At 34.5% G+C, this 118,202-nt stretch overlaps 6 protein-coding genes and 1 long non-coding RNA gene across 8 annotated transcripts; 5 read left to right on the top strand and 2 right to left on the bottom strand.

The window, feature by feature from the left end:
* Positions 1 to 1,035: 1,035 nt before the first annotated feature.
* Mocs1 (Molybdenum cofactor synthesis 1) lies at positions 1,036 to 45,963 on the bottom strand. Its single transcript, XM_089637333.1, has 10 exons — positions 45,784 to 45,963; positions 45,605 to 45,698; positions 24,755 to 24,922; positions 22,965 to 23,128; positions 22,766 to 22,850; positions 14,487 to 14,550; positions 14,189 to 14,327; positions 13,809 to 13,919; positions 11,360 to 11,480; positions 1,036 to 4,380 (listed from the first exon to the last, which is right to left on the bottom strand). The coding sequence occupies exons 1-10, from the start codon at positions 45,931 to 45,933 to the stop codon at positions 3,710 to 3,712; spliced, it is 1,767 nt and encodes a 588-aa protein (XP_089493459.1). The 5' UTR covers positions 45,934 to 45,963; the 3' UTR covers positions 1,036 to 3,709.
* Positions 45,964 to 56,960: 10,997 nt separating this feature from the next.
* LOC149419835 (uncharacterized) lies at positions 56,961 to 57,919 on the top strand. The gene is made up of 3 exons (XR_016302767.1): positions 56,961 to 57,090; positions 57,336 to 57,482; positions 57,667 to 57,919. It is a non-coding gene; the product is annotated as an uncharacterized LOC149419835 (long non-coding RNA).
* A 15,336-nt stretch (positions 57,920 to 73,255) lies between these two features.
* BckdhA (Branched chain keto acid dehydrogenase E1 subunit alpha) lies at positions 73,256 to 80,580 on the top strand. Its single transcript, XM_089637052.1, has 7 exons — positions 73,256 to 73,414; positions 73,494 to 73,768; positions 77,349 to 77,605; positions 78,459 to 78,624; positions 78,724 to 78,927; positions 79,864 to 80,130; positions 80,376 to 80,580. Exons 1-7 carry the CDS (start codon positions 73,355 to 73,357, stop codon positions 80,452 to 80,454), a joined length of 1,308 nt encoding a protein of 435 aa, XP_089493178.1. The 5' UTR covers positions 73,256 to 73,354; the 3' UTR covers positions 80,455 to 80,580.
* Positions 80,581 to 82,249: 1,669 nt separating this feature from the next.
* On the top strand, positions 82,250 to 106,696 carry Pez (protein tyrosine phosphatase non-receptor pez). Its single transcript, XM_089637332.1, has 10 exons — positions 82,250 to 83,139; positions 83,621 to 83,787; positions 86,322 to 86,541; positions 90,940 to 91,226; positions 93,714 to 95,475; positions 95,560 to 95,784; positions 96,740 to 96,943; positions 97,520 to 97,703; positions 99,773 to 99,936; positions 101,353 to 106,696. Exons 1-10 carry the CDS (start codon positions 82,507 to 82,509, stop codon positions 101,479 to 101,481), a joined length of 3,975 nt encoding a protein of 1,324 aa, XP_089493458.1. The 5' UTR covers positions 82,250 to 82,506; the 3' UTR covers positions 101,482 to 106,696.
* Positions 106,697 to 109,550: 2,854 nt separating this feature from the next.
* CycK (cyclin K) lies at positions 109,551 to 112,257 on the bottom strand. The gene is made up of 4 exons (XM_089637051.1): positions 112,139 to 112,257; positions 111,482 to 112,044; positions 111,082 to 111,268; positions 109,551 to 110,088 (listed from the first exon to the last, which is right to left on the bottom strand). Exons 1-4 carry the CDS (start codon positions 112,139 to 112,141, stop codon positions 109,603 to 109,605), a joined length of 1,239 nt encoding a protein of 412 aa, XP_089493177.1. The 5' UTR covers positions 112,142 to 112,257; the 3' UTR covers positions 109,551 to 109,602.
* A 2,347-nt stretch (positions 112,258 to 114,604) lies between these two features.
* On the top strand, positions 114,605 to 117,301 carry RpS27A (ribosomal protein S27A). Its single transcript, XM_089637329.1, has 3 exons — positions 114,605 to 114,699; positions 116,263 to 116,608; positions 117,075 to 117,301. Exons 2-3 carry the CDS (start codon positions 116,288 to 116,290, stop codon positions 117,222 to 117,224), a joined length of 471 nt encoding a protein of 156 aa, XP_089493455.1. The 5' UTR covers positions 114,605 to 114,699; positions 116,263 to 116,287; the 3' UTR covers positions 117,225 to 117,301.
* Positions 114,631 to 116,061, top strand: Ip259 (NSA2 ribosome biogenesis factor-like IP259). 2 transcript variants are annotated; one of them, XM_089637327.1, is made up of 2 exons: positions 114,631 to 114,699; positions 115,201 to 116,061. In XM_089637327.1, the coding sequence occupies exon 2, from the start codon at positions 115,216 to 115,218 to the stop codon at positions 115,993 to 115,995; it is 780 nt and encodes a 259-aa protein (XP_089493453.1). In that variant the 5' UTR covers positions 114,631 to 114,699; positions 115,201 to 115,215; the 3' UTR covers positions 115,996 to 116,061. The 2 variants fall into 2 exon arrangements, with proteins under 2 accessions (XP_089493453.1, XP_089493454.1); XM_089637328.1 differs by lacking the exon at positions 114,631 to 114,699 and adding an exon at positions 114,831 to 114,974.
* Positions 117,302 to 118,202: the final 901 nt, after the last annotated feature.

The raw sequence follows: 118,202 nt of genomic DNA, 5'->3' as shown, positions 1-118,202 counted from the left end.
AGTTAGAAGGGTCGGAACGGTCCCCCTTTTTTGGGATTGGGTGGACGATTGCCTTTTTCCAAAGATCTGGCACCTTTCCACCTTTGAGAGAGAGCCTAAATAATTTCGCGAGCACTGGAGTCATTTCTGCAGAACATCTCTTGAGGACCAAGGCAGGTATTCCGTCCGGCCCACTGGCTTTGTCGACTTTCAGCTCGTTCAAGACTCGGAGAACCTCTCTGTTCCGGATCTTCGGTTCCTCCATTTGAAAACCGCAGTGCGGAATGGAAGGGGGAGTCTCTCCGTTATCTTGAAGAGTTGAGTATTCCGCGAAAATTTTGCCTAATAATTCAGCTTTCTCGCGGGCCGAGTTAGCCAGCCGACCATCAGGCTTGGTCAGAGGTGGGAAAGTGGTTCTGCAGAAATTTCTTCCGATCGAGCTAGCGAGTGACCAGGCCTGCGATTCTGGAGTTAAACGATCAATCGTTTTCGTATACCGTCTTCGAGTGAAAAACTACTAGTCGCCGCGACTAACTTTTTCGAATGTTTCAATTTTACGTATTCTTGAGCGTCGAACGGTCGAAGTTGGTAGAAGAGATGATTATATTGGCACCCCTGTGAATATTGTCTATGTTCCTGATGTTTTTGGGATTTCTATGGTGTGACTGTCAAACAGACAACAGTTATTCGTTATTCAAAACAGAAATGGCTGCGGGACATATTACAAATTTCCAAAAGCAACTCTTAATTAAGCTTGTAAGCTCCGATAAAGACTTAGTAAGTGGAAAATTTTCACCCACTTTTACATTTGCGGAATCCGCGCGGTAAAACAAAAATTGACAGCTAGACTAGATTTTGACAGCCAATTCCATAGAAACGCCAACAACCTACCACTCGCTGCCCTGTTTCTACTGGTTGTACCCAGTAGATGTTGTGTGGAATGACTTTTGACGTTTGGCGTCAAAGTATGTACCTTCGACCAATTTCGGGAATAGCAACGACGACCAACGTACGTACTTTCGACGGCGATTACGAGCGCCCTCGATTCAGGAATAGAGCCCCAGAGAGCACGGCTACCAGTGGGGCAGTCAGCCAGCTTTTTCGCAATTCTCTGGTCGTGATCGCTCTTAGCTCTATTTAGAACTCTCTTACAATCCCTTGCCCGTTTTCGGTATTCCGAAAGGTTATTCATGGAGCTAATCTTCCGGAGTGCATTAAAAGCCGTATTTTTGAGTCTGACAGCTTCAGCACAGCGATGGTCAAACCACGGTTTTGTGCCCGCTCCAATACTTTGTCCAATTAGCTTGTTAAAATGCTTTGTCCAATTAGCAGCAAGTCATTTTTGTGAATACTGCACAAGAGTCCTGATCATAGATAATAAAATAGGGGAGTTGGGCCATAAACCATTGTTAATATGAAACCGTACACACAATTACTAGTGCTGTCATTATTACTATTATCTATGGTCCTAACTGTCCGGAACACGGGGGCAAGAAAGGAGCCGAGGTGGTCATATGAGCATTCCTTCCGTGACTTGTCGCTAGCTTTATGGATGAAGATTGTGGTGTGCGAGGATTTTTAAATTGCCCCGCCCATCCGTACAGCTCTAGCGGAATTATACTCTCCCAACAACGTGGCAAATATTTAAAAGGTTAAATTGGCAATGGGAGGTTTTCAGAGTGGAATATACAATTATTTCAGTTAATGAAAGAAAAAAATTAATTTCAAAAATATAATTACTAAAATTCATCAATATATTATATAATATATATGTTTTTATAAATGCATATAAAAATAAAGAATTTAGTTTATAGTCTAATATGTATTAATAAAAAAATAAAAAGTTTTTTTTTTTTGAATAAGCAAATCTTGGCTAATTAAAAAATATATATACATCTGCACATTCCCCAAACTTTCACAACTCTATGTATAATAAAATGTCACAACATGCGTTTTATACGTAAGATAATTTGTGTTGAATCACTTGACATCAAATTTAATATATGAGTGATACAATTGAGGCGCTATTGCGTAGTAATATCTTATTTATTTATTACACTTTGTAATAAATAAATCTTGTTGAAACGTGTATGTGCCTAGACTGGATTCAATAGTTTTAGTAAGAGCTTTGGATATAATAGTTGCAGGTAAAAAAGTGGAACCTATTTTTTCGCATTATGTCTCATCTAAATATAATATATAAATAATAAAGGAATGCTATTTTTATTCGAAAACATAACAGTCATGGAGCAAATTAATTATTTCATAAAATCAACTTATCAGTCTTCACTTCAATCTTAAACTACTTTTGTATAATTAATATATATGTTAGAAAAATCTAATTAAGGATAATTATTGCACAAATTTTTCACGACGAGTAAAAAAACTATTCAATTTTGATAATATTTTTAAACTATACAACTTCATTACATCCTATTCAAGAAATTTCCTGTCATAATCCTAAATAACTTTTATAAGTTTATTTTTTTTTCTAGTTAAACAGATTTAAAATATCTATCAAAATTAATGTTTTATCTAGGAAATACTGTGAGGGATGTAAGATTTTTTTGTTTTACATTTTGAATAATCAAATATTATCATCAAATCGACGGGTCCCAAAGAACAGTATCAGGTGTGTAAATTTGTAGTTTTCAGTAGAGCTGTTTAATGTTTCGTTTCTGCATATTTACTGTTTTTGATAATATATTTGTCCAATTAGATAAATAGGATTAATGCAAAATATCAAACAACACTAATTTATTGATATCAACAGTGGTAAAAATGCAGAAACAAAACTACAAATTTGCTCATCTGACATTGTTATTTGGAACCACCCAAATGGTTTTCTGAAAGAATATTTTGCTAATTTACTTTTAGTTTAATCATTTCTGTTGATTTAAACATAACGAAGCCGGATTATGACACACAGACACAAATTAAAATTTCTGCATAAAAATTTCAAATTTCACCCTGTATGTATACATATATGTATATATGTAGAAAAGTGGCCATAAACAGTACTCTTTGACAGTCAATTTTTTTTTTAAATAGATACGCTGTGCTGGGAAGCATGGACTATTCGTTCATAATACTAAGCGTTTACGGCTAATGTAACAACATGAAACTTTTATAAACTCGAGTAATCCAATCATTTGTAACTAGAGAAGTAAAATCAGTTTGGAAAATATTTGCTAGCATTATTTCTATTTGTAGCTAACTTCCTTTTAAATTCTGAATCTTACTTAGGAATAGTATTTTAGTTGCTTTTTAAGCTTGGCAAGTGATGTTTACTTTTGTCAAATTGGGTAGGAATCCTGACAATCCAATCTGACTTATAACATTCCCGAATATACTGAAAACTGGCTGTTAGGGTTAGTCACCAAATCAATGAAAAATACCTTTTAAACTATTTCATTATAATATACAATGCCAACTATGTAGTTGAGCTTAGACCTTAACCTTATACTGAAATAATAACATGCTTTGTTTAAATTGCTTGTACAAAAAACACAGTAATTCAAATCTATATAAATAAAAGGCTATGTTCATACGACCTCTAGACTCAAAAACTACTCAACCGATTTTGCTGAAAATTTCAAAGTTTGTTCTTATTAGTGCCAGGAGTGTTTTGAGAGTGGTTTGAATGGTAGAAGAAGTGGGGGATGAGGAAGACATGGCACGATCAAGTGAATCAATAGCGAAGCATTGCCGGCTATTCATCATATAAAAGTTAAACATATGTGGGAACAAAAGCCTCAGTTGTTAGAATGGGTTCCGTGTTATACTTGACGTAATGAGACTTCCCTCCGTCCTTCTCCACGAGCATGATATGCTCAATGCAGATATTATGTGACACGGACTTGCACATGTCGTAAATTGTGAGTGATGCCACGCTAACCGCAGTCAGGGCTTCCATTTCTACTCCAGTAGTTCCGATGCAATGTGCCTCTCCGGAGATGAGAATGGACGTCTCATTCATGCCGATTCTGACCTTTACACTGGACAGTGGGATATTATGACAAAGTGGGATTATTTCTGAAGTGCGTTTAGCAGCCATGATCCCAGCAATTTGTGCTACGGTCAAAACATCTCCTTTCTTAAGGTTATTATCCGTGATCAGTTTGATGATTCTAGCTCCAACTCTAACGCAACCTTTAGCTCTCGCAACTCTCTTGCTTGGAACCTTGTCTCCCACGTCCACCATGGTTGCTTTTCCGCCATCATCTACGTGGCTGAGCTTCCCATCATTTTTCGTACAGTATGAACGGGTGTTTTTGTAATAGATAGATCCTGAAGAATTTAGCAAGTGGTTTGTTCCTTTTGGTGATGCAATGTGATATCTGTGGATTTTGTTTTGTTCCTGAGCTGATGACACGTTGGACATGATGTGATCATTGGATTCTGAAAAAGAAAGTACATAAATTCAATAAATGAAACAATATTTTAATATTATCATAAACAGGGCCTAATTAAAATTTTATGTTCGTTGTTGGCTTTACGCAGTGAAGGAATGGCGAATGACACCTAATGTATTTTTCCAATGAGTGCAGATCCACCATAGAATGAGAACAGCATAGTACCAGAGCGGTTCGCCCATGGGGACTAGCGGCATGTGGTTAGTTAACACCACAACTTTAATAATAAGTTTATCTGAGAAAATGATGCAAAATGTAAATTATTAACCGCACACAGCTATGCACAAATAATAATCTTTACCTTTAATGCTACGCGCATACTGCATTAACAGTGTTATTCAGATATTTGAAAAACAAATGCATTCACTCGGCGTGTGTGTACTTAGGCCACTGCGTTGATAGGCACAAGTGGGACACCATGATCACTTATCATTTTTAGTTATGAAAAGTGGTGAATGACATACTAGTACCAACGCCATCCATTGACAAAAATGTAAACTAAAGGACTAAAGTGAGCAAAAAATACATTTATGACGAAAGAGCGCTGGAATATCGGCCGTTAAAGTTTCCGTATCAACTGTTGATACAGCCGCGTGTGAGTATAGACTTTTTGCCGTAACAACAGTTGATACGGCCGCGTGCAAAGAGTTAAGAATGTCTCGATTAACTCCTCAGGCCTAAAAAGACAAAATAATATCATATCAATGTTTCACTATTATTACATATTATCGCTAGCTGCGATCCGAATTTCGGTTGTTCGCATATTCTAGTCGCTTGGGTCACTAATGTATTCTGCATGCAGATACCGATTCGTAAGGGTTGGTTTTTAATACACGGTATGTCCCACGCTACCCATCGGATCCATAATTTGTTGTTATTATTGAACAGTGACAGTAGTTGTTAGAAATAACATAACGAGGAAACTATTCATATTTTAAATGAAACAGAAAAAGAACAAAATTCTGTGAATTTTCACGGTCTGGGCTAGTATATAATAAAATATGACAAAAATGCTTTCTTTCAAATGGAAAATAAATTAATGATATAATTTTAACAAAAGGTACGGGTACTTCGTTATTTGTTAGTGGGTATTGGTTATATTCACTTAAATTAGAAACCTCCACACAAACTTAAATATATTCTGTGATTGTGCCAAAATGAAGTGACAGCCATGGTGATAATATTACATCGATCTGGCGATCGCAAAAGATAGGTAATATGGCGATAGTGGGTGATGAAATGATAGGTGTTGTGGCAGGATTATATCAATACAAGGATAATGGATTGACAATTACAACCAATCTGGTGTTGAACGGTGATAGCTTACACCATAACCCAAAGAATCTGAATTGCAATGATTAATTGTGTTGTGATAATGGTGGGTGAAGCAATGATAGTTGTAGGGATAGTATTACATTAATTCAGTGGTATTATTGGTAAGAATTGATAATGATAGAGTGCTAAGTGCATTATTGATGTTGTTTTGTCGAAAAAAAAAATTTCTTTTCTTTTGTAATTCGAATTTTTGTATGCAGATTTTCAGGAATTTTCAGTTTATCCTGAATATTCCTGAAAATCTTACAAAATCCTACAAAAAACCGAATTTTCGAAAAAAAAAAGAAGACGTTTTCGGCTACAACAACATCAATAATGCCATTTTTGTAATATTAGCACTCTAGTACACCCAAAAGTACCGAGCCTCCACTGGTTATAAGGTGATGATATGATAGGTGTGGTTTTAGAAGGTGGTGGAAATGGGAGTAACCAATCCGAATTATAGAAAATGTGAAGATGATAACGTGGGGATGCTGAGGATAAACCAGGGTACGTACATTAGATGGTGCTATCCACCAATTAGTATCATTGGTCTATTCTCCATTTGCGATAGATTCAGCATGCCTAAAAATATATACCTCAACATAAATTACAATAATCTCTATCGCTTACTGATATTCTTATTTATTTTAAAACACTACAAGTTGAATTAAGCTTTAATTAATTTGTACTTAAAGAAAATAATACAGTACTCTCTCATTATTCCGCTTACCAACAAAATATACTACAAATATTTCATAAAAACAAAAACACCACTATGTACCGATATTATGTAAAACTTAATTTTTTTTTTTATCTGATGTTTAATTTTTAATCTGACAAAATTTTTATGGATAGCACAAAGAATAACAAATTATTATAAGAAATAATTAATTTCAGGCTAATAATTAATTATTACTTGTAATAATTTGTTTTAAATTTTTTATAAAAAGCTTATAAATGCTCGATTATATAGTCTACTTGCAGTATTTAATTAAGGCATCTAAATTATTAAAGCGATAAAATTTACAAACCAAAAACAGATGATTTTGCATTACTACGAATTGCTTCGTCTTAAGGTGTCATGTTTACAATTGCGAAAAGACTCCATTTTGTAAACTTATTAAAACAAAAAATATGGTAGAACGAAACGAACAGGAACACATGCGACAGGTGCTAGATTACACGTAACTCTGGTGACTGGTAAAATATTCAATGAGAGCAAGGTAGATAGCAATCCGTCGGTGTACATATCATCCAAGTGGACTAATCGTACATAGGAACTATACAACTCATATATAGAAATACGTTGTGAATTACAGAGTTTGATTTTGTGTTTTCAACTAGTAAAAATAACGGAAGAATATAGTAATTGTCGATTGACTGAGCGGCAGATTTCTGAGAGAGTACCGTATTAATAAAAATATCTAAATTTCCAGAGAGAATTTTTTTTTCTAATATTAAATTTAAATAAAAAAATAATACGAATAAAGGCCTATCCGCACACAACAGTGCCGGCACAGTGCCGACACGTGCCGACACGTGACGTATCCATCAGTGTCAGTGAAAAATGATATTGTGGCATACATTTTGTACGGCACTATTCGTACTCGTCAGTGACAGTGACGTTCAGTGATGTCAGTGCTGCGCCGACGCTCGCCGTGACGGGACGTGAATTTCTAGCGGACAATATTTTCACTGACACGGTCGCAGTATTTCAAGATGGACGACGAACAGTTGATTGAATTGGTCCGTGTACATTCTTTAATTTATGACCTTTCACATAGAAAATACATGGACCTTAATTTTAAATCAAACATGTGGAACAATATTGAAATACTCGAAAAACTTTGATTCATCATCTATCAGATGTTTATATAGGGTGGCGAACTCTCCTTCTTCTTCTCTTTTCCTCCACGCATTATGAACCCAATGCCTTCTTCTCACATTAATTTCTTCGTCTTCATCTAATATTAAAGCAATCGCTGCTAATTATGATCTTGAAGCTGCGTAGAGTACCTACTAATAACTGCGCCAGTCACTGCGCGTCGCCGTGTCGTGCCGTGTCGGTACTGACATGTACGAATAGCACGTCACGGTACTGTACGGTACGGAACTGTCGGTCACGTGCCGGCACTGTTGTGTGCGGATAGGCCTTTAGAAAGCATTACAGTCATTTCAGGTAACATTGGACAAAACCTAAGTAGGTGTGTTTTATTTTTTCCTGCTGGCTAGGTAATATGCAACGTTATGATTATGTAGATAACACAACAAATATTTCTCTTTTCAATGACGAATATAACAAACCGTATTGAACTATTAAACTACTTTAAAAAAATCATAACAATGGCCTTGGCGGTGCTTTGGATTCGGAGGTTGTTTTCAATTCACCATTTCGTGTTATCACTGTACGCCAAAAAGGTAAGTTGTCTTCAAAGCTAGTATTTTATACCTCACTTTTAGCTTACAAGCTAAAATATCACCCTATTGTCTCAAATAATGCATTATCGTGATTAGGATATGATGAAATCTAATTCAGTGTAACTTTGGACACGTACTCTGCGTATCTTCTTGTGAGACAGTATTAAATAGTCACCGTAATTTTATGGAAATTAATTGATCATGATCAGAGATGTGCTTTATTTCAAATAAATCCATTTCAAATGGAAATGCAAAATGGGTATTTTCCATTTTGCATTTTAAATGCTTTTCTAAAAACCATTTTCCATTTTGCATTTTAAATGCTTTTCTCAATGCATTTTCCATTTTAAATGCTTTTTTGCAACATTCTTCCTACTATCTCCACTCATCTTTTTTTCATAAGCCCAAAATATCAGTCGGTCCTCAACCTCACTATGAGAGATAATTTACATTTGTCGAGTTGCTCCCTGGTAGGAGCCCTGGCAATTGAGTGATACCATTACAAAAAATACTGATTCAAATACTGAACATGGGGCCATGACGCTGTAATATTAAATGTTAGATAGCAGTTTCTATGTTTTTACGTTGGCAACATTAGTCCCGCGCAAATTTTTTGTGGTTTCATAATCTGTAGTCGTGGAGATTTTGGATTTACCATCATGTAATATGTTTGTTCTACATTGATGTCCACTATTAAATGACGAAATTGTTTAAAAATTCTATAATTATTTTAATTGTTTCACCTGAGAAACCATTTTGCATTTTCAATGCATTTTGAAAATAGGTATTTTGCATTTTGCATTTGAAATGCTTTTCTAAAAACCATTTTGCATTTTCAAATGGAAAAGTTTTGACCAATTTCCATTTTGCATTTCAAATGGTTTTGGGTACCCATTTTGCACATCTCTGATCATGATGACATAAACATGATTTTTATTTGCTGTCCTTGTTCTACTGGTATTTAAATGGAAGTGCTTCGAGAAACTAGCGTCATTGATCCCTTCATAGTTGACATAAAAATGGGTTGTTTCTACGACTCGTTCATGAGTTCAACAGCTCGGCAGTAGAATGATTTGACGGGTGGCGACACGTGTCTCACAATAAGATGGGTCTTGTCAAGACCCAGGTAAACACCTTTTTTTCCTATTGCTATTATGCCTTTTTTATAGCCTGTATAAGGATACAATATGCGCTAAACTCCGCTAAGCTCGACATTCTAACTAGGCTGAGCTTAAATGCAACTGATGTACCAAGCCTTATTGGAGACGGAGACAGTTGTACGAAGTTAGCCTGGGAATATAACAATATAAGTCATTCCTTTTATGATATTTTCAATCAGAATAGGCTTTTCTATAAAAAAAATTACATTCCAATGTTGCCATCAAAAAATATTTAGTTTATACATAATCAAGGATTTTAGTAATAAAAAATAAGAATGTCCAAAGTTACCCAAATGTTAATTTAACATTGGACCACCCATAAATTTAAGGGACTGTATTTTTAAATATTTTGCGACCAAAATAAATTAAAGGTGTAACGGAGAAAACTACAAACCCCGGACTGAGATCGATTCTTCAAGATATCGATCGATGAGAGACATCTTTATTGCTACCCGTGAGCTGCGCAGTAGATTGCGCAGAGAAGAGGAGAATCATTAATTTCTCCAGGAGTCAGATTTTGGGAGCGGAGCAGACTACTTGTGACTTGCGGAACCATCGGCGACCAGTACCACAACATGGCGGGTTGGAAGAAACTTTCACGTAAATCATCATTTAACTTTAGATAGTTTTACGGGTTATCTTTATCCTTTTAAATCTTTTTATTTCTAGAAGAAATAAATGGCGCCCTTTATATATATTTAACCTCTTAACTTTTATGATGACTTTCATTTATAAAATTCAACATGCAGATGCTCTTCGAGTCCTGCACACGGCCCTGAGAATCCTTTAGTTTAAAAAATAGAGTCTCCTTTGCTACTTCATTTATTTAATTAACCTTATATTGTACTAGCTTCCATTCTGAATAAACGATTATTTGTTAAACTCATCCTTCTTTTTTACAGTTGATTGAATATGTTTTTATTTCAGAATACACGCAATCCATATTTGATTTACATTTTTATTAGTGTTGCTTTGGGCATAACTAAATAACTAATCATGGATTTTTCCATATAAATTGTTACAATGGCGCCAACGTGGTTTGGATGGCCAATTGTTCTGTTACAATGGCGCCCCACGTTGGCGCCATTGTAACAATTTATATGGAAAAATCCATGATTAGTTATTTAGTTATGCCCAAAGCAACACTAATAAAAATGTAAATCAAATATGGATTGCGTGTATTCTGAAATAAAAACATATTCAATCAACTGTAAAAAAGAAGGATGAGTTTAACAAATAATCGTTTATTCAGAATGGAAGCTAGTACAATATAAGGTTAATTAAATAAATGAAGTAGCAAAGGAGACTCTATTTTTTAAACTAAAGGATTCTCAGGGCCGTGTGCAGGACTCGAAGAGCATCTGCATGTTGAATTTTATAAATGAAAGTCATCATAAAAGTTAAGAGGTTAAATATATATAAAGGGCGCCATTTATTTCTTCTAGAAATAAAAAGATTTAAAAGGATAAAGATAACCCGTAAAACTATCTAAAGTTAAATGATGATTTACGTGAAAGTTTCTTCCAACCCGCCATGTTGTGGTACTGGTCGCCGATGGTTCCGCAAGTCACAAGTAGTCTGCTCCGCTCCCAAAATCTGACTCCTGGAGAAATTAATGATTCTCCTCTTCTCTGCGCAATCTACTGCGCAGCTCACGGGTAGCAATAAAGATGTCTCTCATCGATCGATATCTTGAAGAATCGATCTCAGTCCGGGGTTTGTAGTTTTCTCCGTTACAAAGGATTTGGTAAGAAAACCTGAAAACTCAAATAGTTACAACTTACCTTTACGAAAATAAAAATATATTTAAAAAAAATACTAAAGTGGTCCAACGTTACCTGAAATGACTGAAAGCATTTAAAAATAATAAGAAGCCACAAACAGTAATATTTTGATAAAATAATGATAAAATAAATTATTAGTAATATTTCTTTTATAATAAGTAGAACTATTGGCATCCTCAATAATTAATTAGTGGTTAACAAAACAGAGCATAAAATTTATATTGTATTTAAAAAAGTAAAGGGAGAAATACATATAAAGTAGATCCCAAAATCAGAGGGTTCTTGCCTGCGTGTTGTTTCTTCTTCCTGTTGATGGCCGCACCAATGAGGCATGTCAGATCATCTTCGCTGATATTATTTCTGAGTGCATCCCGGAGGCTAACCTCTGCATTTCCAAACAAACAAACCTAAGGGGTAGAAAGCGTATTATGTAATTACAAGCTTAGTACAATATTCTACAAACATTATTAATCAATTGAAACTAATTTATTTCATTATCATGGTAACACTAATCTTGTTCTTCACAGTTCTGGACGTCTTCAATTTATCACTGAACAAATACAACAGATTGTTACTGAGGCAGTACAGTTATGTAAAATGAATACTGTATAATTAAATATGCACTTGTACTTTTTAAAACTGACATTCGTTTTTCCGAGTTATTTATTTATTTATTTATTTAAACGCCCATAGGGCTTTTACCTATAATAATGTACATCTTTATTTTTTAGTTATACAGATGACATATAAAAAATTTAAAAAAAATAAAAAAATCAGTGTTAGCAAAATACAGGTTACATAAAAAAATATCAGAGTTGACAAAATATGTTACATAAAATATAAGAATTTTAAAAATATAGGTATGGATAGAGTAAGTGAGACGAAAAATATAAAATCTTCCAAAATCCACAAAATCAACCATAATGATAATAAGAAAGTATAACAATAGTTTACAAATTAGGTAAAAATAGTTCGCACATACTCCGTTTAAAGTTGGCCAAGTTCAAATTATTGTCAAATACATTTATATTATTTAAGTATTTGTTACCAAGACTGTGTAAACGTTGTATTGGAGACTGAAAACTATAGTTGGAATGAGATGTATGTATGTAAAATGTTGATATTTGCCTAGTTGTTCGTGTAGGTATGTGTAGATTTATTAAATGCAGGAGTTCACAACAATCGAATTTAGAGTTCAATAATTTTAATAAAAAGGTTAGGTCGTTTATTTTTCTTCTGTTTTCTAATGTCGGAATATTTAAATGATACAATAATGACTGGTAATTTATGTGTTCTAAAGGGATGTTAAGTTTAAAATTGACGAAGCTTAGAAATTTTCTTTGAATTCTTTCAACATTATGAATATGTACATTGTAGAAGGGCGACCAAACTTAGTTATCTTAAAAACTGAGTTATCTTAATATCTCAAACTGAGTTATCTTGAAACCCTTTAATAAAACAATCGTAACGCCATGAATTTTTGTCTATTATTAAATGTCCAACTGTACCTATCAATAATTTTGTAACGTTTTTCGGGTAGGTACTTTCATTGATATTTGAAAGTGATAAAGTGACAACCAAAGCAGTGGTGTAGATTTTGACAGGAAAACAAGGAGGGGAAAAAGAGTTTTGAAATAATGAGAAAGATTTAATTTTGGTTTAATGTTTTGTGGAAATTATGAAATTATATATTACTAACTGAAGTTTGAGAATAATAAACAGGTTAGGAAAAATAGATATTTTGATTAAAATAACCATGTTTGGCAAATGACATACAGTGTAGTCTCTGTAATTCAAACCCACTGTTATCTGAACCTTCAGTAATCTGAACCACTGGTTGACAGGGGCGGGGTATGTGGGTGGAAAACACAAGACGTTAAACCATTGAAGTAAAAGTGTAATTTTCACCGAAAATGCATAAATTGCCTACTTTTATCAGTATGGACTTCAATAATTTATCGATGATATTAATTGATAAAGGAGGATGCTCAATCTAAATCAGTCTGGTAAGGTATAAGAGGGATTTTAAATGTTCCAATGTGGAAACTTTATCAAAAATAAACTCATAAATTAAACCCGTAGTTGACATTTTGAAACATCACAAAGAAAAAAGAAATATGTTCCACGACCAAACATATACTAATTTTTATATATATGTATATATTCGCTAAACCACGCTAAGCTCGACATTCCAACTAGGCCGAACTTAAAAGCAACTGATGTGCCAAGCCTTATTGGAGAAGGAGACAGTTGTACAAAGTTAGCCTGGGAATATAACATTGCCAAATACACAGTGTTCGATTTGAAAGATAAAAAGAATCTACTTTAAAAGGTTCCAGCTGTTTCTTAAAGATAAACCATAAAGGCTAGATTTTAATTGTTCGATTTATAGATATTATACTGTATTTTTATAATTATTATTTTTTGGTAAACTAATGTTTAAGACAAGATTTTTTATGCATAGCACAAAGGGTAACAATTATTTTAATAAGCAATAATTATTAGCCTGAAACACTCATTGTGAGTGTTTCAGGCTAATAATAATTGCTTATTAAAATAATTGTATTTTTATAGCTGTAAGCTAACGAAACGTAAAAGTTTACTTACTGAGTAAAAATAAATGGTGTAACTTATTTTCGAAAAAAAAAGAATTATAACAATTAAATTGTGGATTCATTAGTACTATTTTCTGATATAATGACAAAATGTAAATATATTATTGAAAAAGATCTCACCTTTAGGTTTCCATCGGCCGTTAGTCGAATGCGGTTGCAGGAGCCACAGAAGTGTTCCGACATGGATGTTATAAATCCTACTTGACCCTTAAAGCCAGGGACTTTCCAAGCCTAAAAAACAATTCAAAATAAATTTATTAATTTGAAACCAGTTGTGATGTGATATTGTTACATGTATTAGCAAAATCTAATATATATGGTGTTATAGCGTAGACATTCAAATTAAACCGTTGATAAAATTAAAGGAGAAAAAAGTTTCATATTTGTTTTATTATAATATATTATGAATAATGATGTTTTATTTGGTCTTGTGTTTAGCTCAGCAACATTGTTCATCAAAAAAAGAAAATAGTTACAACCTTTCAATTAATTTTACAAACCTTTGACGTGTCATTAGGTGCATTCTTTAGAGCTGCAAATGTCGGCCATTGGGTCTTAATTTGATTGACCATTTCTTTATAACTAACCATGGTGTTATCTTTCCAGTTATTACCGCTAAACGGCATGTATTCTATGAATCTGCAATACAAAATTAAAAGTAATTCTGTTTTAACTCGCATAATTGCAAAAGAATGTTAAACTAGTAATTCGTTGAATGAACATATTATATTACGATTGAGGGTTTAGGATATTTTATCAATCAAAAAAAATAATTCTGACTTCTCAATTTGTACTAACCTGATGTCAACATTCTTGTCTTTAGTGAATTCAACAAAATCATTGACTTCATTATCATTGAAACCTGCAAAACAAAATTAGTTGAAAAATGTCGTTAGACATGCAATACCTGAAATGTGACAATTTTTCCAATATTTTAATGCCATTTGATTAATTATCAATCATTACTACTTTAAGAACAGTAAAAGATTTTAAGTTACTCTATTATTTTAAGATTTCACTGCCTTAGTAAGAAGTAAATTAGAATACAATTCCACTATCTGGCCCCTATACTATAAAGCACATCAAATTAAAACTGAGATTGTTGAACTAACTTACCCATTACGCTTACATCAGCCTTGCATTCTTTGCGGATCTCCACATTTCTCACACGATCATACATGGTTTTACCACAAATACGCCTCAGGGATCTCATTTCTATAGCATTCAGTCTACTTTCATCCTTCCTCTGCCGGTTACATGCCTCACTGCCATACATCAGGGTAGGTACCAGTGCTCCATTGTGGACTGCTAACTTTGCTTCTTTGGACAATTTTTTTTAGCGCCAACTGCGTTCAGTCCTACATTAATGGAGTTACCTGCATTTACCCTTCTTTCAATACCTCTGTCAGCCTTCCCATCTCTCGTAAACATACTTCCTAAATACACAAACTCATCCACCTGCGCCAAGAATTCTTCATTCACAACTATATTGCACACTGTTTTCATACTCTCTCTTTCAAATACCATTACTTTAGACTTACTTACATTCACCATTAACTCATTCTTCATACGTACTTCGTTCATCCTAGACACGAGAGACTGTAGATCTTCCATATTGTTAGCAATCAGCACCGCATCATCAGCATACAATACCTGACTTAACTAAGCTAATAACGTTTTGAGTACCAAATCGTAGCGCAAGACTTCCAGAGTTGTTCTTTGTTCATTCAGCTAAAATCAACTATTTTATTGACTACCCAGTCCAAAGGCTACATAAGCTTGGAAATAAATTCAGCTCCACTGATATTTTCATTTATTCCATACTAAAATATAAATAAATTTTGAACAATCTGTAACTTTTTTTTTTTCAGACATCTGCCCTGATGATGGACACTGCAATGCTGTCCGAAACGTTGGCTAAAGAAGGAGTTAGCGCAACACGGCATAATACCCCAAAAACAAATAACAAAAATACTTTTGGCCGTGAAAATCTTAAATCATATTTAATCTGTAACTTACTTTTTTATGTAAATATTTAACTTATAATTTAGTTTTCTTTCATATTAATTTTTGTTATTTACTCCAGGCAGGTATTATGTAATACCTTTTTTCTCTACTTCTTCTCTCTTTTTTTGTAGTTGTTTTATTGATGTGTATTACGTTAATTCTTTTGTTCCTAACTTATTTTTTTATATTCTTTTGTTGCTATATATATTTGAATTGCAAATTCCATTCAAGCAGCTGGGAATAAAAATATGACTATTTATTTTATTATTACTGCGTTAATTTGACTGCACTATGTAATGTAATTAATTTATACTTGTTTCTTCATATGAAGCGGTTACTTTGTGATGTGACATTATTATTTAAAATTAAACAATAACTTTGTAAACATCACTTAATGTAAATACTTAATGCCGACCGGGTTTCGCTACAACCGTAGCTTCATCAGGGCAGTATAATACTATACTATACTGTATAATACTATATTGCCCTGATGAAGCTACGGTTGTAGCGAAACCCGGTCGGCATTAAGTATTTACCTATAAGTGATGTTTACAAAGTTATTGTTTAATTTTAAATTTATACTTGTTTTATGTAAAAGCCTGACGGGCCTAAATGAATAAATAAATAAATAGATAAATAAATAATAATGTAGTATTTGTGTTAAGATTTCAGGTACTGAAATATTAATATTGGTGCTTGTCACCCTAATGGTGTGGCAACATTTATTTTGTGTTAGCGATTGCCGGGGCAATTTCGTATTGCCACGGATTTAATCTTTCTTCTCTTGTTACCATCCGTCTTGGGCGGGTCGTTTTGGCAAAACGGCAGAGCTGCCAGGTTTTCACTTACATGTGGTTAATAAAACCGCGGAGAGAGATAGCAATATTGGGCTCACCTTACATGAGCTGCCCTACGGGTCTTTTTTATTGTTAAATAAAGACCAATATTCAAGAGCTGGAGTTATTATTGAAGAGTTACTCCAGTCACACTTCCCTTTGAAATCTGGTGGTACCACGCAAGATTGCTCTGTCAGGAGAGTGAAGTTAAGATCCTGAACATTGATCCATCGAGCCGGATTATTATTATTCGGATTGATCCATTTGAGACGGAAGATCATTATTTGGAGTGGTCCAGTCGGGCCTCATCATCATCGGGAGTGGTCCAGTCGGCGTCCTCATCACCATCATTGGATTGATCAAGCGAGCCTCATCACGACGCTCGCATGCACAGCAAATCAGGTTGTAGCCTTCCTTTCATTGTCCTTTCAAATTCCATTTAAAAAAGCTAAAAATCTGTGTAGATGCCACATTATTTCGTATTGATTATATCGAATTATATTCGGGTGTTCATAATCAGATGCTTTCAAAATAGCATAAAATTGTTGGTGATAATAATTTTTATTGTTGTATTCTGCCGAATAACTTTGCTTTGCCTACCTACATCTCTAGCCACGCGTTTGCAAGCTTTGTCTTTGCATGCCATAGTATTGTAATTGGTTTCTTTATAATCCATAGTATTATTTTGTTCACGTCAAACGTCAAGCTGCCGTTTCGAGTTGTGTAGTTTTAAATCAGGTTATTGTGTTATTCGTTTCTAAAAAATGGAACTCGACAAGTTGGTTAGACAGCGCGGGGTGTTGAAAGGTTCATTAACGAGATTTGAAACCTATTTAAGCAACGAAAATGATATTAGGCTCAGCGTATTGTCGTCGAGATTAGATGCCATCAAACCTTCTCTGATGGAATTCTCCAAAATTTAGCTGGAGATTGATTTATTGAATAAATCAGAAGATCATGACGCGAGGGATAATTTTGAAGGTACATATTTTAATGTAATTGCATTAGGACAGGAAATATTATCAAAATTTAAGAAGATTGAAAATGTCCCGATTACATCAGTGAATTTACCACCAATATCAATACCTATTTTTTCAGGAGACAATCATAAATGGTTGACTTTTAAAAACTCGTTCATTGCCCTAATTCATGATAACAGTAAATTAAATAATGTTAAGAAATTTCATTACCTTATTAGTTATGTGTCCGGAGACGCACTTGATTTGATTAGTTCTCTAGAAATAACCGGGGATAATTATAGTTCAGCCTGGACGATGCTTATTTCAAGATACGAAAATGTCAGACTTATTGCAAATAGACATTTGAATTTCTTATTTAATGTTACACCGTTAAAACGACAGAATCATCATGAATTGCGAAATTTTATTGATCAAGCAAACATTCATTTGAGAGCTTTACATAATTTAAAGCTTCCAACAGAACATTGGGACACATTAATTATACATAATCTAACCTCAAAGTTAGATAATCACACACGTAGCCTGTGGGAATCCATGGAGTGCGATAAAGTTTATCCTACGTTCGAGCAGTTTAGCAATTTTATTTCACAAAGGTCGCAGATCCTGGAAACTATCCAAGGTGATAATGGTGGAATGCAACAGAAAGCGGAACCAGTTGCAACAAAACCAAAGTTTTTTAATTTTAAGGAAAGGAATTCTACGAACAAGGTTACGTTAGCGTCAAGCAACGTTAATTGTATGCTGTGTAATGACAGCCATTTCATTTATTCTTGTAAAATATTTGTTAACAAAGCACCAGCGGCACGAAGAAAGTTCGTTTCAGAGAGCAATTTATGTTATAACTGCCTAAAACCGGGGCACCCTTCAAAGGTGTGCAGGTGGAAGGAAAAATGCAGTGTTTGTGATCGAAAACATCACACTCTGTTACATATCAATACTGATAATGTACAAGCGGGTACTTCAACTGGCAAGGGTCAGTCGGAGGCACCAGTGAATTTAGCGTGTCATAGCGACATGAACGGGCGAGAAATTTTACTATCTACCGTAATAGTAAAAATAGAAGACGCGTACGGTGGAACACACAAAATACGCGCACTTTTGGATTCAGGTTCAATGTCTAATTTTATTACAAAGGATACTTGTAAGAGATTAAATTTGCATTGTACAAAATTGAACATACCTGTTTCAGGTTTGCATAATAATTTAATTCATGTAAAGGAAACAGTTGACATTAAATTTAAATCATTATGTTCTCAATACGAGGATGAAATATCTTGTTTGGTATTAGATGAGATTTCTTGCAATCTTCCACAGACCGTGATTAACCCAAAAATGTTGAACATTCCAGACGGTGTCCGGTTAGCTGATCCGCAGTTTTACCAGCCAGCTTCTATTGATATGCTGATCGGAGCAGAGGTTTTCTGGCAGGTGCTTCGTACGGATCAGATACAGTTAGGAAAGGGTAAACCTACATTGCATCGAACGGAGCTAGGCTGGATAATATCAGGAGCTGTACAGAGTCGTCATAATACGAGGCCAGTTAAAGTTTGTCATATTTCATTAAATTCTTTGCAGAACCAAATAGAAAGGTTTTGGAAGGTTGAAGAAACCGAAAATAGTAAGCATCACTCTCTGGAAGATAGTGAATGTGAAAGGATTTTCGAAGGCACGCATAAACGCGATGCAAACGGTAGATTTGTAGTCAACTTACCGTTTAAATCTAACCTATCTCAATTAGGAGATTCATTTAGTATTGCTAAAGGTAGATTAGCGTCAATGGGAAGGAAATTCTTAAGACAACCTAGTTTAAAGGAACAATACTCGGAATTTATTGATGAGTATCTTGCGTTAGGTCACATGACTGAATGTGAACCTCCAAAACGTGATGAAATTACTTATTATTTACCACATCACGCTGTATTTAAAGAAGCAAGCACAACTACTAAAATTCGTGTTGTTTTTGACGGGTCGGCTAAACCCGCTCGAGGGATTTCTTTGAATCGCGCTCTAATGATTGGGCCCACCATTCAAAATGATATATTTTGTCACTTGGTATTTTTCAGAAAACATCAATATGCAGTCACCGCAGATATTGCAAAGATGTACCGCCAAATTCATATCAACCCGGAACACAGAAATTACCAACGTATATTATGGAAAAGGGATGCGGAGGATTGTTTGAAACATTATACGCTAAACACGGTGACATATGGTTTGGCTCCTTCGCCTTATTTAGCAATACGTTGTCTGCACCAGCTAGGTAATGACGTTTCATTTACTCATCCATTAGCTAGTAAATCCCTTAAGGAAAATTTTTATGTAGATGATTTTCTTTCTGGTAGTGATTCCATTGATACTTTTCACTTGCTTAAATCCCAAATCATTAATGCGCTTGCTACAGCAGGCATGGAGATTAGAAAATGGAGGTCTAATGCACCCTCAATTAATGATTCTAAAGATAATTTGGAATTATTGCCAAATGAATCCAATGAAGCTAAGATTCTAGGATTAATATGGGACACCAAACTTGATGAGTTTACTTATCAGGTAGAAAACATAGACTCAAAGTTAGAAGTAACAAAACGTCAAGTTTTATCATTAATTTCAAAAGTTTTTGACCCTTTAGGACTGGTAGGCCCAGTAATCATTGTCGGTAAGATAATTATGCAAAGATTGTGGAAGACAGAAACGGCGAGGATAGTTTTGGTTACTAGTAGTCCTGTCGATTGGGAAATATTTAATAATTATTCTTCATTAAGACGACTGAGGCGCGTAGTTGCTTATATGTTACGTTTCATACATAACTGTTCTAAATGAAAACCGATGCGGGTCGACGAGCTTTCTGTAATCGAACTGGAACATGCCATGCATGTAATGATTTTGAACGCTCAGCGATTCGCATTTCGTGATGAAATAGCTTCTTTGAGTAATGGAAGATTTGTATCTAGGCAGAGCAAGGTAAAGGCACTAAATCCTTTTATGAAGGATGGGTTATTGTGTGTTGGAGGTCGACTATCACAATCTGATATTACCTCGGTCTCTCAAAAACATCCAATTTTGTTACCACAAAATCATAAGTTGACTGACTTAATAATAACCCATCTGCATTATGAGAATTTGCATTTAGGATGTAATGCTCTGCTCGCATTACTGCGTTTACGGTTTTGGCCAATATTTGGTAAAAACGCAGTAAAGCGAGCACTGCATAAATGTATTGTATGTTTCCGAGTCCGTCCGCGCGAGTGTCGCCAGCTCATGGGTGACCTTCCTGCTGACCGATTCCGAATCCAAAGACCATTTTATGTAACCGGCATAGATTATGCAGGTCCAATTTTAATTAAGTCTGGTTTAACCAGAAATGCTAAGAGTGTAAAATCTTACATATGTTTATTTATTTGTTTTTCAACAAAGGCAATTCACCTAGAATTAGTGACTAATTTAACTTCAATGGCATTTATGAATGCATTGAAAAGATTTATAGCTAGGAGGGGTAAACCCTCACAACTATTTAGTGATAATGGAACTAACTTTACAGGTAGTTATAGGGAACTTAGTGAACTATTTGATTTTTTGAAGGCATCTGATAAGGAAATCCATAATTTTTTAGCCCAGCAGAATATTAGCTGGAGTTTCTTGCCTCCCCGCTCACCGCATCACGGTGGACTTTGGGAAAGTGCAGTTAAAATGACCAAGTTACATTTAAAAAAAGCCATGCGGTCAACTGTTTTGACATACGAAGGCATGAATACCATACTAATACAGATTGAGGCTTGTTTAAATTCCCGTCCTCTGACTCCATTAACATCAGATCCAAATGATTTAAACGCACTCACTCCTTCACACTTCCTTATTGGCGACAACCTGTTAGCATTGCCTGAGCTTGATATCCATCATCTGCCTACAAACAGGCTTAATATTTACTAAAAGATGTCTACCGTTGTTCAATCTTTTTGGCACAGATGGAACCGGGAATACCTAGCAGAATTGCAGAACCGAGTCAAATGGCAAGAAGGACGTCAACGCAGTTTACAGCCTGGTGACATGGTCATAATCAAAGACAACCAACTACCTCTGCAGTACTGGAGGATGGCGCGAGTGACGGAGATCCACCCTGGTCAAGACGGACGCGTCCGCGTCGTCTCCTTGAGGACGGCCAGAGGTGTCACCAAAAGAGCCGTGACACAGCTCTGTCTACTTCCCATGGAGGATCCTTCCTCCAAACTGGATTAAGAACCAATTACAACACTAAAAGTGATGTTATGTGTGAATCAAAATGCCGTCAGGCTCAACAGTGCCAAGTGATAAGCTATTTTCTCATAAGTGGGTGCAGCGCACCAGAAGTTTCTACGTTATTAGACTTTTATTTTTTAATGTCAAGTCTGACATAGGGTTATATACGTTGTTATAAGTTTATTGTTATTATTTTTGATATCCATGTATTGAATATTGTTTATTTTTGTATGTGAACTTGTTGGGTAAATTCTGAGTACCAATGTTGCAATCTCTTCCTACATTATTTTATGAAAAACGACTATTCATTAATACTCGTTTTGGGGCGGGAATATGTTAAGATTTCAGGTACTGAAATATTAATATTGGTGCTTGTCACCCTAATGGTGTGGCAACATTTATTTTGTGTTAGCGATTGCCGGGGCAATTTCGTATTGCCACGGATTTAATCTTTCTTCTCTTGTTACCATCCGTCTTGGGCGGGTCGTTTTGGCAAAACGGCAGAGCTGCCAGGTTTTCACTTACATGTGGTTTATAAAACCGCGGAGAGAGATAGCAATATTGGGCTCACCTTACATGAGCTGCCCTACGGGTCTTTTTTATTGTTAAATAAAGACCAATATTCGAGAGCTGGAGTTATTATTGAAGAGTTACTCCAGTCATACTTCCTTGGAATCTGGTGACTCACCACGCCGGATTGCTCTGTCAGGAGAGTGAAGTTGAGATCCTGAACAATTTGTGAGTTTGGAGGAGTGAGATAGGGATGCAAGAATGAGAAAGCGAGTGTGTTTTAATAACCGGCCATTGCTATTCTGAGATTACGAGTGACAGGTCAGGTGTGTGTCGTTCATTAAGTTAATACATTGTATAAAGTGTTCAGTGATAATTAATTGGAAATCAAAAATCTGAAGTGGACTTTTCAATTACTACCCCCTGATATATCAAGGACATAACAGATAAATACATATAAGTATTTCTGACATATGAAAGTGTTTGAATTTGCCAAATAAAATAAATCAAATACCTCTCATGACCACACAATTTACTTTGACAGGACTGTACCCCAGCTGCAGGGCCAAGTCTATTCCTGCCATAGCCCTTTCAAATCCCTGGAAAAGAATTAATAATTATTCACTTGGCTGGGCGTGCAATGGACGGGGACTGCTGAAGTAACACAGGCACTTCATCGAAGCGAAGGATTATATTATCAGCTTAAAACTCACCCGACTTCTGGCCATCTTCTCATACTTGTCAGGCTGGAGGGTGTCCAGAGATATGTTGATGATGTCCAGTCCCGCTTTCTGCAGAGCCACCAGCTGCCGGGTGAGGGTCAGCCCGTTTGTGGTCATTGCCACTGTCTCCAGGCCTGGCAGACATTTTAGAGATTCTACAAAATAAAAGAATAATGCATCTAAAATGAATAATTATACATCATAATTCCTTTGCAAGTTTGTAAATCTGTCCATATGTTCAAGCGTGAACTTTCAAAATTGGAACCTTGAATTCCAAAACAAATTTTAAAAAAAACCTTTTCAAATCCAGCCAAGCGATTAAGTGGGTACCTACCAAGGGGGTTAAATTGATATAGTAACTGCCTATAATATATTTTAAATGGCAAATTTTTGCAGGCCATTTTTAAACATGGAACTTAAGTCGGGTCTCCTGCGGTATAATGCATTCAAAACATCCGACGAATACAAAAACATTGGGTCGGGGACACAATTCTTTTTGTTTTCCATCAGCCACTGAAAATAAAAACATTGTGGCCCTACTGAATGGATTTGTTTTTGTTGGATGTTTTGAAAACATTATGCCGCAAGAGATATACCTTAATATATACCTGTGTGTGGAGAAAAACATTTTTTTCAAAATTCGTATCATTACAACCTGATATGATTTTTTAATTATTATTTAATGAGCAGGCAGCATTCTGCTGATGCCCTCATATCCAAGTTCACAGTAAATTTAACAGTAAATGAGTTGTTTTAAATTTAAAATAAGTTAATCCTTTGTCTCTCCATATAAGAATCTAATGAAGCTTTAAATTGGTTGGTATTAGAGCATCGATGACATACTGTGGAAGTTTGTTCCATGCATCCAAAACTCTGTTTGCAAGGAAGTTTTTATGGGAAACAACTAATAAATTATATTTATTTATTTACTTTTCGGAATAAATTTATTGAGTAAAACCTCAAATTGTAATATTTAAATATTGAAGACAATATTAGTGATTTCTAAACGAAAATCTGAAACAGAAAAATCAGAAAAGGAAACGGTCACATCTGGGACTCGAACCCAGGACCCTTGTCTTTCCGGGACAGTGCTCTACCAACTGAGCTAATGGGACCCTATTCCCCTCGGTCACTTTTTAACTGTATCATACTTTGAATAAGAACTACTAACATTGTCTTCATTTTTTCACCGCACATTTTTATTGGCAACTATCTTTATGTATGATCGCAAGAGGTCTGATTTTTCTGTTTCAGATTTTCGTTTAGAAATCACTAATATTTTCTTCAATATTTAAATATTACAATTTGAGGTTTTACTCAATAAATTTATTCCGAAAAATAAATATTCATTCTAGACTTGCAGAAAAGTCAACAGATGTCGCACATTAAAAATAAAAAAAAATAAGATAGGTTTATCTAAACAGACGCTGTCTGGATTGCATTTGGTTCGGGTTGAATCTTGCGATCATACATAAAGATAGTTGCCAATAAAAATGTGCGGTGAAAAAATGAAGACAATGTTAGTAGTTCTTATTCAAAGTATGATACAGTTAAAAAGTGACCGAGGGGAATAGGGTCCCATTAGCTCAGTTGGTAGAGCACTGTCCCGGAAAGACAAGGGTCCTGGGTTCGAGTCCCAGATGTGACCGTTTCCTTTTCTGATTTTTCTGTTTCAGATTTTCGTTTAGAAATCACTAATATTGTCTTCAATATTTAAATATTACAATTTGAGGTTTTACTCAATAAATTTATTCCGAAAAGTATATAATATATTTATTTACTTATTATTTGTACAATGTCTTTCCTGACAGTTGGTTCCCCGCCAGTCAGCCTGATCTTGGTGACCCCCTGCTTCACAAACACCTCGGCCAGCTGCAATACCTCCTCAGTGGACAGCAACTTGTCTCTCGGGGTGAGCTTCACACCTTCCGCTGGCATGCAGTAGGTACCTGGAAATACACTTATTTTTCAGTAAAGGAGAATGGGACCTGGCTACACCCCTCAATTCTACTGAGTCAATAGTAATGTAAATACAGTCGAACTTGGTTATAACGATCACGGCAATAGAGAGTTCATGGCTATAATGAGCAATTACAAAACGATATTTTAGTTCAGGATTATCTTCAAATAATTGTTGACTGACCGAGCAAATAATTTTGTCAACACAATTTCTGAATACACGAATGGATCGTTTATTATTGAAGTAAGTAGTAACAAACAAAGAGGCGGGAATTTCCTATCCCGTTAGGGACGGATACATATTTTTATAGCGCTACCTGTGTAAGATTATCAGCTATGTGAACCATTGCTATCCTTCGGGAACAATGTAAAATTATCATAAAATCTGCGAAAGTCGCGCGAAATTTGAGCTTCGCAAATTTGTTTCATTTACACATCTTCTTTTGTTTTAAAAACCCATAAATATGTTTATGAAGGTATCTAGTTACAAGTGTCTCCATCCCTGCACGGGATAAATTTATGATAGTAATACAAAACTTTTTCAGCAGAGCTTTGCCTATTTTTCAAAAAGCCTATGACCTACAAAGGGTTTCTTTAAATTTTCGTTGAGGGGGAGGGGTTCGATAGCTAAATTGAAGAGTTAAGGTTTCTGTTGAATTTTGTTATGCAAATCGGTTCTTCAAATATGGTTCCATTTAGGAAGTGCAGCGTAAATTAACCAAAACTCTATAAAAAAATAACTCTATAAAAATAAAAAGGGTTTTCAAGAATTACCCCAAACATTTAGATTTTTCTTTATAGCCAAGTGGGCCGTATGAAAATGAAATACGGGCCGCAAGAATGGAGCCGCGGGTTGTGTATCACTGGCTGTGATAAGTAAATTTTTACAGCCGAAAACCAAACAATCCGGCAAGCTAGTTATTTATGACAAGTGCGATTTTACAAGCGGTAGGTACAGTACGCACAAGCTAGAGATAAAAAGATAGACAATTTTAGTGATATTTTTCTTGGAAGCCTTAAACCAGATGATGATAGTTACAATGCGTTGATTGTTTTGAAGAGGAAATTGAGAAGCATGAAAGCGATACCTTTAAAAAAAATCATTGATAATAAATTTGAATAATATAAGTGTATTTTTCTAATAGGTAATAACTACTCGCATTTTGAAAATATACTGCGCAGTTCCGAATATATTGATAGTAGAGGTAAAAGTCTAAAATGAAGGTAATTAGGCCTACTAACTGGTAATAACCAAATAATTGGAAATCGAATTGTGAAACAAAGGTGGGAAAATTTATATAATTATAATAAAATCATTGTATACCATTCCTGTTAATCCCCACCCCTTCCCCCAGTGTTATGTATATAAACCATAGTTTAAGGAATAATTGTACTAGTCTGAAGAAGGCTATAATAAGCTGAAACCGTTCACGCTCAAAAAATAAAAAAGTTTTAAATTTGTTTCAATATGTCATGCAGTGTATGTAATATAGTGTTTTCAATGCATTTAATATATGTAAAGAATTTACCTAAGCCCGAATATCATACGTAAAACCCCCCAAAAAATTAATTTAATTAATTCACTTTTAAAGTTATATGAAAATTTAAATATCGATAAACGAGACACGATTGGCAGGCTAGATTGTGACATCACACCGCCCTGACGTCAAGTTGCATCTATAGTGTTTTTTTTCCCGTTTCTGTTTGATTTTTATAAACGTTTAATTACGCATTCTAAATCCATTTATTTTTATAAAACATATATCTAAATACATACCACCATGTCAGACAGTGGTTTTCTACAAGAACACCACGATAATTTACCTAAAATCGACGCGATCATGATGGTATCGATATGGTATCATGATCGCAATGTTTCATGATTTATCTTGGGTTTTCAAACAATACTTTTGTTAAAGTAATGTGTTTTATATCTAATGCGAAATAAATCCTTACAGTGGTTACTTTCCTACTAAAATTTGACAGTTGTAAAATCCAACCGCTAATATTTTTGAAACTGACTTTCAGTAAAGTATAATATTTTGGCATGTGAAAATAGTACAAAGATATCCTGTGCCTTATAATGATGAATGTAAATATAATGTGTAGATCCTGCAGAGAGAGTTGCGGAGACAGTGAAATTGGTTACGTCCAAGTGAAACGTATTGGTGCCATTTACACTGTGAAGGCCCGGGTAACTCCGGAGCACAGAGTCCGTATGCATAAGGCATATTCAGTAATTTTGATATGCAACGAAGCAGAAGAAGTAATCGATTCCTGCAAATGTAAAGATTGTCCGGCATCACAAGGTTAGTGAAAGAGAAGAGACTTCTATCGTTGTTTGTTCATGAATTTGTGTCCCATTTTTTCAACATTACATTATTAGTCCAGTCAGTGGGGGATAAAAAAGGGCTCCACCTTGCAAAAGGTTAGGTAGTAGCGATTTTCACATATGTTGTTAAGATTGGGACTCTAAAGAAAAAAAAAAGTTTTCGACCTTGGGGGGGTCGAGCTCGACCCGCCATCTTGGATTGAAGGTGCCAAAATTTGGTTTTTTCAAAATAATTATGAAGTTGTTGATTTTACAACCAAATTGTTGAAAGCAAACTTAAAGACAACTAAATTACATACATTTTTTGTAAAATGTTTTTTTTTGTAAGTCTAATAGGTAACGAGTTACAGCGGTTGAAAGAAGAAAATGTTGACAAAAAATTGTAAAACTCCAGTTTTCTTGATAAATTTTGTACGAACATATTACACAATATCATTTTAACGTATTTCTACGTTACAATATACTTATTTAGCATCATTCGTGTGCTCGATGACGTTGATTTGTTATAGTGGGATCCTAGTCTACAGCTGACTTGGCAACACTGATTGAGTCCTGGTTACAGGACGTTGCCTGGATGCTCATGTCTGCAGATGTTCTTTTCGATGAAACAATGCCAGTTCAAGTTTCACAAGAACGATTTTTAGCCAATGAAAATAACAAAGTCCGTCTGATTTCGATGCTTACAAAGCAATTTATACAGGTGATTTTACAGTTAAGCAGGCTGAAGAAGATGCTGATGAGTTGATTGTCAATACTGCGATTTCCTTGTGTTCATCATATGACGCTGTTTTCATTATTGGCGAAGACGTTGATCTCCTAGTTCTGCTGACAGCATTAGCACTACCCAAAAGTAGTATATATCTTCGCAAAACCGGGAGAGGCAAAACTTTTGAATGACTGTATTCCGCGAATAGTGTGAAATACAAAGAGGCGGCTGAGAATATTTTGTTTCTTCATGCCTTTAGCGGCTGCGATACAACATCGTCCTTCTTCAACCAAGGAAAAACAAAATTTTGTTCGCTTGTGCAAAACGACACAAGACTCAATGCCATGATAGGAATCTTCAAACAACATGATGCAACACCAGAAGACATAGCAGTTGAAGGAACACGCTTTCTTGTTGCTTTGTACGGGGGTGACATGGATAGGGAAACCTTGGAAGAAATCCGCTACAAATGTTTCGCAAAGTCGACAACAAAAAGCAAATTCAATCTTGCCTCTTTGCCACCAACGAACGACGCTGCACGGTACCATGCATTTAGAACGTACCATCAAATCCAAAAATGGTATGGAATCCAAAAAAATCCAGAAAACTGGGGCTGGAAACGTGACACCAAAGGGCTTGTTCCAGTAAGAATGACAAAGAAACCAGCACCCGAGACTTTATTAAAATTTATTTCATGCAATTGTAAAAAAGGATGCGGCGTTGCATGTAGCTGCAGGAAAGCTGGATTGAAGTGTTCTATTGTATGTGGGTGCTGTAATGGTCAAACATGCCGAAATTCGCCAGAGGTTCACATCGATGTCGAGGACGAAGAAGAAGAGATTTTCTCAATGGAAGGCCAGAATCTCAGTATCACAGGCAATGAGTTAGATGATGACATTGATGACGAAGACTGTTATTAAGTAACATAATTTATAGTAACATAATTCATAGTAATGTAACATAATTTCGAAATCTACCATCGCTGGTATATCTGTGGAGTAGACCTACTGGGGATACCACAATAAAAAAATGCGCCATGTTCTCTTCCTCATGGTGGTGTGGAAATGAGTTAATAAAATTATTATAATTATGTAATGAATAACCCGAAAAAATTACAAAGCAGGGAATTTCATCATTTTTTAGAAAAATATTCACATTTCCGCCACTGTAACTCGTTTCCTATTAGACTAGACAAAAAAAAACTTTCTACAAAAACGTAGGTAATTTAGTTGTCTTTAAGTTTGCCTTCAACAATTTGGTTGTAAAAACGACCACTTCATAATTATTTTGAAAAAAACAAATTTTGGCACCTTCAATCCAAGATGGCAGATCGAGCTCGACCCTCCCAAGGTCGAAAACTTTTTTTTTTCTTTAGAGTCCCAATCTTAACAACATATATCAAAATCGCTACTACCTAACCTTTTGCAAGGTAAAACTCCCCACTGACTGGACTATATTGGCTTTAATACTAATTATTCTTATTGTTTTAGGCGTTTGCAAACATGTGGTAACTTTATTATCATGGTTGCACCGAAGAAGCGAAGACCCTCCAAAAACATCCACTCAATGTTACTGGAAGCGGTCTAAGATGGCTGCTATTGAATATATATAAAATTAATATATTAAAGGTAATACTCAAAAAACATAAACTAACCGACACAGACCAAATATTTAAAAGCTGTGACGTACTTGATATACGCCAATTATATGTTAAAACACTACTAAACTACATTTTCGACCAAAAAAACAAACCCCAACAAACACAAAATATCACTAATAGACCGGTCAGACAAGCGTACAAAGAAAACATAAAAACTCCGACGGTAAACACTACCTTTGGACAAAGACACCATAAATACCACGCTATTAAAGCATTCAACAGTCTTCCACTTGAAACAAAAATTGAGGAAAATAAAAAAAAATTCAAACACAAAATAAAAAAATGGATTAAAGAACAAAAAAACAATATTACCAAAATACTATAACATAAAAGAATAAAACATATACACGCAACACAAAAAAAATATATAAAACACGCAACACGCACAAACACATATATCATTATAAATGCCGATTTACATTCTCTTTTGATATTTTTCTTTTAGTGTTATAATTATATTTTAATTTTTAATCTTTATTTTTTATTTTAAATTTATCTTTATTTTAATGTTGTTTTTCTTTTATTTTTTTTTAAATGTATAAATTCTTAAATTATAAAATGGGGGCCTCAGCACGGGTAAACAACCCAGTGAGGCCAACATTACTAAATTGAAATATGAAATATTGTAAAAAAAATGTATCAACAATAAAAAAAATAAAAAAATTGAAACCACAATGAAGTTTATAAAGGTTTAGGGAAAGCTGCTACTACTGATTTGTCACAAGGCGATGGATCTTTTTTAAAATCAGTTTTAGACAGCAGCAACGAGCTCGGTTCGAGACATTCAGCTGGTGAAATATTTTATCGACCCAACGGTGATAGAAAATCTTTCCTTACATAATATGGTTTGTAATTTTCTTTAAACATTGCCAACAGAATACGAGCACAGTTGCCTGTGAAAGGGCAGCTCAGATGATTTTTGGGCAATGACACTGTCCATTATGACATAAATAAAAACTAATTTTATAAACACCCTAATATAATAGAACTTCCTCCTTCTTCTGGCGCTTGTAAAATTAGATTGTTAATGTTAATTTTAGTTATAAGTTTCTACATATTTAAATATATATTTTATTAAGATAGTAGTTATAGGCCTTAGTCGTAAGTCTCTAGATATAAGTCTCAGACGCAAGTCAGTAGTTCTAGTTTTAACTATTTAAGAAATATATTTGTACAGCGCCCTTGAGGTGATTTCTCACGAAAACGGCGCTATATAAATTATTCAAATATTATTATTATTATTATTATTATAATAAAATAAACGAAAACGGCGCTATATAAATTATTATTATTATTATTATTATTATTATTAAGGTATGCTAGAATTACCGCATCTAAAGCTGGGTCCAGACATGTTCTTTTGTCCGTACCGTACCTCCGTTTCGTACCAGCGTCGCGATCCAAAAACTCTGGACGCATCATCTTTTGTCCGTACCGTACCTCCGTTTCGTATCCGCGTCGCGATCAAGAGCCCGTATCTCCGTAACGTCGCTGCGATCATCGCGTGTTCATTTCCTCCCACCATGTCGTCGACTGCGGAAGTGTTTGAGAATTTGACGATTGCTTGCGCGTCCTTCATTGTTATTCACAATAATATAACAAAAAAAAACAAAAAAGGCGACGTTGGTGGGAGTTAGAATTGTTCAAAAACAGAGAAAGATGTCGCACGCCGCGAACACGTCCAGACTGGCGCAGACCCGTACCGTATCGCCTTTGAACGGGTCGAAAAACCGACTCGCGATGGATCGGAGCGTACCTCTATCCGTATCGAGACGCCGTACCACCGTACCGTACCGAACGGGCGTCCAAACTAGCGTTTTTGATCGCGACGCTGATACGAAACGGAGGTACGGTACGGAGAAAAGAACATGTCTGGACCCAGCTTAAAGCCCATAAAGCTGCTCATTGTCAAACCATGGATGGCTTCCTCGTTGAGAGCATTCTAGGTGCTAAGCTAGTAGACACTAAGTTTCTCAGACGTGGCAGAATTCTAGAGGTTGAAGTATTGAAATAAGTAGAGCAAATACTTCAAATAAAGTTTGAGAAGTGTGGCCTTATTCTTTCCAATCAGCATCCTTTTTTTGGAGCGTCTCCAGATGCAATAGGAGACAATTGCGTAGTAGAAGTCAAATGTCCAATTAGTGATATGGCTTTAAGAAGATATTTCACGGTCGCCATGGACAAACCCAGTGATAGGTACATATCTCAGATGCAATTGCAAATGCATTTAGAAAAAAAATGCAAAGGTATGTATTGTGTAGCAAAACCTGACATTGAAATTTCAAAAGAGGTTATTGTGTGTTGCATGGAATATGATCAAAATTACTATTTAGCTCTAATGGACAAGTGCTTAACATTCTGGTCCCAAGCTATTTATAAGAAACTAAAATACTTGTCCAAGTATGGAGTGAATACGAATCTCACTCAGGCAATTGCGTCTCTGCATGAGGGAAGCGTTGCATGTGTTAGGGTGAACGGTGGTTTTATGGGGTGGTTTCATATCACAAAAGGCATTAAACAAGGCTGCGTAATTTCACTGTGGTTATTCAATCTATACATGGATAATTGTGTGCAAGAATTGAAAGAGGTGGGATTGGGTGCGAATTTGAGTAATCTGAAAGTATGTTGCCTGTTGTATGCTGATGATGCGGTGCTGATTGCTACGGTATGGAAGATCTACAGTCTCTCGTGTCTAGGATGAATGAAGTATGTATGAAGAATGAGTTAATGGTGAATGTAAGTAAGTCTAAAGTCATGGTGTTTGAAAGAGAGAGTACGAAAGCAGTGTACAATATAGTTGTGAATGAGGAATACTTGAAGCAAGTGGATGAGTTTGTGTATTTAGGAAGTATGTTTATGAGAGATGGGAAGGCTGACAGAGATATTGAAAGAAGAGTTAATGCAGGCAGCTCCATCAATGGAGGACTGAACATAGTTGGCGATAACAAAAAAATGTCCAAAGAAGGGAAGTTAGAAGTCCACAATGGAGTGCTGGTACCTACCCTGATGTATAATAAAGTGAGGCATGGAACTGGCAATGAAAGTAGACTGAATGCTATAGAAATGAGATCCCTGAGGCGTTTTTGTGGTAAAACCATGTATGATTGTGTGAGAAATGTGGAGATCCGCAAAGAGTGCAAGGCTGATGTAAGCGTAATGTGTAAAATTAAGAAAGGAACGCTTAGACGGTTTGGGCATGTAGAGCGAATGAGCGAAGAAAGGAGCGTAAGGAGAATATATGACGCAAATGCGAATGGTAGCAAAAGTCGGGGACGCCCGAGGAAGACATGGCACGATCAAGTGAATCAGATACTCGAGTTGGGCCATGTCAAGAGTCAGAATAATAGAAGAGTATGTATGAGAAGATGTATGAATGTAAATGAGGCAAGAAGTGTGTGCCAAGACTGAGTTGTTTGGCAGTCCGTCCTCTCTGCCTACCCCTGTGGAGAAACAGCGTTATGGTTAGTTAGCTAAAATTTACATAATTACTGGTGGTAAAAATTAATCTCTTTTTTAACCCATTTTGTATTTCCTGTAATGTGTTTCTGTAGTATAAAAATAAAAAATTTAAAAACATATATTTTCCACCAGTCTTTCCTTCAAGTCCTATGTAAATAATGTTACTCCATTCATTGATTTTTTCCTCAGTTAATATCGTAAGACTTATCGGGGTCACTTTCATTACCCACGGTAAGGAATACATTGCAGTATACATCATCAGTGCAGATATACTGCCTTCACATGGGAGGGTCTCACACAAGAACAATAATAGCATTTGGTTTAAATGTTACGTTTTAATGAGTAACGCTTGTGTGTTAATGAGACCACAAACTATAATAATAATGTGATCAATCGTGGGATCAGTATGTGATTGTGATCAGTACTCGCATGCATTCTGAGCATTCTGAATTCTCTTATTCTATTTATGACACGCTCTATGTGAATGTGCAATGTGGCAATTCTTTTGGACTGCTTCACTTCTTCACGGCTAGAATGAACGTTTGCAAAAACACTTAGATGGCGAATCAGTTCACAGTCCACCTGCAGCAAAATATGGGAAAATTTTTTAAAACCCCTTATCTTATAAGCAATAATTAGTCGCCGAAAATATCCATACAAATTGAAAATATCTCCCGAGTAAAAATAAATGCCGCCGACGGGAATTTAACCCGTGCCTTCTGATGTCCAGTCAGGTGCTCTGGACCACTGAGCTACGTTGGCTTATTTCCAACACGCAAAATATTTCAATATGTACTAGTACTTCAATTAACAATTACTCAATCCATTATTTTGTTACAGTTTTTAGTTAACACACTTTTACAAAGAGTTATAATTTACTTACAGCAATAACAAACATGTGCACTCTGAGTGAACGAGTTTGTTTTTAATGAAATATATATTTAGGGTTGTCACACAAAACCTGCTATCATAATAATAATAAAATCCTCTCCTTTAATTTTAATTAATTTATGTTAATTATTTCACAAATAATTTATAATTTAATTCATATAATACTTATTGCAGGAACATTATTATTTCCACCTAGTTGTAGTAGATACTCTTAATATCACCCTGGTTTCTCTAAATGGCTGTAGTTGTGTTTAGTGACCAGATCTGCTTAGCCAGGTACTTGTCACCACTACCTTCAGTCGCACAACATAGCCGGGAGTGGGGTTGCCATAGTGCGCAGCCTCTTAATTACATATATGGGAATAATTTAATTAAAATAACGTAGCAGGTACATTACTGCACATAGTTCTAGGTGGTAAACGGCACTCTAAAAACAAAGTTAACGCACTGTTAGAAAATTTATTATATTATCCAATCTATAACGGTAAATATCACCAAGTAGGCTGTTTTTATTTAGTGTGGCTGAGCAGGCAAACTGAGGTACGCATTCCAATTCGAATCGATGGGCGTTGTTCAATTTTGCAGGCTACCGACATCTGTAGTCTAGAAATTTGAAGTTACTACGTTTAACCAAAATGGTGTGAGTCCTTGCTTAGAAAATAGTGTCAATTTGGTCGGTATAGCAGGTTTCATTTTTACTGCTAGACATCACGATGACAAGTGTTTTATTTACATGTAGTGGGTTTTGAAGTCTTTAAAAAGGCTCGCATTATGTGTTTTTTCGTTCTTTTCTCAACAATAACTCGATAATAAACAAGCTCATAAGTCAGAGCGATCGTAGCAGTGTTATTCGCACAGTTCTTTATAAATATTGTACCTGTTTCAATAGTTTGAAATAAATGTAAAGTGGTGTCAAGAAAACCAGTTTTTATTCAAAAAGGATCATCCCCAATTTTTAACATTTGATCCTTCAACCGGATTACGATCAGGAGATTGTATGTAAAAAAAAAACAAAGAACCAGCAGCCAAAAGGATACAAAATTGATTGAAACTGGAAATCATTAAGGAAAGTGGACCACATCGCAAATCTGAGATAAGTATTCAGTGCTTTCCTTCCTATCATCCATTTTATGTTTATTCAGGTCTCATGTAATTTAAACGAGATTAATCTTAAATAGAGTCAATATTATAAATAAAATCACTACCCACTTGAAAATAAGAATATAATATTATTGAATAGTGTTCTCAAATAGTATTGTCAAGATTGTCGTGGTATTCTTTCAAACGGGTGTTTGCTAAAATAAAATAATTGTCAACCGATATTAACAAAATATAATTAAAAATGGAAAATATGAAGTCATTAATAAACAAACGCGGCGTAATCAAAGGAAAACTAACCCGATTCGCGGATTCCTTAAATGCATTGTCGGTAAATGAAATTAAATTAAGATATGAGCGGGTGAAATCATTGTTAGATGAATTCGAAGCAGTTCAACAGAAAATTGAAATGTTACCGGATTCAGACGAAATTGAAAATTATAGTCAACGAGAAGCTTTCGAAAACCAATATTTCTCAGTTTTGGCAACGGCCAAAGGCGCGATCGAATCCGTCGATCAAAGTAAGGTGGAAATTAAACTACCCAACCTCCAATTACGGGAATTTCATGGCGATCAGAAAAATTGGGTTAATTTCGTCGAAACCTTCAAGACTTTAGTCCATAGCAATAGTAATTTAAGCAACGTACAAAAATTCTTTTATTTGCAATCAACTTTAAAGGGAAACGCATTAAAGATAATTGCTAATCTAGAAATTTCTGAATTAAATTACATTTCCGCTTGGGAATTATTAAATGAACGTTATGCAAATTTAAGAACTACCGTTCATAAACACATCCAAGCTCTATTTTCATTAAAAGACATGAAACAAGAAGAGCCTGTAGCATTGAGGTATCTAATTGATGAAACAAACGTTAGTTTAAAGGCATTACAAAATATCGGGGTCAAGGTAGATCAATGGGATCCATTGGTTATTTATATAATATCAAATAAATTAGACACAGCTACCCGAAAAAATTGGGAACAATATATATTACAAGACGAATTACCGACGTTAAAGGAATTCTTAAAATGTTTATCTGCTAGAGCCCAAGTATTGGAACTGATGAACGCTTCTGAGAAAAAATTTTCTAGCTTACATAAAACACAACTAGGCAACAATAATTGCAAAAAAGATTCATCAGTATTTTTAGCGGTAAAGGCTAACAGCTGCATTTATTGTAACGAGAAAGGTCACCATATTTATTATTGTAAAAAATTTCTGAAATTAAAATTACATGAGAGGATTGATGCTACGAAATCAATCCAAGCTTGTTTTAAATGTTTAAAGGTGGGTCACCAGGCACAGAGTTGCAAGGCAACCTTTTCTTGCAGGCGTTGTGGCAAAGATAATCACAACACCTTACTACACAATGAGGTACCTCTGCGGGAGGCCTCCAATATGGATGCTGATAACGAGGTTTCAGTATCGAATTTTTCTGCATCGGATAAAGCAAAAAAAATAATATTATTGTCAACTGCCAACATAGGAGTTGTGGGTAGTAACAATAAAATTTTTAAAGCCCGCATTCTGATTGATTCAGGGGCCCAGTCAAATTTTATGAGAGCAGAATTTGCTAATAAATTAAATTTACCATGTGAATTGATAAACAAACCCGTTTCTGGGATCCATAATAACATCACTCACATAAAAAAGAGAATTTCAGTGGAGATGAATTCGCTTCATACTGATTATAAAAGTGAAATATCATGTCTGATTTTACAGGAGATTACAACAAATTTACCACAAGTGACAATGGCGAAAAAAGACTTCAAGTTACCACGAGGATTGGAGCTAGCTGACCCGAACTTCAATATAGCTGCACCCATCGACATCCTGTTGGGCGCGGAGAGCTTTTGGGAAATCCTAACCAACGATAGATTGAAACTCGAATCGGGACCAACACTTCAACGTACGCAACTGGGATGGATCATATCAGGACCAATCCACATGTACCCAAAGCAAAGGCCTGTATCAGATTGTTGTAATTTATCTATAAATAAAATAAGTCACCAAATAGAAAAATTTTGGAAATTGGAGGAGATTAATCCCACTAAGATTCTAAATCATGAAGAAAAGGCTTGTGAAGCCAGTTTTGCTAGTACTCATACTAGACAAGACGACGGTAGATACGTAGTAAGTTTACCGCGTCGAGCATGCATTGATCAGCTGGGAAGTTCATTGCTCACTGCTGAAAAAAGATTTAAAAATATAGAAAGAAAATTTGTGTCAAATCCCGAATTGAAGACACAATATATACAATTCATGCGTGAATATGAGGAATTAGGTCATATGGAGGTGTGTGACCAGTCAAAGGGGGATCGTGAATCCTATTTTTTACCTCATCACGCTGTAATAAAAGAATCAAGCACTACTACTAAAGTGAGGGTCGTTTTTGACGGCTCCGCCAAAACTTCAAATGGAATTTCTCTCAATGACGCCTTGATGACAGGACCTGTTATACAAAAGGACTTATACACCCAACTATTGCATTTCAGGAAACATCAAGTAGTACTGACGGCTGACATCGAGAAGATGTACCGCCAGATTAATGTGTGTGAAGCGGACCGTGACCTGCAGAAGATAGTGTGACGCGAGTCGCCGCAGGAGGTGCTCAAGCATTACCGTCTGAAGACAGTCACATATGGTCTGGGGCCTTCCTCTTTCTTAGCCACTAGAAGTCTACGGCAAATTGGTATGGATAACAATATAAATTTTCCTAGAGCTAGTCAGGTCATAGAAAATGACTTCTATATGGATGACTTGTTAACCGGAGGAGATGACATGGAATCCTGTAGAGAGTTAAAAGAGCAATTAATCAACATCTTTTTGTCTGCGGGGATGACCTTGAGGAAATGGAGGTCCAATGTCTTGGAGTTGTCAGCCGAGTCGGGCCAAGCTAAGATTGCCGAATCAGGCAATTCTGAAAAAATTATTACTGACAATCCAAAGACTGAGAAAATATTAGGATTAATATGGAATAATGAATCTGATTATTTTTCTTATGTAATAATGAAACCATCAAGTCGAACCGAGAGTAAAAGACAGATATTATCTTGCATCGCATCAACCTTCGATCCATTAGGTCTTCTAGGACCGATTATAGTTGTAGCCAAATTGATAATGCAGAAGTTATGGCAGTCTAAAGCAGCGTGGGATGATCCATTGCCTAATGAAATATTAGCACCCTGGAGGTCCTACCTTCAAGAATTAATTCAACTAAATGTGTTGAAAATACCAAGAAAAATTATTTGCAGGCAATCTACATATCTACAACTACACGGTTTTTGCGACTCATCTGAGAAAGCTTACGGAGCCTGCGTTTACATGGTGTCGGTGGACCATGTCGGTAAGCGGCATTCACATTTAATAACGTCCAAATCAAGAGTGGCGCCATTGAAGTGTATTTCCCTGCCCAAGTTGGAGCTTTGTAGTGCTGTGCTACTGGCTAAATTAATTAAAAACGTAAAACAAGCGTTAAATATAGTGGAGATCGACACACATTATTGGTGTGACTCCATGATAACGTTGTGCTGGCTGAAAGGTCAACCTACGAGATGGGCTACTTTCGTTGCAAACCGAGTAGCCGAAATACAAGAACTTAGTGATCCAGATCTATGGAGACATGTATCATCAGCCGACAATGCAGCAGATATACTTTCAAGAGGAACCACTACAGATAAATTGATAAATTCTGCAATATGGTGGAATGGACCAAGTTGGTTGACCGAGGGAGTCAACGCTTGGCCTATATCAAATATTTCGTGTTCAAACCCTCCTGAACTCAAAGGCAAAAATATTCTATTATCCACAGATATTCAAGAATGGGAGATATTTGAAAAATTCTCATCATTTATTAAATTGAAAAGAGTTACTGCGTATGTATTGCGATTTGTCAATAACTGCAGAAGTGTTAAGGGTAAAATTTCAGACAATTTAAGTGTGGCTGAATTGGAATCAGGCTTGAAATGTCTATTAAGATCAGCTCAAATACACGCCTTTCAAAAGGAATTGAAAGAATTAAAAAACCATGGCATCGTCAACAAGAAAAGTAATTTAAAATCTCTTAATCCCTTCTTACATGATGGTCTAATATATGTAGGCGGTAGGTTGAATTTGGCTACACATTTATCTTACCAACAAAAACACCCAGTTATCTTGCCGGCTAAACATAAGCTAACTGAATTGATAATACGTCACTACCATTATGTAAACCTACACGCAGGACCTCAAGCTTTGTTAGCTGAAATACGATTAAAATTTTGGCCCATCTTTGGTAAAAATACTATTAAAAAGATATTACATAAATGTGTTGTATGTTTTAGATGTCGTCCCCGAACCGGTCATCAAATCATGGGAAATTTGCCACCCGAAAGAATTACGCCGAGTCGTCCTTTCGCTATCACCGGAATAGATTACGCCGGACCAATTCTAATTAAAAGTGGGACGCTGAGGAAGGCTTCCCTCGCAAAATCGTATTTATGTATCTTTATTTGCTTCTCAACCAAGGCTGTTCACTTGGAATTAGTTTCGGATTTATCTAGCAATGCTTTTTTGAACAGTTTAAAAAGGTTTATATCCCGTAGGGGACAACCTGAAAAGATCTTTTCCGACAATGCTAGTAATTTTAAAGGAGCTAGCAGCAGACTCAAAGAGCTGTACACCAGCTTGAGGGAAAACAACGACAATATTCAAAATTATTTAGTGAACAGAGGTATTGAGTGGAAGTTCATAACCCCTCGAGCCCCTAATCAGGGAGTTTTGTGGGAAGCAGCAGTAAAATCAGCAAAATTCCATTTATATAGAATCACTAACAATTCTTCATTAACATTTGAACTCTTATATACCTTAATTTGTCAGATTGAGGCCTGTTTGAACTCCCGTCCATTAACTTCCTTATCCGACGACATCCATGATTACCAACCTCTTACCCCAAACCATTTCCTTATAGGCACTGAATCCTGTATCATTCCTGAGAGAGACGTCCGGGCGATACCGGACAACAGACTAACTCAATATCAGAGGATCAGTTCGCTAATTCAATCTTTTTGGTCTAGATGGAAGCAAGATTACCTGATGGAACTACAAAAGAGAACTAAATGGCAGACCAGCACTCAACGGGCACTGCAAAAAGACGATCTGGTGATTTTAAAGGAAGATCATTTACCTCCACCTTTATGGAAAATGGCCCGAATTCTGCATACACACCCTGGAGCGGATGGAGTAGTACGAGTTGTTACACTAAAAACACCTCAAGGAGTCTTTGTGAGGCCCATCACAAAGATATGTCTGATGCCCCTGGATTCAGACACTAAACCTGTAATTGACGTCCCGGACCTTACCAAGGATTGATTATGTACATTACACTATGATGCTTATCTTCTCGACTCCACCTTGGATGGATCAAGCAGAAGACCTGAGAAGAAAGAAAAAAAAAAGGAACAATAATTGTGTTGTGTTCAGTGTAAACTATATTATTTGTGTTATTGAACTATTTAAATATGTAAAAATTAGTATGCAGACGTGTGTAATTTAGTCATTTTTGAATTTTTTTTTGGTTATTTAATAGGATTAATAATTTTCTAGTTATTTTTAGTTAATTAATAGAGTAATTCAACAGCATTTATACAGTTAAATTTATAAGTTTACCAGTAGGGCATAAAAAAAAGGGGGTTTTATTTTGTTAATTTCTGCTATTTTGAATTATTTTGTTAGTATTTTTGTGGTATATTTAGATTAAGAATTTTTAGTTTATTCTGTTTGGTTTATAGTTTATTTTTAAATAGATTATCATTCAAAAATTTAGTGCAATTTTTGAATCCCGCCCCCTGGCAATATGTTCAATTTTGCAGGCTACCGACATCTGTAGTCTAGAAATTTGAAGTTACTACGTTTAACCAAAATGGTGTGAGTCCTTGCTTAGAAAATAGTGTCAATTTGGTCGGTATAGCAGGTTTCATTTTTACTGCTAGACATCACGATGACAAGTGTTTTATTTACATGTAGTGGGTTTTGAAGTCTTTAAAAAGGCTCGCATTATGTGTTTTTTCGTTCTTTTCTCAACAATAACTCGATAATAAACAAGCTCATAAGTCAGAGCGATCGTAGCAGTGTTATTCGCACAGTTCTTTATAAATATTGTACCTGTTTCAATAGTTTGAAATAAATGTAAAGTGGTGTCAAGAAAACCAGTTTTTATTCAAAAAGGATCATCCCCAATTTTTAACAGGCGTAAAACACCTAAATGCTTAGCCATAATTTCATATAATAGATTGTTATTTTTTAGGCTTTTGAAAAAAGTTCTATATCTACTTATACAATAATACTTGTGCAATAATTTTACCGTGAATGAATATATAAGTATTGAAATTAAGAAAAATAAAATATATAATACCACGGAGGAATACACAACATTATGAAAGCAAAAGAAAAAATTATTTGTGTGCTTTATTAAGGTGCACAAGGCACATCCCTGATTATCAAGGAATATCTTAGTATTTTTCTATTGCTATGCAACCCAATCAGACCATTCAGACCCTGCGCAGAAAAGTTCCACAATACTGCGCCACAAACGGTTAACTTACTTTAGCAAACTTTACTTTTCTGCACAAGGTCTGGTTATTTCAATGTTCGCTCGACGGCGGTCAAAGTACGAATGATGTCGTAGTTTAGTCAAGACATGCTGGAACTCTCCTGGTGCCAAAATGATTGTCATGTGGTTTGCCTCCAACTCGTCAAAATGATACTCAGATGTTGTGTTATGACTTGTCTACTGTTTCTTATATGTATGACTCTCACGAAACTTGAATATTAAAACTGTTAAAATTATGTGAAACCACCGTTCTAAGTAGGTAATATTTACGATTTTATCATTGTTCAGAAACATTAATTATATCTTGCATGATGCCGCTTACAATATTGATTCAAACAATATAGTGTGTCATGCTATAATCTTAAGATAAGCGTCAATTGTCCTTCAATTGAGAAAAACTTGCTTATGAATATTTTTCCCTAGTACTTGAACATGTACATTCAAGAGTTGTAAGTATAATAAATTACATAATTATATGTTTGAGCATGAGGTAAAGTAGTGATCTTCATTGGGAATTGCATGATAAATAAAATAAAAATTTATCATAGAAATATGACAAATTCAATGCATTCTTCGAAACCTACAGAGTTTACAAAGTTTTCGGCACTACATACTTAATGTCAACCGTGCAAAATTTCAGCAACCTCAGAATAAAAATGTAGATTTGTATTACAATCCAATCCACGCCGTCCGCCAAATATATAAATAGATAGATAGATAACACACCACTAAATTTTAATAAAATACAAATACTAATCATTTTCAAAGCTTTGTAGAATTTCTATGTCAGAGGATGGTGCATGTTATTAACCTCTTAAGGACAACGCCCGAGTATACTCGGGCGGCCAGAATTCGGAATTCGTACTAAAGAAATTTTTTAATTTTTTTTTCATACTATGCACCACAACATCAATATTCAGTCCCATTTTGGGCCCGAAATGGCTTTTATATGAGGATATATATTTTGAGTAAATAAAATTCATTGATAAAAAAAAGGTGTTTTTTTTTTCCATTTTTAATTTTTAAATGGTTACTGAAGGGGTTAAAAGTCAATTAGAATAATTTAACAAAAATTAAACCAGTGGAATGCTGATGAGTCTCTAGAGAACATGCAAGCATTCTAATATGATCCTTATTAGAATAATTTTCAATCCGATTTTGACCTTAATGCTTCGAAAAATGTATGAAAAACTAAATCAGCATTGTTAGGGCTAATAAAACGTTAGGTTCCACTAATATTTTTCTGTTTTATGCTCCGGCCTTCATCAGGTTAAGGCAATTTAAAGACTCAATGGTGTAAACCATCGCAGAAAAGCAACACTAATAAAGTTGTAAGCGTTACTAGGCACTGATAGACATAATTTGTAGGCTTTATTCCATTGTATTATTTTATCTACAAGGGTTTCTTGGTTCCAATAAGATTCTATTGCCGCTTATATATTTACTATATAGATGAAACTAATTTTATTTCGACTATTGGTTCAGTGCTCTCTCAGTAATCTGCAATTATTTTTACTAATTTTAATTATTCACTAGTTGAAAGCACAAAATCAAACTCTATAATTTGCCGGTATTCATATGAGAAATTAAGTAGTTTAAGAGAGCGAGAGCTAGACTCAAGCGCTCTACGTGATTCTTGCAAGAGCGTCAGCGGCATATACTGATTACTGCTGATGTTTTACCCCAAAAGGCACTGTTATTTTATTATCGTTCGCCCTGCCTCATATATTCTTCTTCAGGGCATAATCAGGAAACCGGCGAAAGGGCGTGGTAGCGATTTTCGTGTACGGTCAGACCGATCGCCATGCACTTTCTCATTGGGACTGCCAGTTGACGAGTGTAATACTCTCCAGTATTACTTTTGTGTCGGCTACATGTATTCTAATATCTTTCTCCATGTTGATGCTTGCAATCAATGCATGCATATATGTTATATATATTTATTCTTTTTTTCTCTCAACAGAAGGCCACAGCTTACAGCAGCACCTCTGTCTACTTTTTATTTATTTTTTTGTTTCTCTAACTAACCATTACGCCTTTTCACCGCGGGGGAAGGCAGAGAGGACAGACCGCCAAACAACTTGGTCTTGGCACACACTCCTTGCTTCATTCACATTCATACATCGTCTCATACATACTCTTCTATTATTCTGACTTTTGACATGGCCCGACTCAAGTATTTGATTCACTCAATCGTGCCATGTCTTCCTCGGACATCCCTGACTTCCGCTACCATTCACATTTGCATCATATATTCATTTCTGTATATATTGTAAGTATTCTGCATAATGCTTTCTAACACTGAATGTGTGAACTGAAACATCCCTGACTTCCGCTATCATTCACATTTGCATCATATATTCATTTCTGTATATATTGTAAGTATTCTGCATAATGCTTTCTAACACTGAATGTGTGAACTGAAACATCCCTGACTTCCGCTACCATTCACATTTGCATCATATATTCATTTCTGTATATATTGTAAGTATTCTGCATAATGCTTTCTAACACTGAATGTGTGAACTGAAACATCCCTGACTTCCGCTACCATTCACATTTGCATCATATATTCATTTCTGTATATATTGTAAGTATTCTGCATAATGCTTTCTAACACTGAATGCAAAACATTGGAGATCTAGTTTTAAAAAAAATGTAGCTAAGTTTATTAAAAAAAAGGGGTCCTTGCGAGAGCCCTGAAGGAGTAACCATCTGTTACTTATACTAGGGCGGGTAAGAGGTGGATATCCTCCAGTGTTCTTTTATGATAAAACATAATAAAGCGATATTTAAGTTTTACAGTAGGACACGCTTAATATGAATACGTCAAACAAAACAAAACATGATCGAACTGCCAAAACACATGAAATTTTTACAAAAAAATCACTCCCTGTGTAAATAGTTGTCTTTTATGATAATTAAGTTCAATCAAAATGTTATTTCAAAAAAACATTCGTAATAAGCGTGTCCAGCTTACTCTAAAAGACTACCAAAGTTATTAATAAGTATGGTACTGTATATTATCTCCATATAAGTTAGTGATAACATAGATCATTGTAGAAATGTATTATATATTTGTACAGCGCCCTTGAGCTGATTTTGCACAAAAACGGCGCTATACAAATGATCCAAATATTATTATTATTATTATTAAGTTGGTCAACAATAAAATATAAAAAGGCTTGAAATAATAAAATAAAATTTGGCTGCCACAATTTTCCCTCAACCAAATAATGAAACATTAAAATAAATCTTTTAGAAAATAAACTAACTAACTAACTAACTAACCATCACGCCGTTTCCCCGCAGGGGTGGGCAGAGAGGACGGACCGCCAAACAACTCGGTCTTGGCACACTCTCCTTGCCTAATTCACATTCATACATCGTCTCATACATACTCTTCTATTGTTCTGACTCTTGACATGGCCTGACTCAAGTATCTGATTCACTTGGTCGTGCCATGTCTTCCTCGGGCGTCCCCGACTTCTGCTACCATTCACATTTGCAAAAAAATAAGAAAATAAAATATTGTATATTATGTTTATGTATTATAATCATATGTATAATTATATACACTCATTTGATGTATTTGTTTATAAGTTTGTCCATTTCATAGTTTTGTTTAAAATAAAAAATATAACTAGTTTTCAGAAAAAAATGGAAATTGTATGGTGTGAAAGCCAAAATATAAAATAATTTAAAAAAAATTATAATATAAAAAGTACCTACATATTATTCGTTAAAAATGTATTATATATGACTTGTTCATAATATAAAAAGTACCTACATATTATTCGTTAAAAATGTATTATATATGACTTGTTCATAAATAACATCATTTTGCAAAAATCGTGAAACCGATAATATTTACATAACTTTCCGCACATAATGCGTAATGTTTACTATTATTATTTAAATTGCATGTCTACTTACATCGTAAATTACATTTTTCCGTCAAAGATATGCGAAGATATGTATGCCGGCGTCCGAAAGTATCGACAAGGGGGTCAAGGGCTTCCTTCTTTATCTAAAAATACAAGACATGCGAATCGAAACACAATCTTAAAAAATATAATGTAACAAAAAATTATAAATTAAAACTTTCTTATTACGTTCAATGAAGGTGAAGAACTCGAACTAAGAAATTTCACAGAATACTGAGTATAAGAGGAGAAATAGTTTTTTTGGCATGTTTTAAATAATCGCTTGGAAAACATATCAAAATATTTTGTACAAAAATTCAAATATTCACTGAATCGCATCGACTTGTCAGAATTGCGAACTTTAATCAAATTCCACAGATAAAAGAAGAAAAAAACTTTTTGACAACCGACGACCATCCGACAAGCAGTGTTGCCAACTCGATTTGAATTTGACTATGGCCACCATAAATATACCACTCTATGGCCACGGCTCAAGCATAAACCACTCACAAACTCACTGAGCTCAAGTTCGTAGGTAATGGGACATGGACACGGTCAAGCGGCTTGATCGCAAGCACGTAGTTTATTGTCTATGGCACTTTGTGTCAAGCATTTTGACCGTGTACCGAAGCTGGCTTGCAAGCATTGCGCAATTCTACGTGCTTGCGGCGAGGCTTGATGCGAATTTATATTTTTGTGGGAATAGACAAACGACAATAGACAAATAAATATCACGTATCATAAACAATGATATAAATTGAATAAAATTGTTATAAAATAGGTACTTAGTTATTGTTTTTGTGTTCAATTTGTAGAAATCCATCTAATTTAAAATTTTTGGAAGTATTTTAGTATTTTTTAATAATTATGACAGCGGTTTTCAAGGTCATTAATAATCAAACTGTAGACTAAATAATTTTCTGAATTTTCAATGGAGAAAACATATTTTTTGTATGAATACCGCACAAGATATTCATACAAAAAATAGCTGTAGCCTGTAATACACTTTGCAAATGCTCATGGGTAAAGCGGTACCTTAACTTGTACCATTCTTGACACCAAATTCGTTTCTTTTTATTATTTTATTCAAACATAAAGCTAACGTAAGAGCCAAGAACGCGTCTTTGACAGATTCCATTTTGCCGCGAGTCACGAAATGACAGGAAGGCATAGAAGTACATATACATAGACCACCACGAAATCACAGGAAGGCGTGGCCATGCTTGACGGAGAGGCTTGATGCGGGCTGTCAAGCCGCTAAGCATAGACAATAATAGACAACAATAGACAAAAAAACTACGTGCTTGCGATCAAGCCGCTTGACCGTGTCCACGTCCCTTAATGGGACGTGGACACGGTCAAGCGGCTTGATCGCAAGCACGTAGTTTATTGTCTATGGCACTTTGTGTCAAGCATTTTGACCGTGTACCGAAGCTGGCTTGCAAGCATTGCGCAATTCTACGTGCTTGCGGCGAGGCTTGATGCGAATTTATATTTTTGTGGGAATAGACAAACGACAATAGACAAATAAATATCACGTATCATAAACAATGATATAAATTGAATAAAATTGTTATAAAATAGGTACTTAGTTATTGTTTTTGTGTTCAATTTGTAGAAATCCATCTAATTTAAAATTTTTGGAAGTATTTTAGTATTTTTTAATAATTATGACAGCGGTTTTCAAGGTCATTAATAATCAAACTGTAGAATAAATAATTTTCTGAATTTTCAATGGAGAAAACATATTTTTTGTATGAATACCGCACAAGATATTCATACAAAAAATAGCTGTAGCCTGTAATACACTTTGCAAATGCTCATGGGTAAAGCGGTACCTTAACTTGTACCATTCTTGACACCAAATTCGTTTCTTTTTATTATTTTATTCAAACATAAAGCTAACGTAAGAGCCAAGAACGCTTTGTCTTTGACAGATTCCATTTTGCCGCGAGTCACGAAATGACAGGAAGGCATAGAAGTACATATACATAGACCACCACGAAATCACAGGAAGGCGTGGCCATGCTTGACGGAGAGGCTTGATGCGGGCTGTCAAGCCGCTAAGCATAGACAATAATAGACAACAATAGACAACAATAGACAAAAAAACTACGTGCTTGCGATCAAGCCGCTTGACCGTGTCCAAGTCCCATACATTGACCTAAAAAGCCCTGCATTAGTGCGTGAGTGGTTTATTCATGATTAGTGCGATTTTGAGTGAATGGCATTGAAGTCAAATCTAGGGTGAGGGGAAGTTGCCTGGCAGCCATCTTGTATGACTACTTTTCAACTGATTTGTATGCAAAGTGATTCAAAATGAACTATTTTTATTTTCTTTTGTATTGTTAATGCAGTTTTATAGGCTTATGATTTTTTTTGATTATTTGATGACACGAGGAATGGGATACGTCATTAAAAAATTAAGTATATTTTGGCATTTCCATACATCTCCCCCCTCACCAGCGGCTTCAAATTGTTGTCGAATTACTCCGTCCGAATTACTATCCAGGGGATAGAGGGGTGATTGAGTAGAAAGTCGTGAAGAAGCTAGAAGCCCATTTTCTAATACTAGGATATTTGATTTTATTGCAATACAAATGGCGACAAATGACTCAGAATTAACGGTTTATTTATGCTCAGAATGCATTCGCAATGATTTATTTATAATGCGTTGGTATATTATTCTAATTAGGTATTATATTAAAATTAATGTTCTCTGGAAGTTTTAAGTGTTACTTTTACATCGATGATGTAGATTCGAGGTTATTTAGTAACGCCTTGTACATTTTTCACATAAAGTCATTCAAATTTTCAAATTGAAAGTCTCAGCAAACTATCATGACAAGGATACTGGCTGTTCAGACGGTTCGATTTTAGTTGAACAACTTTTATTGAACAAAAAATTGGAGAGGATTTCTTTCTTAACATTTCAGTTTAATTCTAACCGATATTGATAATCAAATTGGCTTCTGTAATTTCTGACATTTTGCGGAACAAACTTGAGAACAATTAATTGAATTAGGTGCACTTAATACCATTTTGAGAGAGATTATATTATAATTATAATTTTAGAAGGGTATTGAAATATAATATAATTATATCTCAAGGGTATTGAAATCATTTACGAAATTCGGATGAACAATTTGGTAAAGTTGCCGAATTGCGCTGCACGCATAAAGGTCAATTAATATCTACCGCCGCTACCGCCACAGATATGTAGTGTGAAAAAAAACAGCTGAAATCGCGTTCCAAAATCTAGTTTATCCTAAATATCTCGTTCCCAATTCAATTTCCGGAAGTTGAAAAAATTTAGTAGAATATATAATTTTCTACAACTTTTTATAAACAATTTTCTTTTATCTCTAATAAATTCCGAGATATAAAGTCGTTAAACTGCGTATATGTACAAACAATTAAGAAAATTGCGCGACTGGGATTGCTTTTTCTTGAATATCTCGTTTCTTATGGAATTTCGAGAAAAGTTACTAATAATACTTTAGTAAAACATAAAATTTCCCAAATAAAACACTCCAGTATGGTAGGGGTCCCCGCAGTTCAATGCAGCTGCCGCCAAAGATAAAAATGTGGCACTCAATTCTCAGAAAAAATCAGACTTTTCAGGCAGTTCGATCTAAACTGATTGATGCACTAAAAAATAAAAGAAAACGGACCTACTTCCCAGCTGTGGGTTCAGTACTTCCAGATAACTACCCTTATTCAGCTGTATATTGAAGCGGAACGTATTGGAAATTGGGAGCTTCATCTTGCAACGGTCCAAAAAATAACACATTTCTTTTAATACCTGTATTTTAAAATCACGTTGACATTGAAAGGTAAGTTGGATCCAATAGAGTTCGTTGGGCTGCTGGATTTATCTATCCGCCTAAAATTTGTGAGAGTATCGGGTCATTCTGTGGGTTGAATCAGGAACATCAGAGCAACATTTATTTATTTATTAATTTAAACGCCCTGGTGGGTTTTTACATAACAAGTTTTTTACATAACAAGCTTTTACATAACATAACATAACATACAGAAACATTTTTAAATGGAAAAAGATAGACTATAAAAATAAAAATAAAAGTAAACATAATATGAAAGTAGGTAGGTGAATAGATAAGTTAAGGTAGAGTTAATTCATTGCAATAAAAGATAAATAAACTAGTAGGTATGTTAACAATTACAAAATTACATGTGAATGGCTAAATGTGATACATGACAAAATTTATTTATTTATTTATTTGTTTGTTCTCGCCTTGACGGCTTTTACATGCAAGGTAAATCATACAGGAGCATTATAACAAGTATATAGCATCATAAGAAGTATAACATAGTAAATAAAATAATTAGCTGAGCATGAAAGACATAAGTAGGCACAACACAGGTAGGTATTAGTATACGATAAGTAAATTGTATATTGTATAAAGGAGTTCAACCAGCAAATACTTATTTGGGCTAAGGCTACAGTACATTCAGCAATTATAATTGTCACAATATTACACAAAACATAATTACAAACATACTCGAAGCATACCGGTTGGCAGTGGTGTAAAACATTTTCTAGCGATTTATAAAAGTAGGTAATATTCTTGTAATTTAAAATATATAATTTGTTTGTTTTTTTTTTGTTTTGCTATTATAAATGTACGTAAGTTTGTTATTATTATGACAAAAAATAAAAGGTACACAACAATTACATACAAAAAGAAGTAGGTATTATGAAAATAGTTACAGAGTATTAAGTTTGTTATTGTTAACAAACAGGATTTTTGCTTAATATCTGCACACATATACGCTTTTTAAAGGAAGCGATGTTTTTATTAAAAAATATATCAACAGAGCATGTTTCATTCCCCACACGATGCAATCTCTGAAGACAAGAGTTGAACATAAAATTAGTGCGAGAAGCAACTATATTAAATGGAGCATGAAGTCTAGTGTTCTACTTATTGGGAACTTGATAATTTATCATACTCACTAGTTCAGGGCTGTCCAAATAACCGTTGATAATTTTAAATAATAATAAAGCATCACAGATTTTTCTTCGCTGTGATAATTCAGGTAGTTTAAGCAAGTGCATTAAATAATAATAATTTAAATTTTCTAATGGAATATGTAATTTGTAATTTATATGCCTTAAAAATTTGTGTTGTATTCTTTCAATTTTGTGTGAGTGTACATTGTATAGAGGCGACCAGAGAGAGGAATTATACTCAAGAATGCTTCTGACAAGTGTAATGTACAATGTTTTGAGTGTATTAGTATACATTAGATCTTTGGACGTTCTTAATACAAATCCGAGACATTTAAGTGCTTTATTCGTGATTGCAACGATGTGGGGGACGAATGTCATCTTGTTATCAAAAACGACACCCAGATCTTTTCTTAATGTTACTGTAGAAAGATTCACATTGTTAATATGATATTGAAAGAGTATTGGATTTTTATTTCGAGAAAAACTTATAGAATGACATTTGTTAATGTTTAAAAATAAATCATTTATGTTACACCAGTTATATAATCGATCCAAGTTTTTTTGCAATACAAGACAGTCCATTAAATTTCTTATAATAGTGTAAATGTTCAGGTCATCAGCAAACAATAGGACATGGATACCTTCAAATATTGTAACAATGTCATTGATAAATAGCAAAAAAAGAATCGGACCTAGATGAGAACCCTGAGGCACCCCACTTGAAGCTTCAATTTCGTGTGAAATATGGTTAGATAGTTTAACGTACAGTTTTCTAGATGTCAAATAGGTCTCAAGCCATTTTAGTAGATTTCCTTTTATCCCTTTATGATTTTTATAGAAACTTTATCGAACGCTCTGCTGAAATCTGTGTAAACTGCATCCGTTTGCAATTTTGAATTTAGATTATCTGATATATATTTTTCGTATATAATTAAATTTGTAAGTGTAGATCTACCGGATATAAATCCATGTTGGTGAGGGGAAATGATTTTACGAGCCTGCAACATAAATTTGGATAGAAATACGGATTCAAACAATTTAGGTATTGCTGATTGTATGCAAATAGGTCTGTTATTAGAAGCATCCGTTTTATCGCCTTTTTATAGATGGGACTAGGGAAACTGGTCTTCCATTTTTGTGTGAAAAGGCCAGATGGTAATGATAAATTAAATATATCGGTTAGGTGACCTTTTAAGTTAGATACACAGTTTTTTAAATAAATTGCAGGTATGGTGTCCGAGCTAGCGGATTTCTGAGTATCTAATAATGTAATTTTACGCTGAACATCGATTTCATCAATAACAAGGTCGTTAAAATCAATAGAAATATTGGAGTTGAATTGAGGTATTTGGTTATTGGATGAGTTTGCTTTATATACTTCGCCAAAGCATTCAGCAAATAAGTCAGTTATTCCTTGAGGTGTATCAGCAATTTTACCATTGTAGTATATGATAGACGGAATACCAGATTCATTCATCTTCCTGATGTATGGAAGGCAAAGAATACTAATATTCTGCGTATGCAGGTAAACAATTGGCTTCTGGTCTTGGGGAGAGCTGAATGCGAGAATATGCTAAAAAACAGTAATTGAATTGTAAATTTTGTTTTTCTTTACATTCTTCTTTACATTTTAATTTATATTGGTATTATATTAGCATTACAGGAATTGTATTTTACATAAAGAAAGTTCGAAAATTGGTCAATTCTTCGTGATATTTTTCTTTAAGGAAAAGTTCCTTCTTTACTTTCATTTTTTATTTTTTTTTATTTTTCATTTCCTTGTTTTATCTATTAATATTTCTTTAGTTTATTATATCAGCTAAACAAAAGTAAAAAAAAAAAAAATGTCGTGGTATAACTGAAAGTATTATGATTATGAAAGTATTATGATTATATAACTGAAAGTATTATGATTATAAGTATTATGATTATGAATATACATTTGTATTAATTTACCAACAGAATTTCTTCAATTCAGTTTCATTTTCAAATTCATTTTCTTGTTTTTATCTATTAATATTTCTTTAGTTTATTATGTCAGCTAAACAATAGTAAAATATGTCGTGGTATAACTGAAAGTATTCTAGAATATGAATATACATATATGTATTATTTTAACAACAGAATAGTCAACACTATAATTTACTATAATTTACATGTAAAAACATTATCATAATGGAATGTCCTAAAACGGGCAATCGCCTAGTTGGACATTTTAAGTTCATTAATTGTATTATGTAATATTTACAAACAAACAATAAATAAATAAATAAATAACTATTAAGATTATTTGCGAATTTGAATAAATTTTGAGGTTTATTTTGTTACGATTGCTCAATATTTTCCAGGTATTCTTTGTAGCAGGAGATCGACATGTTTTTTACCCTGTTGCGTAATTTAGAAAAAAGTAGATATTTATATAAAAGTAGTCATTTGGAGCTCGAGATATTTTGAATGTTTTATGTGCAAGTTTTTTTGCCTGGATAGTACAAATTAGCTCTTTGTTAAACCATTTGGGGTAATTAGATGTCCTATATTTTGTAATAGGGACGTAAAGTTCAATTGATTGTTAAATTATGCAGTAAAAAGATTCTATTATATCATTAATATTATTACATTTACTAATGAAGTTCCAGTCTGATTTGGCGAGAAACTCGTTTATCTTGGGATAATCAATCAGCTTTATAAAAATTTAATTTCTCTTTATAAGACTCTAAATTTAAAATTTGGGTAGGTGGTGGGTGGTATTTATCAATTGTTGAAACATTATCACTTGCATGTTGTACACTTATATTGTTGGAATTGCTAAAAATTAAGTCTAATAGATTATTATTACAGTTATATATAAAGTTCACTTGTCTAAGATTTAGGAAACACGACATTTCTATAAGTTCACGAGAACCATTATTGGACGTGGAATTTGTGCAAGTATTATTGTTGTCTTATGATGAATGTATTATTGTTGTATTATGATGAATGTAAGTAAGTCTAAAGTAATGGTGTTTGAAAGAGAAAGTGCGAAAACAGTGTGCAATATAGTTGTGAATGAGGAATACTTGGAGCAGGTGGATGAATTTGTGTATTTAGGAAGCATGTTTACGAGAGATGGGAAGGCTGACAGAGATATTGAAAGAAGAGTAAATGCAGGTAACTCCATTAATGGAGGACTGAACGCAGTTGGCGCTAACAAAAAATTGTCCAAAGAAGCGAAGTTAGCAGCCCACAATGGAGTGCTGGTACCTACCCTGATGTATGGAAGTGAGGCATGGAACTGGCAAAGAAAGGATGAAAGTAGATTGAATGCTGTTGAAATGAGATCCCTGAGGCGTATGTGTGGTAAAACCATGTATGATCGTGTGAGGAATGTGGATATCCGCAAAGAGTGCAAGGCTGATGTAAGCGTAATGAGTAAGATCAAGAAAGGGACGCTTAGATGGTTTGGGCATGTAGAGCGAATGAGCGAAGAAAGGAGTGTAAGGAGAATATACGATGAAAATGTGAATGGTAGCAGAAGTCGGGGACGCCCGAGGAAGACATGGCACGACCAAGTGAATCAGATACTTGAGTCGGGCCATGTCAAGAGTCAGAACAATAGAAGAGTATGTATGAGACGATGTATGAATGTGAATGAGGCAAGGAGTGTGTGCCAAGACCGAGTTGTTTGGCGGTCCGTCCTCTCTGCCTACCCCTGCGGTGAAACGGCGTGATGGTTAGTTAGTTAGTTAGTTAGTTATTGCTGTCAATATCCCATTGAACAGTGGGTTGATTAAAGTCACCTGTAAGAATAAATTTAGCGTCTGGGTATTTTCTTCGCAATATTTCTACTTCTTGACAGTAACTAGTATAAAGCTGGTCATCAGATGAGGGTGGAATGTACGCACAACCAACTATAATTTTTTCACTTTTGTTTGTCACTAAAACAAATAGTTGTTCCACGTTGATATTTGCACATTTGAGTTTTCTTGAGGTTAATTTAGTATTAATAGAAATTAGACAACCACCTCCCCTACTTTTGTTGCTAGTATTAGTATCGCGGTCCATTCGATAGGTGTTAGGGGAGTGAAATCCTAACTCGCCATTTTTAATATCTGGGGTCAACCATGTCTCAGTGAAGCAGTAAACATCATATTCTAGGATTGGTAGTTTAATTCTTATCATTTAGTTTAGTTTTCAGTCCTCTTACATTTTGGTAGTAAATATTTAGGCCATATCCAATGACGGATTTTGGTTTTTGAGACATTTTTAACAATTGCTGGCTTATTATTAATAAATTTTATAGTAAGTCCAACTTTGCCTTCCAGGGTGCGGTTTGCCAGGGTTTGTCTAAGATCTATTAGGTATTGCCTTTGTAGAGGAGTTTGATCGGAGTAAATTTTACACTCGGTGTGTGTCAGAGTTATATTTTTTTTACGCGATATGTTTAAAACCGTCGACGGATCATTAAGGATGACTTTCATTGGTCTTATTTTATTGGGTTTTACTACGCCAATGCGGAAGACGTTGACAGAATTTTCAGCAAGCGTGTTATCGATTCTGTTGAGAATTTTTAATACTTCCATTTTGTCCTGTTTAATTCGGTCCAATTGATTCGCCGTGACACTTTCGGGCACATTTGTGATTTTTTAATTTTTGGCTCTCACCTTTCTTTCTTCCAACTCGTCGGCTGCTTCGCACATCTGGGCTATTTGTGCCCCGTTTGGCAGGGATTGGGACGGAGGCTGGAGCGGCTGATTCTCTGAGATCCGTTGGTATATCTTCAGTTCACCTTCTAAAAAGCCCGTTTTAGGAGCAACAAGGCTTATATTTCCCAGAAGCTCCGAAAGTTTAAGTGATAATTTTAATTTATACATGTGGAGATGAGGCTTATACTAATTAAGAGAGATGATCAAGACATCCAAACTCTCATAGATTGGTTTGCTTCCCCACTGAAAAAAATGAGTTAGCTAAAGTGTTAAGCTAATTGAAGTTGTGTAACCATCGCCTAAAGTTCAGCTACTTTACCTAAAATACTTTATGTGCAGATACTGTCGTTGTTTAGTAAAATGTGCTTGAGCTATTACAAGTATTACAACTAAACTTTAATAATAGCACACTAAAAGCATACTTACCTAAACAAAATAATCGGTTTGGTTAATCAAGCTAAAGTAATTTACTAAACCTATTTCACTTTAGTAACTTAAGTTTATGTGTTACTTCCCAAAGTATTTAGCTAAATTTAACTAAACATCTAGTTTGGTTAAATGTTTTGTTCATATAGCAAAACTGAGGTTGGAATATCTAAATTTGGTATTTTTACATAACAATTAGTTGCTTTGCACAAACTTAGGCAAAGTGCAACAAAACTTTAGTTAAAATCTCTCGAACTTTGGTAGATCTTTTTATCGTCGCTAACGGTCGACGTGCAGGTGTTCATTTACGACGCAGTTTTCAGATCGCCACAGTTCGCACCATACGTGAATTGACGTTCGTTGCGCGCGTTGCGAATTTATTTTTGAATTGAATTGAATTTATGTTAACCGCTGTTCCTAGTTCCTAGTGATAATGGCAGACAAAACCGTGGAGGATTATTTAATTTCTTGGAATCTGGAGGCTTACATAGAAACATTTAAAGGTGAGTTTTCATTTTGTTATTGATTTAGAATTTAGATCATGGAACTATGATATTATATATTATGATAATTTCCATTCTATTTGATTTAGAAACTGGCACCTTCATTATTCCATGACTCAAGTACCTACGCAATAGATTTAGAAGATTTGTATTTATTATGTACCTAGTTTGAAGAGTGCGTGTTGACGCTACAACCAAGATTGTGTCAGGAGTCATGACACAAGTTACAGAGAGTGGTATATAAAAAAAAATAATAATTGGATCACTTGTATAGCGCCGTTTTTGTGCAAAATCACCTCAAGGGCGCCTTTATTTCTTTGTTTGTTTCCGCCAGTATTATTTTGTATTGAACGAATGTTGTTTGAAACTGTAGTATTTTCTAAGTTACAATTTTACCCTAGCCAGAAACTAAATCATAGCAGGTTATATTTAATTTTAATAAATGTGTATTGCAAATTATTAATTCGGACATAACATTTTGAACATTGAATTCTGTTGTTTTTTTTTTGGGGAGGGATATTTTTTTTAAATACAGGGTGACCACCCATTGTTAATATTTACATTTGAAATTTTCATATAAATGAAATAATTTCATTATTAAAACTATTTTATCTCCGCTTGATTCATGATACAGGGTGTTCGGTATCTGCTGTTGTATAAATATACATTTTTTTAATGAATAATTTTCATTCCTTTGAAAAATAAATTTTTATTTTCTTGTTTTGAAATTTTTTGTATTATCTCGTCATTTTTTTCTTTATTTCAGACTCAAACCATAGACTCGAAAACACTCCTGATAATATCTCAAGATGATATTAAAGAATTGATTCCGACTGTAGGGCACCGGGCACTGCCTACAGCACACATTAATGCGCTCAAGGATGTTATTAATCCACCTGTCATAAGTGTAAGTTTTTAAAAGCAGTAATGATGACATATTGTATACCTAGGCCTTTTTTGGCTAACCATTTGGAAATAGTTGTACCGGACGCGATTTTGATACAAAAATAATAGTATTTAAAATAATAATTCCTGTAATTAATGAATAAATCGACTGCCGGGGGGGTCAAGCAATTCCAAAGGGATAAAAACAAAGCTTGACCCCTTCACCCTTTCTTTCCCCTTTGTGTACATACCCGCTTTTTGTTTCAGATTGAAGATATACCTTCAACTTCCAAACAAACAACGCCCATATATTATCAACACGATGACTTCCTTGTAAATGACATTTCCTTGTTGGAAAATAAAAACAAATCACAAAGAATAACGCAAGAAGCTTTTGAAGAGCAAATTTCGAATGTAAGTTAAATAATTTTAGTAAGTTTCAGATACCTAAGTAACTTAGGTTAATTGTTTTATACATTCCGATATATGTATTTTAGTAGTGGCAGCGTAGAATAGCCATCCTGTGACTGATATTATGATGATTATAGAAGTGGTTATTAGTTATGTAATCAATATGCAATTTAATTTTGTTTTCCAGGACTTACGCAATCATCTCCTATCAATCAATGAAGGGCAAGCACTTTTAATGCAGTTTGAGTCAAAGGGTCTGTTGGACAATTCTGCCAGACTGTGCAGTACTATTATAAGTAAGGAATTGCAGGGTAATCCAGATAGATCCATTACAAGCAAGAGATTTTATGAATTTGCTTTTCAAATCACCAAAGTCTTTAATAAAGAAAGCGCAGCTGTATATTTCACCCCATATGTGTGTTTTGGGCCTACCCAAAAAATTGCTGCTAAAGGTAAATAATTACTAGACACATACAGGCAGCGCCGAAAAGAATTTGCCAAATCAGGACACAAACATCTTTTACTATATTTAAAAAAAAATTATAATAAAAAATGATAATATAAGTGTGTGTATGATCAAACGTGTTTTCTTTTTTGAGGCTTTGCTGGTAGCTGGAAACAATATTTTGAGAGACGATTCTTAACAAAATAACTTTTATATGAATGAGGTTTTTAATAAGTACTTTCTAGTCTTACAAAACATAATATTTATTTATTTAGGTTTCATCTCTCAAAAGGGTTGTAATAAACTACCTGCAACTCAAAGTATTTAACCCATGATTCTGAATTATGGGTATAATCCTTCGAGTTGATGGTGGTTACATTTACACCCTGTATTGTTTTCAGCTAAACTGCAAAGCTGCACTTCCTATTTAATTTAGATAATCTAACCAAAAAGCTAAGCTACAGTACCTAAAGCTAGCTAGCAGTAGAGAGCTAAAACACCTATATCGGTAGGGCTATTCCAACCGAAGTTTAGTTAATCAACCTAACCATTTTGTAATATTAACTAAATAATAAGGTTACTACATCTAAACAGTTAAGTTTTTCTAACCGAACACTACAAAATGGTTTAGGTATATAATTTTTAGTTTAGGTAACACAACTAAACACAAAGCTGTCTCAGCCGATTAGTTTAGCTAGAATACCTGAATCGTTAAGCTGTCATAAATACAGTTTAGGTAACACAACTAAACACAAAGCTGTCTCAACCGATTAGTTTAGCTAGAATATCTGAATCGTTAAGCTGTCATAAATACAGTTTAGGTAACACAACTAAACACAAAGCTGTCTCAACCGATTAGTTTAGCTAGAATATCTGAATCGTTAAGCTGTCATAAATACAGTTTAGGTAACACAACTAAACACAAAGCTGTCTCAACCGATTAGTTTAGCTAGAATATCTGAATCGTTAAGCTGTCATAAATACAGTTTAGGTATCACAACTAAACACAGAAAGCTGTCTCAACCGATTAGTTTAGCTAGAATATCTGAATCGTTAAGCTGTCATAAATAAACTGCTGTTTAGCAAACAGTAGCTAAAAGTTCGGCAGTCACCACAGCAACTAAACTGTTTAGTAGATAATTACTGAAAATTTGGTAAATCGTACCTAAACATTTCTTTCAGTGCCCTGAACCATTTCCTAAAACAAACGTGATTATCTCTATAAGCAGTGGCACGATCGGGGATGGCAAAGTTATATGGCTGAAAAGATGGGAAAATTTTAAATGTCTAAAGTCATCAACCAGAACTTTGGATACCTATCCTTAAAATGTTTAACTTGCGTCAGTGACCAGCAGTGTCGAAAATCAGGATGTGACTTTGACAATAGATCCAATAACGATATTCCATCGTATGTGTATCGCCAAAAAGTCTGAAAGTGAACTTAAGGAATATTTCCAATATGAACTCTCTCCTGCCCCATTGTCTTTTTTCTCAGATGAAGGCATGCGCAAAGAAACGAAGTCCATATTTTACTCATTTCTCTCAACCCTCTACCAAATAACAGAGAACTGGGAAGCAGTAGAATACACGTAGTTGATGGAGGTAGTTGATTAACTTCACAAAGTTATATGGGATCGTGCTCAATCTTTTTCAGACATTACTTCATTAATTTAAACAAGTACTTCATTAATTTGCAATAAATGTGCAATACCAATGTTTTCATACTGACAATGTTTTTTTTTATTAGTTGCTATTGCAAAGTTTGTAGTTAATGTAAGTATAAAATATAATATAAGTACATATAAATTCGATTTTTTTCACAGTCCTCAGTAGGGTTTCCTATTCTGATGCGGCTTGTAGTTTTTAATCTTTCGTATTTAGTTTCAAGTTGTCATTACTTCGTATTTGTAATGTTTGTAAGTTGAATATCACTTTGTTCTGGCGTGTTTATTGTTTACTTTCATCCCCATTTTCTTTGACCAGGAATTTAAATGCGTATACTTCCGTCGAGTCATTCTTAGATAGAAGAACTAATACAATGTTTCATCCCCACGGACATAGAAACCTAAACACTAAATAAAAATCAAATATAAAATTTATATCTAGAGCTGATTCGGTTTTTCACAATAATTACACACATACATACCTTAAAATACATGTCAAACCTAGTTCTTCGTGGTTTTTCACAAAAATGGCGCCATAAAAATTATCATTCTATTTTTATTAGAACCTTCTTAACTTATTATAAGTAAGAATGCCATTTTTACACGCACTAAATCTACGGGCGTCGTAAATCTCAACCTAAAAATGAATGAATTGTTCACGTACTCGTAGCTTCTTCGGTTGCCAGATAATATCATAATTAAACAGTTGATATCTCATACCTAACATTACCAACATAACGCAATTACCAAACAATAATTGCGTAATCCCAAATGCGTATTAAATTATATTTGGTAGTACGGAACACAATCCACCTGCGGGAAGAATATCTCGTTTGTCAAGCAATCCGAGTCCGAGATATTTTTGACGTATCTCGGATTTGGGGATCGATTTTATATCGATGAATTCTGACCAATGACGTGACGGCTGTGGTTTCGAATGATTTTTGACAGAATAGATTCCTTGTTCTATGACGTTTCAAAACGGTTGTATCGGACTGTGTGATGTTTTTTGACAGAACAAATTCCTTGTTCGACGACGTTTCAAAATGTTTGTCTCGGGCTGTGTGATGATTTATGATAGAATCGATTTGTCCATGACAATGAATCGAAATATTTCGACGGTCAAAAGATCGAGTAAATCATCGATGAATCATCGATTCTGCCAATCGCTACTGTTTGTGTTTTTGGTAAATATTTACTGATCCATGGTTCCGCCGCACTTCATAGGCAGACAGAGTATGGAAATTACACTTCGTTTCAACATAATTACAAGTAGGCCAGTGGAATTAGCGATCCGTGAACGTAACTATTCCGGTAGTCCCAATATGTTAGACTGGTCCCATGATGTAAAATCCAAGTTGTTGACCTTGGCGCACCTGCGCTAACGCCGCCATTTTGAAAAAAACTGTTGAAATTGCGCCAAAATCTAGTTTTTGCCGAATATCTCATTCTTATGAAAATTTCGAGTAAAGTAGCTTAATAAATTTAGTAGAACATAAAATTACCTACAACTTTTGTTATTTCAATTTTCTTCTAAAAAGTAACGAGATACGAAGTCGTAAAAATGTGTACAAGTTTACAAAAACAAGTAAATTGCACGATTACGTTTGGTTTTTTTGTTTATATCTCGTTTCCAGTGAAATTTTTGTGTTTTTCTATCTCTCTTATGTAGTCAGATTCTAATCCACAAAAATCAGGTCAAAATTGAAACAGAGGTGTAGTGTTTTCAACTTGGCAATCGTTGATTTTTCTTATAATATATATTTCCACAAACAAGTTCAATCACTGTGTTTCTTGAAAAGAATATTAAAACATTTGTATTTGCCGAACGGAGCACCAGTTGTATCTTAGGCATGAAAGAGTCTTTTATTTTTTTTTATAATCTTTTCAACTATTTCAATGTGTTTTAATCACTTTTTGGAGTCAGTGATGTATTATACTAGATTTGCCCTGTCTAGTTAATTTCATTTTAAAAATAACTTCGGCTAGGAGTAATTTCACAAACAACTCTTCATCGAAATCCGCCGCCTCGCTTAGAAAGTCTAGATAATATAAATACATGTTCCATATAATATAAAACAGAATACAAAGTTATTCCTCAAATCTCATTATGTAGTTTGCTCATTTGTCAGCCAATAAGTGAAGCCGCAACAGCATACGTCACAAATATGGAGATATACTAACAATCCAACTATGTTTAAAATTGTTGTACATGCGTTCAAATTCGAAAGCGAAACCACGGATATTTTGTGTCAGAGGTATTGTAATATGGACACAAAGCCCTAAAGAAACCAATACAGAACACTTGAATAAGGGCTTAATCGGGATAAGAATTAACAAATATTATAAATAGCATAAAAGTTCCCAAGTTTGTGCTATCTATTTATAACTTATTTATTTATAACAAAATTATTATAGGTAACAATAAACATTGTGTACCCATGACATTTACTCTACCCAAAAAAATTCATTTAATCCATATTTAAAACCGATTTATCGAATAATAACTGATCGAAGGTGATTCCTTTGATTACATTTAGTGTAGAAACTTTACAGTTGGTTCTAATTCATTAATTCTATGAGTGATTTCAAGTTATTTTCGATCAAATGACAGTTGCTGTGAAATCCAGTGTTTATCTGTTTATAAAATAAACACAATTTGGACCAGTCAAAACAAGTGAACCGATTATAACAACATTATGAAGCCGTGCACGCGTAATGCAGCCCGCAGTGGGTCTCCAATTGCAACTCCAGCGGCGTCCTCACAAACGGTACCGGCTGGTTCTCTGGCCGAAATAATGGAGAAGCTCAACAAAATCGATGTCGAGCTCACTCGCATCAAGCTGATGTGGGGGGAGATATCTGACATAAAGAAGAGCCTCGAGTTTGCTCTAGCAGCCATGTCCGATACGGAAAAGAGGGTGGAGGCGGTTGAGAAGAGACTGGAGACTGTCGACAAGTTACATAGTTTCGGAGGTGGCATCCATCAAGAAGAACATGGAAATCTTCATATACGAACTGGACGAGCGCGACCAGCTCTCCCGTGTGAAAAACCTCGAAATTAAGAACGTGCCAATGACGAAGGGAGAAAACTTACTCTGCATAGCCAAGAAAATAGGCGAGCAGATTTGTTTTGAACTACAACCAGAAGATGTGGACACAGTGACGCGAGTGGCTACCAAGTCCACCCTAAGCCGATAATCATCCGTTTTGCAAGCAAACGGAGAAAGGAGGAATTTCTTGCACTATCTAAGAAGGCCAGGAAGATCACCAGTACCGACCTGAAATATTCCGGACCAGATGCAATAATTTATGTTAACAGCCACTTAACAATTAACAATAAGATTCTGCTCCCGAATGTTAAAAGCAAGGCACGGGAAGCAGGCTTCAGATTTGTATGGGTAAAGGACTGTAAGATCTCAGTGAGAAAAAACGATAATTCACCAGCTTTTTTAGTCAGGAGGGAAGACGACCTCCAGAAAATTTCATAAGAAAATACTGCTCATTCTATTATTATTGTATACTCCTCCCTCTCCCTCCACACGCCCGCTACCCTCCCTCTCCCTCCATACGCCCACTATCCTCCCTCCCCCTCCACACGCCCGCTACCCTCCCTCTCCCTCCACACGCCCGCTACCCTCCCTCTCATGTTGCGACTGCATTACTATTATATTTATTATACTCTCACAACATTACCTTATTATATCACCCTGTTCACAACTTCTGTCAACTGCAAAATATTCTCACTTTCTGTACTCATCATATTATTATGTACCTACTTGTCATATTTCAAATGTCACTCGATAATTTTACTCAGGATTCTGTAATACTGATGGGCGAAGGGCTCATTAAGCGTTCATTTCCAAGTACACATTTATGTTACTTACAACGTATTATGCCTCTATGGCTTCCACTCCTTTTCGTAACGAACTTAGAGATATTACTATTACTATTATTTTATTTTATACTTTTTCAAGGCTACGCACCAGACAGAAAAAAATGGCAAAGAAGTGTCACGAAGACTTTATTAATAATGCTGAAGAGAATATCGCCAAAGATCCCAAGGCATTCTGGTCATATGTTAAATCAAAAAAACTATCAGCATCTATTCCTAGCGTATTAAATCTTAAGGATGTAACAGCCGAGGGTGGACAGGCAGTCTGTGATTTATTTGCTGATTATCTTCACCGGCTGACCCTCTGGGGATTTCCTGCGAATGTAGTTAAGCAGGTTTGTGCGATGGAATCAGTTTTTATCGATGCTGACCTCGTGTCTAAATATTTAAAACGGCTCGATTCTAGCAAGGATGCTGGGCCGGATGGTATCCCACCACTGTTCATTACCGAGTGCGCAAATCATTTGTCAAGACTGGTACATTTCCAGATATATGGAAAAGAGCCTACATCAAACCAATTCATAAATCGGGAACTAAGTGTGAAGCAGATAATTATAGACCCATTTCCAAGCTTTGCATTTTTTCAAAGGTGTTCGAAAACATAGTCTATGACCAGTTATTCCCTGTGGTAAAGAATTCAATCAACGAATTTCAGCATGGATTCTTTGCAGGTCGCTCTGTTGCTACTAATCTTATAACTTTTACAAACTTCTTGTCTGCCTCCATGGATAAACGTGTGCAAGTTGATACAATCTATACCGACTATAGCAAGGCTTTTGACAAGATCAACCACAACATTCTGCTTAGAAAACTTGCTAATCATGGTATTCATGGAGATCTCCTTCGTTGGTTATCCTCATACGTAACAAACAGGTCCCAGGCTGTGACAGTGGGTGGATTTTCCTCCGTCTGGAAAATCATTACTTCCGGTGTGCCTCAGGGGTCCATTTTGGGTCCTTTGCTTTTCTCTATCTATTTTTTTTTTTTTTTAATTTTTAAAAGAAATACAAACATTCCCAGGTTACGAATAACCCAACAATGTTTGAAAATCTCCTACTACCACCACAGAAAGCCGAAAATGTTGCTTGTGTTGTGATGGAGGACTTAGCCAGCCGAGGAATCTAACACGCGACGCTCGGGTGAGACCCAAGCGCTATGCCCACTCAACCACTGACCGGTTCTATATTAATGATATTACGAATCTATATTAATGATATTACGACATGTTTTCACAACGCTCAAATTTTACTATTTGCTGACGATATGAAGATATACCTTCCTATAAGCTCCCCGGACTGTTCTGCGCGTTTACAAGCAGATCTTGATCGACTGACGGATTACTGTCTCAGAAATAAGCTTTTTATCAATATTTCTAAATGTTGCAAAGTCACATTCACACGTAACCGTGTGAAAATACTGAATGATTACACCATTTCTGGATCGATTTTAACAAATAAAGACTATGTGCGTGATCTCGGGGTTTTCTTGGACTCTAAACTTACCTTTGATAAACACGTTGATAACATTGTCCCCAAAGCATCAAAAAGTCTAGGTTTTGTACTGAGAACATGCAAATTTTTCAAAAATACTAAGACATATCTGACTCTCTACAATTCACATGTTCGTCCTCACCTGGAGTACTGTTCACCGGTTTGGAACCCGCGCTATATTGTTTATGTTAACAGGTTAGAAAGAGTTCAGGAACGATTTCTCAAATTCCTCAATTTTAAATCATTTAACATATACAACTCTTACGACGAAACCGAGAAACATTTTCGAATCACAAAACTACTCAACAGGAGGATTGTCGCTGATCAGATGCTCTTGTATAAAATTATTAACTCTAAAGTTGACTGTCCGGAGTTGCTGAAGAAAATAAATTTCCATGCGCCAATTCGATACAGCAGACAAAATACCCTTTTCTACATTGATAGATGCAACACCAATTCCAACCAACATGAATTTATGCAAAGGACATGTAACTACTATAATAATAAATTTGCAAATATAGACACTCGTGCTGACATATTCACTGCTAGTTACTATCACTACAGAATTTCATTGTATCACATTCTAACTCATATTAACCACTGTTAAATTGATTTTATTGCTGTTTATGGTAGGCATATTATAGGTTTATCGTTTACAGGTTAGTTTTATGTTTCTGAATATATATCTGTGAAAATTAATAATTGGTCTGTTTTTTGTTATTCTCTTATGTATATTTTATTACTAAGACTGTTTATGTTCCTCAAATAAAAAAAAAATAAAAAAAAATAACTGAGTTATATTCCGTGACTGTGGTATAATTGTCACAATAATACACACTGGAGGACCTTGATCTAATGGTAGGTACATGAAATTGAATCAACATTAATATATCAGGGCTATCCAACTGATAATTTATAATTTTGTATAAAAATATAAGATCAAAAAATGTTCTTCTATCACTAACTTAAGGAATTCCAATGAATGTAATAAAAATCATAATCTATTGTTTTAAAAGTTATTACAAGCCTAAAATGAATACACCTCAAAAAATTTCGTTGGACTCTTTCAATGACATTAGTGTGATTATTAAAGACAGGTGACCAAATTGTAGAGTTGTATTCTTGAATACTTCTAACGAGAGATGTGAACAGAATTTTTAATGTGTTGATATTTTTAAAATCCTTGGAAATCCTTACTATAAAACCTAACATTTTCATAGCCCCGTTAGCGATAGAAGTTATGTGAGATACAAAACAGAGTTTCTGATCAAACATTATGCCTAGGTCAAGTATTTCGATTACAAAGATTAAGTCAACATTACACAATTAATATTTATACATTATTGGGTTTTTGATTTTTTGGAACCTCTTAACTTGGTATTTGTTAATATTTAGTTGCAGTATATTACTAGAACACCATTTGAAAAGGTTGTTAAGGTTCTCTTGCAAGATTATGCAGTCGTACGCATCAATGACCTTAAACCTATTTCATATCGTCGGCAAAAAGTAAAAGTTCGACATTGTAGTAAATGCTGGTAACGTCATTGATGACTAGGTTAAATAATAAAGGTCCCAGGTGTGAACCTTGTGGGACTCGCTGGTAGCAATAAATTCATAGGATAGACCAAGGCTGCCCAACCCCAGGCCCGCGGGCCAAATTGTGGCCCGTGAACGAATTATAAGCGGCCCGCGTGAACCATTTTCAAAATACCCGCCAATTTGAAAATTACTTGGATCGAAAAATATTTTCGAATCATTGCATCATCTACCAGGAGGCGTTGTATGCAAAGGACATAAAGTTGAATGATGTAATGGAGCCGGTAGTACGCTGCATAAATTACATGCGTTCAAAAGCTCTTCACAGACGTCAATTCAGAGTTTTATTTGAAGAAGAAATCAGCGAATTTGGTTAGAACGGTATTGCGCTATGCGATGGCTTTCGAGGGCCACATGTTAAAACATTTCTTCATCTTGAGAGAGCAGGTGTTGTAATTTTTAGAAGAAAAAGGGGCGTTACCTTTGGAAAGCGATTTACTCAAGAATAAGTACCTACTGGTTGAGTGATCTTGCATTTCTTGTTGACATCACCAATTATCTCAATATTTTAAATCTCAAATTACAAGGCAAAGATTGTTCACTTCCGACTATGTTTAGCCAATGAAAATATTGACCCTTTTCCCATACTCAAACATTTGAAAGAGAAGCTCAATATTGCCACCGAAACTGTACCTACTAAGTACGAAGCTAAAATTAGATGATTATTACAGTCGTTTGAAAGCAGATTCCAGGACTTTGAAACTAAAAAACAAAATTCACATTTTTTTTTAATTCTTTCACAATCAGTTTGACTGAAATAATTAGTTATCCTGCCAATATCCAGTTGGAACTCACTGAATTGCAAAATCATTCTGCACTGGAAAACATTTTTGTAGGAAAAATATTTTCAAAGATACAATCTTCTTCAGAAGAATTTGGAGATTTCTGGAAATTGTTGCCAAAAAAAAAAGTCGATTTCAAAGTAGTCAATCAATTTTTAAGTAGTTTTGAATCAAAGTGGTTGTGAAAAGTTTTTTTCTAATCTTAATACCGCACATCTCTAACTGAGCAACATATGTCTGATTTGTTGCTAGTATCAACAACTGAACTGACTCCTAACATAGGAGAATTATTAAAACAAAAACTATGTCAAAAATCATATTGATTGTACAAATTATTTGGATTTAGATTTTTGTTACATAAAATGTTGTTTCGTTATTTGGCAGTAGATGCTATTTATTTTATTATTTCAATAAACGACAATAAAAGTTCAATATGTTTATTTGTTTGTTGCATAAAACAAGACATTAAAAAGCTTAGGTAACAAAAATAGGAACCGTCAGTAGTCGCAGTGGCCCGCCAGTGACTTTTAAGACCCGGCATTTTCAATTTCTACCGATTTATAAGCAGTTTCTCGCTAACTCCTTAAGTCTTGAAGTTCCAAAAAAAATAAATGTTATTTTTGAAGATTATATCTATACATTTGTTTTGCCGAAACGTTAACTATATGAAATTCCCTCGATAGAAAAAAATCGCAAAGTAAGCTCCGAAACTTATTAAAAACACGTTTTGTTCTGTTATTTAATATGTTAAAGGAATGAAAAAAATTTAGAGTGTATGTTTAAATGCAAATAAAACTATAACGAGAGATTTTTTTCTATTTTAAATGTGTCGTGTTTTATTAAATATTTTCTCAGCAGTCGCTTACGTCTGTTCATTTCAATCGCGTTAAATATTAGCGCGCTCTCTCTAACATTAAGATTTACATAAGACCATTTCAAACATTCGTCAGTCCCCGCGCAGTCGGCAGACATAGTGGACGTGTGTCAGAATTTTTGGCATCTAAAATTACGTGATTTATTGTAAATAATGTTTAATTTAAAATATTTGAATACCTTATTTAACGTGAATATTGCATTTATCGATTAAATAATATTGTTTTTCAAAAATGAGAAATAATTAACAAACATATATGAAATCTCCAAAGGCCGCGGCTTGTGTACAAAAGTATACCGATTCGCCAAAAATTCGTTTGCTACAAGGCGATGGAAGCTGATTGTTCTAAAACTGTGAGATTATTTCTTGAATGAATTCCGCAGTCGTTTTTTGCCACTCTGGAAATATTAGAGTAAAACACGTCAGGTGTTTAACAAATACTGGTTATTCAGACTTTGCCGAACATTTAATTAATACTAACCATACTTTTGATAAAGATACAGGAGTCAAAATTATACATAAAAATAAAATAGGAATACGCCTTAATAATTTAGAAGCATTAGAAATAGTAGTAGGTTGAGATCAACCAAAACCGGTCGACGTATATAGCAAAATAAAGTGGTTTAAAACAAAAAAAAATTAACAACATATTTAATTCAAATGTATCTATCACGTATACTTTTATAAAATTTACAAATATCTTTATGAAATTCAATTTTTATTTAAAAAAGAAAAAAGTGAAGTAAAGCAAAAAATCGAGTATTAGAAATTATCCTCAAGGGACAACTCTGTATTACAACTTTTTCCAGTTGTTTTTATAATTTTATATTTTATATTATTTTTTAGAATGCGTCCATTTAAAGACATATTTAATGCATTGATAACTGGAAAAACCGAATAAGTTTGTTTTGTATTGGCCATTAAATGATGATGATGTTTTTGTTACGTAACTCCACACAGGATGCAGGTAATTCTGCGTGATTGTACAAGTAAAAAATAAAATGTTAATTTTTCAAAATTCCAACGCTTTAAGGTCGATTTCAGGTAAATAAGTTAATAAACTAAAGGATAAATAGATATTTTTCCATGGAATAATATTGTTCTATAGGAAAAAATTCAATGGATTGGTAACCCTATATGAACTCTATGATAAGTAAAAGTGGTGGGCGTCGCTCATCTACAATTCGAAATGCAGAATGCCGCGTCTTAAGAGGAAGCTACAAGCCAAAAATATGTATATTCTTTGTTTGCCTTATTTCGTGACGAATACACAGGTAATAGGCATTAAAATCACTTGCAAAAGTGGTTTTTATTTATTTTGTATAAAAATTTATAAGTACGCAAAAAATTAATCTACGGAAACTGTCACAGATAATCTTACCCATAATATGTTATTTTTTAAAAGTTGATTCATTTGTGCATTCATACATTTTTATTGAACAAATACATTTTATAGTAGCTCACATTTATATTTTATATGGAGTAAATATTTTTTTTATTTGAATTCTCCTCAAGGGAAAAGATAAGAAAAGCATCAATTTATATAAAGCATATTATTATTTGGTATTCATAATGTAAACAAATTCGTTACAAAGATTAATGGAAAATCACTATTTAGCATTAATTAAGCTTTGCCTTAAGTCCGAGTTCTGTTGATTTTATTTCCGAGTAGAGCCGATTTTCCGTCAGCACATATACGTCGTAATAGGGGTAAAGTACGGTAGATTGTAGTTCATAATGTTATAATGTAAACATATTAGATAACTCTTTAAAATTATTGTGCTGTTTAAATGAATAAATAAATAATTACAAAAAGTCTTCTGTTTTACAAGTCCTTAGGAGTAACCTAGAGTTCAAACCCTGTTGATATAAAAAAGCTTAAAACAATAAAAATTATTTTTAATATATGTAATTATTATAAGTATATATAATATACGTGTATGTGATGTAAACAAAAGTAGGTTTTATATATTTATGCATAAATCTTATAAGAAAAACCTTAATTATTTTTTTTTAAATTGTTTTTGACTTTATAGGAGAAATTTTTAAATATGTATTCATTTTTTTTAAAGTATGTATCTTTAGATGAGTTATTTTAATTTAATGTAAAAATATTTAATTAATTTAATGTAAAAATATTTAATTAATTAAATCCGTAATATCCGTAGTTTGAGAATGATGGGCATTTAAACTCCCGCGCGCGTCCGTTCACTAAAGTCGCTAGTATTGGTGTAAAAGTTTAATAATGGAGACATATTGGTTCTGATCTTAGATACATTTTTCAATGTTTTATTTTATCGTCAACAGATGTAACAAACTAATTAAATTCTGTTATAATTAGGACGATGGTGACTCTATACGAACTCTATGAAAACTAAAAGAGGTGGGCGTTGCCGATTTACAATTCAAAATGCAAAATACGGCCTCTTAAATCGTAAATTTTGCCCAACTGTCCCTTTAAATATCAGAAACCTAAATTCGTATGATGTTTGGGGACAAATTTGGTCTCCTAATAATTAAAAGGTTAAAAAGGTTGGGCAGCCTTGAGATAGGCAATCATTAATCCTAACAAAAAGTGATCTATCACCTTCCTCTCCTTTATTTGTCATATAGAATAAAATGCGACCCTGTCTATAGAAATATAAAAGTCATCAAAAAAGGATACAGAGTCAGAACGGGTTGTTTCACAGAATTTGAAGTATTAATCACATTTATTTTTTATGTTCCGTTAATATGTCATTACTGGACAGTTGATGAACCTAGCTGAAATGATAACAGAACTTGAATAGAACTTGAAACACAACTTTTAAATTTGACTGATAGTTCAAATTCTCTGAAACATCAGGCATATGTTTTGGTACCTAGGTGTTTATGCATTTATAGGTACCTACCTACTCAAGAAATGTCCGCTTTTCAGGTAGGTAGGTACCTAATTGCAATTGTATTTTAATAGTTTTGTCATTGTGAGTGGTTTATTTATGGGCATTACGTTATTAAAATTATCTGTACTGTTTATTATTTTCCTTACTTGTAAATTATCGAACGACATTTCTCCACCCATCAAATTGATTTATTTGGTACAACGTGCATAACGTCATGGAAAATTTTGAATGTAATATGTAGTAACAATTACGCATTAAGCGTTATATTGATTATAATAATGTAATGTACACATGCATAACGTTTGTGCATATTTGCCTTTGATACATTTATAATAGTATGTAAATAAATTGTTTATTTCGAAGAGATTGCCTTGAATTTGATAGTACAAGTAGGATGAGTTTGTTAATAGCGATAGTCCGATGGGCGGGAAAATCGGTTAGCAGCGAGTTCGAATCTCACAGCGAGAACGATTTTCTTCCTTTTAGAAACAAATTCTGTTTGGTGAAAAGGGACGTAAGACTGCAATCCGTAGCAACCATAAAAAATATTAAATAACGGATACCCACTAAATCTACATAGATAGTGACGTGTATCAAAAAGTAAATATTGTTTTAAAAATGAAACATTTGAAAGAACAATACAAATACTCTAACCCCGCAAATTCTCAGATACTGAGTACTTCAAACGGCGATTAAATCGATTAATCACTCGATTTTTTGATGTTTCGATCCTGTCCATCACTACTAATTAGCCAAATATGATTATTTTATTTGATCAGACGACAGACCTATCTACGAGTGTGTTACTTTCCATACAAATAAATCTAAATTGTTTCTAGCCAGCGGCCAGTACGGAAATTATTTGAAATACTTTTATCATTTCTTTATCATCCTTATCACTGTTTACCAAGTTAAACATTTGACAGGCGCTCGTCACACAAAAAATGTACAGAGACGAATCCGAAAAATAATATTATATTTCTTGGTAGGTACTTTTATCATTATTGATACTTTCCGGTTGATACTACAATTTCATTCCGCTAGAGTTCGCATAAGCGTGGATGCAGTACGAGCTGTAAAATCGGAATAATCAATATTATATATATGAATAACGTTTGAAAAAATAAATGTTATTGAGATAGTGACATATCCCTGTGGACAAAATGTAAAATTCCTTATTTGATTTTCACAAAATATCAATAGATTATAATTAGGTCGGTATGTATGTATCTACTTACAAATCTAGAAATAGAAATATGTTTTGTACGCGCGGTCTACTGATCAGACAACTACTAATATACATTTACCTGATCTTATTTTAGTGATTTGACAACAATAATTAATATTATTTAATACTTTACTGCAAGTCTATTGTTTGCTTCTTTTTTATGTTAACTATACACGGGCGCTAATTTCCCTTTTATTGTTCTTCAAAAGTACTATCCTCTCAGACTGCAATTAAGCAGTTTGTCAACAGGATGTTCAATTACAATGTAAATTATTAATATACAGAGTATTATTGTTGATACACATAACCTAAATGTATTAAATATTCACGCTACATTGAATAACAACTATTGATTGATTTCATCGTCTAGCAATGTTTTCAGCACATATTTGAATCTATTTGGTGATTAGCAATTTTTTTTATATTACCTGTTAACATGTTGAATATTTTGTATGTATTTATTATTATTGTCCATAATTATATAATCGGTAATAATAATAACAAAGTGGCAATCAATAAGGTCAACACCAGTCAGCACTCAAAAATGTCGTTAACCACCCCTTTGTTAATTTGTAATACAAGCAATATGTAATACTACAATGACTAGGTACTAATAAAGACATCTGTAAATTCTGTGATTGTACAAAAGGGAAAATGCCTGGTTTCCAATGAATCAAATTCTTAAACTACAATGCCTTAAATTCTATGAAATACTTACGTCTCTACTTTTTTCAGATCAGTTGATTATATTTATATATTGTTTGAAATTTATGATTTCACGTTTCCCACTAAAACGTAGGTAGGTATTTTTTTTAAATTTTTGTAGGTAATATTTCTAGTTTGAAAATAAAACCTGTGCCGACCCTAATCACAGTATTATGAATATGTAATGTTTTTCAGGCCACGGGAGGTCACACACTACATTACTGTTTTCTGTATTGTTCTTATCTTTGCCGTCGTGGTGCCATATCGGAATTTGAGTTAGTTTGAATAAGCCATCGAAGGAACCGTCCATAAAAATGGCGTTGTTTCGAATCAGTCGATTGGTTCCTCGGTGTTCATTTAATAATAGTGTAGTGGTAAGGACTGTTAAATAATATAAATACATAATATATAATACACAAATATATTGGTTTCAATAAGTATGTTTATTTTCAGTCGTTGTCGACAACTTCGCAACCTAGACTAGAACAGCCTTATGCGAATGCTGAGCCTAAATATGTATTCCCAGGTTGTAAAGCTCCCTTTACGACCGAATTGACATTCACGGAATCAAAACATTATGCCCCCATCCCAATATACAGCATCCTTTCCAATACTGGGGAAATGGACAGCAAAGAGGACCCGGGTTTATCCCAAGAGGTGGTGACCAAAATGTATAAAGACATGACTCTGTTGAATACGATGGACAAAATCTTGTACGAATCTCAAAGGTAAACAATTTAATCTATTTCCACAATACTTACACATCTTCAGCAAATTTAATTCTTTACGTAATTTAACAGTAGGCTCTTGTATATTTTCAGAACACGTCAAAAGCTGTTTTATTAAAATATAATGTTACCTTCTTTATTATTATTTTAATACATTATTGTACTTATTATCTTTTCTACTTAAATAATTCTTCACGCTTTTCTATATGCAAATAGAATATTTATTTATTTTGCAAAAACAGTAGGTATAAAAAACAATGTATTTGTGAAAGCGATAAAGAAAAAAGGAAAAATAAATGGTCGGCATTATACATGTATTACAAGGGCTACACATGAAAGGTTGAATAATAGTTCGTACTTAAATTCGTTGTAGAACATAATACGTCCATATTTTGTAAAATATCCACATTTAGGGAGTTAAGACGATACAATACCCTAAAAAATATTAACGACGTAAAAATAATTAAATCGTTGTTTAAGGCGAAGCTTAATGCCAAATCATTTGCCAATCTATTTTGATTAATCTTTATAACGAATTGGTGTACATTATGAATACCAAAAAAATGCTTTACATAAATTGAAGGTTTTCCTATCGTTTTGTTTGAGTAGAATACAAATAAAATAAAAAAATACTCGATAAAAAATATAAAAGTAAACTACAAAAAAATATTTTTTTCAATAACGAACGACTTTTAAAAAATACAGTATTATAGCTAAGATTATCTGTGACAGTTTCACTTGATTAACTTTTTTTGCTTTCCTATAAAATTATTTACAAAATAAATAAAAACCAGTTTTGTGCTTGAAATCGAACGTTTCTAGACTCCATTTGTCAAGCGATTTTAATGCCTATTACCTACAATATAAGGTATACCAAGAATATACACATCCTTGCATCTGCTCGGAAATCCAAGTTCAAACGGACATTCCCGAACAAATTAAAAATGTATATTAGATATATCGTTGAACGTCTCCGTGAGTGGCTAATTCAGTCGAATTTTCCCTCGAAATTCCCTAGTATTGTTTGGAAAAAAAAATGATGTGAGCAATTTTATAATACACGGATTAATTTTACGCTACATTTATATAGATCAGTTTTTAAGATGAATCGTGCGATTCTTGCAATTAAATGAATGGTGGTCTTACACCAGGGCGATAATGAGTGTATCTCCCGCTCGAATTATTAAAGCTAATTAATATTTTTCAAGTTTCATTTATTATTGTTAACTCAATAAAAATCAATTGGTTTCTATGATTATATTTTAAAAAAAATTGCACGTGTAAAAATAAACATAAAAGTATTAATTCGTAAAACCGAGTAATTACTGTATACATTTTGAGGTCCCTAGCAAAGACTATTAGATTTAAATATTTTTTAGCTTCCAAATAATATTAGATGCCCTCTTTATAAGATGTGTGCTGCATATGAGGGAACATGTGAAAGATACAGAGAATCGTTTCAGAGAATCCTTTAGACCCGCTTCTTTCAAATTACACGAAAAAATTCAATTGTCTGAAATAATTTCTTGAAAATGTATTCTAGCCAAACACCAAAACTATAGTTTTTTAACACCATCTTACATAACAGAGCATCAAGGAACAATCGTGACGAAAGACATCGCATCATAAATAAACCGAGAAAAATGCGTTCGTTTTTATGTGTTTTGGGTATAGAGAGATTTGAATTTTACCAAATAAAACATTGAATTATTTTATTTTATTTATTATCATAGCATTAGCAAAGTTTAAGTGCTGTCTTGATATATTCGATTTTAACTGAATAGGAGGGAATATGCATTGATCTAACATTTTTTAATGTTAAACTATTTTTAGAGGTGCTGTTATGGCCACAGGCTATTTCGAAAGTGCAGAAAACCATAAAATATTGAAATATCCCTCGTACCATCTTGAAGACATTTACAAAAATTTTCGGTTGAATTTGCCCTAGAAATTTGATTTTATTTTTCACGTGGTTTATTGTAATTAATTCCGATAAACGTATTACTAAAATCTCAAATGTTTCCTCGAACTGAAAACCTCGGGAACCTCGGAACCTATGTTGAAAAATACGTAGAAAAATTTGTGCTTACCGCTGATTTTATAGTTATAGATTTTCAAACCGTTTTATGCAAAATATTTTAATTGTAAGGTACTGTTTTTATTAACCTTAAATATAAATAATTTACATTCGTGTGTGTCGGTCTGAAAAAAAAGATATCATAGTCAAGAATTCGTTGGAATTTATTAAAATGTGAGCCTCGGACAACCCCCTTTATTAGAGTCTTGTGTCGCCTTAATTATTAGGTATTCCGAGGGTGCAGCGTCATTACAATACCGAGATATGTTAAATAATATTGTTATTGTTTATTTAATTTCATATTATTGCCTCACTTTATTTACTATCCATGAATTTATATCAATAACAAACAAGTAGGTTTCAAATATCATTTAAAAATAATGTTTAATAACAATATTGTTTTTGTTAGTAAGCTGAATAATGAACAATAAACCATAGACCGAGAGTCCCATAGACAGTCTGCAGATAGAGTTGTGGATAGATTTACCATAAATGTAGAGGGGCGAAAGTAAACTGCTACAACCTAACAAGAAATTTGTCGAATTTACAGAATCCATAATTGTCGTTAAGTACTCAGTATCTGAGAATTTGCGGGGTTAGAGTATTTGTATTGTACTTTCAAACGTCCTCTTTAAAACCATATTTACTTTTTGAAACACGTCACTATCTATGTAGATTTAGTGGGTAACCATTATTTTTTTATGGTGGCTACGGATTGCAGTCTTACGTCCCTTTTCACTGCTTTTCACCAAACAGAATTTGTTTCTAAAACAGAGAAAATCGTTCTCACTGTGAGATTCGAACTCGCTGCTAACCGATTTTCCCGCCCATCGGACTATCGCTATCAACAAACTCATCGTAGGTACTCGTACTATCAAATTCAAGGCAATCTCTTCGAAATAAACAATTTATTTATATACTATTATAAATGTATCAAAGGCAAATATGCACAAACCTTTTGCATGTGTACATTACATTATTATAATCAATATAATTCTTACTGCGTAATTGTTAGTACATATTACATTCAAAATTTTCCATGACGTTATGCACGTTGTACCGAATAAATCAATTTGATGAGTGGATAAATGTCGTTCGATAATTTACAAGTAAGGAAAATAATAAACAGTACACATAATTTTAATAACGTAATGCCTATAAATAAACCACTCACAATGACAAAACCATTCAAATAAAATTGCAATTAGGTACCCACCTACCTGAAAAACGGACATTTCTTGAGTAGGTAGGTACCTACCTATAAATGTATAAACACTTAGGTACCAAAACATATGCCTGATGTTTCGCAGAATTTGAACAATCAGTCAAATTTAAAAGTTGTGTTTCAAGTTCTATTCAAGTTCTGTTATCATTTCAGCTAGGTTCATCAACTGGCCAGTAATGATATATTAAATGAACTTAAAAAATAAATGTGATTAATAGTTCAAATTCTGTGAAACAACCCGTTTGTATCCTGTTTTGATGACTTTTATATTTCTATAGACAGGGTCGCATTTCATTCTATATGACAAATAATGGAGAGGAAGGTTTGCAAGTGGGAAGTGCCGCAGCTTTGTCTCCCGATGACCTGATCTACGCGCAGTACAGAGAATGTGGAGTCTTCATCTGGAGAGGAGTGTCTCTGAACTCTCTGGTGAACCAGTGCTATGGTAACCATGAAGACCCTGGTAAAGGAAAGCAGATGCCGGTTCACTACGGAAGCAAGGAAAAGAATATTTCAACGATTTCAAGTCCTCTTGGTAATTTATAAATTTAAAAAAACTTATTTGTCACCATGACCAGGTACATAACCTTAGAGGTTCATTTTCCTAGTTACCAGCTTAGAAAATACAGAAAAATCATTGAAAATTGTAGAATTTTTTGTATTGGCAATTTACAAAGTTTGTATTTTTGAATTCTGACCCATAATGAAAAGATACAAGTAGGTACTTAAATTGTAAATCCTCATCAAAGTTGATCTTTAAATATGTTTTTGTAAAATGTGTTAAGAATTATTGAATACATTATATATATATTGATGTATAATAAAAATATGTAATAATTTTTTATTTAATAACGGAATTTTTATTGTAAATTTTTTTACAAACTATTAGTATTTTATTACCTTTCTTAACCATCAAACACATAAATGTATGAGCAAAAAAGCAGTAAGATCGTATAAAGGTTACCTATTTTTTATTGTTTTTTCGATTTATTTCTATAATTTATCAAGGTAAAATAAATAATATATTTCACCTAAAATCCATTAAAATGTGTGAAAGAAAGGCTCACACCTAGTAAACGCTAGTATAGCGCTAGTGTAGCATGTCGCCATTACAATATATGGGAAATGTCAGAAGTTGGAGGTATTGTTTATTATGGGGTATTTTGTATTATTAATAACATTGATTGTGGCATTTTAGATAACACATAGTTTTGTTTTCAAGGTTTCTGAATTGCTAAAATTCATTTAGAAAATATAATAATTGATTTCTCTGCTATAAATAATTTGTGTGCTGTAAATTTGAATTTAATTGCCATTCAATATTATTGTTGGATTCGGATTAGATTCTTGATTTTTATTCGAATCAGATTAATTTATTTAATTTCCAGGTACTCAGATTCCCCAAGCCGTAGGATCAGCTTATTCCTTCAAGTTAACCCCCGATAATACTAAGGTTGTGATGTGTTACTTTGGAGAGGGATGTGCATCAGAGGGCGATGCTCACCCGGGATTTAATTTTGCCGCTACCTTGGAGTGCCCCGTTATATTTTTTTGGTAATTAAACGCAGCGATTTTTTCAGCATGTTCAAAATGTTTTACATGCTTAATTTACACCAGTGCTTAACAACACGTTTAAATTTAATCATGTTTCAGTCGCAACAATGGATTCGCCATTTCAACATCGTCAGATGAACAGTACAAGGGTGATGGGATAGCCGCAAGAGGTCCAGCTTATGGCATTCATACAATCAGAGTAGATGGAACGGACATTTTTGCAGTATACAATGCAACTAAAATGGCCAGAGATTATGCTATCAACAATAATAAACCAGTCCTCATTGAAGCAATGGCTTACAGGTAAAAATAGTAATTCGCCATATTTTACGCCTTTGTTGTGCAAACCATAAAAATAATAAGATCTTATTAAATTTAATAACGACTATTAGTGGCTCTTTTTTGTTGTTGGTTGTAATTTTTTTACAACTCACCTTTGCATGTGATTGAGAAGAAGGTTTAAGGTATCCTCCAGATTTAAAATGTCTTTTTTCAAATAATTATTAATTAGCGCAGCTATTTATTGTTAATTGAGATATTTTAAAAAACAGTGAATCCAATTATTAGGTTTCACAAAATTTACAATTAATAACATACCTACATTAATTACATTGTTTGAGGCGAAGACTTGTGTTAAAAAAATATTTATTGCAATCTTAAAGTCACTGAAAGTTTATCTGAAAAACGTCTACCTCAGAAGAACGGAGGTTTAATGATGTCTTCCTCTCATTCTCCCAGAGGCGTGATCATATCCCAAAGTATGTAGATTGGACCTGCCTCTATCTTGGAAAAATAAATAGCCTGTGTTGCCTAGCTCTAATGAAGTTATCGGGGTCATAAACCATAAAATTTCAAAATTTTAAAATTGAAGATAAAATTTCCGCGAGCCGAGCCGCGAATTGTGGAAAAGGAACGAAGCAACCGCAATATCCTCACCGTAATTTTGTCCTGTTTATACGCACATACGTTCCAACATCAGGATTGCGAATATGCCCATTGAGCGGCTTATGCTACGTATACACGCGCTAGCCGAACTGCAGAGCTGAATTTCAACTTATGGGTTCCTTTCACGCAATTCGTGGCTCGTCACGCGTTTCGTGCTACTAAAAAAATGCAATTTATTATTTACTTTTTTTTATATTTAATGACATGAGTATAAGAAAACCCTGCACATCTGAGCAGTAACATTGAGTAGGTATCTAATAATCTAAGCTTTATTAATATTTGTAATGATTTCAGAGTTGGTCATCACTCGACATCCGACGACAGCAGCGCTTATAGGGATCTTTCTGACTTAGCCAAGTGGAATACAACAAAGAATCCAATAGTAAAACTTCGACTATTCATGGAATCCAAAAATTGGTGGAATCAGGATATGGAAAACGCTTGGATCTCGGATGCCAAAAAACAAGTCCTCGATACAATGAAGGAATCCGAAAAGAAATTAAAACCAAATTGGCGTGAAATGTTTACCGACGTTTATTATGACATGCCAGATCATATTCGGTGAGTCAATATATATTTCCTGTAATTTTCAAAAGGTTTAGCTAGCGTAGAAATAAAAATAAGTACCCACAAATACGGACTATACTCGCAAAATTAGGGCCTCCACAACATTATATGTTTTTACTCTTAGGTAAGTTATTAAAATAGAAATTACTTTAATCCAATTTTGAAAGAAACGTGAGTTTCAAGTAAGACAATTATAATTTTTCTTTGTGATTTATTTTTAAACATTAACCTTTTTTCAGAAAACAAATGAAAGAGATGGAAGCACACCTCGAAAAGTACAAGGAACACTACCCCATGGCCAATTTTAAGAGCGACTGAATAGCTCTCCGGTTGTAAAAGTTGTAAATAATGTCTCAAATAAATTTATTATAATATAATATGAAATAAGTATATATTTGATATGGTTGGTATTAAACTTTATGTGGGTACCTGAAGGCAAAAAAATTACGTACGAGGGGGTGACTGGGTCTCCCATAAAGTCCGTGATTCGTAATATTCCCTTTGCCTTTTCCAGCAAATCAGATATTCGGCTAGCAGTCAATCAAAGTCTCGGAGGAAATATTTTATTCCTTTAAAATTAAAGCAATGCAAACAAAAAGAGATAAGTAGTATGAAAGCGAGCGTGACTCTAATTATTTTAAGTATTGTAATCCTTTCCAGTAAAATGCACTTACGACCGCGGCTTGTTTGCGGCAAAGAAACAATGTTAAAAGTCGTGGGGAATGTGAGAACACGAAAGGGGAAGTTGCGCTTTGTGAGGTGAGAGTAATTTCCTCAGAATCGGATAGGTATTATATTATCTCTTAACAAATTGTAACTCGATATTTTTTATTTAATGCAGATCGATTACCGAATAGTTTTTTTCTAGGTTTCAACTTCATGTGGATTACCAAAATTATTTATGTATATTAATTATTTAAATGTGTAAAAACAACTTAGATATCGTACAAAACTCTCATTTGGGGTAAGATTATTACCCCCCTTCGAAACGGAAGTGTTAATGGTGTGGAAAATAAGTAAACATATTTATGCAGAGTTACAAAAACCTACAAGTCGATGTTATCGAAACATTGTATTATTTCCTATACCCATATTATAGACACAAAGATGAAAGAAACAAAAAGCATTTAACAAATAAAATTCAGATATGGAGACCAAAAAATGCTATATTACAAAATAAATTTATCTTAAAAGAATAAAAAATATACCTATATAGTACACATATTATACACAACCGACAATTATATACGTATCGCTTAGTTTTATAACTGCCATAATTATTTTATTTTTATTACTTTACTTTATTTTATTTTATTTCTTAATATTTCATTTAAATTCGTGTAATTAACATAACACAATCTTAATGTTCATCATTTTTTATATCTGCAAATATTTTTGTCAATAAAGTTGTTGTGGACTTAATTGTTTTATGCATATTTCATTCAATAATTATTTACTGAACTGCCGCACTTTTAATATAGGTACATGTAAATAATTAAGAAATATATATTCCAATATCTTTGATAATACTGTCTTAGTTTTATTCAACGTATTATACCCATCATCCTAAAAATATATATTACGCTATCGTCAACCATTATAAAAACAAGGGTTTCTCGGAATTTGAACAATTCTTCAAATTTCAAAGATAATTTTAAAGTTCTGTACAGAAAGTGAAATAAAGTTAAAAATATGATCAATTGTTCGTGAGTGGTTTATTTATTAACTGTTCGAATTCTATGAAAAAACCCGTCCTATTTTTTTATGAAGGTTTGTACAATTTTTTATTCACATTACAGCTTGGCGTACATTTTTTCATTCATAAGCTAATCAGTCTAATCACTTTGTTGTTTATTTTTAAATCTGTTCACATTGGAGTTTGACAGTTTGTTCAGCAAAAAGGGAAAATGTAGGTCGATTTTGAACCCCATAATTAATACTTTAGATTTCGTACTATTCATGGAGGTCTTAGTCTTCGTAAAAAAATAAATAATTTCGACGAATTCTAATAACAGTGAGTGGGACCTTTTAGATTTTAAGGTAATAATAGACTTTGCAATGTTTTGTTTTTCACAATTTCCTCTATGGTTTTGTTATTTAAAAAGGAAAGATGGCAGCCCGAGTATGTGTCATAATTTAGTTTATATTTTAATTTTTACTTTTAAGTTAAACTCTCTTAGAAATTAACTTTTTACCCAAAATATTTAAAAAAAACATATTGAAACAAACATTTGTTGTCGTGCCTTGCAAAAGGGAAAGTGAAAAGTCGCGAAGGGAGATCAAATTTCACTCCCGTCACTTTCCACATCCGCCTACTAAATGGTGCTTTTTAGAAATAAAATGTAAACAAGTTGTTGTTCATCAAGTAAAATGCCTTTTAAATTAAAACTAAAAAAGAACCGACAGTACAACGTCGTGTCAAAGAGTTTGTTTGTGATTAGTATAGAATTACTGGATGGAGTGGTTGTGGAATGCACTCTCGGATCTGACAGTACCGGACAAGAATGTTTAGAAAACGTTTGTCAGAAGCTGGTCATCAACCAGCCGGAGTTCTTCGGCTTGCGCTATATCTCGAGGAGCCAGCAGCCAAAATGGGTGGATTTAGAAAGGCCCTTGAAGAGACAACTGGACAAACACGCCTCATCTCACCAGCTCTACTTGCGGGTCATGTACTACGTTATATCGGGGACTGGCCTGATAACAGATGAGATGACTAGATACCACTACTTCTTACAGCTGAAGAATGACTTGACCGAAGGAAGGATAGTGTGTGATTGTCAGCAGGCTGTTGTCTTGGCTTCGCACAGTCGGCAAGCTGAATATGGCAATCATGATACCGAGAGACACACTGTGGATTACCTTAAAAACCTCTTGGTTTTTCCCAAGCAGATGATTGAGGGAGGACAGATTATAGACGGAAACCAGCTAGTGGAAGGGGGGCAGCTAGAGCGTCTAACAGCAGCTGTCATACAACATCACCAGGCCCTCCATAATGTCTCACAGGTTAATCTTATTTTATATTTTTATCTGGGAAATGATTCATAACATTATCTTTTTATCAATATGTCATAATAATTGTCCATTATTTTACTTTTTTCTGCGTGATTAAATTCGGTAATTATTCAGGATCTCTGGCCATGCTATACGATTTTATTTTAAGTAAAACCTTTTGATTCACCTTAATTACTGTGAAAGGAAACTATATGCATTTGTTAAAATTTTAATTTTGCATTCCAATTTTTAATTATGTAAATTAAATTAAATAAAAATTCGAGTATTTACCTTAAATTCTTTTGATTTTACAAACATTTGATTTTAAAAATCAATAAATAATGCAGGTGAAGTTGTATGTTGTATTATTTTCTCAACGATATGCTTCCCATATTGCGCATATTGTAATTGCACACTTTTTCCCATTTAGCAATATAATTATTATGACAATTTTATGCACCCTTTTAAAAGCTTGATGAAATTAATTTTCCAGGCGCAAGCTGAAGAAGGCTATATCCTTTCCTGCCAACTCCTGAGTGGTTATGGCCAGGAGACCTTTATAGCTCGTGATCACTCCAGACAGAATGAAGTCATGATAGCCATCTCTCTTACTGGAATAATGGTTGCCACGGAAAACACTGAAACTCCCAGATTCTATAGGTAATTCTGCTTTTTATACTTTCTTTATATAGAATGTGCCATCGAGGATGCTAAATATTTAGGCATGATTCATTCTGTGAAATTGTTTGTTATTATTGATTTCCTGCTTATAAATAAGACACCACAATTCCGAAAAAAAAACTATGGTTAGCTGATTTGAGAAGAGCTACAATCCTACTAACCATGTCTGGAAAGAGTAGGCAGTGAGATAGGGAGGCCACTCACCTCTACTCCGTAAGAATATGTTGCTTTATCCACAACACATCTGCTTATACAAATTAGTCTATTATTCCAACTTTCGATGCGACCCACTTCAATTTGATTTCACTCTTATTTGATTCTCTTGATTGTGTCATATTATTAACTTTCTTATACACCGTCTATTCCTATTTTTACAAAATTCCTAAAGCTATTTTTACAAAATCATTTTTATACATATTTAAAATTCAAAATTCTTTTTTGTATTTATCTCAGTCAAATTTTAAATATTAAAAATTGTATGTATCTAAAGCAGTGGCGATTTTCGGTATGTGCAGTGAACCCCTATTAAAAAGGTGAGATCATGATACATTACTTATAAATAGCATTATAATCAGTGGTGACTCGTGACTTTGGGTGTACTAGAGTGCTAATATTATTAAAAATGGCATTTCTGATGTTGTAGCTGTTTTTCTTTCTAAAAATTGATTTGTTGTATGGGGCCGTTCAAGTATTACGTAAGCAGATTTATTACAATTATTTACCCCCTCTTCCCCCTTGTCACCAAAAGTAAGCAAAGCTCTTACCCCCCCCTCCCATGCTTACGTAAAAATTGGTACCTATATGCATTTTTCTGTTAATGTATTCTGTTTTAAGTGAGTACCTTTTTTTTTTTTTTTTTTTTTTTTTTTACAGTATTACCGCACAAGAGTCCCAACTGCTCCCGTCTGGAGCCAGTGAGACTATGGCATCCCCAATTGGGGTATGTTGTGAGGCTGAGGGTATTGGGGAGGGGAGGGAGATGGGGAAGAGGAAGGTGGGGAAGTACCTGGCTATTCAGATCTGGTCACCAAACACGGCTAAAGCCATTTCAAGCAACGTTTCAATTCTGAATGGTGGTCTTACACCAGGGCGATACTGAGAGTATCTTCCACTCTGGAACGTGCCGCAAATATACTATATATTATTTTAAATTAATTAATTGTGAAATAACACAAATTAATCAAATAAAATTTATTTGCGCACGCCGGGTTCGAACCCGCGACCTTCGGATCTGTAGTCAAAAGCGTATACCACTAGACCACGCCGACCTAAACGTATTAATTATTTGTGGGAATCCCCGAATATGTATTCGGTTTTCAAACATAGACAATGTGTGGGTTGTCAATGTGTAAAAAAAAAAAAAACTACTGCATAGCAGTGCTGACGTAATCACTATCTCGACCCCCCCCACCCCCCCATGTCATCAAAAATAAGCAAAGCAAAGACCCCCCTGCCCCCCCATAGTGCTTACGTAATACTTGAACAGCCCCTATGCAGATTTTCAGGAAATTTCATTTTAGCCGTGCGGCGCACGGATTTCCTGAAAATCTTCATAGTAAAAATCAATTTTTCGAAAAAAATAATCATTTTCAGCTACAACATCAATAATGAAATTTTTTGTAATATTAGCTTTCCAGCAAAGTCACGAGCCGCCACTGATTACAATAACATTATATATAATAATAAATAGCTAATAATAATAATAATAAATGCTCGCCATTAAAATTCTGCCTTTAAAATGAATCAGTGCATTATAGAATCAGCACAAAATAAAAAACCTAAACGACACAATCTCCCCGACGGTGAAATCTTATAACCTTCCATAAAACAAGACAATCTTTGTGCGGCGTAATAGAGAATGTTTGAGTTTCATGAGATTGGCCGAGCCATCACAGCCCGCGCCGGCAGCTTTTCACTATATAGATGCAAGTTAAATGTTATTTTTCTTTAGTAGTTTATAGTAAATTTTTGCATTTCTCCAACTGTTTGCTTTTAAGAAATTTAGCATTAATTATTGAAAAAATAGCTTTAATTTTACATTTTCATAACGTTTATAGCTAAATAGGATAACGCCAAGGAATGGGAGTCGGCAAGACGGGAAAAACAATTAAATTAGCAAAATCACTTGAAACATGTTTGTTGTATTATTGATTGAAACTCAACATGGCACATGTTTCTACAGTAGAGTGTATCATGTTCGTTAAACAATCTGTCAATACAAGATTATAGTGACTAAAAAATCATTTTTATTATTGCTTAAAACACCATTTATATCGCTTTAATTCGCGAAAATATTGTTAATGCTATGAATGGGTATCTCTAGTTATACCTAATATTGTAAAATGGCAAAATGCGCCGTTGTTGTTTACATAAAAACAATGCGAGTTGGTGTGAAAAAGGGTTTGAAATGAAAAATGAGGGAAATCTGTACAAATTTGATTAAGTAGGTATTTTGAAATCACAGTGAAAAAGACCATGAACCCCCACTGATGTAAAGTATTTGGTAATTGCAGGTGGACCGACATAGCAAACGTAATAAACCACAAGCGAACATTCAGCATCGAGTGTCAGAATGCCGGCCAAAGTGCTTCTTTTGTGTTTGCTTCTGCAGAAGATGGTAAATACGTTTGGAGAATGTGTGTTTTGCAGCATACGTTCTACATGAAACACCAGGAAGCTATAAACTCAGCTAGCAACCAGGCCACACACCATCAACCCCAACCTAAATTTCAAGTTTGTACAATTTTTATCACATCGATGCTGGAAAGGAAAAATGGTCAGAGGGCTATACTGCTATATGTAGCTTTAGCCATTTATCCTTTCCAGCATTAATAATAATATTTGGAAGATTTGTATAGCCCTGTTTTTGTGCAAAATCACCTCAAGGGCGCTGTACAAATATATAATACATTTCTACAATGATCTATGTTATTACTAACTATATCGTCACCTTACAGCAATAGTGGGATATCTTGAAAAATGCTGTTCTGAGATAATAGGACTTTTAGGTTTGCATGAGCTCTAGCAGCATCAAATTAACGAATCTTGCAGATTAATGATATAGTATAAGAGAGGTAAATTATTTAACATCAACACAAAATTGTAATAATAGAAAAATAATTAATTTTTTCATACTAATTTTGACAAAGTATACGTAAATCTGGAAATATCTCACTGTTGCGTGGAGTGTTTGGTAATCATCTCAAATTATCTCAGTGTAGCATAGTAATAATATTACGAGTTTAGATGGATAAATGAATTAATAATTGTTCCTCGGGAGATTTTTTCAATGTGTACGACTGTTTCAGGCTAATAATTGCTTTAAATAATTAATAATTGCTTAAAATAATTAATAATTCTTATTTCTGCATGTTTTTCCATGATGTTTATAATCATAAATACATTTTCAACAGTACACACCCACTCACTCCTATAGTTTGTCAATACGACAATTGACGTTAGTAAGGTGGAATAAAAATGAAAAAAATATATATTTGTGCTTATAAATTTATTTATGAGAAGCGTTATATAATGTATGTAACAAAAATAACAGAAAAACCTTAAGGATAAAAGTATGTAACAAAATTAACAGAAAACCAAGAATAAAAAGTAGGTATGCATCAAAAATAACAGAAAACCTTTAGAATAAAAAGTATGTAATTTTTTTTACAGAAAACTTTAAGAACAAAAAAATAAAACAAATATGTGTTGATTCCCTGGAAACCTACAATGAACCTTCATCGTTATTTTCTTCTTGTACATCGCAGTCTGTATTAACAGTATTAATTAATTTAAAACAAATTATGAGGTTTTTTTGGTATAACACCACTTTGGCAAACAAATAAGAAATCACGATTTTTATTCGGTGGAATTGTAGGTGGAACTGTATAAGCTGGTCCTAGAATTATACTATTCTCATTCCGAACATTCTTTAGTCGCTCTCTCACATTAATGCTCTGATTAAATGGATCCTCGGTGTAGGTGCTTTTGTATTTGATAACTAACGATTCGTCTTTAGTGATCTGTAAAATCTTAACTTTATTCCAAATACATTTATTTTTGTCTATGTTTATTGAGAAATTTTTTCCAGTCTTCTCACATACCTTCTTCCAGTCAATGAAGTCCGTTGTTTCCATTTCTGTTAACTTATAACGAGGTTCATTCTTCTTGGAACACTTTATGATCATCGCTAACTCCGTTGGAATAAATATTAGGCCTTGTTTTAAAACCCTGACCTTTTCTCTGTCGATGCAATAATGAATGGAGTCTCCTTTGTTCTCTGAGTGCCCAACAATTAGGTATATATGGGTAATGATTTGAATATCAAGTGTTCATAGTGCATGCATGTACATAGAAAATAAATAAAATTGTTTTTATTCTGTGCCACACAGTTATCAGAATAAAAGATCACTTCCCGTTTCCCTTGGCAAAGGTCTTTTAAAAATGTGTACACGCAGGTAGATATTTCAATTGCGCATCTTTTAGCTACACCCTCATGCCGCATGTAACAATGGCCCTGACGTATTTGGTATTGTAAATACAGAAGTTATAACGTTTAACTTGCTCTTATAAAAAAATAGATATATTGCCATTTGGCAACGGCATAACAGCTTGAAAGTCATAAATGGCAACTATAGTATCATCAGTGGTCTTGGTAATGTTTTTATCTTTTTCTTGTCGAGATAGCTTTACATTCTGAATGTGTTCAGAATATTATTATTTTTTCTAATATCTCATTTGCAGTACTATAGTTGTATTATACACAAAATCCACAAAGGTTCTTTTTTGGTTAAAAAAAATATATATTGAATTTGGTATTGAATTGTATGTAGAGTGTGTAACAGAGATTACCTACCGAGACACACTTCTATTTGTACAAATTGTACATCTTTTGGATATTTGGAGATCCGAGATGATCCTGCACGATAATAGTGCGATTCCACTCTACTAAAGCTGTTGATGTGATTCATAACACCATCAACTAAATCATCCTTTTGCAGGAAGCTGTCTGTTTTCTTTTTTAATGCAGTGCTTATGGTATTATTGCTTATATCTAAGGTTGCCATAAAAAATCTTACACATACGTATGTTATGTCCATCTCTCTCAAAATAATAACCACTATTAGCTAGGATTCATGGAATCATAAATATTAAAATATTTTAATCGATCAACTTTCAAAACAGATTCAGAACATTTGTATTTACAATTAGTACACAGTACAGGCTTTATTTGTTTTGCTCTGCGTATTTTTCCTGACTTTGCTACATACTCCTGACCAGTATTCACCTTCAGTTTATTTATGGTTCTTTTCTAAAATCACCCAACTTGTTGAAAACTATAGAGCTACAATGAGACAATAAATTTATTTCAGTATTTTAAACGACCTTTTGAAAGCAACAGTGGGACAACATCAATATCTCAGTGTTGCTCTAAGTGACCGAACATTTCAATACTGAGATTTTACTTGTAACACTGGCAATTTTTTTTTTACAAAATATCCCAGTAATGCATCATGTAGAGCTCAAAATTTTACATCGAACTGCATACTTATCTCAAAAGTGTATTTTTCGAAGATATCCCACTATTGCTTTAAGGTGACGATATATGGGGATAACATACAGTACCATACTTACCTGGTAGGTCACTTAAGATTAACACTTAATTAACATTAACTATAAGCGATATAATAGCGAAATTTAGATACAGGATTTAGGACAAAATTGGAAAATTGGATATAATTGGACTTTCTCTCAGGAGTGTTATATGTATTTAATTTAAGGGTACGACAGCTTAAAAAGGTAAGTTTTTAGTTTAAACCTGTATTCTGTTGGACTTGTTATGAGACTTAGTTCCGGATATTTGTACTTATAGATATTATATATATTATAATATCTAGACCAGATATTGTCTTACCAATACCTTCGGCCCAGATGCTCCGAAAGCGCGATAACCAAACATAGCATTTGGCTTGCGTTTAGGTTCCATCAGTCTGCCTACAGCTGATGATGTTGCTGATCTAACCTGTTGCGGCTACCCGTCCTGCGCACCGGCTACCGTGCCGTGCCCCGCTTCCTACCTCACCGTGCCTACTACGTCCAGCGTTGCACGAACCTTAAAGGAGAGGCTACGGATAATCATCAACTCTGCGGGATTACAATAGCGCCTTGGCCTTGGGATATCTTCCCTGACCTGCGTTCCCTACGCGCCTAGACCCTGCATCATCTTCGCTGGTCTGCGCCTTGGCCCTGTGACATTTTCGCCGGCCTGCATTTTACGCGCATCTGCCAACCGGGTCAATTATACCTTTGTAACACATCCACAAGTCTGGTCTCCACCAACGCGGTTTCGAACCACCGACTTTATCACCTCTACCACTCCACCACCGGCATCTCTGCTTACACCTGGTGTTGATCTTCAACATGGAGTATTCGCCGCTGACAACATCCACCGATGCGGTGTCGATCTTGGGCCCAGGGAATTCACCGTCAATGTACGTCCACTAACTGCATGAGCATTGGTCCGGAGTCATCTCTCAAAACTGCACTGACTCAATAAACGTGACATCTTTCATTTGTCTCCTTACTACATCCTCAAAAATCTATCTCTATCTTTTTTACGCAATCGGTGATCAGGCTAAGATAACAGCTATACGGAGAAGGCTGTTTATAAATGTTTATACATATTCCTCTAGACCAGATTAAATAATTTTTTTACCGATACTAAATCCAAGTCCAAGTTTTCTCTGGTTTTATAAAATAGTTTTGACTGATTTGTTTTGCTTCGCAAACAAGTTCCTTTTTTTGCAAAATGCTCATTTTATCACGTTTCAAATAAAGTCTGCCGTACTTGCAGTATTTTTAAATGGTATAGTTTTTGTCACATACATATTGCCCAAATGATTTATTCTTTGTTCAGACTCAAAGATTACATTATATGTATTCAGTCTGTGCCCAATGTCCAACAACAGAATGATGGTAAATCATACATTCAATACCAATTCCAATACGTAATTAAAAAATAATTGTCTATCAAACATTTTGCATGTATTCATAATAATGACAGTCTTATTAAAACATTTCATTACAGATGTGATATTTTCAGCAAGTGGTTGTTTTTGTTGTTTCCAACAGAACGACGGTCTCTCAGACAGTCGTGACGACCTGGACTGTGTAGCTCTCAACAAGGTCAGCTCCGTCAGTGTCCCCGGTCTACTGGACTTAGAGCTTCTGGGGCCCCGTGGGCTCGGGGGCTCTCAGCAAGGCTTGCAGATGGAGTCCTCTCACCAGGGCCTGCTGCAAGGTCTACTGATGGAGCCCCACCAGCTCTCCGGTGGGCAGAGGGCTCTCTCAACCTCGTGCCTAGACCTGACAAACTCTAATGGGCATCTGCAGTCGCAGAATGATATTGACAAACTGAGGTAAATAAATAACCTTTTTTATTGTTTTTTTTTTGTGTAAATATTTTACAAGGGTCCCAACTATTCCCAATTGTCCAGAGCTAGTGGGACTATTGCATCCCAAATTGTAATATATTGTAAGGCTGAAGAGAGTGGGGAAGGGAAGGAAGAAGAGAAGAAGAAGGTAGAGTAGTAACTGACTCTTTGGATCTATTCACCAAACATAAAACTATTCCAAGCAAATTTTCTATTCTGAATGGTCGCCGTTCACCAGTACCACTCAAATATTGATTTATTTGTGTTTTTTGGTGTTTTGTAATGATTCTCGTAGTGATTCATCAGAAACTCATCATCGTATTCATTTCCTTTATCTCCAGAGTATCTGAAAATATTTCTTTGAATTGCACAAATTTCAGTTTAATTGTAATGTTGCTCTGCATATTTAAAGATATTATATTATTGAATGTGGTTAATTTATATTTTATGAGAATTTTGTTGATGTAAGCATATGCATAAATATTGCATTGTTAAACTTAACCAAATCACCTTTTAAATGTCAGCATACTTTTATTGTTATTTCATTGTTTTATTACAATATCAACATTTATACATTATTTTTTAATGATAAACTAATGTTTGTAAGACAAGGTTTTATGCATAGCATAAAGGATTATGTATTATTGAATTTGTATTGATATTTGAGGCGACTAATTATTGCTTATAAACATATATACAGCTCGTGAACTATGGCACTGCAGTGATTAAGAATTATTAGCACATCTAATTGTAAAAAATTACACTAGCAATAATTTGAAATGTGCAGACTCGTCATGCTTAAAGTATGTTTCATTATTTTGTCTAAAATTCTCCTACGAAATTATTTTTATTATTTAAGAATACCTATTACATACTAGTTTTAAATGTTACCCGTCTTACTAATAAAAAAATCTCTTTACAACTGAAAAAAACGGTGTTTTTGTTACACATTGTGTACCGAGATTTATTGGTGTGTAATTTCTGAAAAGTGTGTAAACATAAAACTCATGTGTTGCACAATATTAAATAAGGGAATCAGAAATCAAAGAATTGCGTGAATGCTGAGAACAAAATTTATTGAGTTTAATTATCAAAATACTCATCTATTAAATTACATTAATATCAAGTTAAATAGCAAGAGACTCTACGTTCATTATTAAGATCAGGGCATGTTCAGATCGTTAAACAAAATCTGACTAGTGATGCGAAGATACAATACTAAAATGTTAATCTGCGGGTAGTAAAAATTAAAAGGATAAGTTTCACATCTCAAATATTAATCTTGCTTGATTATATAGGGCGCCAGCTCTTCCCAATCATCTTGTGAAGAACAAATTTATAAAATTAAAGTAAACCATTTTGTGAAATTTAATTAGCATGATGACAATCGCTCACGTTTTTAATGGCGCAAATCTCTCTGGAATCCGTTCCGTGACGCACCTCCTGACTGTTGTCCGATTCCCCTAGGACTGGCTTGCAATCTCTGAGGTCTATGAATATGTACCCGGCCGTCGCTGTGTTCACAAATGCACGCTTCTTGTGTTAATTAGTTCTTCCAAGCGCTTGACACCGGGGCGAGTAGTTTCAAATCGTTACAATTGTACAAATATTGTACACTGTTTCAGACTTTTACGCATGCGCACAATGCACGCCAGATTCCCCGCGAATTACTGTTGGTTTGTCATGTGTGGTTAAAATCATGTTTTTATAAATAATTTCTATTCTGTAGACCAATTCACTATACTAGTATAATTCAATATATATTTACTATTATTTTTGTCAGTTTTAATCCATTCATAATTTCATATTGTGAATAATTTATTTTCATCTTATGGGAAAAAGCGAGGTTATTTCCTAATTATTTTTTTGTTGACTTTTACCGAGTATTTTATTAATAAAACTTTCATGGAAGTGATGTTGTTTAATAACATAGATGCCTTATGCATGTCTAACTAAATACAAAGTAAAAGAAATCAATGTTTATATTGCTGACAAAATGTCAGATTTTTTGGTTATTCTCTAGGAATTATTATTATAATTTTTAATCATTTTTAATTGTTCAAATGAGATAAAAGTGAAGTTACAGTTATCTTGCAAAATCCTTAAATAAAAGGACTGTGTACTTGGAATAATATATAGAACATTTAAAATTCCTTGGAAAAATTCTGAAATGAGTTGAGAAATTATTATTATTTCAAGTTTGTACAACAGATAAGCCACCCCCTTTGACTGGATAAGCAATGTATATTTCTTATGTATCATCTTTCCATGAACTATTTTATGTCAGTTTATATTTTACGTTTCAATTAGTAAGGTTGTCACATACACGGTTGTTTATCAATTGAATAAAATTTTAACCATGTTTGTTAGTAAGACCGTAACTATTCAAGATTTGCAGATAATGTGGCGCCTGTCAGTGTCAGTAATATGATTTATATTTTCAAAGTTAGCATAATATTAATTTGTTTTCAGGGCACTCCTACCATCTTATAGAGCAGCTCCAGATTACGACACGGCCATTCAGCAGAAATACAGTCAGCGACCTCTGGTGCACTACGGAAGTCACCAGTCTCACAGCCACGCCCACCCCAACCCCCTCAACCCTGCCGTGTACGGCTCTCAGCCAGAGATCCACCGCCCTGTCCACTATCCCGACGTCACCCGACACACGGCAGCCCCCAACACACCCATGGACTTGGCGGCTTACGGGTTAAGTCCCACCACGCAGGAGACCCCTTACGCTGCTGCCTTTCCCACAGGGTTATTACCAGCAGAAGTACCCCAACAATATCTCAATGTCTACAAACCTCCCCCTCCCTACCCATCGGGAATGGCTTCTAATTCAACTCCAGATCTGGCTGTGGCGAGTCAAAGTATCGGATTGGCCGGGTATCATAGAGGATATATAAGTCCCCACGTGTCTGGGTCTAGCCCAGATTTAGTGTCTTCCAGGTTTCTCAGCACGCAATATATGAGTCATTTAAACGGAGGGAACCCCCAGCATCTTTTAGGCTACCAGGGAAATCAGAAAGTGATGCCGTCCGCACACGGAACATATGAGAATCTAGCGTCGGTCATGGATGTACCTAATAGGCACATCATTATTGAAAGCCCTCACCTACTGCCCAATCACATACAGAAGTTGCACGATGAAAGGGGCAACCTGATATATTGCGTTCCTGCGACCCAAGTGCCATACAGAAGCCATATGGTTTTACCGACCCAAAAGCTGAATCCCGTCAGCGATTCCCAGGAACCAATTTACGAAAACGTGCCATTACCGTGGCAGAATGACCCAACACACCTGGCCGCCAGGGACCGGGCGCAGAGTCTGACTTCCCCCCCTGACGTGAGCAAGTTGGCGGAGAGGAAAGTGAGCCAGCCCATATCTATAGTATTAAGTGGTGACCAAAGCCCCCTAGTTCCTTCCCCGGGCAATATCAACTTGACAGGCGGATTCCCCGCAGCCTTCAACCCAAACGTCCAGCTCAATAATGTTAAATACTCTCCCGATAGTTTATATGTTAATGCCCAAATTATTAAATCTAATAATAATGTTAGTTACATAGCTAATGAAACCAAAGTGATCTTAAATAATAAGACTTCGTCCAAAACTGATTTGCAAGATCTTACAAACTCTATGCTTTCCGTAGCAATATCCAAAGAATCGTTAGCGATATCGAATGCGGAAGTTGGCAGTAATGCCTCACTTAAGGGCTCAACAAACAGCTCAATAAGGAGTTCTTCTCAAGTGCCCGTGATCCAGCAATCAGATAGCAATAATATTACCACTATTACGATAAACAGTCACGACGACAATCAACCACTAGGAATAGTTAAATCATCCGGAACATTCACCAAATCCAAAAGTTTATCTGATAATTTGCACAACGACTCTCACTTATCGATGACTTCCACGGTGCACAGTGGTTTTGATATGACTGGACCTACATCTTCATTTTTCAATTCCACCCAACAAAGTAGTGCCTACGATATGGAGACCAGCGGCATATCTTCCACTACTAGCGGTAGTATTCCGGGCAAAGAGAAGAAACGCCGACGGTGGGGGATCTTTGTTGGTAAAAGCAGCAAGAGTGAAATAAAGAGTGCCACCCTGGGAAGAGATAGAGCCAAGAAAGAAAAGAATAGTAAAGATGCCCTGGACAAACATCGGTGGTCCACTGCTCTGCCCAAATCACAGCCTCTTCCGCCTAGCATATCAAAGGAAACCATGGTAATTATTTGTTCTTACGCAATCATTTTACTGACATGCTCCAGTTTGTAGGAAAAATCATTTTGAATCAAATGTATTTTGCAGTGCCAACTGCTGGAGAGAAAAATGGCAGACACCCAGCTGTCCTTCGCATTTGAGCGGATACCAAAGGGTCGGGATGTGAACACGGACATAACCGTGGCGCTGTACCCGGAGCACTCCGCCCTCAACGCTGGCAACATGGAGTACCTCCCCTACGATGATAACAGGGTCCGGCTCACACCCACCAAGTCCAATAAACATGGATACATCAATGCCTCTCACATAACTGTAAGTACAAACTAAATACTTCAGTGTCACGACAAAACAGAAAGTGAGATGAACACACTACTAATATTACCTAATCTAACCTATTCTATGGACGGGTTGTTTCAGAGAATTTAAACAATTCTTCAAATTTCAAAGTTAATTTTCAAGTTCTGTAATTATTTCAGTTCTGTCAAGCAACTACTCTATAATGATACAATAACAGAACTCAAATAGGATTTTCACAGAACCCGAAAATGAGTGTTGAAATTTGATGAATTGTTTAAATTCTCCGAAACAACCCGTCCTTAATATCTATCTATTGTAATGCTCAATAATATAAAAAAAGCATCCAAATTCGTGTGAATACATATTCATCAAATTAAACTTTTTTTAACTATATGTGTATTAATTATGTTATCATCAATTTTTATTTATTTTTACTTTTAAGTTTTTATATATTTTCATAGTTGCGTTTAATTTATAGAGAAATTAGCAATCTGATTAATAATATTTTAGCAAAAGCATTTCAAATTTGCACGTAAATTGGGCACGCTCCACGACTTTTCAACGGTGAGGGAGGGTATTTTATTTATTTATTATTATGTGAATACTGCGCAAGAGTCCCAACTGCTCCCAAGGGCGGGGGGGTTAGGTCAAGGTTTTATTTTGTGTACTGTGTATATATATATATACTAGTGGATCACCCGCAATGCTTCGCTATTCCTAATGTCTTTCTTGGGAGCCTACGACTTCTTCCACCATCACTACTGTATACTACAATATTACTGTTAAAAAACTACATTAATTCGACTCTGTATGTCATTACGGTGCAGAGATGTTGCGTTAAGTATCAACCATCTAAACACACCTGGCAATAATAACAACAAACTTTGAATAGCAAACATCTTTTAACAATATCTGAGTTTCTGGTTATTTGGCCTTAAATTATTCCAAAAATATCAATTTTATTCTTCAGGCGACAGTGGGAAGCAGCCAGCGTTTCTACGTGGCCAGCTCGGTTGGGGGCGGTCCGCTTAGCGTGCAGAGCAACGCAGCGTGCTGCGCGTTGTGGCAGGCGGCGTGGGAGGCGGGTGCGCGCGTTGTAGCGCACGTCTCGCCCGCAGCCTCGCCTTCGCATCTGCCCGAGCTGCAGCCTGGCAGAATGAGAGACTATGGACAGGTGGATTATATTTATTTGTATCTGCCCAATTGGGCTTTTACATCGACAGTTCTATTTTAACTTTTTGGTGTATTCCGAATCCAAAGGTTTGATTCTACATAATGGCATATAATAACCATTGCATTTCTACTTGGGTGTACAGTTACTGTTTTGCTCTCCTGTAAAATTTGTCATGTGTGACATGCTATGGGTTACCTCTGACCCCTAGATTATTAGGATACATAATTTGTAGCGATGCAGGATTAAATGATTTGCTCTTTCAAACAGTAACAAAGTAGTATATATTTTCATTAATATTTATTGAAGAGATGTGATATTACATGTAGCCTTATTGTATCTAAATTTCACCCAGCTACATTAGCCACCTCTGCCATGCACAAAGGATAACTAATTATTATAAACAATAAATATAATGGCTAGTGTACCTGACTGGCAATCGGAAGACTGCTGGTTATATTCCTGTCGATATGCATATTATTTATAAATGTTTTATAGAGATTTTAGAGAAGCTACGACCGGTATTTTAAATCTGTTCGTTTGTCATAATTCCTCAAAGTAACTCATGTTTGTTTCCAGTACCAAGTGTTTGTGGAGTCCAGCCAGTCATCTGGCTACGTGGTGACCACCCGCTTGAGGGTCAGCAACGGGAAGCCCATTACACATACGGGTTCCATCGGCCAGACCAGAACAGTGTGGCACATGCAGTACACGGAATGGCCGGACAATATGGCCACTCCAGTTTCTACAGAGCATTTCTTAGGTTCGTCAGTGTGTACTTTCTACTTGGTAACTGATTAACTATCATGCCGTTTCGCCGAAGGGGTAGGCAGAGAGGATGGACCGCCAAACAACTCGGTCTTGGCACACACTCCTTTTCAATTATATTCATACATACCCTTCTGTCATTCTGACTCTTTCAATTTCATTAATTTATTATTTCAAAAATATTTGATTTTAAACTGTTTTTAAGTAAATTTATTTAGCAGAATTACATAAAGATAATAAGTTGGTAGCAACTATACAAATAGCAATAAAGCTTTCTTTTTAAAGACTGCTTCATTAATGCTAAATATGTCGATATCTGAATTGATTCTGTTCAACAGCAAGACTGACCTCCCCACCGGCATGTCCATTGGCAAGTTAGTCGTGCAGGCTAGATATATAAGAGACAACCACCAGAAATACATAAGAAGAACATAAATGAATGTTCTAAATTTTTAAATTTCTAAATTCTTACTCTAACAGACCAATTAGACAAGCGTACAAAGAAAACATAAAAACTCCGACAGTAAATTCAAGCTTTGGACAAAGACACTACCAATACAATGCAATAAAAGCTTTCAACAGTTTAAAACTTGAAATTAAAATTGAGGAAAATAAAAATAAATTCACACACAAAATTACAAAATGAATTAAAGAACAAAAAAGACAATATTACCAAAATGTCATAGCATAAAATAAAAATAAAACCTACACGTAACACACTAAACCAATATAAATACACATCACTCACAAACACACGAGATTATTTTCAATGTATTTTTTTTAATTTTAAATATATTATTATGTATTTTTAATTTTAAATGTATAATTTTCTCATTAAATGTATTATGTAGATTATATTTTCATATCATAAAATGAAGGCCTCAGCACGGGCAAGCCACCCAGTGAGGCCTACATTACTGGAAAACTTGAAATGTAAAAAAAAATATTGTACCAAATAAAAAAAATGCTCTTCACGATAGCCGAGTTTTCAAACCATCCACGAATCAGTCTGAAGAAATTTGTAGCAATGTGCACATTCCTTCCGATCTGTATATGGTTTATTCCAAGCTAGTACTTATACTCCCTCTAGCGGAGAAATCTCAGATTTTTTTCTGAACTCTTCGACAAGCGACCCACTTTCAAGTATACTCTTTGCTAAGGAATTGAACAAAATTATGAGAACCAGGGTATCTCTAAAATTTATTTCAGTGTGTAGAACAAAGTCCAGGAATCTCAATGAAATGCTACAAGCCATCACAATATGAGCATGAAATGTCAGCCTACTATTAAACATGTTTCTGAGATCGTTCATGGTGGAGACACGTTTTAAAGTTGTGGCGTCCATTGTACACCGATAATACCAGGTATCGCACGCCCTAGTAAATGACGAAATCAAACATTTAGATGCACTGAACTCAATCTCATTCCTTTTACTCCAGTTAATAATTCTATCTATATCTGACTGGAGTCAATTTCAGTCTTCGGAAGTTAGTATTTATAAGAATGGTTGTAGGTCAGCAGCGAAGAGAAGAAACATAGAGTGCAGAATAACTTCTGAAATATTGTTAGTAAATATGAAAAGAGTAGTGGGCCTAGATTGGATCCTTGGTGTACTTCTCATTGTACAAAAAATAGAATTTTAGTATTTGATTCATTTGATCTTCCTCGGGCGTCCCCGTCAGCTTTTACCATTCTCATTCGCATCATATGTATATTCTCCTTAGACTTCATTCTTTGATCATCCGCTCTACTATCTATTCTACTTTGTATTATTTATTATTATATTTTTTCATTTATATTTGACTATCACCTCTCAGAGGTACCAATTCAATATATTTTTCAACAATGTTAAAAATAATATGAAGATGAGACTAAGGAAAGATGCAATAAAATCTCGAGCTAAGAGGGGCAGTTGATTTAGAAAAAACATTTTTTTCAACCCAAAAAGTTTCCATTTTGTTCCCTAAAATGGATTTTTAACGATCTACTCTCCTACTAATTAAAGTCTGTCCCCATTTTTTTTAATAGTACTTACCCCAAAATAACCGTATCATTATTGAACAGGCTTTCTGGAAGAACTCTCTGCTGTACGGCAACATTGTGCTTTAGAAATGGCGCCCGTGCACAATGCAAATCCCCCTCTTCTGGTGAGCTGCTCTCAGGGGGTGGGCAGAACCGGTGTGACCATAACTGCTGACCTGCTGCTGTATACTCTGGAACATAACCAGGTAGGTGTTTCTATTAAATATCCCTAACTATAATTTGTTAATAGGGTAATTATTCTTATCTACACAGGAATACATGTGAACGCTATGAGAAAAGCGATAATAATAATTTAAAGTTGTGTCATGGTACCAAACATTAAATGCGTAAGTCTCATGGTTGTGAGAATAACAAACACTAAATCACACCAAACTTCGTTCCAATACATGCTCCGAAGCATACTTGTAAGGGCAACCAACCCACAGTCCTAACGACCAGTTCTCCCATCAGTCTGATCTGTCAACTGTTATCTCTAAATAGTGTAAAATAAAGTCTCTATCCTCGTCTGTCTGTTAGTGCGCTTAGTTCTTCTAAACTACCCTTTTGATACGGTTTTCACTATCATTTAGAGAATCTCTTACGGAAGGTTTACATATATAATACTTGCACACCCCGCACATCAATTGTTGTTGAATTTTATTTTTATGGCTTTTCAAGGACTGTATTTATCAAATTGTACTGCTGTCATGCTCAAAAGAGCCCATAAAAATGGAGAAAAAAAATTTCCCTTCTAAGCACCTACTTCATAAATTGCTTTGCATGTTAGAAATACCGATTCCAAATTTAAAATCTTTGAAAAAAAAACCATTCACAAGAAATCTTAAGGTGGACCAAGAGCTTCTTGTGCTGATAAATATGCGCCTTCTCATAACAGTATTAGTCAATTTTTGAAGAAACCATTAAAGTAAACTATCGAAATTTTTACTGTTCATCCGTAAGTAATTTTTATAATCTTCTGGGTAATTATGACGCAATTCTTTTAAAACTGGTAAATGCCCATAACGATATCTATGTTTTCAACCACATCCACCTTCTTTGGGGTGGTAAAGTGGTTACAAATCATGAAATAGTGATCAGCCGGGGGTTCATTCGTCTGTCCATCGTGAACACTGTTCAAACATGAGATCTATGGTCCAAACAGAAGCAAAAATTTTTAGTCGTAGGACCGTATGATGTGCGATTTGCACTTCTGCAAACCGCAGTGTTGTATGCGTGGCGATGCAATGGTGCGGCCGACAGACTGAAGATCGAGGAGTGCAGTCGGAAACATGTGTGGGGCCGCTAATAATATTTAGCCTTTAGTTTAATTTTAAGTATATAGTTCCTGCTGTCCAATACAAACAGATTACGTGCTTTCTAAAGTGACATATCAAAACATTTTTAACTGTCCTTTTTTTTAACATATCGCCAAAATGAGAATGAGTCGTTTCTACAATAATTGTTTTTGTGAAATGACTTCCCACAATGACTTCTTTAACTTCCTCACAAAGTTGCCCAATAAGGAGGTATTGTGCGGAGGTTACTTTACAGTTCCCCCTTTTTGATACAGTATAGATACTTAAATTATCAAATAAATATGTGTTTTTTTTGGTTTGTTTCAGGAAGTGGACATTTCACGCGTAGTGAGTCAACTGCACCAACAACGAGCCAATCTGATACAGAATGTTCACCAGTACAGATTTATACATGCTCTTCTTATTTACTATCTTAAACAGACGAGATTGATTTAATTATTTGAATCTATTATTGTTACTCGTGATTTTTTTTTCTTCATTTTTTTTCAAATCTAACTTGACCACTGAACCGTGTACTAAGTCGATTGTTTTTTTGCTGACTGAATATAGTTTTTGAATCTTGGACTACTGTATAGAAAATCTGCAATTTCATTTGAGTCATTATGGAAAGACGCTATATTCTGGTGCGACAGATAAAATAATCAATTTATTAGAAACATGTTAGATGAATACGAGAATCTAACATATTTTATCATTTAAAAAAAAAAAAAACAATACAAAATATTCACGTCATCAATTGGTTTAGATATTGTATGAAATGTTTATTTTATTTGGTCTGGAATAAATATTATATAGTTACATAATTATCCAATTCACTTTTTTAAAAGGTGTTTAAAAGAGCAAAGAAATCATTTTGAAATGGAAATCTGTATCCGAGAGGTTAATGGTCCTATGTCCAAAAATACCAAAAAAGAGTTAATATCAGTGGCACCTCGTGACTTTTCGGTGTACTAGAGTGCTAATATTAAAATAATGGCATTGATGATGCCATTGTAGCCGAATACTTTTTTGTTTTTTTTTCTCAATTTTTCGAAATTTCTGCAGCGCATGGCCAAACTGAAATTTCCTGAAAATCTTCATACAAAAAATCGAATTTTTGAAAAAAAATTAAAAAACTCAACAACATCAATAGTGTTGAATTTTTCAAACTTAGCACTCTATCGCACTCAAAATTCACGAGCCGCCAGTTATGACATTTTGTTCGAAATTTCATTATATATCTTTCTAGAGGTAAACAATTAAGTAGTCTTCTTTCATAAGCGGACATAGGACCATTGACCTCTTACATAATACTACATATTTTATAATGTACACTTTTTACTTCTTTTCACTTTTTTATAGTTCGCTCCCGGTTTCAACATGTCCCGTGTCATGTAAAAACAAAATGTCTAGAAATTGTTACACAGTTAACCCGTGGTTTGCCGTAGTAACCATCCGAAAAATATCCTTTGTGTTCGCCTGTCACTAATGTCGCAGTCTGGATAAGAAACAAATTATATCCTTTGTGTTCGCCTGTCACTAATGTCGCAGTCTGGATAAGAAACAAATTATATCCTTTGTGTTCGCCTGTCACTAATGTCGCAGTCTGGATAAGAAACAAATTATAAATATTTTTACTCTAAACGCATGTAAAAACATGATAGATATTAATAGTCAATTATTATAGCTATTTTAGTTGTTTAATTCGACGACAGAGATATAAGGATTATCTATGTACTAAATAATGTAATATTTTGTACTAAAACTATTTCGACATTTTCATAAACACTGGAACCCATAATGCGTTGAATAAACACATAATGAATTATTTTTTCTAAAACCCTGGTAGCAAGAATTTCAAATAGTACATTGGCCAATAAGAATACTCCATTTGACGGGCCATATCTCAGAAACAATCATAATTTAGAATGAAATTCCTGTTTCAACCAATCCATGAAATCCAAGAGTACTTTCGTAGATCTTGAATTTAAGTTCGCGCATACAGCAGAGCAAATTCGAACGAATCGGATTTGAGTTACGCGCAAACGAAATTCCTGTTCCAACCAATTAATGAAATCCAAGAGTACTTTCGTAGATCTTGAATTTGAGTTCGCGCACACAGCAGAGCAAATTTTAACGAATCAAATTCAAACTCGCAAACCATGGGTTAATGCTGAAGAAATACAAAATATATGAAAAAATAAAATGTCTAGAAATTGTAACATAATGCTGAAAAAATACAAAAAATTGCGAATGCTAGTACAACATAATATTTATGTATATGTATATCTCAAACTAAACAAATTCTATTTTATCTTATTGAGAACTTTTTTCTTGCGTGTTATTATAAATTTAGCCATCGTGCCAGTTTTTAAATAAACTCAGCAGTGTTTTGGTGTTTGTGAAAAATTATTTTCAAACTGCTGTTACTTCTAGTTCATTACGAGTATTGTAATGAGAATGAGAGAATCCGGTGTTGCGTGAGCAGTTGGGTCTTCCTTCCTGAAATTTAGTAAGTAAATAAAACGCCATTGTTATGCAAAGAATCACTGCCTTCCACTGACCCTTGAGTTGTTTAAGTGGTTTTGCATGATGAGGAGAGAATAACATGTATAAGTGCCATTTACTGATGTTTCTTACCAAATATGTACATAGTTCTTGAATCTTCTCTGAACAAGTACGCATAGTCGGGCCATACCCTGTTGACCTATTTTTTTTTTTAAAGTGATTACGTACACTTTGCCACAGTTAACTTTGCAGGTATCCAAAGGAGGAACTAACGAATGAAAAAAAAAAATTTAAATTCAATTTTTTGTTTCAACAAAATCTGTACTAGCAACATTAATTTTGAATTAAACAGCATTTCAAGCAAAATTAAGCTGTCATAAATTATTATCTATTGTTATATGCTTCTTTGTATTTGAATACAAAATATTATGTTATTTAATCTCAAAATCATATATCACCATAGATTAAAGAAGAACACAAGAAATGCCTTGTGGGCGTTTTTCGTGATCAACCAATTGGGGCTTAAATTTTAAACACAAAATAATCGTATTTACGAAATTCAAATGGAATGGAGATCTGCAACAGGCCAGTGTAAGTGATGCAGAGCGCTGAGCTAAATGGAACGTTTGTTTTCTTTGGAAAGGCATTTCTAGTTATTTTCTTTATTCTATCCACATCATAATACATAATTATATTATTTGTTTTTCTGTGAAACTCTGCCCCTAATTATTATTTTTTTTAATTTATGTTACAACCTTGCTATCAAACTCTAGTCACTAAACACGCAAATTTTTCTTTAAGTGATATTGGATACTCAAAGGACTTCTCACTTGGAGATTTAATTTATAAATATTCAATCCTTGATATTATTTACGACTATGAGACTTTATACTATTTTCCTTGCTTTAGATTTGTTGTGTGTACAAATTGATGGGGGAAATATCACTTTACTTATCTAAGATTTCTGCATTTATCTACATATTATTTTACCATGCAAAGAGTGATTCTCTAATTATATAAAATGTTTTTTTAAGTACCTATCCCAATGCACATTAACGAAAAATTGTAAACATGCACAAATAATATGATTTACACAAAGAATGCTTACGCTTCATCCTCAAAAATTTTCAGACCATTCGAATTTTTTTTTGGCTCTGGCAGTTGTATTGATGTACAATTTTAATTTTAATTATGTTCAATTTTTATAATTATATGCATACTGATGTCACATAGTCGATTCATAGTTCCTCATACATGTCACACTATAATTTCCTGAACATTAATAATTTGCTTTTAACGGGGTTTTTACAATACTGACAAAAACGCCTTCAGTGTTTCTTTAGAAAGAAGAGTGAAATAATAGCCCATTTTATATTAAGTACCTAAATAGTTTTACAATCAGTATATGAGGCCTTATTTAAAATATTACCACATTTTACAATAGGATTTTTTTTACACTAACTTAGAGCGCTAGATGTCTGTTAGTATGTTAAAATATCTTTGTTAGTGAAATACATAACTAACTTCTTAATTTCAATGTGCCAGATTATATGTATATCTTTTTGAAAAAATTCCACTATATTTCTATTTGTGGTGTGATGAAAAAAACCCGTCTCACCATTACTTGATAACTTTTTTGTTAAATTAGGTCACATTTTAATTAAAAAAAATTACTACAATTTATATAATGTTTTAAGTGAGCGATTGTTAATTATTTAAATTTTTGGTATTCTTATCTCAGTGAAGTATAAAATAACAAAAAAATTCTCAAAGCAGAGAATTCTAAGTCATTTTAAATTAATCATTTAGTTTTGAAATTTTCCAACTAGGTATTTTTAACCTTTATGTTTACAGTGTAAATTATTTTATTCCTTCAGTATTATCATACACATTTTTAATGGTCGCTATATTGTATTTTTATTTCTTACATACATTTACAAGACTTTTAATCTATAAATCTATGTTAGCTTATATTTCTAAGAGGATTTTTGATAGAGATAAGTAACACTGCCGCTTTCACCAATCAAACTGTGCGACCACTATGTTAAAACTTATCTCAAATGGCGCCGCAATGATAAAAAGAGTCAAAATCATACTTTATATCAGGGGCGGAGAACATTTTCGCCGTCGGGGGCCATTTGGCTGTTTTAACAATCACCCTCGGGCCGCAGTTAGATTAGTGGCGGGAGGGGGGACCTCATTTTACCAAGTACCGATATGAATTTATTTTAATTTTATATTACATCTGACGAGAATCCTTCGAATAAAAAAATAGAAAATGCGTGACCAAATGAAGTGTTCACAAATGAGTCTACTACTAGAAATTTATAACTGCACTCGAAATGCGAGAATGGTGTCGCTTGAGTTGCGTCTACAGATGAGTCTGCAAATCGAATTTTAAGTTGTGTTCAAACACAAAACTACTTTAAACCTAAGATTAATTCTATATAAGATTCCACGAGCTTAAATAATCGTTACAAGTAGAACAAGCAAATGGTTTTCCTCGGAATTTTGCTGCATATGTTAAACTAGAATTTAAACTCCACTTGAGACAAGGGAACATTTTCCTTTAAAATGCATCGGCAAATGAATCTGCTACTGGAATTTTAAGACATCATTCAGAAGACAAAACTGTTTTTAACTTAAGATTAAATCTTTGTGCTAGTTCCCAGCTTTGATTAAAACTACACCCACCTCCGATTTTTGCAGCACATAGTCTGCATCTTGGATTTTATAAGTGCACTTGGAACACGATAACGTTTTCCTTAAAAATGCGCCAGCAGATGAATCCGCAACTGGAATTTTATCATTACATTCTGAATGCAAAACTGGTTTATTCCTTGTGCGAGTTCCCAACTTGCACTTACACGAGAATGGTTTCCTTCTTAAATGCATCTGCAGATTAATCCACAGCCGTAATTTTATCTGAAAGTGAGTCCCCAGTTTATTTAGCATTACACTCATAATTTCTTATTACACATTTAATATCTTGTTAGTAAAATAAAAAGAAATTAAAATAATAGTAAAAAGGGATTTTGGATCTAAACTGCTTTTGTGTCTAAACTTCTTTCTATTAACATAGGTATATACCTATCAGCTATGTTATATCGTTCTCTGGATTTTGTAATAAAGTCTACAATATTAGTTCATGATAAATGATAAGTTCATAAGTCTATTGATAAAAAATATTGTAATGAAATAGTGTCCTTTGGCTAAATTTTCCGCTAAGGGTAACATTTAGACTCAACTTAACGTTCACTCAGTCATTGTTGGTGAAAGCAGCAAGTGTTGTGTTTTGAAGACCATTTTACCAGTACATTATTATGCATGAACTTCTTACTTATTTTTCATAATTATTATTATAGTGCATTTTATTGAATATTATTGAGTTGTGTATTTCTTATACCCAATATTTTAAAAATTGGATCTGATTTGTTAATTATGTAACACTTATTTTATCGATTCAATTCATTTAATGTATTTTTCATATTGTATCTCGGAGAAATAATAAATATAGTATTATAATTTAAGTTTTGTGACATTAAAATAAAAAAATCACAATCCAACAGATGGTGAATTGTATTGCTAGCAAATTCATTTATTACATCACAAACGAAAGTCAAATGATGAATGAATCAGTTATAATGTAATTCATATTTTATTTTAATTGTTTATTGTCGACGGCAAAACATCATCGCCATCGCCAAATGTCATTTAACAGTGGCAATATACATATATTGCTAGAATTAAAATAGAGTTTTTTCTACGTAAGGGAAAACCATTTCACCGTGCATCTCATGTGCCTTACGTTTGTGTAAAATCGCACCCGGTGTTTTGTCTCTCCTGTAAATATGATTTACGCGATAATGGATTGCCGTCGAAGTTATGAATCATGTCTTTTGTGTGTTACCCAAAACATGTAATATTTATATTTATATACATACTACTTAACCCGTTGGAAGGCCAGAGCATAAAACAGAAAAATATTTTTTCAACCTTCAGAGAGGCGCCATTCATAAAAATCAGAAGTGGAACCTAAAGTTTTATTAGCCCAAAAGATGCGGATTTTGTATTTCATACATGTTTCGAAACATTAAGATCAAAATCGCTTAGCAAATTATTCTAACAAGGATAATATGCTCGCATGTACTCCGGAGTTTCATGAAAGTTTCACAAAAAGGCACCACAAGTTTAGTATACTATTAAATAATTTTATATTATTATTGAATGAATCTATTAAGTCTTGATATATGAGACAAATCATATTTTACAGATGTTAAATAGCAATCAACTTGTTTTCCGCACCCTGTTCTAGGCTTAATATCATTGTCCAGTATTTCAAACCATGTGTTTTTGTAAAAAAAAAATTCCCATCATTTATTAGGTCAACCTTTTGTTGAACTTCCATATTGTATTTTATTGATTTTAATGTATAATTATTGTTCTGATGCGTTTATCCGGCGCCCGGCCCTACCCTAAACATATTGTGATCCCAGACTGTGTGATTGTATTGACAACTTGTTGAATATTTATATTTGATACATATTATAGTACATTATTATATTATGCATGTTTGCGTGTAGTTCAAATATATCATATCAATATTATATTACCCAAGTTTAACTAAATAATAAAAAAAGTATTACAAAACCCTTCAGAAATATTTTCTTTCAAATGTGCCCTGCATCCTATGATAAATAATAAAATTGTAGATAATACACATAGTAAGATTGTGAAGTTGTACACATTAGACTGGGTCGAAAAAAGTTAACATTTTTGTTTCATACTGCTGGAGTGCTGAAGAGTTGCCTCTTATAAGAAGAAAAATTATGCTTAAAAAAAAATTTCAGTTGACTTCTTCCGGTCGCGCATCGTACTTAAAGATTTTAGAATATTGAACATTTTTCTAATATTACTTGAAATTCTACAATTGACACGGTAAAGTTCGTTCAACAAAGTTAGGTAAATTAAAACAGTATTGTTTTTCAGTTGTGCAATATGTGCAATTTTGTAAGTTTCATTTTGCAGTTCGTCACCATTGTCAGAACATCGCCGTCTTTTGTCAGAACAAAACGACCCAGAACTCATCACGAGGAGGTGGCTGCATGTTCCACCCACACCCTACCCAACCAACCATTCATAGTAGGCTTTATTATTTACATTATATTTTAAAACACTTTACAAAAAATTAATAGGATTTAGTTATTCACTGTTACTTCTAATGTATCTTTTTGATTTGTACACATTTAAAGTCACTGAGAGAAATCAGGCGAAATCAAACCGATCTTGATAAAAAGTAGATCTGATGTAGCCATCTTTAGCTTCACGTCTCCGATGGGCTTACTTGATGAGTGATTTAATGACGTCACCACATACTTAGCGTAGCTTTGGGGGAGGATACAACAAGGATATCCTCAGGTGGCATGAAAGTTTCCTTGGGTGGATTGTCTTGCTTTTCAAGTTCTCCTACATCTTAGCTCTCATTAGTGGGCAGTACGTTCAGGGGGGCGGCAAATAAATCTCGTCATGTTCAAACTCATTCTCATTAATCAGTACGGCATTCATAATGCGAGCCAGTGAGTTCTGGGTCATTTTGTTCTGACAAAATGGGTGACGAGCTGCACAATTAAACTTGCAAAAATTGATTAATTTCCATTTTTTCAAACACATTGCACGACCGGAAAACATTGAAATATTAATGCTGTTTTAATTTACCTAACTTTATTGAACCATAACTAACTATAGCATGTCGATTGTAGAATTTTAAGTTGATAAAAAAATCACAAATATTATTTAAAATGCATTTTTCTTGTTGTATCTTTTCTTTCAACCCAGTCTAATAAACATGCACTATACTACATTCCTGTCAACCAATTCTTTATGTGATTACACATACTTCCAATTAGTTAAAAAATTTCTTGTTTTGAATAATTGGGAGTATGCAATGAAATAAAAATTGATATGGTTAGTAAATATTTTATTCAGAAATGAATACATATTATTTTTTGTTTATATATACAAGTAAAAATAGACAAATTCATTATTATTGACAAGGCTTAGGCACTATCACTAGGTTGGTGGGGGGAAGTACGGCCTGGGGGGCTGCGGTGGGGGGTAGTAGTTGGGCGGAGGTACCGTGACGACGCCGGGGGGAAAGTGGGGAGGGGGCTCGCTGAACACAAGGGGTGGTCGGGACAGGGAGACCATGGGGGGCATGTTTGTCACAGGGGGTATGGAAGGGGGGGGAAAAACTGCTGGATATGAAGGGATTGAACCATAATTAGCGGGGTACTGAAACCGTATTGGATCTACACCGACGATCGTCTTGATAGGTTGTATGTGTGTGTCAATTTTCATTTCTGGTCCATTCTTAATTGGTGTGTTGACGTTTATAGGTTTGGAGGTTATGGAGGGGTTGGAGGGAGAGATGGATTGGGGTGGAGAGACTGAGTTCTTCTTCTCTGTCCTCGGTGGTCCATCCCTCGTGGCGAATGGAGGAAGTGGTGGACTGTCCCCTCCGGCTTGTGAGGATTGTGGTGAGTACAGGTCCAGTACCTGGAAGGAAGGAAATCACCATTTAGAATGAGTATTATAATATCTTATCTTTTGATGCAATAATGTCCCAGGTTGATGCTTCAAAAATACAAAAAAAATGCTAAGATTATAGAGTAATAAAGTGAAACTATCATAATATACAGTGGTGGCTTGTGACGGGTGTACCAGAGTGCTAATATTACAAAAAATGGCATTATTGATGTATAAGGTTATATAAGGTTTTTCAAGGAACTGGAAAAATAACTAAGATGGGAAAGAAACCTTATAATATATGTGCATTCATTTTCAAATCCACCAATTTTTCACATGGAAATTATGTGCCGGTTTCACTACATATTAAATGATATATTATTGTATAAACTTGTATACTATAATATGCTTAATTATTAATGCAATAAATTATAAACTTGTATTTATGTAATTAACCTGTTAACCGGGCGGGACTTAAATATGTCAAACGTAAACAGTATCGGGTATGGGTAGGACGTATGAATACGTCCTTGAAATATATGTTTCGCCCTGGAACGAGCGGGACGTATATTTCCGAGCATATCACACGGAAATTGAGTTTTTAATTCTTACATATTTTAATTTTTTAAACTCAATGTTTCTCTTTTATCTCTGTGCTTTCATTTATTGTTTTATAATTATAACCTTTTTTATATTTTTTGTAATTGTTTGTAAATATTCTATTTTTTTAATTCGATGTTTTCACTTTTTTTGATGAATAAATAAAAATATGAAATTACGTTCACCGGCCGTGACGTACGAACATGTCCTAGTGAAGGAGGTCGCGCCCGTTATAAGCTGCGTAATTCAAAACTGAACTCCCCGGTTAACAGGTTAATAACAAATTAGACATCTGTAAACTTCAATGTACAAATGGATAAAATAAAATTAGTAAATAAATATTTTTATTCCACTTCCTACAACATAATTACTTCATATCAAGTTGTAAAAAAAACAATTTAATTAAGTGAAAACATAACAAACCTGATGACAAATATCTTCCAGCAGCTCTGTGGTGATGTCTTCTACAAACATGTCCCACCAGGCCGTGTGTTTCGGCAGCCGGCCGTTCCAGTCCATCACCTCGAACTTGCTCAGCTTCCCCGCTAAGAACATCAGCGCTACGGCTATCACCTCCGGTTCCCATTGCAGCGCCAGGGTTGTACACAAACTAATAAATAAATACAAATTACACTGTAATAAAAATAAAATATATATAAATATATAGGATTCGAACCCCATCCTGTCTGGAAATTCTTGCTAAGGCAACACTTTTGAATGCGAGTCACTCTGTAAACACTATCTGCAATTATGTTCCGTATAATTTATAAACAAGGTAAATAAATGGAAAAGTGGATTAGTTAAATATGACAATTTGAAATACCTGTCATTAACAAATGTCCAAGCCATCTGTACCATCTTTTGCAGCTTCGCTTTGTCCCCCTTCAAACATTTGGCATACTTTAAAAGGTAGCTATAAGGATGTTCTACTTGCAAATCAAACTTGATTGTTTGCAGTAGAATTCTTTCTAAAGTCATGACTTCTTCTTTGGGATCTTCTCCAAATGTTGTGAATTTGGGATCCGTCAGCAACAATTTGGCTTGTTTAATAATGTCCTTGCATTTCTTGGGCGTTTCCTCAACTTTACCAGCCAAGAATAAGCAACAGCACGCCGTCACGTACCTCGGGAATGTGCGGAAGGAATGGAACATGTAGAACCTGTGGAAGTACACCACTCCGGTTGCCATTGTATTGTATCCCAGATCCATTTTAGTTCCAGTGTCGATAATAAACCGTGCGCCTTCCTTCCTATACCGATTCTCGGTCTCATTGTCGATGCCGTGGAGATAAGACGGGGTATTTAGAAGATCTTTCTTGTCATAGTACCAATACGGCATATTATGAGATGCTGAAGTCTCAGAGATGGTATTATTCTTGAGGATAACCTAAAAGTTAAACAATTCACACCTATGAATACAAATTTGAATAACTGATATTTGTGATTTGAACATAACTATTATAATAAAACAGATTTTTTACCATAAAAATGAATTAACTTCACTAGCGGCCGAATAACATTGACAGTAAACAGAAAATAACTCACGACTTTTCTATACAACTTTGACAAACTATCATACGTCCATAGATATGCCACTCACAATAAATTATGAATAAATCCGAAAACCCGAATAAACTTCAATAAACCACTCACCCTACTCATAGATAATAACCATATTATGTGTATATAATACTCGTTCAGACTTGGCGATTTTAGTTGATCAACTCTCTATTGCAGGTTTATTTATGCTCTGTTGAGTGAAACTTAAAAGCTAATCGACGAGTGTGAACACCCTTTCAACAGAGAATTTTTAGTTGAGCGACTAAAGGTGAAAACCCGTGTACTTTTGTATTCTTATTCGTATTCTTTCAATAAACCAAACAAATAACCTATTTTGTGCACGTATTTCCATCTCCTCCGTAAATTGCTTTTCCAATAGTATTTAAGTTGAAATCAAATTATATTATTAATATATAAATGCGTTTTATACGTGAAGCGGAATTCAGCAACTTTGCCAAATTTTTTATCCGAATTTCGTAAATTCATAATGTTTTAACACTGTAATGATGTAGTAAATGTAGTAATAACTGTTATCTATCTCAAAACAGTAACACATGCACCTTATTCAATTCATCTTAGAATCCATTTTCTAACCCAAATATGACGTTTTGTGCTTTTTCAATGACATGTTCTCAAGTTCGTTCCGAAAAATGTCAGAAATTATAAAGACGCACGCACGAATTCTTTCAGTTGACGCAATCGCCAATTGATTATCAATGTCGGTTCGAGTTAAACTGGAACGTCTGAACTAAATCTTTTTCAATAAAAGTCGTTCAACTAAAATCGCACCGTCTGATCGCCACATCCCGTTTAGGCATGGCGATTTTCGTTGATCAACTCTTGGGTGGTTTATTTATGATCAACTCTCTATTGAATGACACTTTTTAATATCCAATTCAGACAGGGCGATTTTAGTTGATCAGCTCCGAATGACACTTGATAGCTAATTGACAAGTTTGAACACCCTTTCAACAGAGTTGATCAAGTTTTTATTTGAGCGGCGAAAGCCCGTCTACTTTTGTTGTTCAAGTTTAGATATAAAGTAATCGTTCGATTTTCCCGCTGAATCGAAACGTGTGAACATATGTTTCAAGTCGCTTGCGATATTTAGTTCCCTGCGGTCGAAAGTAGACGATAGACGTTCCTGGTGAGTGGTTTATTTATACGTGTCTAGTACCTACCATGATGGCATCTACTTCAATGAAAAAATGTATTAAGTGGTACCAAAAGCTATGTTATAATAATAATCTATGTCTTTGGGATAAGAAGCAAGAAGTTTAAAAAAATAGGAATGCCGATGACACTGCAATCAGTAATATTATTTTTGAAATGTTAATGTAACTTATAGTTATTATTATTAAATAGCACGTCTCTGAATGTTTAAAAATATTTTTTTTTTTACCTTTATAACAAATGTCAGGGCATCAACTATTGCAACGAATACTTCTTTTATAAACAATCATATCGTATTTTTTGGAACTCTGTACATATATGCCAGACTTGAAAAAGAATCCCCCGTTGCCAGATATATCAGCGTAATTTGTAACTTAGTTTTTGCCAGGACAGCCACGCATCGAACTGTCCTGCTTTTAGATTTTTCTTGAATTTTCGATAGCAGGACAACAAAATTTTTCTTCGGAAATTCGCAAATGATTGCGATAGCCTTTGGCATCTTCTAAAGTCATCTCTCTCAATATAGTGTTAGAAGCACCCAATTCGTTTCATCTTAGAATCCATTTTCTAACCCACATACGACGTTTTTTGCGCTTCTACATATTTTCAAGTTCGTTACGTAAAAGGTCCGAAATTATATGGATGCGCGCAGCGATAACTTCACTTGACGACATCTTGATTAACAATATCGGTTCGAGTTAAACTGAAACGTCTGAACGAAATCTTGTTCAATTTTTGTCGTTCAACTAATATTTTATATAGCTAATGCATATTTTATTATGGATTAGCAAAGTACAAAATATATTGTTTTCATTTGTTTTAGTTTAAATATGTTTCTTTAGTTTAGGAAAATGTGAGTTGTTTTGAGGAGTTTATTCGTGTTTTGTTTGATACGAAGTTTTATATTTTGTTTATTCAAGAAAAGGGCAATTCAAGATATTGGTGCTTATACATTCGTGTATTTGTATGGTGTTAGTATTACTACATCAGGCGGCTTTACACAGCGTTAGTAATTAATTTAGTATTACTATTATTTGAAATTTGGAGTATAATATACAAACACGGTTCTGTTTTATCATTGAATTTAATGACCGTGAAAATATTTTTCTTATAAAGACGATCATCAATTTCGTGAGGACTGCAAAAAATGCATTGCAGTCATTCGCTTAGAAAAATACATTTAGGTAAGTACCCCAAATTTATAAAATGAGTCCGTTTTTCTTGAAACCGGTTTTAGTCTATGGAAGAGGTTAGTTCGTGAAAGCAATTTCCGCATCCGTTCTTTTTTCACTGCGTGGATGTTGACTAGGTGAGTGTTTTTACTAGTTCTCCGAAAATAATTGGTTTTACTTAGTTTTTCACGCTTATATTCTGAGATAATATAGTGACTGTGTTTTGTTTGGTTGTTATTACATTGTATACGGATAATCCGTGAGTTTTCAACAATTGCGACATAATTTGACATGCCGCGTTCACCTCGTGGTCGGATGTCAAATGCTTGTGTTTAAATCTCAACTCGGTTTAATTTCGGTTCGAGGCTTTTCAGGTTGCGAGCAGCGGATTCATTAGTTAAGATACCGATCGGTAAGTGTGCTGTTCGTTATATTTGTCGTTGTTTATTCAATTGAATATTGTCTTCAATCCTTCTAACCCAGTCATCTTCAAGGAGATGTCAACAGTCTTCATCAATCTGGGAGTTAATATTCAACAGACTGGTGAAGCTTAGACTCGCAACTTCTGAAATGACCTCGGGCTACGAATTGCCCATCCAGCAACCAAGCAATACTAATGGGTGGAATTATTTTTATAGGTTATATCCATCAACATGCCACAGAACGAGTATATCGAGCGGCACCAGAAGCTCTTCGGCCGGAGGCTCGATTATGAGGAACGTAAAAGGAAGAAGGAGGCTCGTGAGCCCCACAAGAGGGCGGAGAAAGCCAGGAAGTTGAGAGGAATCAAGGCTAAACTGTTCAACAAAGAAAGGAGAAATGAAAAGATTCAGATGAAGAAGAAGATCAAGGCGCACGAAGAGAAGAAAGTTAAACAAAAGGCAGAAAAGGTCTCCGATGGCGCCGTTCCCGTTTACCTCCTCGACAGAGATATCCAATCTAGAGCTAAAGTCCTTTCCAACATGATTAAACAAAAAAGGAAGGAAAAGGCCGGAAAATGGGATGTTCCTATTCCTAAAGTACGAGCACAATCAGATGCTGAAGTTTTCAAAGTACTTAGTTCAGGAAAGACGAGACGAAAGGCATGGAAGCGTATGGTAACTAAGGTTACATTCGTGGGTGAAGGATTCACCAGGAAACCCCCGAAGTTTGAGCGTTTCATCCGCCCCATGGCCCTCAGGTTCAAGAAGGCTCACGTCACCCACCCAGAACTAAAGGCCACCTTCTGTCTGCCCATCATCGGAGTGAAGAAGAACCCCAGCTCCCCGATGTTCACCAGCCTCGGAGTCATCACTAAGGGAACAGTCATTGAAGTTAATATCTCAGAACTTGGTTTAGTCACGCAATCCGGCAAAGTCATTTGGGGAAAATATGCACAGGTCACCAACAACCCCGAAAATGATGGATGTATTAATGCAGTTCTCTTAGTTTAAGTTCTTAAACCCACTTGTATCTATTTTTATATAATTAAGTTGAATAAAGGTGATCTTCATTCCAAATATATTGTGTTTGATTTTTCATTTGTAATATTATAAAACCACTTGTACACATGCATGCGCTCATTTGCACACAACATTGTGTGAAATCATTACACATTCAAAATAATTTTTATGTATTATACTATTGACAGTAATTTTTATTAATTAATGTTATGACCTGCACTTGTTGACAACTACCTAATTGATGCTTTTCCCCTCCAGATCGGTGTAGCATACAGCGTTCATCATGCAGATCTTCGTGAAGACCCTCACGGGCAAGACTATCACCCTCGAGGTGGAGCCTTCTGACACCATCGAACATGTCAAGGCTAAGATCCAAGATAAGGAAGGAATCCCCCCAGACCAGCAGAGGCTGATCTTTGCCGGCAAACAGCTGGAAGATGGCAGGACGCTTTCGGACTACAACATCCAGAAGGAGTCCACCCTCCACCTGGTGTTGAGGCTTCGTGGTGGTGCCAAGAAAAGGAAGAAGAAGAATTACTCCACACCCAAAAAAATCAAACACAAGAAGAAGAAGGTCAAGCTAGCTGTACTGAAATACTATAAGGTGAGATTTTCATAAAACCTGGCAACATACACCCATTCTAGCAGAGAGGATTACTCACAAAATCCTTGCTTTATTATTGCTTGCCTATTCTTCTGTAATTCTGATTCTATTTGATTCTCTTGAATCGTGCCATGTCTTCCGCAGGCACTCTGGACTACCCCAACTTCTGCATATTATATTCTCCTTTCTCGTTCATCTGCTCTACTTGCTCATACAATCTAAACATAAATTCTTTCCAGATCTCCACATTTTCAACACTCATACAAAGTTTTGCACACATGACTTAAATATCTCATTTCTACAGATTAGGTCTACTTCAATCCTCTTTTGCCTCATTTGTAAAACCTTAATTAATTCATTTCACATGATTTATTAGTTTTTACTTTTCCTCGATACGAGGAAATAATATTCATTAATTTAAAAAAATTCCGTGATAAGTAATTTACCTTTGAATGTTTTCTCGTAGGTTGATGAGAATGGAAAGATCCACCGCTTGCGCCGCGAGTGCCCCGAGGAACGCTGCGGTGCCGGAGTGTTCATGGCCGCCATGGAGGACCGCCACTACTGCGGCAAGTGTGGCTACACCCTGGTGTTCTCCAAGCCCGAAGACAAGTGAACGCTCCCCACAAAACACACCTAACATGCCGTGTATGAAGGATTTATATTGATAATAAATCTTGATACGGTGTGAAAGGCTTTTATTTTTCAATTTTTCATTATCCCAAAACCTTTTCTAATGATGCCTCCATCCTTGCATCAAATATCCCTCTATATTCTATACGACTGAACATTAAGGACGGGTTGTTTCACAGAATTTAAACAATTTATCAAATTTCAAGTTCTGTTACATCATTATGGACCAGAACTTGAAAATTAACGTTGAAATTTGATGAATTGTTCAAATTATATGAAACAACCCGTCCTAAGTAGGTTTATTAGAGTTACCAGTTTGGAACTAACGTGATTGATATTTCCAAAATAATTGTAAGTATTTTCCAATAATATCAATTGAAGACTCGTAAGAATTTAATAATTTCTTTCAGTAATCAGCGGAGATTTGGCAGTGTTGAATTGCTTGTATTATTTCTAGTGCACTATGATCCTAGAGATTTAGATTGAATTGGATCCTAAATTATAATTTTTTTTAATTTACAAAATGAAGGTGCTGTTGACTTGTCATAATTTTTAAATTCTCACTTTTTTCATACAAAATAATACTTTTTTGTTTTAAATGTGGTAAGTAGTTGGGTAGGTAAGTCCAATGAAACACATGTTTCTAGCAAAGGTGCCACTCATTTTTGACTGATTCAGAGTCTCATCTGATTTAGAGTTTTGCCGAATGGACTCATTCTGTTGATTCCTCTGAGTCTGCCGGACCCACCGAATGATGACTCATTTAATCAGCTGGAATTCCGATGGTGTGGAACGCCACAAAGTTAAAACAAGAATGAATGAACTTATCAGATTTACTTACCTTAGACATGGAATCTGAACCAAAGGAGCTTGGAGGGATTTAAATTTTTTGCAGACACTGCACAAAAGTTTAAACTGTCTGCAGCCAGTGAGACTATGGCATCTCCAATTGGCATGGAAT

This window comes from Hesperophylax consimilis, chromosome 11 (assembly GCF_061612785.1).
Source record: "Hesperophylax consimilis isolate HC1 chromosome 11, BYU_Hcon_1.0, whole genome shotgun sequence".
In the NCBI taxonomy this organism is placed as follows: domain Eukaryota; kingdom Metazoa; phylum Arthropoda; class Insecta; order Trichoptera; family Limnephilidae; genus Hesperophylax; species Hesperophylax consimilis.
The sequence above is the reverse complement of the archived record's forward strand: the minus strand, read 5'-3'. Positions and strand labels throughout refer to the sequence as shown.

Bases quoted from the DNA above. Each gene is read 5' to 3' on its own strand.
- RpS27A (XM_089637329.1), top strand. From the start codon at position 116,288: ATGCAGATCTTCGTGAAGACCCTCACGGGCAAGACTATCACCCTCGAG. The intron at 116,609-117,074 runs GTGAGATTTTCA...GTTTTCTCGTAG, and splicing joins CTGTACTGAAATACTATAAG to GTTGATGAGAATGGAAAGAT.
- CycK (XM_089637051.1), bottom strand. The intron at 111,269-111,481 runs GTATTTCAAATT...TTTATTTATTAG, and splicing joins TGGACATTTGTTAATGACAG to TTTGTGTACAACCCTGGCGC. The intron at 110,089-111,081 runs GTTTGTTATGTT...CCTTCCTTCCAG, and splicing joins TGGAAGATATTTGTCATCAG to GTACTGGACCTGTACTCACC.
- BckdhA (XM_089637052.1), top strand. From the start codon at position 73,355: ATGGCGTTGTTTCGAATCAGTCGATTGGTTCCTCGGTGTTCATTTAAT. The intron at 73,415-73,493 runs GTAAGGACTGTT...GTTTATTTTCAG, and splicing joins CATTTAATAATAGTGTAGTG to TCGTTGTCGACAACTTCGCA. The intron at 78,928-79,863 runs GTAAAAATAGTA...TAATGATTTCAG, and splicing joins ATTGAAGCAATGGCTTACAG to AGTTGGTCATCACTCGACAT.
- Pez (XM_089637332.1), top strand. From the start codon at position 82,507: ATGCCTTTTAAATTAAAACTAAAAAAGAACCGACAGTACAACGTCGTG. The intron at 91,227-93,713 runs GTAAATAAATAA...ATTTGTTTTCAG, and splicing joins AATGATATTGACAAACTGAG to GGCACTCCTACCATCTTATA. The intron at 99,937-101,352 runs GTAGGTGTTTCT...GGTTTGTTTCAG, and splicing joins ATACTCTGGAACATAACCAG to GAAGTGGACATTTCACGCGT.
- Ip259 (XM_089637327.1), top strand. From the start codon at position 115,216: ATGCCACAGAACGAGTATATCGAGCGGCACCAGAAGCTCTTCGGCCGG.
- Mocs1 (XM_089637333.1), bottom strand. From the start codon at position 45,933: ATGCGATTCAGTGAATATTTGAATTTTTGTACAAAATATTTTGATATG. The intron at 14,551-22,765 runs GTATTTGATTTA...TTTGTTTTGCAG, and splicing joins AAATTGTGTGGTCATGAGAG to GTTTCAATGATAATGAAGTC. The intron at 14,328-14,486 runs GTTAGTACAAAT...TTTGTATTGCAG, and splicing joins GACAAGAATGTTGACATCAG to ATTCATAGAATACATGCCGT.